The sequence below is a fragment of the Drosophila miranda genome, chromosome 4 (genome assembly GCF_003369915.1).
Source record: "Drosophila miranda strain MSH22 chromosome 4, D.miranda_PacBio2.1, whole genome shotgun sequence".
NCBI classification, from domain to species: domain Eukaryota; kingdom Metazoa; phylum Arthropoda; class Insecta; order Diptera; family Drosophilidae; genus Drosophila; species Drosophila miranda.
Window position 1 is genome coordinate 23,493,346 of NC_046677.1, and position 103,306 is coordinate 23,596,651.

At 43.2% G+C, this 103,306-nt stretch overlaps 17 protein-coding genes and 1 long non-coding RNA gene across 30 annotated transcripts; 5 read left to right on the forward strand and 13 right to left on the reverse strand.

Moving 5' to 3' along the window:
- Positions 1-6,927: 6,927 nt before the first annotated feature.
- On the forward strand, positions 6,928-38,945 carry LOC108164257 (homeobox protein aristaless). Its single transcript, XM_017299897.2, has 8 exons — positions 6,928-7,497; positions 17,744-17,867; positions 23,811-23,902; positions 23,991-24,092; positions 30,490-30,591; positions 30,685-31,232; positions 37,280-37,440; positions 37,569-38,945. Exons 2-8 carry the CDS (start codon positions 17,771-17,773, stop codon positions 38,249-38,251), a joined length of 1,785 nt encoding a protein of 594 aa, XP_017155386.1. The 5' UTR covers positions 6,928-7,497; positions 17,744-17,770; the 3' UTR covers positions 38,252-38,945.
- On the reverse strand, positions 17,982-20,264 carry LOC117188566. 2 transcript variants are annotated; one of them, XR_004472659.1, is made up of 3 exons: positions 20,029-20,264; positions 19,833-19,950; positions 17,982-18,263 (listed from the first exon to the last, which is right to left on the reverse strand). It is a non-coding gene; the product is annotated as an uncharacterized LOC117188566 (long non-coding RNA). The 2 variants fall into 2 exon arrangements; XR_004472658.1 differs by having other exon boundaries at positions 20,017-20,264.
- On the reverse strand, positions 38,812-39,249 carry LOC108161502 (chymotrypsin inhibitor SCI-II). Its single transcript, XM_017295779.2, has 2 exons — positions 39,112-39,249; positions 38,812-39,050 (listed from the first exon to the last, which is right to left on the reverse strand). Exons 1-2 carry the CDS (start codon positions 39,179-39,181, stop codon positions 38,881-38,883), a joined length of 240 nt encoding a protein of 79 aa, XP_017151268.1. The 5' UTR covers positions 39,182-39,249; the 3' UTR covers positions 38,812-38,880.
- Positions 39,250-39,383: 134 nt separating this feature from the next.
- LOC108161618 (male accessory gland serine protease inhibitor) lies at positions 39,384-39,861 on the reverse strand. Its single transcript, XM_017295917.2, has 2 exons — positions 39,743-39,861; positions 39,384-39,680 (listed from the first exon to the last, which is right to left on the reverse strand). The coding sequence occupies exons 1-2, from the start codon at positions 39,822-39,824 to the stop codon at positions 39,493-39,495; spliced, it is 270 nt and encodes an 89-aa protein (XP_017151406.1). The 5' UTR covers positions 39,825-39,861; the 3' UTR covers positions 39,384-39,492.
- A 284-nt stretch (positions 39,862-40,145) lies between these two features.
- LOC108163882 (male accessory gland serine protease inhibitor-like) lies at positions 40,146-40,593 on the reverse strand. Its single transcript, XM_017299397.2, has 2 exons — positions 40,470-40,593; positions 40,146-40,408 (listed from the first exon to the last, which is right to left on the reverse strand). The coding sequence occupies exons 1-2, from the start codon at positions 40,537-40,539 to the stop codon at positions 40,239-40,241; spliced, it is 240 nt and encodes a 79-aa protein (XP_017154886.1). The 5' UTR covers positions 40,540-40,593; the 3' UTR covers positions 40,146-40,238.
- Positions 40,594-41,414: 821 nt separating this feature from the next.
- Positions 41,415-41,882, reverse strand: LOC108163877 (male accessory gland serine protease inhibitor-like). Its single transcript, XM_017299391.2, has 2 exons — positions 41,747-41,882; positions 41,415-41,687 (listed from the first exon to the last, which is right to left on the reverse strand). The coding sequence occupies exons 1-2, from the start codon at positions 41,811-41,813 to the stop codon at positions 41,506-41,508; spliced, it is 249 nt and encodes an 82-aa protein (XP_017154880.1). The 5' UTR covers positions 41,814-41,882; the 3' UTR covers positions 41,415-41,505.
- Positions 41,883-42,314: 432 nt separating this feature from the next.
- Positions 42,315-43,367, reverse strand: LOC108163881 (kunitz-type serine protease inhibitor 2-like). Of its 2 annotated transcripts, XM_017299396.2 has the most exons (3): positions 43,234-43,367; positions 42,604-43,172; positions 42,315-42,542 (listed from the first exon to the last, which is right to left on the reverse strand). In XM_017299396.2, exons 2-3 carry the CDS (start codon positions 42,668-42,670, stop codon positions 42,373-42,375), a joined length of 237 nt encoding a protein of 78 aa, XP_017154885.1. In that variant the 5' UTR covers positions 42,671-43,172; positions 43,234-43,367; the 3' UTR covers positions 42,315-42,372. The 2 variants fall into 2 exon arrangements, with proteins under 2 accessions (XP_017154885.1, XP_017154883.1); XM_017299394.2 differs by lacking the exon at positions 42,315-42,542 and having other exon boundaries at positions 42,933-43,172; positions 43,234-43,353.
- Positions 43,368-43,746: 379 nt separating this feature from the next.
- LOC108163880 (male accessory gland serine protease inhibitor-like) lies at positions 43,747-44,174 on the reverse strand. Its single transcript, XM_017299393.2, has 2 exons — positions 44,055-44,174; positions 43,747-43,993 (listed from the first exon to the last, which is right to left on the reverse strand). Exons 1-2 carry the CDS (start codon positions 44,119-44,121, stop codon positions 43,818-43,820), a joined length of 243 nt encoding a protein of 80 aa, XP_017154882.1. The 5' UTR covers positions 44,122-44,174; the 3' UTR covers positions 43,747-43,817.
- Positions 44,175-44,796: 622 nt separating this feature from the next.
- LOC108163879 (male accessory gland serine protease inhibitor-like) lies at positions 44,797-45,244 on the reverse strand. Its single transcript, XM_017299392.2, has 2 exons — positions 45,118-45,244; positions 44,797-45,048 (listed from the first exon to the last, which is right to left on the reverse strand). Exons 1-2 carry the CDS (start codon positions 45,182-45,184, stop codon positions 44,867-44,869), a joined length of 249 nt encoding a protein of 82 aa, XP_017154881.1. The 5' UTR covers positions 45,185-45,244; the 3' UTR covers positions 44,797-44,866.
- A 137-nt stretch (positions 45,245-45,381) lies between these two features.
- LOC108163875 (kunitz-type protease inhibitor 3) lies at positions 45,382-45,914 on the reverse strand. The gene has a single exon (XM_017299389.2). It carries the CDS (start codon positions 45,876-45,878, stop codon positions 45,489-45,491), a length of 390 nt encoding a protein of 129 aa, XP_017154878.1. The 5' UTR covers positions 45,879-45,914; the 3' UTR covers positions 45,382-45,488.
- Positions 45,915-46,508: 594 nt separating this feature from the next.
- LOC108163876 (kunitz-type U1-aranetoxin-Av1a) lies at positions 46,509-47,166 on the reverse strand. Its single transcript, XM_017299390.2, has 2 exons — positions 46,904-47,166; positions 46,509-46,837 (listed from the first exon to the last, which is right to left on the reverse strand). The coding sequence occupies exons 1-2, from the start codon at positions 47,097-47,099 to the stop codon at positions 46,662-46,664; spliced, it is 372 nt and encodes a 123-aa protein (XP_017154879.1). The 5' UTR covers positions 47,100-47,166; the 3' UTR covers positions 46,509-46,661.
- Positions 47,167-49,665: 2,499 nt separating this feature from the next.
- LOC108162987 (chymotrypsin inhibitor SCI-I) lies at positions 49,666-50,337 on the forward strand. The gene is made up of 2 exons (XM_017297995.2): positions 49,666-50,028; positions 50,094-50,337. Exons 1-2 carry the CDS (start codon positions 49,932-49,934, stop codon positions 50,264-50,266), a joined length of 270 nt encoding a protein of 89 aa, XP_017153484.1. The 5' UTR covers positions 49,666-49,931; the 3' UTR covers positions 50,267-50,337.
- LOC108162986 lies at positions 50,310-51,428 on the reverse strand. The gene is made up of 2 exons (XM_017297994.2): positions 50,618-51,428; positions 50,310-50,552 (listed from the first exon to the last, which is right to left on the reverse strand). The coding sequence occupies exons 1-2, from the start codon at positions 50,703-50,705 to the stop codon at positions 50,341-50,343; spliced, it is 300 nt and encodes a 99-aa protein (XP_017153483.1). The 5' UTR covers positions 50,706-51,428; the 3' UTR covers positions 50,310-50,340.
- An 845-nt stretch (positions 51,429-52,273) lies between these two features.
- Positions 52,274-52,813, reverse strand: LOC108162985. The gene is made up of 2 exons (XM_017297992.2): positions 52,647-52,813; positions 52,274-52,572 (listed from the first exon to the last, which is right to left on the reverse strand). Exons 1-2 carry the CDS (start codon positions 52,768-52,770, stop codon positions 52,358-52,360), a joined length of 339 nt encoding a protein of 112 aa, XP_017153481.1. The 5' UTR covers positions 52,771-52,813; the 3' UTR covers positions 52,274-52,357.
- Positions 52,814-52,906: 93 nt separating this feature from the next.
- On the reverse strand, positions 52,907-58,119 carry LOC108162982 (chromosome transmission fidelity protein 18 homolog). The gene is made up of 12 exons (XM_017297988.2): positions 57,137-58,119; positions 56,491-57,082; positions 56,198-56,426; positions 56,026-56,142; positions 55,865-55,967; positions 55,667-55,809; positions 55,365-55,599; positions 54,876-55,051; positions 54,674-54,807; positions 54,369-54,610; positions 53,857-53,920; positions 52,907-53,793 (listed from the first exon to the last, which is right to left on the reverse strand). The coding sequence occupies exons 1-12, from the start codon at positions 58,007-58,009 to the stop codon at positions 53,693-53,695; spliced, it is 3,009 nt and encodes a 1,002-aa protein (XP_017153477.1). The 5' UTR covers positions 58,010-58,119; the 3' UTR covers positions 52,907-53,692.
- A 545-nt stretch (positions 58,120-58,664) lies between these two features.
- LOC108162983 (glycerophosphocholine phosphodiesterase GPCPD1) lies at positions 58,665-61,904 on the forward strand. 4 transcript variants are annotated; one of them, XM_033392539.1, is made up of 6 exons: positions 58,665-58,938; positions 59,007-59,137; positions 59,211-59,592; positions 59,653-61,119; positions 61,211-61,357; positions 61,434-61,904. In XM_033392539.1, exons 3-6 carry the CDS (start codon positions 59,230-59,232, stop codon positions 61,551-61,553), a joined length of 2,097 nt encoding a protein of 698 aa, XP_033248430.1. In that variant the 5' UTR covers positions 58,665-58,938; positions 59,007-59,137; positions 59,211-59,229; the 3' UTR covers positions 61,554-61,904. The 4 variants fall into 4 exon arrangements, with proteins under 4 accessions (XP_033248430.1, XP_017153479.1, XP_017153480.1 ...); XM_017297990.2 differs by having other exon boundaries at positions 58,666-58,959; positions 59,029-59,137; positions 59,204-59,592; XM_017297991.2 differs by having other exon boundaries at positions 58,666-58,938; positions 59,192-59,592.
- Positions 61,905-62,911: 1,007 nt separating this feature from the next.
- On the forward strand, positions 62,912-72,900 carry LOC108164058 (potassium voltage-gated channel protein Shaw). Of its 8 annotated transcripts, none has more exons than XR_004472980.1 (11): positions 62,912-63,296; positions 66,231-66,260; positions 66,340-66,879; positions 66,948-67,065; positions 67,130-67,324; positions 67,394-67,612; positions 67,751-68,354; positions 68,415-68,543; positions 70,192-70,306; positions 70,814-71,111; positions 72,007-72,094. XR_004472980.1 is itself a non-coding variant. In XM_017299638.2 (10 exons), the coding sequence occupies exons 4-10, from the start codon at positions 66,671-66,673 to the stop codon at positions 72,378-72,380; spliced, it is 1,848 nt and encodes a 615-aa protein (XP_017155127.1). In that variant the 5' UTR covers positions 62,923-63,296; positions 66,231-66,260; positions 66,340-66,474; positions 66,669-66,670; the 3' UTR covers positions 72,381-72,900. The 8 variants fall into 8 exon arrangements, 4 of the variants coding, with proteins under 4 accessions (XP_033249396.1, XP_017155126.1, XP_033249397.1 ...); XR_004472979.1 differs by having other exon boundaries at positions 62,915-63,296; positions 69,957-70,306; positions 72,025-72,109; XR_004472978.1 differs by having other exon boundaries at positions 62,915-63,296; positions 69,957-70,306.
- Positions 72,901-76,179: 3,279 nt separating this feature from the next.
- On the forward strand, positions 76,180-101,099 carry LOC108164151. Its single transcript, XM_017299755.2, has 12 exons — positions 76,180-76,527; positions 92,566-93,197; positions 93,441-93,971; positions 94,049-94,245; positions 94,330-94,471; positions 95,529-95,702; positions 95,794-96,095; positions 96,153-96,308; positions 96,363-96,524; positions 96,588-96,759; positions 96,825-97,536; positions 98,298-101,099. Exons 2-12 carry the CDS (start codon positions 92,813-92,815, stop codon positions 98,704-98,706), a joined length of 3,342 nt encoding a protein of 1,113 aa, XP_017155244.2. The 5' UTR covers positions 76,180-76,527; positions 92,566-92,812; the 3' UTR covers positions 98,707-101,099.
- Positions 101,100-103,306: the final 2,207 nt, after the last annotated feature.

Below are 103,306 nucleotides of genomic sequence, written 5' to 3' on the forward strand. Positions count from 1 at the left end.
GTCGGTCAAAATCAGGTCGCGATCGGTGCTACCACATAATTCCCCAATTAATATTAATCTTAAGACTATGAAATCCCCCCTATTAATGGATTTATTTTCCACTTTATTCTTAAGTGGAAAACTTTTGACTAAATGCATTTAGTTAGCTGAAGTTTTCAAAACTTTATTAAACTTGAGTCCATTTTGCTGAACATTTTGGTTTGATCGTTAATCGAGGTATTAAATCTCGATAGATTTGCAGACCGATAGATCTGGATTCTGATCGATATAAGTTTATACAGTGGCGCTAAGAGCGAAAGCGCCATCTTTTGTTTAACACGGATTGGCCCTCTTCTGTTCAAATAAAATATATGCGGACATGCAGATGGCGCCAGATAAATTCCCCGTATTCACGTTGCGGATTTTGCGATGTTGGGTTCCATTTATTGCTGTTTGGCGATTATGACGCTGTAGTTACTGAAAATAGCCATTTTACGGACACAAATAGGGGCGGAGCTAATGAGCAAAAGTACCAAATGGGAAATCTTAGCACAAAAAATCGGGGCGGAGTCCGAGAGAAAAAGTACCAAACAGAGGGAAATCTTGGCAGCGATTTTTCTGCAGTTAATATATGTTTAATAATATAAAATTATTCATTAAAAAGAGATATTATTATTTTAAAATTCTGATACAATTTTTATATCTTTTGCTTGATCAACTTCCCCAAGGAAAAGAGATCACAAAAGGCCTCTCTCAACAACATTTATATTTCCCTCAAGAAGGCGTTCCAAGAAATAGGCGCCCAAACACCACCCACCCACCCACTCTTCTGCTGCGTCGCTGCTCTGCTCTGCTCTGCTGCAGTCGACGTCCACTGCGAGGGAGTGACAGGCAAGAGTTTGAGCAAGGCGGCAGGAAAAGTTGATTAGATGGATTTCGTTTGGTTTTTGTGTTTTTAATCACACACCAATTTCATTTATTAAATCTTCGCATCAGCATTTCATTTTTCGTATTTTCTCTGGCTCTTTTTCCATCTCCCTTTCTCTGTCTATGCTTGCCACCTCCTGCCGTTCGTTTACGGTTCTTGTTGGGTGTTTTCCCTCTCCCTCTACTTTTTGTACCTTTTGCTCTTCCGACGGCATATTTGACTTGTGTATTTTTGCTGTTGCTACGGGTATACCTCTTAGGAGAGGGTATTACGATTTTGATCGAATTTTGGGAACGTATGATATATAAATATATAGATATTTGATCAAGTTTTGTTGCTTCTTCTGTCTGAAAAATCTGTAAGAAACACCCTACTAAATCTGAAGATTATTCAATACATGGTTAGAAATTCAAATTCGAATTTCACAGAAACATTCAAAATGATATTGCAATATTTGTTCGTAGCATACAGCTCCCAAGGGAACGTTAGACCGGCAAGGGTATCAAAAGCTTCGGCGTAGAAAAGCTACCTTTCCTTCCCTCTCATTTTGTTGTTGTTTGTTGGTTTTGGCTTTCTCTATCTCTTTTTCCCACTCGCTTTTGTTTATTGTTTCTCAGTTTTCCTACCATGCGTGTGGCTGTGTGCTTGCGTGTGTGTCTGTGCGTATTGTCACGAGCAATTTGAGCTGCCGCTCCCTCTCTCTCTATCACTCTCTTTCTCTCTCTCTCTATCGTCCTCGCTACCGCCGCCCAGTGCCTTCTGCCAGGACCGACTGCGCAAAAACTTTTTACAAAATGAAATCGTTTTCGTATTAACAATTTCATTAAAATTAAATTACTTTTATTATTCCGACAGAATCATGCAAACAACAACAGAGAAGGAGATAAAGAGAGCTTTCCCTGGCCTCTCTCCACACGACCCATTCACACTCCTCTCTCTCCCTCCCGTCCCACACTTCCTCCCCCCTGTTGTTGCCATCTCCTTTCACCTCTCCCTTTATCTAGTCAAAAAGCTTGGCGTCTCTTTTCTTCAGCTGTCAAACAAATTAATTGCGCTTTTAATTGATTTTGTTGGCTTTTCGGTGAGAGCGAAAGAGCCAGAGAGCAGCAGCGATGTGTGTGTGGGCAGAAGGAGAGAAAGAGCGAGAGAGAAATCGAGTAATTTAACGGAATTATGGCTAGTTAATGGTGTTTGTGGGTGGGAGGGAGAGGAGGGTGATGGCGATCCAAAGATCTTCTGTTGGAAGAATGGGAATTGCGCTTCAGGATGGAGCTTTTGATGGAGAAATTTAGTGTTACAGAGAGATAAGAATCGAGGCGAATCGATTATTTTTGAATATTATAATGATATCAATCAAGGATGGGCAGAAACTTTACTTTATGTCAAGGACTCACCTAACCATGAAAGTGTCTATATCCGTATAAGATATCCGTGAAGTTTTTGAGCCGTTCTTCGTTTTTGAAACCTTGAATGTAAGAGATTGGAATGTTAAAATTTAGTGCTATTTAATAAATAAATAAAGAATTCTCATATAAGTTTTGGTACAAAAAAAGACTTAAGAAAATGAAGTCCCATGTCAATGCTTTTCATTCAATAAAACGAAATTCAAATAACACCCATCATAAATCAAATATTCACCAGTTATAGCGCAAAGTACTTAAGTAAAAGTAAGCGTATCATAAATAAAAAATTCCCCACTGACTTTTTCTGCCCCGAAAAATAAATAACTTTGAATGCGCCCCATTCTCATTTTCCTTTCGACCGAGTCGTACAATCCATCCATTGGTCCTTTGGCTCCTTTCACTCTAATTCTGTTTAGCCATTTATTTTATTTAGGCATTTCATAGAGCGATTACCATTTATCCCTACCGCCCATTACCCCTCGATTATGGCCAATTGCAGGCGAGGCGGCCGAAATGGAGTCCTCGAGCTTTCAGCCAAATGATGCGTAGGCCATAAAAACGCGTCTTAGTCTTGGCCATGTTTAGCCATTTGGTTAGCCAGTGCCACACACAGCCAGTGGGCGTGGCACCTGCCTCTACACTGATACAATTTTTGGGGTCGGAAGCTTAAAGTAGGGGCCATATCGAATAGCTTTTCAATTGAGGATACCTAGAAATTTCGAAGGATATAAACACTGAATCAAGCAGGTATCGACTTATTATAGTTTCAATGAAATGTTGAAGATTTTAATCAATTTCTTTCAGTGTATATAAAACAATTTTTGATGGCGCCAATAAATTCTGGGGCCTCTTTTCATGCCTACGAGTTTCAGTTGAAATGTCGCATCATAAATAAAAGGGAATCGTTCAATGGCTGTGGAAGAGAAGAGGAACTGTTGCAGGGGAGGGGGAGAACTGAAGTGGGGTGAATTTATTGGGTGGTGGACTGGGGATTGGGCCTGGCCTTCAAATAAACCGCAATGCAATTTGGCCTAAAAGAAGTTAATAAAATTTCACTTTTGGTAGGGTAGAAGATGGGCATTGGATGGACTTTTGGTTGGGTTCCCGCGAATGGGGGATCAACCTCTCTCTCTCTCTCTCCTTCTCTTGCTGTCTCTTTCGGGCTATTCATTTTCGGAGGCTGCGCCATTTTTGGGGGCTTGGAAAATTTATAAACGTAATTGAGAAGCCTTCGCCGCAGCACATAACTGCCGCTGCCACTCCCACTTTCTCCACCTCCCTCCCCCTTTTCTGCTGTGAACTGGCCGCACGTAAAATGCATTAACTGCTACTTCTTCTTCGTCCCTGCCTCTGCGTCCAGGTCCCGTACCGGATCCAGTTACAGTTACAGGCTTCTCTCCTGCCTGGTCCGGGTTCTGGTTCTGGTCCAAGTCCAAGGCACTCGCAATTTGGTTTTCGAAAAATAAGCAATTTGTAAATTGAAAATGGTCGTTCCAGGGCCAGGAAAGAGGAGTGTTGTGGCAGGGGATGCGGATGGGGGCGTTGCAGTCGGCCATTTACTACGTGGGAGGAGTGGAGGGGTTGGTGGGTTTTTCGCGTAGAGCAAGTCTAGAACCAGCGGCTAAAGCGGAAGCTGGAAATTAATTATTTGCCATTAAGGCTAAGTAGATGATATAAAAAGTGGCAGCAAAGCGTGCTCCAAGCAAGAGATAGAGAGAGGGGGTGCGGGGCCTGGGTCGACAGCGGTATGCGAAGGCTGAGTGGGGTGGTGAGGGATAGCAGGTAGTTAGAGGGGGTGGAGCTCTGACTTCTGCAGGCAATTTAGACGTCAAGTGCCCATATAAATTACATAAATTTCACCCAGCACCCTGGAACAGTCCCCGAGAAGAAAATGGAAAAGGAGGAGGGCACTGAAGGAAAAAGAATAAAAGAAGAGGAACATGTGGAACAAAAGAAAGAGTAAGAAAGGAAGAGCTAGAGGAACAAAAGGCACATAAAGAAATATAAGAAAGGAGTGAAGGATAACTAGTAGAAAGGGAAGAGATAGAAGAGAGAACCGAAGGAAAAGTTTGGTACAGAAAACGAGCCACGGCACACGTCACTCAACATCAAGATATACCCAAAGAGATAAAGGGATAAAAAGAAAAGGCAGAGTAATTATGAGCATGATTTATAATGTGAATATGATCCAATGAAAGATATAAGAATCACGAAAACTTAGGAATTATAGGGACATTGAACGGAAATCGCAAAAATAAGTATAGAGGTAGAAGGGCTATGGTTAACAAAGACTTTATCTATTGCTGGACATTTCCATTAGGAAATTTAACGCATGCTCCATAGTCTAAGTTGTCTAAGCTATTACTCTCTTCTTAGTTCTCTTGTAAACACCCCTTTCCGTGGGAGAAAGACAAAGCCCCAGCATCGTATTATTTACAGAATCATTCTAAAGATATAAATGCATCAAATACCATTTTTTATGATCAATGGATCATTAACAAACATGATCATTTCATGGTCGTGTAGACTGTAAAACTATACGTACGAGTATTATAAGAAATTTGGTATCAATTTGATCTTACAATAAATATTCTTAACTAGTATCCTTAATAACTCGATAACTGAACTAATTTCCTACAATGTAGATCCTGTCGATAAATATCGATAATTCTATATTTTCGATTAAAAATCGATGTCCATTTGATAGATGATAAATGATTTGACTGGCTTAAAACGAGCACCAAACATTAATTCACCAATGCGGAGGGATTGCACCATCCAACAAGGTGCATCAGGAGAAAAATCTCTTCACCGAACTCTCCACTCACCTTCCTGCCTGCTGCTGCTGCCTGCTGCTGCCACGCCTTCCGTTGCGGTGTTGGCCGCTGGCGTCGCAAACGAATCCCAGACTCATCTATTATGGACCAAGTAATTCCACTAAAACGAACCGAAGCGGGAAAAACCCCCAAAAGAGAAGAAAAGCAAAGAAAAGAAACGAAAAGAAAAGCAAGGAGAAATGTCCAAACACAATCAAAGCGGACAAAACAGAATTTAAGCGTAAAATGAAATGAAATTCGAATTGGAAATGGAACTAAAACACAAACTAATGATAGGGCATGGGATGTAGGGGTGTAGGGGTGGATAGTGGGGCGGATTAGTGGAGGAGTTAGCAGCTTCCACAATAGACAAAGTCATAAATCAGGGCGCCAATTTGAGGGCCTGACAGGCAACCCTCCAAGGATCGGGTGGAGGGGGCTGTCTGAGTGAGTGCTGGAAGAAGAATAGTTTTGGCCAAAAAGCCCAAAAAGACGCATAGGGGATAGTGGATAGTGGGGGCGAGGGGTGACGGCAGTGTAGGGACTGTCTGTGTGGCAGGCAACAAATTCATTTCGTAATTGTGGCCAACGACCCAAGAGGTGCCCCCAACGGGAGTGGGGGAGGGAGAGGAGGCGAAGGAGGAGAAACCATTCAGGCAAACAATAATAAATGGGTTCCAAGATGGCGGATCTCTGGGATTGGGAATGGCGGGATTATATAGGGACTTGATGGTTGGGCGTTCCGAGGGGGGTGCACGGGAATGCCCGATAATAAATTAAATGAAATTCACTTAGAATTTGCCCAGCTTATTGTTGCCAGAAATTAATAAAAATAAATTGAGTTGTCAGAATAGCGAGAGAGAGAGAGAGAAGAAAGATGGAGAATAAGAGTGGGGTGGCAGAGTATAAGGGAGGGGGTGGGGGTGGGGGTGGCATAAGAATGATATGGCCAAAATAAATTCCAACGGTGAGTAATCGTTTTTACTCCTCCGTTTGCTCCTTCCGTTCCTTCATTGCACCCAAATCACAAAAGCTTTCAGCTCTCTCCCCACCCCCCTTTCGACGTGCCATCTCCCTCTCTCTTTCTCTCACTCTAACCCCTGCCATTCACCACACTTAACGATGAAAATCCAATTTAAGGCCTGCCTCAGTTGTTTGCGCTCTCTCTTTCTCACACTCTCCTTTGGGGTTAGTTCTCCCCTCCTCTCCTTCGCTCTCACTAAATAAAGTGTAATAAAATAAAGTACCTACAAGGGGGAGGGAAGGTGGTAAAGCTTCCAAAGCTCTGCCTTCATTTCTTCTTTTGGTTCCCCCCTCCCCCCAACCTGTTTTTTGTTGTTTCCTTCAGCCATGCCGAAAATTCAATTTCCACAATGAAAATGCGCGAGAAAATTGTCTTGCCTGCAACAGACAGAGAGAGAGACATAGACAGAGAGGGAGAGTAAAAAAGAGAGGGAGGGCAAGTCTCGGAGAGAGAGAGAGAGAGAGAGAGAGAGAGATGGATAGATGGCTGTGCTTTGGTTTGCTGCTCAAAAAGCGCATGCGCTTTCAACGCCAGGCAGCAAAAAATAAAGGGAAATGTGGCAAAAGCAAAGGCGGCGCTTAGGGGCACAAAACCCACCCCCGCCCAAACCACTCCCCCCTCCCAGCTGCTCTGCAGCCATCTTTCAGAGACGGCGACTGCGACGCCAGCGCAGATCTAATTTGCAACAACAGCAGCAACAGCAACAGCACCAGCGACAGCGACGTTGACGTTGCGGCAGTGGCAAGCGCCGTTAGATCATTCACATTCTGACGTTCCACGCGTTCGGTTGACATCCCACATCCAATCTGTAGCCCCAGATTTATCTCTGGGATACTGTGTGAAAGACGAAACTGGCAAAACACAAAAACCAAACCCGAAAAATCAAGTGGATTATAGTTCTCTGACAAACTGGAACAACTTCTGCCCAAAAGTGTATCCCCTGAAAAACATCATCTAATTAAATTAAACCACGTGTGTGTTCCATCCTCAAACCCTTCTGAAACTCAAAAAACTTTAATTTAATCTCCAACTTCCTTTGGGGCCGATTAGACCACTGATTGACTGTGAAGTTACTTCAGCACCTGGCACGTGGCAATCCTTTGTGATTCTTGTACTCAAGAACTTTTCAAAAACTTCTTCAAAGTGTTTAAACGCTCCTGCTCCAGCGCCAGCAAAAGTTTCACGTGTGTTCCTTGTGCTGTGAAAAGTGTGGGAAAACCTGATCGAAACGAAAGCTAAGAAAAGGCCAAAGCGAAAAGAGTCCGTAAAGGAAAACGCAAGGAAAGGGATTTTCTTCTGTGACACGCTTGAAGAATTGCTGCCAAAATTTTCACGGACGGTAATAAGGTGAGTTAATGGATGGTTAATCTCATTAAGAATTTCTGTAGGAAGTTCTTAAAAGAAACACATCTCAAAACTGTTTCGAAAAGTCTTCAATGAGATCTGATTTGTAGAAAATAGTCCTGAGATTTCTAGAGGACACTTTTAGCGTGAGAAAGGAGTATAATGTTATAGTCTTTTGATAGATTGTAGGTTAATTAGTATAATTACAAGGTATACTTTATTCATTTGAAGATACTTTTTACAAGCCCTAGTGAATCCTTCTTCTTTGAGTAGAGAAAGATGTTTCTTGTAGGTCTAAGAAAAATTGTAAGTAAAGCAAATGCTCAAGCAAAGTGTAGAGATAAAAGTTCAACAAAGTTCTCCTTGGTTTAAGGGAACATTTATGAAATATGTTCTGCAGGAATTCTTCCGTAAGCTTCTCCATTTCTACTGTTGTAAGGTTACTTGATATTGGTCTATTGTAAAAGAAATCTGTTAAATAAAATTGAACACAAAATGAGTAAGAATTCTTTTGAATTGAAAGACTATGGAATATATAGTCAAGGCAGGGCCGAAAAAATTTGTTTCAAAAATATACTGAATCTTTTCAAATGTGTATTATAGATTATTTTCCATCTTTATTTCCCAAAGTAATGATTAATTTTACATTCCTTTCAACAAGAGAAATATGACATATAAAACCATAATTCAATTAACAATATATAAACCATTGATACTCAAAATACATTCCAAAAATACTATACTCAGTAAAACTCAGAACCGAACCTCTTAGAATGGCTATAATTCTCGTAGAAATATTACTCTTACTCTTCAAAATCTTTCCATTCAAATTCCAGAAAGAAACATAATTTATTTAAATGCTTTTAATTTGAATTGAGGAAATATTTCTAATGAGTTCCAAATGTGATAAAAATCTCATCTCTCAAGTATCCCCCTCCCCCCATATCCTTACGGGTTTCTGTGTGTGTGTGTGTGGAGGTGGAGTGGTGAAGTGTCTGGCAAGAGTGTTTGTGTTGATGCCTTTCCTGTGAGAAATCGCACAAAATTTGTGAACACTTGAAGTGCAAAAGGGACAAAAAGGAAGCCAACGAAAGCCAGCAGGCGAGAAAAGAATTAAAAACCGAAATTGGGATATGAATAAAGGATTCGAGTAGCAGCAAGGATTCAAAGGAAGTTTTGCTTGGGGAACGCCAAAGGAGAACGGGAACGTACGAAAGTCTGACTGCAGTGGAGCCCAGCTCCTTCTCCTCCTCTTTGCTAATTGAAGACAGACCAAAAGTTGATCATTCCCCCAAATGCAGTTTGAATAATTGATGATAATTAAAAGAGAAAAAGGAGGAGTTCCCCCAGTCAGAGCAAGAGAGAGAGGGACGGACTGATGACTGCTGGAAAGAGATGGCGAAAGGGTAACGAATACAAAATCAATGGCAAATTATTTGCCAAAGCGAATCCGAAGCGCGCCAACAAATTAAGAGGGAAAGAAGGGAAGTCGGAGAGAGAGAGAGACCGAAACGAAGTTTCAAATTAAATTGATCAACCGCAAATTAATTGGCAGCCATGCAAACGTTCAACGCTCTACTGGACGCCACACCCAGTCGCCCCCCGCACAGTCCCCCACCAGGTCATGGGGGGATCCATAGGAGTCAATTGGAGTTGGCCAATGTTTTCTCCCGCAACCCACACATTCGTTTCGTTTGGTTCTTTTTTTCCATGCCATTCGTCGCCAAAGTTCGTTCGATTCGTTCAACTCAATTAGGGGAACACTGGTCTTGGAGCCAGGGAGGGGATACACTGGCTGGACCACGAGTCGCAGCAGAAGAGGGATGGCAGGGGTGGGGTGCCACTGGTAGCAGCAGCAGTGGCAGAGGGACTGTAGGGTGATGATGACATCGCAGCACAGAAATAAAATACAATTTGGCATATTTAAATTAGCAAATAGAATTATCATACAAAACGGTTATTGGTTATTGGCTCTCCCGTTAGTCCCATTGGAGGTTAGGTTTTTACCCATGTTTATTGATTTATTGATTGCTTGATTGAATTGAATTTGGAAATGGAAAATGGGCCAAATTGATTGGGCAATGGATAGATAGATGGATAGAATGGATGAATGGATGGATGGAGCCATGTGGTTTACATGGGGAATTCAATATACGAATTATAAATGTCAAAGGATTGGTTTTAGATAGAAGTTGGGAATGGAATTTCAGTTGGAAATCATACCAAACAGATTTCATGGCATATGAAAATTTATAGATCCGGCTATCTAAAATACTATTTAAATTTCATCCAAGTCTAGCAATCTAATTTTCATATAATTTATAGAGGAATTCATGTTTTGAAGCGTTTTATTTAAGAACAGCATCAAATGTTCTATGATTTATGATGTTTGATTATCTCTGATTGAGATTAAAGTCTTTCTTTAGAGTTATCTTCATCTCTTATCTTGGTTCAATGAACAGAAAATTTTACTGACGTATTGATTTCACAAAATCGGTATTTTATGATCATAGAAGTACTGTCTGTAGAGCTTGTCTTTATAGCTTTTATAAAGCCAACAATAAATATCCTATTAAATATCTAGATCATTATGATTTCCTTTTTAAGTTTTTCTATGACGACTTTAACTTTTTCATCTATATTTGCATCTTATATCATATTCAGATTTGATTTCCAAAGTTCTTCCATCACCAGTTTAAGATCATTCCCATAAAGCTTTATCATCGTTCACATGACAATTCCTTGACATTCAAAACCTCCTCCTCCTCCAGCCCAGGCATCTTCTCAATCAGTTAACGACCCCCCATCAAGGCGTAAGGCTTTATATATGAATGAAAGAATATACATATATTCACTGCAGGCAGCCCCCACTGTCATGAGCAGAACAAATGCACAAAACAATTTGCTTTAATTAAACAGAAAATTCAATCAAAATATTTATAATACAACAAGAAAACAAAGACAAAAAGCATGGAACCAAAGTGGGAATCAACGCTAAAGGGGGAGTGTGGTGTGGTGTGGTGTGGCATGCCTCCCCTATGCGGGCGCCCCGAAGATGTTATATGCGCTGAAGGGTTGCCTACGGCTACGGATCGCATTTGGGTTCTGTTCAGGTTCTGTTTTTGGTTTTTATGTTCTGGTTTGGGTTTCGGGATAATTGGCGGCGACACTTGGACACGGACACGGACAATTTCATACAGAAAGGAGTGGTGCAGGGGGGTGGGCTGGCACTGCACATTGGTGCATAATTCAATTTACAGAGAAAGTTTGTACTGCAATTTCCATGCGCTGATTTTCTGGGTGGGTGGCACTGGAACTGGCCACCGACTACACAGATTCGTGGCATCATTCCGGTCTGGTCTGGGCTGGTCTGGTCTGTCTATGGGTTCGTCTCTGAGTCTGGGTCTGGGCTATGGCTATGGCTATGGCTATGGCTATGGGTCTGGGTCTGATTCTAGGCGCGAGCCAATTGACACAATCAAATTCGAACCTCGCAAATTCGCTTAATGCGCCGCGAGACAAAAACAAAACCAGCAAAAAAAACCCAAACTGCAATCAACACCAAGAGACAGACAGCGAGAGGGGGGGCCGAACAAATATGCAGATACTTTGGGCATACAGTGGCAATCATCTGGAAAGGAAAGTGGGTACGATGGAATGGAAAATGGAATGAAAAATGGAATGGAAAATGGAATATAAAATGGAAAATATATACTGGCTAAGAGTTGAGGTTGATATGAGGATATATCTTTATAAAGAAGAGATATAAGATATTTATGCAGTATTATCCATTAAGGATCTTCATTCATTGCATATATTTTACTTCATCAGCTGGAGAACTGACTTACTTCCTACTTACTCAATCTTTTTAAAATTTGGCAAAGTTTTAGTCCGATTTTGATCACAATAAAGCTTAATCAACTAAGAAGAGAACAAATATGGAATATTTGAGTTCAACTTCCTTTCAAGTTATAATCGTTATGTGGTGTGGTATTGGAGATTATGATAGATTCCTTAGAATCTCAATATCAACTAAATCTTCCAATAATGGTCTCCGTAAGACCATCTCCGTTACTCTTTTGATAAATATCCATTCACATGGTTCATTCATCAGAGGCCTCACTGCTTTCCATGCACATATCAAAGCCCACGTCCAAGTTGGATCATCATCAGCGTCACCGTCAGCGACTGTGCGCCAGTTTGCGAGTAGTTTGATTACAGCCGGACAGTGGGATAGACTGGGGACGGACGTCTAAAAACGGATGCACTTTACTTTTGTGGCAAGTGATAACCTCATCACTTGCATGAGGCATGCCCCCAATCTCCAACCCCCCTTCCCATACTCCTATACCCCTCCTATACCATATCATATCATCTCACCTCAGATGGAAATTATCGCGCGTTTAGTTTTTCCACAAACAAAAAAAAAGAGAAAACGCTGTTTGTATGTGTGTGTGAGTGTGGGAGTCTGTGTGGGTGGGCGGGCAGGCAATTTTCAAAATGCGTTTAAGTGGCTCTAATGCCAGCGGGATGGGGTAACAGGCACAGGGATTCCGCTATGCGATGCGCACGTGGATACAGATACCCGCATGGATACATGGATACCCGCGTAGAGATACAGATACGCGTAGATGGATGGATGGATGGATGATGATGACTCTGTCTGTATGCGAATTATGCCATTTTCTAGTTTGCACTCTACAGATACATACACAGATACAGATGCATGCATCTATAGATACAAAAGTGCATTCGTGTATCCGTGTGTGCTCTTCTCGCTTAGTCGCGATTTGGCAAAACTGAGATTCAGCCGACCGATAAGTCCATTATGAAGCGCTTTTGTTTTTGCTGCTCGGCCAGAAGGTCGTTGAGAAGGAGGTCATGTCTGTGTGACCTTGGGCAGGCTTAGGAGGAGGAGCAGAAATGAGAGAAAAAGCGGAGAGTTTTTGTTTGAAATTGGTTTAGTTGGATAATTGTTGGCAAATGGCAAAGCCATTGGGAAGCCATTATGATGGTATACGATTTTTAGGAATCAGGGTTAAAGTTTTAAGAGAGAAGGAATAATTTTGTAGCGGAACACGTACCTCAACATGAAGATACCCGATACGGTACTTAGTTTTTGCATATGCATTTATTTATCTCTATCTCTTTAAAAAATTCGATAAACTCTAATCAAATGTGGGGATGAAATTTCGCTCTCGGTTCCCAAGGTACTATGAAGTTATAGAAAACCAAATTTTGACAGTCGTTCTAAATTAATTCCAGAGAATACATTTATGATGATGGGCAGATCATAGTTGTTTTTCCAAAGAGATCTCTTGGGATTTCTGGATAATCAATTATTTAATAAATAAGTAAAGTCTCAGAAGAAGATTTAAAGTTGGATATTTCAAAGGTCTCCTTACCAAAATTTAATCTATTCTTTAACTATGCTGCGGAGAAAGCCCTGAAAGTTATCGCTAATTTATCACTTCTATAGGGATCTAACTTCGAATTTTAGCTCTTCTCCTCCGCATTCCGGAATTCCCAAAAGTTAAAAGAGCAATGTACTCACCCATTAAATCACAGACCAGACTCTTTTTTTAGGTACCAAGCGACGAATATTTTGAGTGCCTGAAACAAGCGCGAAAAAAAGAATATACAAAATTAACTCAAAATTAATTAAAACGCATCAGAATATAATGCAATTTGATGCAACAGCAACGGCAGAGGGCATTATGCAACAGCTGCCGCTACTCGTATAAAAAGTAATATAAATATAAATTAATAATGGCACGAATAACAAAAAAACAAAAAAGCAACAGGAACAACAACAAGAAGCAGACCAGCGAAAGAGACAAAACGAGCAATTGCATTAATTGAGCAAACAACAAAGTGGGGAAATGCGTCTGGACGACAGACGAGAATGACAAAAAATCGGACGACAACACTGAATGTCGGAAACATGAATACGAATGTGTGAATACGTGAATGCGAGTGTATGAATATGTATGAGATGATGACGACTACTCCAATGCCAATGCACTTTTTCCATGCAACAAATGCATTTTGCAGCGCGGAGAAATTATCAACTGTCGCTTGATTAATTTGAATTAACCAAATTAAAAATGGAAACACAAGTCAATCAGCGAGTGCAACACCCAGAGGCAGAAGCCATACGAGGGGATGAATGGGGAGCAAAAGAGGGGAAATGGCAGGGGGAGAACGGCAGACAGAGAGGAAAGTCGAGTGCGAATGAAGCAACATCAGAATGTACCAATGCTTTCAAAGGGATATGATGATCATTTAAGATTGGAAGAAATTACATACTATATGTAGGTATGTAAATTAATTGGAGCCCTTAGATAATGGAACACATAGATGACACAAATGAGCCAAGAAAAAAAATCTAGCAAGGAGATTGGGGAGCTTTAGGTGGTGTGTTCTATAATCTTAACTGGAAAGAGATTCTAAAAATCTGTACCATTGAAAGAGCTAAGTGCACAAAAATGAAAATCATTTGACCTTTTTTGGTTGCCCTTGACCTTTTCTTTGTTAAGATTTCAGATCGGTTATCAGCCATTCGAACTCTCTTTCTATTAAGTATAGTACCTCTTTTATCTCTTTTTACACATCAGATTGATAAAAATAGATCATTTGGAAATGCCATCAACGCAAGTGGGACCACGGGAATGGCCTCCCACTTGCAGCAAACTCCCTTTATCTGCCACACTGCCACTGCTCCGGCAGTTAATGCAATTTTGTGAACATTGCATCCGCTTCCGTCTCTGTCTGTGCACGGTCCCTTCCCTCTCTCTGTGGTCCCTATGTAATCCCCCAGCTCTGATTGAATTTCCCCGTTTTTGGCGTCGGCTCGTGGCAGAAACTAGCGAAAGCCTCCATTACTAAAACCCCACTGTTGCTGCTGCTGCTGCTGGTGCTGTCCGAGGACAGGTTGGACAACAAAGGCTTACCACACAGATTTGCACGTATGACCCCGGTCTCTCCATCGCTCTCCACCTCCACCTACTGCTCCTCCTCTGTGGAGTGTTGCAGCCAAATCGAAATCGTTGCGCTGTTTAGTGCGCACTTAATTGAATTTCGCGTGTGCTCTGCCCCACCATCCATCCAGACACTCGCACACACACACACACACTCTCTCTCATAGATACACCGTTCGACTGTGTGAGTGTCGAGTGTTGCATTGTCTAGGCCACAAACATTGTGCCAAGTGCATTTCGTGCAATTGGATAATTGCATTTGGCTTGGCGTTGCCGCCAGTCGGCGACAGTTGCCACACCAATTGCAGGAGCACCGAAAGCAACAGCAACAGCAACTACAACACACACTAAAACTCTGAACCTGTGCCACGTGTTGGCTGTTGTCACTTTTGGCACTTGGAGCCACCATTGGCCGTGGCAGGTGTTCGACAATTAGCAGCGGGTGCCTGAAAGTAGGCTGCAAAATGGCAGAGGGAACAGTGGAGGCGCTCTGGACTCTGATAGAGATTGGAGTATTGAGCGGAGGGTTTTTGATGGAGATAATTAGGTCTTAAATCGGTAAGGGATCTATAAAGTTCTTAAGTAAACTTTTCATTGAAAGATCTAAAGATCGGAATACTATAAGTATTAGTTTCTGTTACACCTACATTCTGGGACATTCAGTTGGCATATTCATAGCCCATAACACCCTCCCCAATTCCCCTTCAACTAAGGATCTACTTAGGCACTATGCACCCATAGTGATGCCCAAATAAATGACTAAAGTCCCCCATTCCATTACAACCAATTCCTCATAATCTCTACGGCTCTTTGGGAAGGGCATTAATTTCAAAAATCAATTTCAGAAATATGTAGCTTTTTGATTTGATTTAAATGTAACGCCCCGAAAGGTCCAAGCCCCAAGTGCGCTCTCTCTCTCTCTCGCACAGCCCGATGCACACATGGGAGTATTATCCCGCAAAAGCACTACTACTCTGCCACTAAAACCCTACTTGCCACTGACCCCTGACCTCTCCATCTCCCTCTCGCTGGGAATGACTGTGCCGCTGCTATCTCTGTCTCTGGGAAAGCCTGTGTGCCGTGCCTATTTAATACGTCCAAAATAATTCAGCATAAATTATTCAGTGGAAATTAATTCACTAACAACACCAGTAACGGCGTCCCTACCTCTGGGCCCTATCCCCCGGTACCTTTGGAGCGGATGATGGCACTAAAACTTTAGAGCAGGACGCAGGTCCACCGGCAGCGGTGGAGGCCGAAGCCGAGGCCGCATGTGCAACATTAGACACGAAATGGCAATTTTCCATTTGGCAAATGAGTTTTGCGGCCGACGGACTCCAAATATAACAATTATGCAAAATTACAAATTCTCACAATTCTAATGGAATGCCCAGGGCCCAGGGCTCACGGTGGTAAGGTTGTGGGACGGGAGATGGGGAACCCAGGGACAGGTGATGGCCCGGCTCGTTCTCTTGCTAAATGGAAATTTATTGGCGCCACTTGTCGGGGGCATTCCGCCCAGCGCTTTGGGGACCAGGACCGCATCTGTGACCAGGCAGGAGGCAGGACACAGGACACGCGCAGGGCGCAACCAACCGCTGAGCACGTTAAATTATTTTGCGTGTGTAAATTTGGCGGAAATAGTCTGTAACATGATATGCTAACACTTGTGGTGCAGTGGGAGTACCAGTGCCAGTAGTGTAATGGGTGGGTGTAATGGGCGGGGGCGGCCTGTCGTGTGGCCTCTGCCATAAATAAAATTCATAAAAAATATTTAACAAATTTACTCAAATAAATTAAAATGTCACCGAAAACTGGGGAGATAGAGGAAAATGGAAAAGCAAAATGCTACCCAAAAAGGAGAAAGAGGAAAGCAGAATGCCATCGAAAAAAAGGGAAATGGGGAATGCCCCACCTGCAGTCGAGGTGGTGCACCAGTGGCTTATGGTCTGGTCTGGTCTGGTCTGGTTTTTTGGGTGGCTTTTGGGGCGAAGCTTACAATTAATTTTAATTGCAATTGAAATGTAACTGGAAATGTGATATTCAAAAATAAAAACACTTTTTGGAAATACAAACACAGGAAATTGCCATGTGTGCATGGGATGGATATGGGATGGTAATATTTATACCAAATGTATGCAGGAACTATTACATATTACATATTGATGGCGGTACAGACGGTACTTTATATGAATGAGGAAATATTTATGCATTTTGTTTGTTTCGAAATGCATTTTGGAAGAGCTTTTTATAGAGAAACTGAATTTAGGAATGTATGAGAAAGAAGTACCATACAAGATCGGAGTAAATATCATAGATTGATGAAACAAGATAAATGATCTTCTGTTTTTTTGGTAGTTCTGATCTTTTGCTAGCCTTCAAAGAGATCTTCACTGTGTATTCCCACCCATATCGATTACAGATTGCAAAAAGGAAAGATACTTTCTCAAAGGCTCTTACACATCTTTCGTGTGACATTTTGACTTTTTCTCCTCCCTTCATCTATGAATGGGTTTTTCCAGAAGGGAATTTTCCACCCCGGGGTGGTGGTTATGCATGAGAAATTCCTCAACTAATTAAGCAGTAAAATGCATTTGAGGCAAGGCGCCAGCAAAATACATGGAAACCAAATGCATTCGTCGGCTCATAACTGATGTGAGTTCATCAACGGAGAGGAGACTGTCTCGCATGTTCTTGAGTTACACAGCGATGGCAATACGAATACTTACAGTTTCGAGTCTTTTGCGGCAAATGCAATTAATTTAAATCAATTGATTCGTTTGAGGACAATTTAATTGTATGCAGACGACGGCGACGACGACAACAACGACAGATACAGATACAGTGCAACAGTCAGAAGATGCAAAAGCAGATGAAATCGATTGTAGATTATTTGTCAGAAGTCTGTAATTGCCTTTAATTGAATCGAATTGAGTTTGAGGTGCATATGACAACATTAAAGGCGACGCAGAGTCGCTGCTGCTATACCCCGAAGCCCGTGCCATGCCTCATGCCCGCATTCTCAGTCTCAATTTGGTTCAAGTCGAAGTCGAAGTCGAAGTCAAAGTCTCAGTCGAAGATTCAGTCTCAGTCGGAGGAGGCCCAGTCTTTGCTGCCCCGATCTTCAATTGAATTGTGCATTTAAATTACAAGTTTCTTGTTCAGTGACGGGCAAGTGAATTTATCAAAATTATATGCAATTTAAAGATTCTTTATATCGATTCCGATTGTGACTCTGATTCTACATATATTCGGTTTTCTGTTTACAGCTCGGTCCTGCAGCTGCGGGCAGAGGAATGTTTTGCTATCAGTGCCCGCCCGCCCTCCACCCCTGCGGACCGCATCCGCCGCGCCTGCCAACGCTCGACTATCCCTTTGCTGCCACCCATCCATGTGAGTATACCCCACACCCCATCCACATCACAGTACATCACAGTAGAGGAGGAACAGATGGACTGCTCTGCCTGCCAAAAGTGCAATCTTTTGGCTCGCATCGAATTAAATTTAGATAAAAAGCCAATGATAATCGTGGCTGTCAATGGATTATTGTCTATCTGCGTATCTTTGTATCTTGTAGTTACATTAACGAATTATTCTATTAGCAGCACGTTGGATCGAGAGCAGGGGGTTGGCTCTAAGGGCTCGGGACCTTTCCTCTCTCTCTCGCTCTCTTCCGTTGTGGCATATCAGATTTCATGGGCGCACATGTCGAGAGTTTGATGTTTGCCTGTTGAAAGTTTGTTGCACGGTCAGAGGGTAAGTGTGCTGCTTAATGGGAGAACAGAACATCTACATATAGAGTGAGAGGAATAGAGGCATAGAAGGCAAGGGAATAGAATAAAGATACATATGTACTAAATGGCTGAAGGAAAAAGTTATAGTAGATAGATGATCACATTACTTTCCAAGATGTTTTATATTGGGAGGAGAAAAATGTTGCTGGAAAAGTAAGTGTTGTCTGCGCCTTGCTCCAAGGGCTGTGTATATTGTTTTTGGGTTCTGTGACCGACTTCTGATACCTAAAATTTTTCTCTTCTTCAAATAAGATCTTCTTGTCTCAGATAGCTTTGCCCTTAGGGATTTATATACGCTAAATTTTCTTGTGTAATACGTTTCTGAATAATTAATGATTGATAAAAATCCATTTAGAAATCAAATACCATATTAAAAAGAACACTTATGAGTACTCTTATCTATCTAATATGTATATTTTTCCTATCTAATCAGGATTCCATTTATAGGACTTAAATTTCGCACTTCTATTCCCTCATAAAACATCCAATTTGCGGAGTTCTTCAAAGGTTTTTCTCTCGCGTTTCTCTCTCTCTCTCTCTGGAAATCTCTATCACTTAGCGTATGATGGAAAATTCTTTGGGATGTTGGCGCGCATAAAAATTCCATTAAACCCCATTTTCGTTGAGTTTCGTGTAAAGAAAAGCCACAGAGGAGCAATTTGATTTCCTATTGGTAGGGCGGGGCTCTCCTCTCCGCTCCCCCTGTGACTGCTCCTCTCAGAATGGGGGCCCCAATCCACACGAAATAAACTTTTCCTGGCACTCCAGAGTCAGAGACAGGGACAGCATATAACTATAATTGAATAAAAAGAAAAATAACAGAGATGAGGAGCATACCAGCGGCAACACTCAATCGATATTCGAATGCAGAATCATCTGAAAGAGAGGGCCAGATACAGATACAGTATCTGTATACAGAGCGAAAGAGAGGGAGCGGGAGTGGAGTTGTAGTTTTTGGAGCCAAAGGAGTGGCCAAAGGCAAAGTCAAGCAAACGTGAACGTGTCGAAAAGTGAAGCGATCCATTCGAATGGAATTGGTTGCAATTGGAAAGGGGGGGGATGCGGATGGGAAAGGTACGACTGGGACTGGGACGGTGGCTGGGGCTGAAGGCCTTGCTGGTGAGTGAGGGAATTTTTGGATTTCATTTCATGCAATTATCGGTATGGCAAAAGCGTTAATGCTTTGCCATGCAAATTTTTGCCTTGACTCTCGGAATGTGCGCGACGACAGATTTCGACAGATTTCGAGTCGATTTCCCTTCCGTTTCGCTCCGTAAAGTTTCGGTTTTTTTTTTTGGAGTTTGAGGCGGCATTTATCGAAAATCATAAATCAAAGCGCCAACAGCCGACACCGCAAATAGTTTATTGATTTTTACTACCACCCATAAAAGGCACCGCCGAAAGATATCTTCAAAAATATATTAAAAAAAATCCCATGAAAATAAAATAGAGACCGAAAAAAAGACTTGCCACAAATTGCAGTGCATTTAGTGGCTGCTGATGTTTGGGTCCCTAGCTGGGAGAATGCGAGTGTGTGAGGTAATGGGATTAGATGAGGACTTACGAACGCATTACGAAACATCTTGGCACGTAGATAGCTCTCTTCTCTCCTCCTCGGGGCAATGCCCCCTTCAGTGACGGGCTGCCCGGCTGGCTGGGCTGGGTGGCTCTGTGCTCTAATCCTAATCAGGTGCAAATTCTATTTACTCTTGACTGATTCAATATGACAGACAGATAGATAGATATACATATACTCGTACGATAACTTATGTTTCATCTGGGAGTTATGACGGGAGTGCCCAAGGCCCATCACAGGTCAGGCACCTCTAGTGGCTGTCGAGGGGCTGTCGCTTTTGATTTGGGCCGCGTCTAATGTGCCTCTAATGCAATTTAGTAGGTAATTGAAGTCGGTGGTTCATATTGGATTGCTGGCAGCAGACTTTAAACGATTTCAAGTTATTTGAAGTGGCAAGTACTTATACAGCAGGGCATAAGATACAGTAATAAGTCAAGAAGTTAAGAACAAAAAATTCATATTCATAAGATTTTATCAATTCCTTACTCCCATATGTGATATAATAATGGGATATAATTCGTATATAATCGCTTCAAAGCGCCCGCAACGAATCCACTTAGGGCGTGTCTCTATTCGCGCTTTATGACATAAGCAAACCCCAATAAATATTGCACACAAATCACAAAAGAAAAAAAAACACTCACCCAACATTTGCATAGCTAATTCAATTTAGTTTCTGTTTTTTTCGTGATTCCAATTCGTGATTTCCCTGGCATTCCCCCACCTACTGCGAATATACACAGGCCACCCCAAAAGAACTGAGAGCGAGCTGACACCGAGAGGCAGAAGTCTTCTCAATTGCTAAACTAATTTAAAATTTGCCAACGCGTGCCTGGACTTTTGAGAACGAACTGAAATTGAGACGATGATGGTGACACTTTCGTAAGGGGTGACACGATACTCAACCTTATGCAATGGGAATACTGCTGCAAGACGGGAGGGTGAAGGGTGGAAGGGTGAAGGGACCATAAACTAGGGCACTGCTCAAGAAACTACTCCACTTCTCTGCTACTCCCATAATGAATGCTAATTCCTTTGGCTCTTGGATTAAGTAAACGAAAACAGAAATCGAATGAAAATTGATTTTTGTTTGGTATAGATACCAAAAATGGCAGACAAAGTTGCAGACATGTATCTTACGGATACAAAAACAGCACAGTACAGCACAGCAGACATGCCTTGAGTGGGTGGAGAACTGGGCTGGTAGCTGATTGCCAGGGAATGCTCCTCCTTGACTCTCCTTCGACGACTGCCGGCTGGTGTGTCTCTCTCCTTCGACGAGCGAGGCAAAAGACCGAAAATCCCTTAATGATGGTTTCGCTTGTTATGCCAAATGTTTAAAAATTGAATTATCTCCCATTACCGGCGCAGCTAACGAGCAGACACTGAGCACAGAGCACAGAGCAGCTCTGTGTGGCACGAGTGAGACAGACAGACACACTCTCCGACAGCGAAAGAGAGATGGATAGAGAAGGCTGGCGTCTGTGCGCCCCCTCTGCGTACGTACTTTTTGAATCAATTTGCCAACAAGGATTTGTTAATCCTGTCTTCCTGACAAGTGCGGTTAGTTGACTTGTTGGTGCCTGCTTCTGGTGATGCTGCCACTGCCACTGCCACTGCCACTGACGTTTGATGTTTGAGGCAGGAACATGAGGGTGGTCTCTATGAGCACAGGGTGGGGTTGTTTAGGGCTGGGATTGGGTTCTGCCTCTGCCTCTGGTTTGGGTTTGGGTTTTTGGGGATTGTTGCCACAGCAAAGCTTTCAGCATGAAATTCTTATTGGAGAGACGACTGGACTGGCCTGGACTGGACTGGACTGGGCCAAGCTTTTGCTGCGCTTTGGGATTTGCACTCGAAACCTAATTGTGCTAATTGCCGCTTGGTCGTTCTCGGTTGTGTGTGCGTGTGCGTGTGTGTGTTGCCCCCGCTCAACGCTTTTTGGTTCTTCTTTCTGTTCTGTGGCCTCACATTGCTGGCCCTGAGGCATTTATGACCAAAAATCATCCTTGCTCTGTGCCTGCTCTGCTGCTCCTGTTCTCTGGGCATTTCCATTTGCATTTTAGGCAATTATTGGCTGGAAAGAATTTGATTAGCAAGAAAATTGCAGTGGAGCCAGCTGCTAGGCAGACATGAGATAAGTTAGAGATGAGAACACACTAAGCGGGTCTCAGATAGAAGACGGTTTGACAAGCAGCGATAACGATACCAGAATGAAATAACTATTGATGTCCTCGATAAGTTTGGATATCGAGACAATAAATATTGATCAATAGTTGGAAATCTTCGATAAATAATCAATATTTATTAATGAATGCCATAGCACCGATACACCGATACTTAGACACCATTCTCCGCTTCACTCACCCACCTCTAATGATAACCTATCTTGCAGAAAATCGTTAGCCCCCCTCAAAAAAGATATGCTGAGTGCACGTATCCGGACTCATCGACTATTCGATTAGCCTACGAACCGTCCTCTCTCATCGAACGATGAGTTCCTCTGTGAACAGATTGCTTAATTTTTGGTCTGAAGTGCGTGCTTAATTAGCAGAATACATGGATGGTTTGGCTTACCTGAGAGATACCGAATAGAAGCCGAAAGCAGAGTGGAAACATTTTCTAATTATTTTCATAATTAAATATTAATCGATGGCAAGCATAACGACACTTTTCCGACCCCTAAGAGATGGATGCCAGAGAGGTGGAGGGAAAGAAAAACGTAGCAAACATCATTAGTGCGCATTACATAGAGTCCCTGGGGGGGAGGAGCATGGGTTCGAGGACGGGGCTCTGGTACGACCTTCAACATGGCGCAAATGAATGCCAAAGTAACAACATTTCAGCTAATCGGATTAGAGCCCAAAGCGGGCGAGAGAGAGAAAGAGAGCGAGAGCGCCACACACTCCACCAAAGAGAGTGAAAGAAAAAGAGACAGAAGCTTCACGGGGGGAGGGACCTTTGGCAACGAAGAAAATTAAAATTAAATTTTGCAATCTGCCAGCTAATTATTTATTTAAAATCAAATTGAAAATTAATTTTACAACACGAACGAGAGTCCGAAACGGAGTCCGGTCCGGCAAAAAAGGTCCGACAAAGTTTCCGCCTTTTCCGACTTTTGCCTTTCGACTTTGGTTTCACATTTTCCCCCTCCTGCTGCTGCTGCTGCTGCCAACCCCTTTCTTCTTTTGGGGGGTGGGGAGGGTGGTTTTTGAGTGGAGGTCAAGTGGGGCTGTCAACGCCTTTTTCTTCCTCTCTATCCCTCGCTATCACTCTTTTTCCCTTTCTCTGTCTGCTTCTGGAGCTCAAAAGGCAGTTATAAAATATTTTGTAGCATACAAAATGGCGCTGCTGCTAGAAAATTCAATTAGCCTGCAATTTTTGGCAACAGCTGGCTTTCAGCAAAGGCATGTGGCAGCAGAGCCGAGCAGAGCAGGGAAGGGGTTGCGTTGCGGGGGCGAGCCGTGGAGGCACTGTGGAGAAAACTCTTCTGTCATGAATGATTTCGGAGGCAGTTATAGTTGGGTCATACAATATTTAGAGGAAAACTTGTGATTGAAAGCTGAACTCTAGGGGAATTCTGAGTGGAAAGTGTAGAAATAGGAACAGGAATGTTTATAGCAACTACAGGAAGGAATTACAAGGAGAGTAGGAATAAACTCTTATAAATACAGAAGAAATACGTTCGAGATACAAAGATACCAAAGCCAAAATCCCTTTTTTTCTGATACTTATCTGTGAATCTATCCAACCAAAACCGCACTAAACACTTCAACTACATCTCCCAAAAGCTACTGAAAGGTAGTGTCGGAAAAACAACAACATATGCCCAGCTTATCGGCACTTATGCTTCTACGCTTTTCAATTAGTAAATCCCCCAAGTTGCAACTAGTTGCATTATGCCAGCTAAGGCAACGCCTCACATGACTAATACCCAGGATTCTCACGATATGCTTCTCCTTTCAACAGACACCAGCTACTCGTATCATCCGGCCATACACGATGAGACCTTTGTCCGGCGGAAGCAGCGACGGAATCGCACCACTTTCACACTGCAACAGGTAAGAGGAGAACCAGAACCACCACAGAAGATAGAAGATGGAAGGAATGTTGTTAAATTTTTAATTATTTTCTTTCTCGGACTGACAGCTGGAGGAGCTGGAGACGGCCTTTGCCCAGACCCACTATCCGGATGTGTTTACGCGCGAGGATCTGGCCATGAAAATCAACCTCACAGAGGCACGTGTTCAGGTAAGAACTCCATCTTTAAAACTGTGATTTGCTGACCCCTTTTTGGGGCACCGGAAAATTATGTAAAATAAGAAAAAGTTTACGAAATCGTATCAAATTTCATAAGAATAAGACCGTAGGACAACCCTAGGCCGGTCACGCAGTCTGATCAAAGCTCTCGCTGTTGCTGTCTCTGTAACTCATCCTCCTTCCAATCTTTCTCTATTAATAATGCATATGCATGCGCTGTAAAGGCCCAAGGATTCGGGGATTACAACAGGCAGGGGGAATGGGTTTCGGACGGGGTGGCATGTTCCATACCTAATGCAATAACTTCCTTGAAAAAAATGTATTATATACACATTTTGAATGTGCCACGAGACGCCAGCCAAGAGCAGAAAAATATGCAAAGTTCTTAAGCGTTAAAAAAAAGAAAGAGAAAATAAAAAAAGAATATGGAACGGGGAATGGGTAATGGGGAATGGGGAATGGGGACTGAGGGCACAGCAAATTGCTTTTTTCTGTTGGTTATCAAGGCATTCTCTATGCCCCTAAATAAATCAAATTTACTTTTCAATATAACCGTTAGGAGGAGAGTTTCGTTTTGCATCAGGGACTCTAAGCCATCAGAATAATCATGATTGAGAGAGGAGCTAAAGGAGGCCAAGTAGCCCTAGAAGATGTGGGAATATTGGGAGATTCTGGAAGAAATATCTTCTCGACAAAGTTTCGAGTATTACCTTTCTATAATTTCAATCAAAGTAAACCGTTTTTGAAAACCTATCCAACCTTAACGTACATATGTATGTAGCTCTTGAACCTCATCATATTTTCTTCAATTGTCTTCACTACTGACTTTCATTCAGTCATGATTACGACGCTCATTCATTTTATCCCTGATTAGTGCCATTCATTCACAATTTTTGCACAATTGTTTCCAAAGTTAGAATCACTTTCAAGGCACAGAGAGCCACTGAAGCCTCGTGCGGCTACAGATGCAAATTAAGTCAGAAAAAGATTTTGTAGCGTGGGATGGATGGGGGGAAAGGGGTAACTGTAACTGTAACTGTAGCTGTAACTGTGGTAACCATTAGACGGAGCCAATTTGCATGGAATTGTGTGGTGCATTTGTCAGATTAGCGCACGGAAAGCTGACAATTAGCGGATCTACTTCCACACTTAAAGAGGGGCAGCATCAGATCTCAGGTTATGGGTGGGCGGCACTGTGTGCACTCGAGCACGTTGTATCTGAGGCCAAAAGCAAATTATGCACAGAAAAAGATGCTGAAACGAAACTAAATGAGGATGCAACACTAACTAGACACGTTGTCGGGGCCCACACACACTTTGGTGGCTATTAAAAACACTTTGGTGACGTTATACTCGTCTATGGCAATGACAACGTCCTCTCCATCTATTTCCGGCACAATTAGCAGGCCACTTCTCGTGTACACAGCACTTCTTATGGTCGTAGTATACCTTCGGAATGACTTTCCCAGGCGTAACCAGATACTTTCAATTCAATTTGTCATAAAAAAATGCTGTATGTCAAGTGTCCAACAATGGGACACTTGTCGCAAACACGTGTACTTGTCAGGCCCTAACAAAATTACCCAAGATATTGCCTCAATCCCAACCCCAACCCTTGTCTATATTCCCCGCCACCCCCCGCCGGTCTGTCAAATTCTGGCAACTTTGGTCCGAGTTTATAACGAGAACAGAGAGACAGATCTTTAAATGACAGACCAACGCAGAAAACACACAAAAAAAAGGAACTCACACAAATTTGTGGAAAAATTGGTGGAAAAAGCGGGAAAACATTTTCGTGGTCGGACTGGACAGCTTAGTCTGGGATTTCGATAATGGAATGAATGCCAAATATTTTGATGAGGGTGCGGGTGCGGCACCATCTTTCTCCCTCCCTCTCTTTCTCTCGACCACATTTTGACACATTTTTTTGGGGGGCCCATCATGGCAGAGCGGAAATAAATTTTATAATAAAATTTATTATGTGTACTTCGCTTGATTCCCCCCCGCCCGGTCTGAAATGGAACTCCCCACCGACTTCAGTTTAGCCGCTCTGTGGATCTGCCGCGTCGCGACCCACAACGATTGTAACCCGATACGTTTTTCCACGAGATTTTTTCGTCTGTCAATTTTTGATGCCCAACCACGACCCCGGTAGAGGTCCTGGTCCTGGTACTGCCTGTCGCAACGCATTTGAGTTCATTGCAAAAATCATTTACTTAATGTATCCCAGCGAGCTTATAGGCAAAGCCAGGGACCCAGCTGTGGATCAGGCCACATGGATACATGGCGATGGTGCGGCGTTTCACCTGACAAGGACAAAGCACTTTGAAGTTGAGGTAATGCCGAAGAGCTTGCCAATAAGTGATATTGATTGATAAATGAGTGAGAAATTTGATTTTTGAATGCTAGATGTTGAGGGAAACTCTCTGGATGAGAGTTTTTGGGGTGACAAGAGAATATTCATTGGAAAATGTGTTGGAGAGAATTTACATAATAATTATGGATTATTTTTCTTACTTTAATTTTGCAGTAATCGATAATATTTTATATAAATCGAAACAGAGCGTTTTTATAGATATTTAAACAAAATAATATAAGAGATTTGTTCTGCATAGAACATGGAGCCTTTTCTAGTTTGAAAACATTGTTCGACTGGTTATCAGAGTATTTAGAGCCTTGGGTTCATTAATCGATTAATCATCGACTTAATCTTCTTCGATATTTACCAAATAGTGGAAGAGAACATGGCTTCCATTCAATGGCCTATGAAATGCTTTCAGGTATGCCACTTCCTCATACATTAATCACGATATTTGCCATAAGCCCCTCGTTCGCTTCAACAGCAGTTATCAATTCCCCCGGATATACGATAAATAATGAAGTCCTTAGCCCACACTCTTGCCCTGCGATTACCGCGTCTCATATTTCCGACTATATGCACCTCCTCATACATAACTAATTCGATTAGAATTAATGTGCTCAACCCGAACCCATCGACAGTCCATGACAATCTCAAGAGAAACACCCACCCACCCACTCTCAACCACCCGAAAACCCCTTCGAGCCAACGGGAAAGTGGGCGACCACATATAATGCCAATAATTGATAATTTATTATAATCACAGGCACCAAAGACCACTGCGGTGAATGTGAGAAACTAGTGAGAAGAGAAAAAAAACCGCAGAAGATGACGAGGATGGAAGGAAGGAAGGCGCTTTGTGGGTGTGGAAGTGGTTTCGGGCTGAAGCGCCCAAAGGGGTTGACCAGGCAGCCTGTCAAATAATTGCATTTGCTCGAGTAATCCTTTAATGCTGATCCAAGTTGATGGCCGGCTCAACTGAATGCGGTAGTCGAACCGGGCCTTATGGCTAGCCCCAGGCGATGGGCGGTTCCGTTCCACAGGGATGGGAACGAGAGAGAGAGCGGTTACGAGAGTGTGGTGCGGGTTGCGGGGTGCGTGGTGCATGGTGTTGGCTGTTGCGGTAGCCCAATTATTGCTGCAAAGGGTTTGGTACGAGTACCTCAAAATGCGTTTGATATTAACACATCTGTTCATTCATTCCACTTGAGCTGTTTCCTCATCATCATCCTGATCGGCTGGCTGCTGGTCCTGGCTCCTGGCTTCTGGGTGTTGTTTGCATTGAGTGTTTCCTTGTGCCCCTTGCCATGGCAGTGGCACTGGCAGGGGCAGGACAAACTGTTTGCGGAAGCTAATGGTGCGCACTTGTCCGTAATTACCCCAGGACTCGGCATCGTCCTGCTGGGCCCTTCACCCTCTCTATCCCCAGATACTCTGGGTCTGGGTGGTGTTTACCTTTTGTTCAGCTTCATTGTTTCCTTTTTTGCTGTAATTTTGGTGTGTAACAACTTTGTTTTATTTACACTGGTCCTCCCTGCCATAAATTCGACGAGTGTATCCTCCCCAGGAGCCCGTCCGTCCTTCCTTGTTTGCTTATTTGTTTTCATTTTCATGGCAAATCGGTTTTCGTAACTTGTAACCGCAAAAATTCTGTTTGCTGTTTGCCCTAGCGATCCACGGAGCGGAGGATATGAATAATTGTTATGCCTATTATTCGCTTGCTGCCATTGTTCTTGAGAATTATGAGAACTTTTTGCCGCCTTTGGGCGGTGTTCTTGGGTAAATAAATTACTTGAAGAGGGTACTGGAGAAGGGTTCTTCAGCGGATCCGTTCTAATGTGTTGATAAGGAGAGACATGTGCAGCGGGGTTTACTGTTTGTTGAAGGTTTTGGGGGTAGGGTAGAGGATTCTAGGTTCTAGAGATCCTTCTTTGGAAGAAAAAGCTCTAAAGCTTTGCATCTTAAAATAATAATTCAATTCTTGGCAACAATTTCATTAAATTACAAAACGCATTTGTTCCGAGTAATACATATTCTAGGAATAATAAATTTACATACAACATAAGTGGTGACCCCGACTTTTTCGAACTCAAGTTGATATTTGTAAATTAAAGGATAAAACGAAGTAACGAAATATTACTCACTGTTCTACTTTTTAAGTAGCATACATTTTCCAATCAGTCGTTCATTTATATTCTGATTTAATTAAAATATAGAGAGATATTTCTAGGTTTTGGTGACCCACACTGCACCGAATCTTTAGGCACCTCCTAAAAGTATGCATTGCATAGCTTGAAATGCAAATTGAATATTTCAATCAGTCCCTTTTTCTTGAAATCGCAGGGAAAACCCATAATTAATTGCCCATGAGACTGAAATAATAAAATGTAAAATCGAAAAATCTATCCAGGACCTTATTCCTTGTTGTCTTTCTGGAAACAGGATCAGTTCCTCCTCCCTTCGGAGTGTAAGTAAGCCTTGGCAAGCAATCAAGAAACTAAACCAAGTGGAATTGAATAAATAAGAAACACGTTAAGGTCTGCGGAAGGGCGAGGTGGATTCGGGTTCTGTTCCCTCTGAGAGGCATGCAACAAAGCAAAATTCTGCATGAAATTATTATTGAAGCAAAAATATATACATATTCGTACCCTAAAGGCGAGGCGGAGTGAGTGAGCACACAATTGTTTTTCATTATTCAATTTTTGTCATAATAACAGGAAGGGGAACCGAGCTACAGATACAAATACTCCTGTTGTCCCTGTCTGGTTATATGTGCATATATCCCTCCGTCTCTGTTGCTCTACTCTATGCTACCCCCAAAGGGCCACAAGAAAAAAAGTTCGCCCAGCCATATTTTATTGGTAATGTGCTTATGGCATAAATATTGTATTAAGTAACTGGTGGGCGTCACCACCACCAAAAAAAAAGAGAGACGAACGAAGGAAAAGTTCAGAACTGACTGGGAGTGGGAATGGAGGTGGGTGGTGGGTGGTAGGAGGTGGATGTGTGTTTTGCTGTAGAGGGGGTGGCTGCCTGCCTTTTGGGGGTTGGATTGTGCGCAATTTATTGTTTGCCAGGGTGGGACGATGGGGCTATACAAGTCTGGGGCAACATGGCGGCCATGAGGTGGCTGTGGCAGTGGCAGTGGCAGCACCATTTGCCTTTGGGGCAAAGAATGCTGAAATTGTTTTATGTTGCGTTATGATTACAACAATGATGGCAAAATGAAGGCGAACTTTTGCACAATGTCTAATTTGAATTTTGATTAGGAAATTTACTTACACACTCACACACACACGTATATAGAGACAGGAAAGAAAGAGAGAGAGAGAGAACATTCAAGATGGCGCCTCTAACGGAAATCCCATTAGGGGGCGCTCTAAGCTCTAAGGGGAATCAGCGCAAACCGGAACTAAGAGCAAACGAAACGAAAGGGAAGCGGAAGTGGCAGTGGCAGTGGCAGGACTGTGGAAACACGCGCGCATAAGCAAGCAATCCAAAGGATGTGTCTGTGTCTTGAGGATGCCAGGGCATTGTCTTGATTGAGCCTCATTAGGGGTAAGGCAACAGCAGCAGCAACAGCAACAGCAGCAGCAGCCATGTGTGCCCCGACCCGTCCCGTACCGTCCTTTCCCCCCAACCAAATTTAGGCGCTGATTACAGGCCAAATTTGTTTTGTCTTCGTTGCCAAAATTGAAAATCAGATTTTGTTTGTTTATGTCTTAGATTGGTGTTAAGGGAGGGGAAAGGAAAGGCAATGGAAATTGTTAAAGTTTGTGAGGTGGAAAATTTCGTTTATTGTTTTCCACTCCACGCCCAACCCCCCCACCAGAACAATCATCTCTTTTCTCTCTCTCTCCTTCTCGCTGTGTGTGTGTGTGTGGGGAAAGTTTTTCAATTTTCAATTGGCTGCCAGGCGAAAGTCAAGAGAACTTGCCCCGTGGCATAAATAATAGACATGTGGCCATATCAAAAAACTTTACCAATTTCGTTCTCTCTCTCTCGTTGTCGTTTTTGTTTTCCCTTTAGGTCTGGTTCCAGAATCGTCGGGCCAAATGGCGCAAGGCGGAGCGGCTAAAGGACGAACAGCGCAAGCGGGAAAATGGCGAGAGCAGCAGTTCATTGGATAAGGTAAGGGGGAAAGAAGGCTAAGAGGATAATGATTGGAATGCAGCTGCCATACCGAAGAGACTTGGTGACCATCTTTCCTCAATCTCCTTGCAGCTTCACGACTCACGCGAATCCTCGCCAGACATCACCGGCGAAATAGATGACGACATGGACGAGATGCCGCGTCAGCGCTCCCACAGTCCCATGGCCAACGGCCCCATGGAGCAGCAGCAGCACTCCCACTCGCACTCGCACTCCCACAGCCCTGGCGGCAACCTGCATCTGGACTCCAGCGACAACGAGCGTCCTTTGTCCTCCAATCAGTTGACTGCCACTCCGCACTCTGCCTCCCAGTCGCTGGGCTCCATCAGTGCCGGCTCCCCATCGCCGGGCATGCGTGAGCACACGCCGCTGGCCAGCGGCCAGGCACCCAGCAGCCCCTCGAACTCACGCAACACCGACTCGCCCATCGAGGTGGGCGGACCCATGTCGCTGACCACCGGCTCCCGGATGGGCCAACACTCCTCGAACAACTCGGCCTCGTCGACGCCAACGCCCACGACGCCGCATGCCCCACAGATGCCTCACACTTCGGCTGCAGCGGCGGCGGCCTTTGGTAGCCATATCTTTGGCAGCTTTGGTGCTGGAAGCTCAAGCGATAAGTAAGTAAATATAAATACAACTTTTCTTCGTATACCATACCAGATATGATCCCATGATGGTAATGGCAGTTAAAGTCTCCTTAATTTAGAAGTACATATGTATGTCTCTCAAGTAGTTTTAGTCCCTCATTCGAAACGGATTGAAACTCCCAGCAAATACAATTGCAAAACATTATCGAACACCATCCATATATCCACCCACCGATTGGCAGATAGATACTCGTATCCATGCGGCATATCCCACATATGTTAAAGACAATGGCGCGAGTTATTCAGGCGATGTTCCGTTGGTGATTAGACACTGAGCGCCTCTGGTTGCACGTGCCGTTCATATCAATGACCCAGCAGCATCATTAGGGCAGGGATTTTCTTTTCGGCGAGGATTGGAGGGGAGAACGAGAGGTTGCTCTCTTAATGTTTCCGCTGGCGCACACGACATCCGCTGACCGGAAGTGCGCCAATGGAATTTAAACGTTTTCCATCCAAAACATTAAGTAGAACCGCCTTCCGTTGCGCACGCCTGTTCAATAACCCGTGAGAGGAGAGAGCACCGCAGGAGTCAGCCTCTGTGGAAGGGATGCCCAAGAATCCAAGAGTCCTTCCACCCAAATGTTCCATCTAATGTCATTATTGCTCTCATTGCGGTCGTTGTCTGGCTGGATCGTCCGACCTCCGATACCATCCTCCTGCTAGTGCAATCAACGGCTAATTTAGTCATCGTCGCCAGAAAAAAAAACCCAGAGAATAGAGAACAGAGGAAGAGTCAGAGTCAGGGCCAAAGCCAGGAAAAAGATGAAGTAGATGCCCACTTAGGGGTGACATTTGTCGCAATCCAGTGCCTGGATTTTTGTAAATATTTCCTCAGAGTACCAGTCCAGGGGGTTGCAATGAGTCCTTCTGTTGTCCTTCCGTCGTTTCTTTATTTTTCCTGGCAGTTGTTTTTGTCGCTGTCGCTGTTTGACAACAAAATGCGACACTTGCCATAAATTTTATTGTTTGTTTGTCTAATTCCTTTGTAAGTGGAAGCTTAATGACACGCAGGCAATTAGCAGATCGTTGGGTTTATAATCGTTTCGAATGTCGAATGGCATGAGCGAGGGTGCTGCTGACATGGATAGTCCCCCAGGAGGTGGTGGAAACTGCAAGCAGTAGTTCGAACGAATCCTAATTGGCTTACCCTCTAATGAGCTTGAATATTTCACTTAACATTCATGCAATTCATCAGAAATTTCGCACAAATGGTGATCTGAATATAGTTATTGTTTCGGTTTAGGATATGGTTATTGTATTATTAGAATGGTATTATATTTCTACTGATAGAACACACTTAGCATCACAACTTTTATCAAACTAACTTATCAGAAAATCCTAAAATTTCTTTGCGAATATAAGATCAGGATCATCCTTTGATCATCTAGTAAATCCTATTCGCAGCTTCACCATAAATTATTCATAATGAATATTAACTGTGTTATTTCTGGCTTTAGAGCCACTCAGATCACAAATTCAAAATTTTCAGAATTTGCTGGCCACAAGGCCATAAAAAGCTACTTGAAAATTAAATTGGGCGTAAACGAGGGTGTTTTGTTGTAGTCGAAATTTTTTGCTGGCAAAGTAACCATATGCCACGGGCCTAACGACGCACAAAAGGCGGTGGCTGAAACTCACTTTTTTCTATAGAACTCTCTCTCTCTCTCTCTCTCTTTGTCTCGTTTGTTCGTTTTTTCTCTCTGTATCAGTGGGCGGTCTCATCAGCCAGCAAAGAGGCCACGGGCGGCCCAACAAAGACTCGACCCCGAAGTCCTCAACTCCACTCACATGTCAACGCGCCCAAACAACAAATATTACACCACAATAAAAAAAAGAACAGGATCCGGTAGAGACATAATAGTTTATGCGACAGGACGCAGGACAACCCACTGGGCAGGGGCACGCTTCTGAAGATTCTATGATTGCTGAATCATTGCATCCTCCCCTGCCGATTCCTGCCGATTCCTTGGGATTTCTGATGAGTCCCGCTGCTGCTGTAACGGTTGACCAAATCGATTCCGATTTTGTTGCTGAATGCAAAAACACTCAGAATTTGTGATACGAGTGTCTCTCGTATGATATTGTTATTCAAATGCTCAGTGCCGGATGTCCTCCAGGACTCAATCTCAAGTGAAGCGTTTCATCGCAAACATTTATCATCGCATTAGTCAGGCACTCAGCTCCAGCGGACTCCAAAGATATGTATCTGGGCGCTGCTTCAGCTTTCTTTTACTTTCTTTTCTCTGCTCTCTGGCTCTGGCGTGCATATTTTATGCAAATCGAACAACTAAATAAATAATTATTTTAGTTCAATCAGCAGAGATACCCAGCACTAATCCGCACTTGCCCTGGATGACAGAGCCCCCCACCAAGGTCTAGCGAGATGACGTCAGGGGCAAGAGTCATGCAAGAGGCGACACCACTTGGGTCGGGCCACTGGGAGAACGGGTTTCTCGTAAAGGCATCTCTTAAATTATGCAACGACCCAACAGCAGTTAAATGCAATATTTATTGCCTTGGCTTCGAACGAAAATGTTTAAAAGCCACAAACCAAAACATTTACAAAGCAAATAAATAATAAGTAAAGCAAACCGCTACGGGGAAGTCGAAGCAGTTTTTAAGTAGTACTTTTAAACAGTGTTATTGTGCTTCAAAAACAAGGAAAACACACAGAAGTACAGTCAGTACAAAAGAATAAACTCTCGAAATTTCTCCATGGGCAACTGTGGGACAAGGCATCCTTTCTATAGCCTACAACTTGTGCAGAGAGGCTTCTCTGACGTGACTCTAAAGAGGTCTTCCATTAGTCTTACTCCAGCTAAGCGAAACCAAGCCGTATATGTTCTATAAACAAAATAACAATATAACTATCATATATGATCGGAATAGCCCATCCAAATGCTGTTCTATAAACCAAAGCCCGAAAATCATCTGCTGGAATATGTTAATTGAATGCCTGACAGCACCACCCCAAAAATCTCTACTCTATCTCGTACTTTATGCACAAATAACTAAATATGTATTACAGCAGTTGGAAGCCCCGCCATGAAATACTTAAATATGTACCCAGCATCTATGTGATGTAGAAGAGAAGTCCCTCCCCCCCAAAAACATATAACCCAATCCCACCATGTAGTTAGGTACCTGGTGGAATGCCAGCCCGAAATTCCACCTGTATTCGTTGATGTTTGCGCGCACGAATGCGAATGCCTGAATAATAAATTAAGCAAATATTTTAATATTCATCATGCAATTAAAATAAGCTCCATCTCGCCCTAGCAGCCGGCAACAACTTTTTGGGTGTAGCCTAATATAATAAGCACAGGATCCTGGGGAAACGAAACCCAAAAAGTTTCGTGGAAAAAAATACATTTTGCGGAAATTAAGTTTGACTTTGACGAGGCAGAGGCAGGGGCAGAAGCAGGGGCAGATGTGTGGGGGGTGTGCGGTACGAGTGGGTACTAAGCCAGGGTATGTAGGTGTTGATTGCTTGAGTTTAATTTGTTAGAATTGCGTAAAGCATTAAAATGTTTGCCCGACTAATTACGCCAGAGCACACACACAGAAAGTGGAGGAGGGGCATGTGGCATGTCTCTCGCATGTCGTGGAAACTTTATCCTTGGCTAAATGCAATCTGTGCGCAAAAGTGCGAAAATTTTAAGAAAAACTTTTGCCAGAAAGACTCGTCTTCCAAGGTATGAGAGAGCTCAGAGATTGACATTGACAATATTACCTGAGAGACCCCTTCCTCCTAATACTGTACATCTGGCAGAGCCTAGAGGAAAAGTTATGTACTAACTAACGAGCTCAACGACAACACTCGACGCTTGTGAATGTCTTAATTAGAGAGAGAGGGAAGCACACGAAAGTCTCAGAAAGAGAGAAAAGGAGGGAAACAGAAGCTAGAGAAAGGGTGGTGGATACATTCAGAGGAGAAAGTGGGCTGTGCGAGCGAGCTGGATGGATGGATGGATGGATGGATGGATGGATGGATGGTGGAGAAGCAAACGACTGCCTTGTTGAGTATAGCAATTAAGGCGGCGGCAGTTGAGAGGGCGTGGGACTTGTATACCCCTTCCCTTGCCACCCCCCACAGAGAGCTCAACATACACATACATATACCCATATATATGTACATTCTAGAACGAAGCCCCCAAGCCCCAAAGTCAGACCCGTGGCCCCAGTCCGAGGCATCTGTTGGATGTGCACATGCAAAATTTAATTACGACCAAAGGATGAGTGCTTAATTATACGCAAACATTTAAGTTTACTGCTTTTTTCGCAACTAGATGAAAGGGGTGGTGGCAGGGGAGGGCAGAGGGGAAATAGAGGTGGCGGTGGGGGTTACTATGTATGTCTATGGCTGAGTGTTGTTTGCTCTCCTTGTTGTTCGTGTTTGAGTTTTCTCATCTCGTTTTTGCCGCTTGGACTTTTGCTTTTTTGACTTTAAGCTTAATTAGGGGCCATGGGCGTTGGGGGGTGGCTAAGGTAGGGGTATGGCTCCCTCTTTATGGGTATAAACTATTCATGGGTTGTTGGGAAAGCCGTAAAGTTCCTAAAGCTAAAAGGAATTTGGTTTTTTTTATCGATGAACTGAGAAATAATCGATTTTTTGAAAGTTTTTCATAAAGAAAATGAGCTGAAATTATAGCGAATAGATTTCACCAATTGCTAATATTTTCTGGCATCTAAAGCGTCGACAATTTTTACTTAATTCAAATCGTAATTCATATCAAAGCGGCCCGCTGAAAATAGCTAAAAATACGCAGCTGCCGCATTTAAAATTCTGTTTCAAGCGGCCAAACTGTTTTGCATTCTCCAACTACCAAAAAGTCATCAGAGAAAGCGGCGAAACCAACCTCGAAAAATCACGGCCGGCAGGCTAAGAGGAAGGCCCAAAAACATGACGAGATTAGAAGGCCAGAGAAATGGGATATTTGGGGAGTGAAAAAAAAAAACAAAATAAAAACAGCGCAACGCGAGGAGAATTAAAAGCGACAGCGGCCACGACGATTGTGGTCCTGGTGGCTCTGTGGTCGCGACTCGCGAGGCGAGGCATGCCCCAAAGACCATGCCGCTTTCCGACCAACTCGATTAGCATTTGGCAAGAGCCAGAGCCACAGATTTTTTGTGCCCACGCCAGGACCATGAAAATTATTAAATTTCAGACACATTTGTCTGGCCATATCCCCCGGGGACGGGACTGGCAGGTGCTGAGGGGCTTAATGTTAATTTGAACAGATGAAAATTGAATTTTTCCCATTTTCTAGCTCAAATTTCACATTCGAAATGGATTCGACGTCAACCCAATAAAAAAACGAGTTGATTAAACGCAATTATTTCTAATAAAAAAGTCTATTTATAATATTGCATAATTTTATTAATGGGGATGATAGGAATTTATCCATATATCTCTCTCTCCGCCGAATGTTTTGGCTCACTTATCAATTAAAATACTCAAATTGCATTAATTGTGGCCCCGGGAATGGGGAGGATCGCGTTTTTTATTTTGTATTTTGTTCCGAATTGCCTTGACATGCGACTAAGCGTAATATTTCATTCAATTAACAGACAACTGGGTGTTCGAATGTGCCCCCAGGCCCACTCGCTCTCTCTCTCTCCCAGCAAAAATATTTAGGTTTATTAATAATAATGCAATTACGCATAAAAATGTTTTAATTTATTTCAATTAAGCGTTAATTAAAACTCCGTCTGTTTGTTTATTTTTTCTGTTCTCTGTTGAATGTGCGCGTGGAAGCGAAATGCAAAGCAGTTGACAGTGTAAATGGGTGCAAGTGAACAGCGAGGTCTAATCAAGTAGTTTTTAAATGTAACCGAAACAACATTTAGAAACACAGAAGGGAAGTTCCTCATTACTCGCTCTCTCTCTCTTTCCCAGTGTGGCTTAGCGGCAGAGAGTGGGTTCAGTCATAGACCCCTTACCGTGATTCTTTTACTTATTTTAAGAGAACTTTTCTTATCCATTAACACATTCTCTTTTTATTTTCCACTTTCAGCAATTGCGGCTTTCGTCCGGTGCTGAGTGAACAGAGCGCCGTGGCAGCAGCGGCTGCAGCGGCGGCGGCACAACGTGGCACGAACCACCATCCACCGCTCTTCCTGCCGCCCCATCTGGCGGCGCAGTTCTCGCATCAGCCGCTCTTTCCGGGCCTCAAAGGTACGTTAATCGATCAAAAGTCAATCAGAGCACCCAACATAATCGAATAATCAGATTAGATGGGGAGCCGTGAGGCAGCTGCTCCTGCAAGAAGATAAATCAAAGTCAATCTTTCATCTTTTCATCAGGTTGCTCGCCCTTCCAGAGCCTGTGCTCTTGCTGCTCTCTGAAGCCGCCACAGTTGCCGCCCTCCTCCTCCTCGGGGGTGGCACCCTCGATGAGTGTCCCTGTGAGCAGCAGCTCGGCGGCCAGCTCCCCGGAATCGCCCAAGTCCAGCCAGGGATCGGGGAGCCATGATCCACGCTCCAACTCCGTGGCAGAGCTGCGGCGCAAGGCACAGGAGCACTCGGCGGCACTGCTGCAGTCGTTGCATGCCGCCGCAGCTGCGGGTCTGGCCTTTCCGGGCCTTCATTTGCCACCACTCTCCTTTGCCCATCATCCGGCCTTGGGACAGCACTCGCACTCGCACTCGCACTCCCATTCCGTGAATCACAACAACAACACGTTGAGGATGAAGCACGAGGCCCAGGACATGACCATGAACGGCATGGTGGCAAGTGGGGCAGCAGGAGGAGGACAAGGATCAGCCATTAGCTCATCCGCTGCGCTCTTGGATCTGGCCGAATCGGCAGTGGCATATCAACAGCATCAACAGCAGCAGCAGCACCACCAACAGCAACATGCAACGCTGTCACCCCCAACCACGCCCACACAACAGCAGCCGGCATCAGTGGGAGTGGCAGGTGGGGCAGGTTCCCCAGGATCCGGATCAGGATCAGGAGGGGCTTCTGTGAATGCCAAGAGTGAATAAAGAGGCGAGTGTGGGTGAAATTCGTGCAATTAAAATTAAAATTATTTAAATCTAAAGTTTAAATATTATTCTAAGCATTAGTTTTAACTCTAAGTTAAAGTAAACAAATACACAAAAAAACCACAACAAAAATAAATACAAAATAAAAATAATAAAGCACTTTGAAACAATACTTATAAAAACGATTAAAAGATACTTAGTTAGAGTAGAGTTATTGCTGCGAGAGAGACACAGAGAGAGAGAGAGATAGAAAGAGAGAGAACTATCTCCTCAGATAACCCCCTGATCTAAGCAGCAGACGATTCAAATGATTAACAAATATCAAATTAACAAGCATATATGCATATGAAAAATATATATATATAAAAAACAGACACACACACACACAATATATATACATACATATATACCACAATATATATATTATATATAGGAAAAATCAGATATATAGCCTAATCACAACAGAATCAGACACTAATTACTATAAGTCCATAAGCCAAGCCAATATTAATTGAAGTTTAACGAGTTTAATCATAAAGAGAAAACGCAATAAAGATGATCATATTAGGATACAAATCTTTCAAATTTATTCATATTACAGCTACTTATAGTGTGTCTTATGGGGTGTCCTAAAGCTTGCAGGTCTGTTCACATACTTTCTTGCTGTCGAACAGATTGTTGTTGCCGTGGCAGCCACTGTAGACGAACTGAAGGCACTCGTTGCTGTCCTTGCGATAGGTCCACATATTCTGCTGCGACTTACAGTTGCCCAATTTTCCAAACTCCTCTCCACAGACAGCTATAATACGAATCGAATGAGTGCCAAACCATCTGAGTATACTATATCTGCTATAACTTACGCGACTTGAGTGCGGCCAAGGCACTGGCCATCAGGCAGCAGAGCAGCAGCAGAAGAGCGAAAGATTTCATATTGATTCAAAATTCAAAACCTAAGACTGGAGATCTTTCTGAGGGACTGGCGAAAACCAACTGTTCGTCGAAGGCAGTCTATGGCGGCGTTTTATAGGTTCAAACCGGATCGCTTATCAGGCGGCCACCAGAGGGTCGTTTCGCTTCGCCTCACGATGTTTGTTCGAACGGTAAACAAAAACAAAAACAAAAACAACAAACCTTAAAATAATAGTGAAATTTATTGTTTTTGCAAAAAACACAACAAGCTTTGCTTTTCAGAGTTCAATATTTTGAGTGATTTTTTTGTTTAGGTGTTTTTCTGTCCATTTCTAGTCCTTGCATGCCTTTTCGCATTCCACTTGGGAGGAGAACTGATTCGCATTGCCGCCACAGCCGCCAAAGACAAACTCCGAGCAGGCATTCTTTTTGGCGTCATAGGTCCAGGCCGGCATATAGGCCATACAGGCAGCCCCATCCTGTGCCATGCCATCCTTCGAATGGGGTTGAGTACACATCTCTATCATCAGATATACATATCTCAGATATTAAACAGGTATATGTAGCACCCACGATTCTTACCAGGCTTGGCCTGCACCAATAAGCCACCGCTGGATAGGCTGCCGATCAGCAATCCAATGACTGCAATTCCGAGATACTTCATTCTAAATGCAACTCAAACTCAGGTCTGATCTTCTGCCTCAGGCCACATCATCACTTTATATAGACGAGTACCATATGGTGGCGACAGAACAAGACGTTTCTTATCGCGGAGAGAGTTTACTGGACTCTGACGAAATACACTTAGAAAGTCAGCAGATAGCTCATCTATTTTCGTATTTATGAGTAAAGATTTAAACCAAAGCAGAGATTATGCAATGCGACCTAAGTACATAGGATCTATATACATATGTGGCAGCACTAGACTTCTTGTGGTACATGCATCAAGAGATGCTCTATGAAAGTCAAACTAAACAAACATAAATATTTATCCAATAAAGATGAATTTATTATTATAGCATTAAAATCATAAACATTTCTTCACATTAAATCTACTTTTATGTAGAATGGGAAAGCTTTAAACCTTACAGGTCTGTTCACATATTTTCTTGCTATCAAAAAGATTGTTATTGCCATGGCAGCCACTGTACAAGAATTCAATGCATTCGTTTTTATCCTCGCGATAGGTCCACTTCGTGAGCGATGCCCTACACTCGCCAATCTTTCCAGACTCCTCTCCACAGACAGCTATAATACGAATCGAATGAGTCCCAAATCATCTGAATATACTACATCTTCTATAACTTACGCGACTTGAGTGTGGCCAAAGCACTTGCCATCAGGCCACAGAGCAGCAGCAGAAGAGTGAAATATTTCATATTGATTTTTTTAAGACTGCAGATCACTGGAGCACGGACGAACGATAACTGTGCTTTGAAGGCAGAGTCTGCTGGCCTTTTATAGGCCCCAATCCAAACCGGATTGCATATCAGGATCGCGGAGGGTTACATCGCTTTGCGATTATTGCTCAATGAAATAAACAGTGCAATTTATTGATTTTGAAAAGACACCAGCTTTACTTTCAGAGTTTAGTATTTGGTTTAATTTTGAGTTATTTTTTAAGCGGAAGAAATGTGTCTTTACCTACTGAAACTTCAAAAATAATCTTAAAACAAACAAACTTTTTTTCGCAACTGCTTAAAACCAAATACTATTTACTCTAAATAGCGCCAAAAGTATACCAAAATAATATAAATTAAAAACGAGACCGGAACATTCATGGCAAATGTTTGGGAAATTATTAGAGGCTGGGCCGGAAGAAACCGGAACTCTTATCAGCCCACGAGAGGGTCACTCCGATTAGCTGGCGTTGTTTGAGCTGGGATTTATAAAAACTTGAATTCTGGGATTGTAATAAAAATATGTATTTCCAAATAGACAATTATGTAGGAACGCAAGTAGCTGAAACAGGAACATTATCTATTATGAAAATTATAGGGGCTTTAATAGCATATTTAATTCTTAGTCCAATTAAAAAAAAAGAAATATATATAGAAATATATGTAGATGTTAACAAAATATGTTAGAATACAACTAAAAAAATAGCTACACGAATCAAAACAAATCTGATCTTAAATTATTATGGCTATATTGAAATATTTAAGTCCTCATATAGAGCCAAATGTACAAAAATTGGTCAGACTATTAAATCTACAAGGAAAAGAATAAAATCCTAACTCGAATGATGCTAATGTGGTTTTTGATGATGATATTTCAACTAGAGCTGTAGCACAAATGTATCAAAAATGCCAACAAAATTAACGAGTAAATATCACTTGTGGTATTTATTCCAAACACTTTGCCTCACAATCCTCCTTAGAGCCAAAACGATTGTCATTGCCACCACAGCCGCCATAGATGAACTTCACGCATTCTTTAGCCTTAGAATCAAAAGACCAGCTCGGGATGTAAGCCTCACAGGAAATGCGTCCGTCCCCATTGCGGGAATGCTCAAGGCCACAGACTTCTGTGGAAATCAAAGAATGAATGAGTTTTTGAGTCTAGAGAACTCTGCTGATCACCGACCATTTTTCAGGGCCAAAGAATTGGCCACCAAGACAGCGAGCACAGCCAGCAGCAGAAAGAACTTCATTATTGGAGGATGGGATGATCGTCTAGAGAGCTTCTCGTTCTAAGATTCAGAAAATAACTAAAGCTGGGAGTCTAACAGTCGAATAATATATACAAAAATTCTGTTGCTTATCTCACCGCTTCACAGCGATTAGTCGAGCAAACTGCTAAACAAAAATAAAACATTATTGGGAAATCTCCACAAAAATGTGCAATGCTTTGTGTAAATATTTGTGTCGATATTGCGCCTTAATGGATGTTTGCTTGGTATTTTTCAGCGAGTTTTTTACCGAGAACTCACTCTGTTTACCGATCGCCACAAACAAGGGGAAAGCCCCATAGCAGCCGCAACACTCGTGTGAATGATAATTGTATGATTATAATTAATAATTGCTTTAGCCAGACACAACAAAAGGCAGTCAGCTGATGATGAAAAGGTTTGGAAACTCATAATTAAGTGCATTTTCTGATGGCGAAAGGGTTCTGTCAACATAATGAATGACAATTGAAAACAATCTTGATCTGAATGGCTGTCAAAGAAAACATTTATCCAGTATTATTGACTCTTTTATTGCTGAAATTTACTCCATACATGTTGCCTCACATTCACGCTGGGATTCGAAGCGATTGTCGTTGCCACCGCAGCCTCCGTAAATGAAACGTGTGCACACCCTGTTCGCCGCATCATAAGACCATCTGCGCATCAGCGCCCTACACAATCCTTTTTGGGAGTGCGGAAGAGCACAGATATCTGCCGAAATCGAAGGATATTCTTCAGTTATAGAAAATAAGGAATCCTCAAGAAGACAGACCGTTTTTCATTGCTAAGGAACTGGCCGTAAGAGCAGCCAACACAACCAGGATCAGCAGGAACTTCATGATGCGATTGGGTTGTTAAGAACCTAAGGGACAAAAGTTAACTGAATTTTACTGAGACAAGAGTCGATCAATTTATACAAAATGATACGGCATACGTTTAACAGTTGTTGGCGCAACAGTACATCATATTACAATGGTAATTTGTATGGGACGGAAAACAATAAAGACCTCAAAAACATACTACTTTGAGTCGAGAAGCATTCTCTATTGAGAATAACCTAGTTTATGGCGAAATTGGGTTGCTAAATACACGTTTCCACTGTTTCAAAATACATTCATTGTGGAAACTTCCACTCATTTATTCAGCACTTTGATCCGCTCAAAACTTATTCCTTACACCACAGTTCACATCGAGCCTGAGATGAGAAACGATTTAAATTGCCACCGCAGCCGCCATAAGTGAACGGCACGCATTCCTTTCCATTGTAGGACCAACTGGGAATGTAGGCCAGACAGGCCTTAATTCCATCTCCATCTTTGGAACTTGGAAGTGCACAAATGACTGTCGAAATCAAAGGATATACTTCAGTTACAGGAAAGTGCGAAATCCCAAGAGGACAGACCGTGTTTTAGGCACAAGGAACTGGTCACAAACGTGGCAAACACAACCAACAGCAGCAAGAACTTCATTGAAAAGCGATTTTCGATAACTTCAACCTACCAGAGAGAAAGGTAAACTGAGCTAAAACTATGGAACAGTTGCACAACTTATACAAAATTCTTATGAATGTAAATCACCTAATAACCAAACCGTGAACCTTGACGAGCACCGTGTTGAATTGCGTTTAATGGTAGTTTGCATTTCATTAATATTCCGAACTCACACTATCGTAGGGAGAAATATCCATATATGCTTCCGTAATATGCTTCCGAAAATGTTCTTGAGATTCATACATCTTTCACACTTTTCTCTTCCAAAACAAAGTACCAACACGGAAGTAAGTTCCTCAAACAATTAAATTCAAACAAATCTTCGAGAATGATTCTCCTTTGATTCTAGCAGTATTCTCCAACGAGAATAACTTAGTTTTGGTCAAAATTGGATTGCTCAACAAGCCATAAATACACGGCTGGTCTTTTATGGTGTTATTTTGTTCATTGGGGAAAGTCCCACTCATTTATTTTTCATTTTAAGTCACTACAAAATTTATTCCAAACACTTAGCTTCACATTCAGCCTGAGAATTGAAGCGATTATCATTGCCACCGCATCCGCCATAAACGAACGCCTCGCATGTCCTTCCATTGTAGGACCAACTGGGAATGTAGGCCAGACAGGCCCTAACCCCATCTCCATTCTGGGAATATGGAAGTCCACAAATGGCTGTTGAAATCAAAGGATATACTTCAGTTATAGGACAGTAAGAAATCTCAGGAGGACAGACCGTTCTTCAGGCACAAGGAACTAGCCACAAAGGTGGCGAACACAACCAGCAGCAGCAGGAACTTCATTTTAATGTGATTATCGAGAACTTTAAGCTAACAGGGAGAAATGTAAACTGAGCTAAACCTAGGGAACAGTTGCACACTTTATACGAAATTACAATGAATGTAATCAGCCAACCCTTAACCTAGACGAGCGCCGTGTTGTAACGACTCGGTGTTCATTCTATTAATTCTCCGAACTCACATTATCATTGTGTGATCATTAGGGAGAAAAACTCATACTGTAATCTGATTCCGACAATGTTCACCAGAATCATTAATCTTACATGTTCATAAGGAAATTTTGATAGACTCAGTCTTCTCAATAAGGTCATCCAAGCTTAAAACAGTAGCCTCAGAAGAGTACGAGTACGGGTCTCACTAGGAAAGAGCAAGCGGTGGAGAGAGACACAGAGAGGCCGCGAGACGTAGGTGGAACTTATCTTCTTTATTCTGGTTGATCAGAACATTCTTTATATTTCGGGGTTTATAGATTTCTCTAAATGTAAAAAAAATAGGGGAACTATTATGTTTATATGAATTGTCTATTTTTCACAAATTTCACAATAGTTTTAGGGATTCTTTTTTGTCTTCCAAAACGAAAAGTTTCCTTAATTCTGAAAGCTTTCAATGTGGAATGTTTTTCCCAATAACGCAATGAATATATCCAAAGTAATCTAGTAATAACCATTCAAATTGTAATTCAATAAAACACTTTATTCTATTTCTAATATGTAAATCATATCAGAGTCGAAATGGGGTAGGGGATTAGTTATTCCTTGCACTTTTCCTCACATTCCGCTTGGCTGCCAAATTTATTATCGTTGCCACCGCAGCCGCCATAGACGAACTCCGAGCACTGATTGCTGTCGGCGTAGTAGCTCCACTTTGGCATGAACGCAGCGCACTTGATCAGACCATTACCATCGACGCCAGCCTCAAGCTCGCAGATGGCTAAAAAGGAGAACATTCAAGTTGGGAATGGCAATCTGTTTCGAATAGAATCTCTCCCTGTAGACTTACGATCCTTCAAGGCCAGGGTTAGGCCCAGCAGGGCAAATATCAGGCCGAAAATAGCAAGGAACTTCATTGTGGAATTGATTTTTTGAAAGTACAAACTCTTCCAGCTGCTGTGGAACGACGACTAATGCCCATCGAAGGTCTAACACCGAGCTATATACGCTTTCGCAGACTGGAACACGGGCTGCTTATCGATGTGCTCGTGAACCGCGAGGGTCATTAACAAGTGCTTGTTAAAATACTAAGTAAATATACATAGTTTGTATGTGTATTGTGGGTAGGTACTATATTTGTGTGGGGATGGGAGATGACTTAATTGCTTGGTCGGGAGGCCATTAATAAACCTATATACTATGCGCTAAATAAACTATAGTTTAGGCACTGCTACCGCCGCTCTCCGTAGTCACATCACTGTCGCTGCTCTGTGGTTCTGTGGTCGCAGAGATTTCAGTGACTGCCGCACGGCCCAGGCAGGCCTTCTCGCACAGATCCTTGCTCTCGAAGTTGTTTCCATTCCCGGCACATCCTCCATAGACGAACTCCTCGCAGGCCTGGGTATCCACATTGTAGGCATACCGATAGAATAGGGCAAAACAGCGTCCCGTCTCCTTGGGCTGATGACAATCCTCGGGAACATCCACAACTTTCTCTCCCGAAACAGAGTCCTGCTTCTCTACGACCACATCGGAGGGTGGGGCTGCGAGGGTGCTCACCAGGAGTAGGGCACTGGCGATGACCAGAATAAAGCTGTATCTGTAGCACATTTCGTTTCCGTTGGGCGACTGCGAATGACAACAGCACTGTGCCGTAACGAGGCTTAAATACCCCTCATACTCATATATCGTGGTGCGTCACCAGAGCCGCCAACACCCGCTCACGTACTCCATAGCTATTGCTCTTTTTGTGTGCCTTTTTTATATCGGATCGGATTGGAGTATTTGCCCAACTGATTCGTTGTCGCATGTAAATCACGGCACCGATGTCGCTCAGACGTCTCTGTCTGTTCCGAGAAACGTTCGCAGTGTCCAACCTTCGCTGCAGTTCAATGCTCCAGCCAATAGCCAACATATTAATAATGGCCCGGCTTTTGATATGCTAAGTATATAAAATCATATTCCGATACGAACAAACGAGTAGTTTCCGCAAAGCTCGATGATAGCTGCGATAGTCACGTAAAGAAGGCGGAACGGGGTGTGGTGTGAACCAATGGATCACCAGGTGATTATCAGGTGTTTTCACGTCTCACTAAGTGATTTATCAACTACGAACACGAAAGGGTTTGTGCTTATTTGTAGGCCCGACAAATTGCAAATAGATACGATGATTGTTCTTGGCGAAAGACTGAAACCTATAGTTCTTATAATATAAGTACGATGTAATCGATGTTTTAGTACTTGGGATTGTTATGTTTTATAACTCTTTCGACAACATTTATTAACTGAAATAATTTCTTCGCTCTATTTATTCCTTTGTTGTATCTATGCCTTTTCTCTATAAATCTCATATCCTATCTATAATTAATGGATCGATCGTCCATTGATCTTGATTCACTTTTTGATGAGGCAAGCATCCTCGCAGGTCTGACGGAAGCCCCAGCGATTGTCATTGCCCCGACAACCACCAAACTTGAAGGTCTGACACGAATTTGTATCCTTGTTGTAGTAGAATCGATCCAGACTCATGCGGCAGGGACCTGGGTCCAAGGGTTGCAGGCACTTGGGATCTGTTGTAGGATTAGGGGAATATTGGCTCTAAATTGTGTCATAGGAATATGAACGCCCAAACGAACCTTGCTGTTGTCGCTGCTGTTGGGGTTTCACTGTGGTCGGATTGGGAGCCTGATTTCCTACTGGATTTGGCTGTATCTGGGCTACTATTCCTGGACTATTGCTATTTTTGCTGGATGTGACTGCCGCCTGTGTCTGTTGCATCAGGCTGAACAAAAGAAGTGTCGCTCCAAAGCACAAAAACTGGGTCATCCGCATGATTTTGCCTTTGTCTGTGGTACTGATAACTGAACGTTAATAGCTGCAAATGTGAACTGAACTGAACGAAATGTTCTATATTCAGATTTTGAGCCGAGTTCAGTGCTGATTACACTGGTATAGGTTTAGATCTCTTCTCTCTCCCTCTCTCTCTCTCATTTTTGCTCTGTGCTAAGCTAAGCGAAGCGTTTAACTCAAATTGAGCAAGAAATATTAATTATGTGATTTATATAAATAGAGAGATTTACATATAGTTGATGATGTGCTGGCTCTCAGTCAGGTACAGTCGAAGGTTAGAGATGGAGGAAAAATCAAAAGGAACTAAAACTCAAATATGTATTGGGATTGTTCTGCAAAATGAGATAGTTTTCCAACAGCTCCCAAAAAAAACGTTTGCTTATATTTCATGTACAATCCATTAGTTTATTTCTTCTAAAATTGAAGAAACTCTGTTGAATGTTGAGCAAACAAAATTAAATCGGAAATGGAAATAGTCCCGGTGATTGCCCCGAAGTCTAGATTACTTAGAACTCCTTTCACTAAACGCGAAATAGGTTAAATAATAATAATGAAACCCCGGAATTTTCCAGTTGAAAAAAGATGTTACAATCTATTACGCTTTAAGCAGCCAGAATTTAACGACAGACAAATATTTTCGATTTCAAGATTAAGAGAACTGCTTATTTTTTTCCCTTTAGATTTTCCAAGAATATAAAAAATTCCCCGAATCGTTCAAGGTTGATACCGAGATGGAGATAAGGAATAAAATCAATAGCTGTGTTTTTTTGCCAATTATATATTCCCATCACAACTGAGTAGAATTTATCAGCTGATTGACAGATGAATAACCAATAAGCACTTGGAAAAAAGAAAGAAGATAACTTAGATGCTTGGGCACGTAGTGTAAGTGTTTCCCGAATGCGTTTGATTGGGCGTAGGTCTGGATAATGTGTCGTGTAATGTGGGTATAACAGCAACACATGAACTCTGCCATTAACATTAACATTAACTGCAACAATTTGCATAGCAAATTTCAAGTAAGGGACTCAAGTTGGACATGGCTAATGCTAGCTGAGACAAATATTATCTGTACGAGTATTGCACTCCGAGGGGCTCATTAAAATTGCATTGCCAATTGTCTGTACAGAAGAGAGTAAAGGACTATGACAGACATGCTCCAGCTGCAGCTCATCAGGGCTCAGGGCTCAGGGCTCAGGGCAGCAGTCATAATTAGAGACATATATTAGGGCCAAGACAAGATGGTCAACACTAAACGTTAGCAGGTGTTAATACATGGCGCAAATTCAATTATCGCTCAATGATGAGACATGGCATGGCCCTCCTTCCTGATGGGAGAGGGATCCGTAGAGGGAGTACTATTTATTCATTAGCTCACAAGGACAGTGAGAGTGAGGGGCCAGTGATGGAATGGACGGGAATGGAGTGGCCAAAATGTGACGCTCATGTGTGTATTAATGTCTGTCTGAGGTGACAATTCAGTTAACTGTTTAATTTACTTGAAATAATTGAAATGTCGCCCAGATGTTAATTGTCTCTCTCCCTCTATCTCTGAACTACGTTTAATTACTAAATTAGGGACTTGGACTAGAGAAAATGCCCTGTGCCAAAGCGGTATTTATTGCCTGATTCAATTAACTAGACCTTAAACGAGTGACGGCCAAAACAAAGTCCCCAGAGTCTCTCGATTACCATAGCCGTGGGGCGGAAACCCCAGAGATATCCAGTGAAAATGAGTGAAAGAGAGGTACACTGAGAGAAAGAAATAGAGGAAGAGCAAGCCAACGAGAGAGACATAGAGACAGAGAGAGCAAAAAACACTTTCAATTCTTATTCCTCTCTGAAGCTCAACCTCAACGTTGAAACCGAAACTCAAATTGAAACTGAAATTGAAATCTCGTTTCTCGCTGGTTGTCCACCAACATTGTCAATCTTTAGTACGTACATACATATATATGTATATATTCCATACAGATACACTTGTTATTTTGTATTGAGAGATTCGAATTGTTGTTGCCATTGATATGCGGAACATGTTTTTGTTGCCTTTTGCCGTCAAGTCTTTTTTACGTCATCTCTCTCTGTGCGAGCGGTGTTTATTATGAGAGCGATTGTAGGGTATATTCGTTTGGGAAGGCATAAAGGATGGTGATCTCTATAGATCGTATAGGTGAAAAACAGAAGAGACAGAATATAAGAGAAAAGGAATAGGACTATCTTATTCACATTCAATATATGATGTACCCAGTACTTTCAGAAAGCGAATTTAATTGATTGATCACATATCGATACAAAATAAGCATAGATTTATAATCACGTAACGTGAGGCTACCTTTTGAATACATTAAATTACCTAATAAGATTATCTAACGAAAAAGAGAGAATTCAATTTACTGAAGTCCCTTTTTAATCAAACAATAATGGAATAATACAATTTTCTAATCGATCGAATGAAGAACCTTTTACGAACTCAAACATACGCTTTTCGGAGAATTTTTTTACCTTGTTCTCACAATGCTATAGGAAAATACAGACTAATTGGCTTCAGACCACCAGAGTCTAAGCATCTTGCCAGCCGAGTAGGTAGCACCTTTGTTTCCACTGCCTAACCTTTCCACACTTAGCCATTAACTTGGTCAATGTTGAATGCTGGCAAAAAAACAAAGCATAAAAACATTTGAACGAATTTGTAAACACACAAATCGGCGGTGAGACAGACTGAGCCCCGTTTGATGCTCAGTGAGTTGCTGGCCAAAGAACGTGACGGTCGACTGAATGAGTGTCTGAGAGTGGATTCTCTTCCAAATAGATGACATGATGGATGCTCGGTGGCTCCTTGTGGGTCTGGGGTACTGGCTATTGCTGCAAGTGATCATCCCACTGCCACAGACAGATGCAGCCTCGAAGCGAGGTAGAAGAACCATTGAACAATATAATTTTTCTTACTAATTGTAATTAATTTATATAATCGTACAGTGAAATTGTGCCTGCAGCCAACGATCAGTGGAAGGTGCTTTGGCTATGTGGAGAGCTATGCCTACAATCCACTGAAGCGACAGTGCGAGCCCTTCATCTACGGCGGATGTGGCGGTAACGACAATCGCTTTACGAACAAGGCCGAGTGCGAGTTTAGCTGCCGTGATATTTAAATTTAGGTACGAGATACGAGTATTAATAACAACGCAAACAGAATTGTTTCAAACAAAAAATCCTTAACGTATATTCATTTTGTGGTTTCATTGCCACCAGATCGACTGCGCCACTTAACATGTTTTATGCTGTTGCATATCTTCTCGCAGTCCTCGAGAGTGGCGAAGAGCCGCTTGTTGCCGCAGCCCAAAAATCGGCAATGCTGCGTTTCCACATCAAAATAGATTCCCAAAGTGCTCGGCACACAGAGTCCATTCGTGCTGGGCTGCACCGTGCAGAGATCACCTAATCAGAAAATTATACAAAATTAGTTGGAACATTGTGGGAATATGCCTTCAGAAAATACTTACGGGAGCGTGCCTCGATTGGTTGGTCCTGGATCATTGTCAGGATCACACAGAGCCACACGGTTATCCTCAGTTGGCTGTTGGCTTTCATTTTGGGAATACTTTTGAATCGTGGATTGGAAGTATCCAAGTTATTGTACAGATTCTTTGAACCTTTTTAAACTCTCCTCCTGAAGAAGCTGATCAGATCTGATATTCCTTTTGGTTTAACTGTATACTTTTCCACTGTCAGCTCTGGCACAGTTGATACAGCTCTGTGGCCTCTGGTACAGTTTTACTCTCTCTGGTAATGGAAACACTGCCAATTCTGTTGTTTTTTAAGTCAAATGCGAGTACAAATGCGCAGCAGCCGCTCGTCGCCATATATAAGAGACCGAACGTAGTGTCTGTCGATTCTACAACGATTGGGATTTCAACCTCTAGTATATAGCTATTGCCGATGATCGACCGATCTAGACACGTCCGTCTGGCAATGTTTCGTATTTCGTTTTCTTGATTTCTGAATGGAATTGATGGGTTTTTTATACCCAAAAGGTCTGCAAAGTTCAGCTACAGTCCAAGAACCCAAGTCGAAAATTCAGACAACAACCAAGGGATTATCGTTCGGTTTTTTGCAATTTCTGTTTGCAGATATGAAATATTTTCCCTTCTCTAAGTGGTAGTGGTCCTTTCTGGACTTTGGCTGAGGTAATTTTGGAAATTTTTCGCAAGAGACACAAGAAAAAACGCAATTTCTATACCACACTTTTGGTCACTGACTGAAAGCTGGAGCGTCTGGCGCTTGGATTGTCGCGAACTCGACTCGAAACCTCGAACAAAAGCCACCAGAAGGCACACATATTTGTAATCAGGCCGCTTCTGCCGCCGTCGCTGCCGCAGCTGCTGCTTCTGCTGCTGCTGCTGCCACCGATAACTGATAAGGCCCAAAACGACATGACACTACGACGCGTCCAGCGCTTTTTGCATGTGATCAATAATGATGCTCATGATGTCGTCGATGAGGACGGGAACGAGGATTGACTTTCCGGCTAAAACTGGCGAGTGCCTGTTGCAGAAGGCCGAAATAATCATCGAGGTGCTCCCAACGAAAAAAAATACAACCAAGTGATAGGCCAAAAAGAGAAACAGACAAATCGAATTGGTGATACCCTAACTATACAGCTCATAGAACACATCAGATATCCCATATGAAAAGCCAATAGTGCTTAAAAAAAGAGTTCATAAAACATATATTCGGAAAATCCTAGTTCTCTAAACCACGAAATCCAGTGCCATGATGAAAACTAACTACAAAACAGTCCACTAATGTCAAAAATTAAGAAAGAGTTTACAGATTTCCAGCAAGAAAATGTAAGGAATGTTAGGAATGTAACTCCTCACTAAATATCGCTATTGGATGCACATCGTTCTTATCAAATGTTTCCAAATAGATACTCGTAGTCTTTTTAGATCTTCTCCCAAGCCGAACGCACTCCTTTGCTTATAGAGTACATACAATATAATGATCCTAGTCTTGTTCAATGTTCAAGCGACTTGTGCGAACTGTCAAGCCACATGCTACATAGCCAATAAATCCGATAGTGCTACAAAATAAATACAATTACCTCACGGGTCATAAGGGGGCAGAACAGAACATTCCCAGCATTTATAGATTACGGATTAGACGCAATTTGTTAGCTGTTCAGACGCTGACGCGGTGCTGATATTTTTTATTCAACAAACTCTCTCCGAATCGTAATCATCTCAACCTTCGTTCACATACAAATCCTTGTTGCGTCTAACGCCATGGACACAGGTGGCGACGCAGTCCTGGATATCGCCGAAGCTCTGGCCCGGCGTCGAGTGGCATGCCCCAATCGAGTACATCTGGCAGTCCAAGGTGGCGGGATCGTAGTAGAAGCCCTCGATCTGGATGGTGCAAATACCCAGAGACCGCGGCGGTGGCTGCTTACAAATATCTGACGAAGCACAGCAGAAGTTCATAAGAAATGTGGGTCGGAAATGGACCGACCCTCTTCCTCCCACTACTCACTCGGTATCACGGGCAGGCCTGGGGGCAAGAAACGTGCCTCTATGGGCTGTAGGCTGCCCAGCGACAGCAGCACCAGCCCCAGCACCAGCGATAGCCAGACCAACGCAGGCATACTTCGAGACATCTGGACAACGCGCGGGCAACTGAGTGAGTGAGTGAGTCGAGTCGCGATGCCTCGTCGGCTGATTCAACCCGTCGCGAGCTCCCAGCGATAAGAAAATGCCGCCCTATACGAGGGCCCAGCACAAATGCCATAAGTATTGCTTACTAAAGCAAAACATTCATCCTCATTGGCAAATATGGGATGAAAAGTTGAAAGATATTCACAATACGAGTATATCAGCTGCCGGATTACGATCCCAGGAAGATGGGATCTATTCAAGTGAAAAGAGAGTGGTCTAGAAACTAATTAAATATTTGCTTAATCAACATCCACAGGCTACATAGCAATACAACTGCTGTTTGTCCCTCGGTTTGTCTTTAGAATAACTTCTGCAGACAAGGTTTTTGTGGCGATCAGTAGCCATTCCAGTGAGCGATTAATATTAATATACAATATGTATGTCCCTTACCCAACACCAAGCGCTCTTTGATCACTCCCATACATCTATGGGATATACGATATCAAATATATATATCACAAGCGAGCTTAGACGTATATAAGATAAGATAATGGATACCAAAAAAGCGCTTCTGTTAACCGAAGCTTAGATCTAGACACAACAACCTTTCTTAACATTCGTTTCAGATCCAGTTTAAGAGTATACTGGAAATACCCGTACAATATATGTATGCCCTTTATGAAAAATCAAACCAAAATATATATAATCGTACCCTTTGATATACCAAGAAGATCTGAATTGTGGGAAACTATTATATAAGGGTATAGTGCCTATCTGTCGTTCTTAACCATATTTAGTTTTCTCATAAATCTGTTCTACTCTCTTCAGCCATTCTTTCCGTGACACGTGATTTCATTTTCAATATTTTAAAGTTTTTAATAAATTAGTTTAAGGCAGGGATTTGTAAATTCCAAGAGGGATATTCTAAAGCAGCTCATGCAGATGAACGTCTTTGCGTACAGCGTTGTTGAAGCCCTCCTTATAGCGATACCAAATTGGGCTCTTCACAATGGCATCGGTTTTGGCTAATACACAAAATTATCAATTTAAAAAAAATATATGCGAAACCACACGGGAAAATGACTTACCTTCATCTATTTGTTTAGCTGTGGATGTTTTGTGGGTAATGCGACCGAAAAAGTCTTTAGTGAGCTGAAAAAAAATTAAAATTATAAATATTAGGAATATTAGGATAGCACAAATAAACTTTATATCATATGAAAATTGAATAAAAACAAGCTAAAATATAAACTGTATGGCATTAGAACGAAAGCCAAGAAGCATTCGCAGCATAAAATACCCCACAAAGTCGCTTTCGTTTAAGATGGGCAATAAATGTTGGTTTGTCGTGATCCCACATTACGACTCCGATGACAATGCCGGTGGAATCCCCTTATGGGTTATTAGCTTTGCTGGGATTTGCCCAAAGAGGAAAATGTGAGAAAAGGAAGCTTTAAGAGGGGCATAAAGGTGAGCTCTCCTTGGGAAATGTATGCGAATGGTAGTCTCTTTGTTAACGTGGAAAATTTGCAAGTAAATTGCTGCTAAGTAAATGCAAGACATGTAAATCTTGATGGTGCATCCGAATCCTTGGACCCACCTGCTGTTTGGGGGCACTGCTGCGCACATTCGAAGCGGAAATTGGTTTCGGTTTCAATGTTTGCAAATGATTGGGCAGATGCGATGTGGCTGCGGTCTTAGCTGCCTGCTTCTTTGCGGCGGACGCTGCTGCTACTGCCGATGGCTCTCCTTCTTTGGGTGCCGCTCGACGGATGCGTGCCAGGGCCACTTCGCGGGCTAGTAGCTGGCGACCGAAGTAGGATACAGTGAGGCCAGGAAATCCTATCAAAAACATAGCCGAACAATTAAGAAGAGAAATTTCTTGATGTTGTCTTCATTATTAACCTGGAAATGCGATAAGTGCATCGAGATCGGGCTCTGGTTGAAACACATAATGTCCTTCCAGGGACTTGACCTGAACAAATGTCACGCCGAGATCCAGCATAACCTCAATGGTGTGATTCAAGTCTTGCAGTTCCCTGAAAGAAATAAAAGCGTTAATAAAAATATCTAAAAGATGGATCCAACAAAGGAGATAGACACTCACTTGGGGGACAGCAGCTTCACCGTCACCGAGCGCAATTGCGGCGACAAAATCCTCTTCAGCATGGGCACGGTATCCAGCAGCAGAATCCTGCCATGACCCACACCCACAGCGGAGGGGGTGACACCTTTGCGCAAGGCCTGAAAGATGTTGCGCTGTGTGGTGCTCTTCTGTGTGAACTGCAAAGAAGGAAATGTGGATTTTGTGGTGGCTTTGGCTTGTGTACACAGTGCGAAATCTATGCAGAACTCTCATTAATCTTGTGATTGCATTTGAGGCACATAATGGACAAGAAATTACATGGCTTGATTGTGTTGATTATGCACTTTCCAATGGTCCTTGCTGGGGATGTTTGCCCCAGCTAATGATGCCTGCATAATACATGAGCCTGCCTCAAAGGAGAGCCTGCTCGCCACTCGTCTTGCATTCAGCGATGAAAAGAAATAATGTGGCTCGGGGCCATGCAGTCATCATTTTTTTGCATCATCTTACCTCAAAGCCACGCGTGGGAAATGAAATTTTCGGCCAGGCCAGTGTGGCAAAGAGTAAATGCCAGACGACAAAACCGTACGGCAAATATGGATAGATACTGTAGTTCTGCTGCCTGCCGATCTGCTGCTGCAGTATGTCCGTAAAACAGAACCAATTCAAGGCCTCACAAACGCCCGTAAAATTTGGATCGGGCATCTTTTGCTGCAGATAGTTCTCGTACACGCCTTGAGTGAGTCTACCAGAATGGAAAGGGTATATTATGTCACTTTTATGGAGACAGAGAGAAGAGACGTTAATCGAACCTTTCGTAGTCCCCACTGGAATGGACCACATCCATAACATTGCGCACTCGCGTGGCCACGGACATGTTGGTCATTGTAACCAAAGCGGGCTCATCGCCAGTGCCATTAGTGTCCGTCTGCAGTTGTTTCTTGGGACGTTGTATCTGAAAATATTCTATGTAAAATCACGCTGAAAGGCATTGAAATGAAAAAAATTACTCTGAAAATGGAGTCCCACACAGTGAACAGACCCTGATGCCGATCCTTCTGTCCCAGGTTCTTGTTCAGTACATCCTGCAGCGTCAGACTCTGCTTTTGGGCACTAAAATGGGTATTGATTTAGCTAAAATGGGACTGAAAATATTGTTTGGGTGGCCTACTTGAAGAACTGCATGGAGGAGATGCAGCTGCGGACATCATTGCCCGACTTTTCAGCGAGCGTAATCAGTGATCCGAAGTCGGTTTTTAGCTGCTCTTTCTGGGCAATATTGCCCAACCTGTAAAGAGATCATCACCATCATCGATCGAAGAATAAGCTAATAAGCTTCTTACCGCTCGGCGAGACGGGCTGCATCAATGGGCGGGAAGGTGACCACAAAGGCTATCTGGCGGAGTGGCCGCAGGGCTGGATCGTAAATATCATTGCATATGCAGATAATGGGTCGTCGCAGGACATTGTGCTCCGATTTGGCCCCCTTGGCTTTCGCCTTGCTGTGGACATCATCGTTGACGAATTTGACCAGATATTCAATGGATTGACGTGGAGCACCATCGATTTCATCTGGAGGCAAAGAGGAAATGTTATGTAAAGTTAACATTGAAGGCACAAGATGGTTCGTACTCACCCAGAACTATGCAATTGGGTCGCTTGTCTGCATTTAGAACTGAGGACATTTGTGTGCCGTTCTCCAGGGCCAGTTTGAAAGCCTCTGGACTGCGATCGTCGGAGGCGTTGATCTCCCGCACATTGTAGCCGGCGTGCCGAGCAATGGTGTGGGCCAGCGTGGTCTTGCCCAGACCGGGGGGACCACAGAGCAAGGCCACCTTTTGCATTGGTCGTCCCATGGCATCCACATTCGTGTTGAGCGCTTGACGAGCCTTGCGCTGCCGCCAGCCGCCATTGGATTCGAATTTTCCCGTACGCTTGTTGAAGCTATTCAGCTGTGAATTGGCACCGCCACCACCACCTGCTGGTCCTCCGCCTCCGCCTGTGACTGCCTCCTGTTCCTGTTTGCTGTGAAAGGGTTTGCCAAAGACAACCTTGTCCCACATCTTTAGCCAGTAGAGCAGACTCCTGTTGGTCATTTCATCCGAGAGCAAGTCAATGTATTTCCTTGGCTTGTATTTGTCCACCCAGAGGCGTCCCGTTTCCGCAGTGACTGCAGTCGAAGGAGCAGCTATCGCTGGCTGTGTGTCAGGAGCCAGGCGACGAAGAACCTAAGGAAGGGACTGGTTATATCATTGATTTCCCAATGGAATCATCCAACTCACCAGCTCGTTGGCCTCCTGCCAGACTTTTTCTTTGGCCTCGCCCAGCAGACTGCCCACAACTGCGCCCCGAGCGCTGATCAGGTCCAGCTGCCGCTTCTCGTACTCTTCCGAGTGGAAACGCACGTAGATGCGCTCTAGATCGCTGCGTTGTATGGGCAGAAACGGCCAGTTTGGTATCTCGTACGAAAGATTCTTTCTTTGGAAATCGAGCAAGGCCTTCAGACGACTCACATCATCCTTGCGGATGGTCTTGGTCGACTCCTGCTTCTTGCGGCGCAGCTCCACGATCCTCTGAATGGCCTCGTTGTCACGCTGCTCCTCGGTACGTGCCTTTTTTACCAGCGGATCTTCGTAGGTCTCATGGAAGAGATCATCAATGTCGCCAAAGAGATCCCGCTCCAGACGCCGCTTGTTCACGCCACGCGTGCCCAGCTCTTGCAACTGCTGGGCGGCCGCATTGAGCAGAGGCACTGCCTCCGTTTCTTTGAATCCGTTGCTGGTGGGTAGAGTGGCATCCATTTCCTGTATGGCCGGCATGCGTTGAAATGGCGTGGAGCAGCCGCGTCCCACCGGCGGCCCTTTCGGCGTGCCAAAGAGTCGCCTATTCACTGGTCCACCGCCCGCACCGCCGCCTCCATCATCGTTCTCTATTTGAGTGGCCCCAAAGGTAATCTGCGACAGCTGCGGAGAGCCGAGGGTGGAGTTTTCAAGGCGCGAGACATCTTTGACTGCTTTTGTTTGCTTGGCCGCCGCTTGACGGGACGTGCTCGGCCCGTCGTACGCATCGTACTCGTGCGGCACATCCTCCAGCAACTCCAACTCATCCTGGTACTGCAGCTCAAACTCCTCGTCTTCATCGGGATACTGATTCATTCTTTGGCTCAAATCGCAAAATTATTTCGCAAAAATTCCAAAACAAGAGATTCCCGCCAAAACAAAATAAGCGAACAGCTGTTGCGCGCCCCAGGGCTGCACAAAAGTTACCTGTCGCCGCCGCTGTCAAGGTGTATTGAAAAAAGGTGAGTCATAAATGTATATATGTAGATATAGCATCTCGACGATTGGCATACAACATTGTGGAATGGAATTGGGTGTCGCGTGATTTGCCCTCCCACACATTAACCCATTAAAGACCAATGGGTGTTTAAGTACCCATGAAAACTAGGAAACTTAAAGAATTTTAGCGCCAAACTGGTCAAAGATATAGTAATAATTTTATTGATTTACAAGGACAATTTTCATACACCTATATTACCTAAATAGCTTCAGCAAATTATAATTGTGCAGTAACCAAGTCTAATGAAAATTTAAATAACAATTGGGTTTTTGTATGTACCGAAAATAACTGAAACTGGAGTACCAACCGGATAAAAATAGCAATTTGGTATTTAATTACCCAGGCTCAGTCATAAGTGTTTGCACAGGTTGTTCGTACGACCCGTTTAGGAGCGGCCACTAATGGGTTAATACATACATTTTTACGTTTTAGATTCCTCGATAGGCCATGTTGTCGCAGCAACGGTCACACTGCTCCTTTCTCTCCCTTTCTCGCCCTCACCCACACACACACAATCAAGCGACCCCAATTTAATCGTTGCAAAAATAATGCAATTCACAGTTTATAGTCTATCAACTGGTCGCAATCGCGACAGCGCTAAAATCGCGCAAATTATTTCTTTATAATCCGATTGTCATAATTTGTGTGCCACGCAGATCCACCATCAGTATAATCAGTCCCACCGTCGACCAAGAGTATATAATACCATGATGACTGCCTAGCTGGAGGAGCAGAACAGCTGTTCGTGAGTAAAACGCAAACATCGGTAAATTCTGCCACATTATACACATTATCATATTTCTTTTGATGCAGTTTCGCACACACACACACACAGCTCCCGCACGCGCCGCACACCCAACTAAGCGAAAAGGAAAAAGATTTAAGAGTGCAGGAGGAAACCCTAAAAAGACCTTAGAGCATTTCGTGAATTTGTGGGGCAAAGGGTGAGTGGAGGTCCCATTTAGAGCACAATAAATTTTACGTCATTCACTGATAAGGTCATTCGACAGCAAACAGTAAATAGCAAGCCATTAGAATGCACAATTGGCTGGCATCACATGACGGCGAGGACGATGCGATGGCCGCGCCCTCGACGTGCCCCCCGGAGCATGGGAGTCGTCGGATCTTTGGCGACATAACCACAAATCGGCTGTGGACCTTCCGGGTCCTGATGCACGAGGATCTCGGGGCCAGCGAGCATCTGGCCGTTGTGGGCAACTGTGAGGCCCTGGGCAACTGGCAGCCGTCGGATGCGGCTCGTATGACGCAGGAGGAGAATGTGTGGAGCGTGGAGGTGTACATACCGCGTCACTGTGCCACGGAATACCGATACATGGTGTGTGCCGTGGAACCCAGCAGCGAAGAGCCGCTGGTGAGGCGCTGGGAAACACAGTTTCAGGTGGGAATCTGTTGATCTGTTTTCGTGGAATGCCTACTACAATGAATGAACCCATTGCAGGCCAGAGCCATTGAAGAGCTGGATGAGCAGCCGCCGGAGGAGCAGATGGATATCTTCGGCTCCGTCAACGGCCAGGAGAAGGTAGACCGGGGCTGGCTCACCAGGGAATCAATCGTTCAGCTCAAGTTCTTCTACGCACCGTTCACCTTCAAGCAACGCATGAAGCGACGCCATGTCCAGGTGAAGGTGACGCCCATGAATTTACGTATACCCAGTGCTGGGTTCGAGACGTCGAGTGCCACGGGTCCGATGTCGCCGCCGGAGGATTCCCTCTCGAACGACACGCACGACACTAGGGAGAATGGCGGGGACTCCTCCACGGCCTTTGCCTTCAGCGAGGTGGTCACGTTGAGTGCCGATGAGTGCGAGATTCGTGCCCAGGAGCAGTTCGGCACTGCCTGTGGACCCAGCGACCTGGTCATCTTCCACATAACCGTGGGAGATCTTGAGAACACGGCCTATCTGATCGATCTGTACACGTACAGCTCGCGGGTGGCCAAGGAGGATGGTCCGCCGCACCACTTGGGCTACCACTATGTGCTGCCCAATCTGTTCAAGCGCTCTGAGGGCAACCTGGAGATACCCATCACTTGTGCCAAGGGCCACCGACCGCTGGGCATGATGCGGCTGGGCTACCTTATCGTGCGTCCCTCGGCGCTGAGCGCCCACATGGACATGAGCGTCAGCTATGCCCGCTACTGGAACAACAAGTGGACGGGCCTGGATGTGGGCCATCGCGGCTCTGGCACTAGCTTCAAGGCCAAGGACGCTGTGATCCGAGAGAACACAATTACCTCACTGAAGAACGCGGCGGAGCACGGGGCCGATATGGTCGAGTTCGATGTGCAGCTCAGCAAGGATCTGGTGCCAGTTGTATATCACGATTTCATGATTTATGTCTCGCTCAAGTCCAAGTGTAGCATGCAGGAGCACGACTTCCTATCCCTGCCCATGCGGGAGCTGACGCTCGAGCAGCTGAAGAAGCTCAAGGTGTACCACACTGCCGAGGGCTTGTCGCGGGAGACGCGCTCCTTTCACAACGACGACAATCTCGAGCACCAGCCCTTCCCACAGCTCTCCGATGTGCTAGACGCCCTCGATATCCATGTGGGCTTTAACATTGAGATCAAGTGGTCGCAACGCCTGCAGGACGGACGCATGGAGGAGGAGTTTGAGCATGTGGTTGACAGGAATCTCTATATCGATTGCATTTTGGATGTTGTCCTGCGCAAGGCCGGCAGTCGCCGGATTGTCCTCAGCTGCTTTGATCCCGATATCTGCACGATGCTGCGCTTCAAACAGAATCGGTACCCAGTAATGTTTTTGACTCTCGGCAGGACCACCAAGTACGAACAGTATATGGATCCGCGCGGTAACTCCATGGAGCTGGCCGTCTGGCATGCGGTGGCCATGCAGCTGCTCGGGATTGTCGCCCATACGGAGGACTTGCTGCGTGATCCCAGTCAGGTAATAAAATGACACCACTCTCTGGAACAGAAATGCTGGGAGACTGGGTCACACAGACATGTTTCGAAATCATTCACCTGCGGACTTTTAGGTGAATCTCGCCAAGGAGCGCGGCCTGGTGCTCTTTTGCTGGGGCGATGACAATAACTCCCAGGATACCATCAAGCTGCTTAAGGGACTGGGCCTGCATGCCATCATCTATGACAAAATGGATGTCCTCACCACCAAGGAGGTGAAGGTGAGTCTCTGCCTTCTCTATACATTGCCTGTTACACCCAAGCCCTAATACCTAATGGCTCTTCTTCGCTTTGCAGCAAAGTGTGTTCCACCTACAGGCCAAGGACAGCCAAAAGGAAATGCTCAAACTGCAAGCCCTGGAAATGGGACACGTGTGGCACACCTCCGCCAATGGCAGCGAGGAACAGCAGGCCTAGTTGGGAGGGGAGAGCTCTCAACACCATTATTTTATACTCATCTATATAGATATATCTATGCCTGTGAGCCCTCCACACTTTCTTTGTGGCTCCAGCTTCTGCTCTGTCCGCTCTCTAGCATCTCTTGAAATCGCACGCATCCAAGTATCGTTTCATTTAGCCAATTGCATTTGTTTTTTATATATAAATAGTTCAATTTGAAGGCTGCCTAACCAAATATTTCAATCGGTCATTCTACTAATAATTTGGTTTATTTGTTTGCCATTGTCTAAGCCGCGCTCTCTGTACTTCAGTTTTTACGTTCCCACAGAAAAGAAACTCTTAAATATATTTTACATATTTCAATATAAAGTTGAAGGTGTTTTCATTGGATTTGTGGTGCATCTGGCTAATATTTCTTTACAATTCAAGCTCAACGATTTTTTTCCCATAATTTTGGTTTATATTCTTTTTAGTTATTTCAATGAAATTCGAATATTTTTCGATTCATTTTTGGTTTCAAACTTAATTTTTTGTATTTTTTTTACTCCGATACATGACTGCAATAAAGTTGAGAAGCTTTTTACTCAAAATTTCACAAGATTAAACGATTCACGGTTTTGATTTGGATCAGAAATATTCTTCCATATAACGAAGTAATATCTACATGGGAGGAAAACGCTTCCCAATTGGCAATTTTACACGATTTTTACTTAAATTATACAAATGGCCAATGATAGTCCGAGAGATTTAGTTTAATTCTTCCTCAACGATCGTACAGATAATAATATTAGATATTTTTTTTTCGTCGCAATTCGAAAAGATTTAAAGAAAATTATGAATTAAAAGTAAAATTTTTAAAAGTAAAAATTTTTTATAAGTATCTAAATATTTTATGAATATGAGGGGAAAAATTGGGAATCAAGAATATCTAATGGTATATTTTGTTATAAAAAAAATGTAAAAAACCATAAAAGTTATAGATTGTATCGAATTTAGATATTCCAAGACCTTCATAGTCCCAAATGAAAATGTACAAGTACAAAATTCTTATCCGAATATACGAAAGAATTTACAATTTAAATAAATTGAAGATAAACTTCAAAATAATTTCAAATATTCAAAAACGCTTTGTTTATTACATGACCCATACGCAGTGTTGCACTTTGGCGCCACATTCGAGGAAAATGACAGGGCAAAAGGAAACCCGAAAAGACGGAGCAGTGCGCATGCCTCCGATTTACTTCGGTTTGCCTCCAGAGCGGAATGTACGTAAAGAAGCACAACATCAACATCCCTCCAGCGCCAGAGTACTCGTACCGTGTATGGTGTACCGTGTACCGCGCACCCGTGTACTGTGGTACAGAGCGTGAAAATTCCATCAGTGTGTTGTTTCGGTTTCCTTTTCAGTTTGTAAAATCGCATCGAACGGCACGGCTCGGGACGCGCGCGCAGTGATCGGCATCGGCATCGGCAATAGAGAAACAGAGTGGTGTGTCGGAAACGGTAGTGAGAACCGAGTCGAGTCCCCAATAGAAAGCCCCTGTACCCGAAGAAGTAGGAGTCCGACACGGGCGGGGAGCGTGTGTGTAGTGTAGTGTAGTAGTGTAATTCTCTCACCTAATTTTTAGTTGTTGTTCCCATTTTTCGAACAAAGTCCTGACTTGGTTTCGGAACGAAGATATATATTAGAGGATATACCAGCCGAGCGGAGTTATGTTTTGCGGCAGAGCGCATCGAGGAGGTCCAGGCCCCAGCGAATAGGTGAGAGATGGCGCGGGATGATGATGGGGGTTTGGTTTTGATGGATGATTGTCGGTCGGTAGGTCGCTCATTCGCTCGTTGTACGGTCTAACGGTACAGCTATGGCCTCTATCCATGTGTCTGTTTTTGTGTGTGTGTATGTATATCAGAGGAGGGAATGGGGAAAAATGACACTGTCTCTGTCTCTGTCAATTTTAAAGTCAATGCTGGAAAACAATTAGGAAGTTTGTGATACACCAAAAAACGGAAAAATCGATGCGTGCGCCTGCCTGCCTTTGCCTCGGCGACACACACGTGTAAAGGCGTTTTGCATGGAGTAACTGTGTGTGTTTTTGAGTGCCTGTATGTGTGTGTTCTCTCTGTGTGTGTGTATACGTCATGTACACGCCAAAGTTAACGGAGACTTCATGCCACAACAAAACAGAGGAGCAGCAGCAGCAGTGTTACAGTACACGCCACTTACAAAACACTCTCCTGACCTACTGTGGACTCCGTGCCACCCCCATTTGCCCATTCGCCCACTCCCAGACCCCATTACAAGCTCCCACCGCACAAAAAAAAAAAAAAAAACAAAAATGAACGATCCAAAAGCGGAGCAGTTAAGCCCAAACCCCCCTTGGTGCCACCTTCTAACTACTTTACTTGCGTGCCACACACAGGATGTTTGGGAAAAGGAAATTTGGTATAAAAAAAAGAACACCTCATTTTAAATACTTCGTACGCGTACTTCTTGCCTCCGGAGGCAATTTACAACGATATACTACGATATTCTAGGAGCTTTGAAGTTCTCTATGCTCATTAAAAGTGAATAAATAATGAGGGCCTGTGGCTAAAAATAAGCACAGACAAACCATATATCATATGGGGGTATACCGATCGAAATGAGTTTTATGAATATGAATCGAGTGTTTTGCAGTATGAGTATTTAGCATTTAATGCAGAGACCGGACCCCAGACCCTCATGGATGGAAAAGTCTTGCCCTCAGCGTGTGTTTGTTTTGTTTATAAAGCCTCCATGATGATGATTTCTTTTTGGATTGTGGTTTTTATGGCGTTGATTCTCGGTCGAATCTCGAGAGTTGAGTTTCGGGGCAGCAGCCGGCAGTTGCAAGTAAACATCGAAATGGACAAACGAAAGGCAGGCGGGCTGTAAAACACAGCAGCAGCGCCCCCGAACAGACAGGCAGACATTCAGACATTCGGACAGCCATAGACAGGGGCACCACACACAGATACTCACACGGACACGGACTCGACACTCTGTTGCTCACTTGTAGGCGTTTCGCGATGAGCGTGTATTGGTGGCACCGTGTGAGTGGTGTAAACAATGCAGCGCCAAAACTAAATATTGTTTAAGAACAAATATTTGCTTTTTCTGCAAATCACGAAGGCGATTTCAGGCTTTATTTTTGTTCGTAGTATTATACTATTTTTTTTTTGTTTTTTTTTTTGTTTTTTTGTTTTGGTACCACTCTCCGAAGAATACTTAAATCCAAATCCAAAAAACTGATGACGCTATCGTTGACTGGTTCTATATTTAGTCCGATCTAGAAACAGGGATCGGAAACATTTGTGGGATGCGCTTCACGAGCTGCTAATGGGTCATTTCAATTGAATCGAAGCGAATATTATAGCCCCATTTTCGACATACGAATGTATGTTTTTGTACATATAAATTGCAGTTGTTCTGGAGCTCGATTTGTTGATTTTAAATATTTATGCGGCGTAGAATGAGTATTTCCCACACACACTGAATCATCGGATCGGGAGGATGCGCAGGGAAACATCAAACATCAATGCTGCTGTTTATTCGTGGAATAAAAAGTTATATATAATTATGATCACTGCTGTTCTACTGCTTATTTCGTTAACCTTAGAAATACTCGAAAACTAAGTGCACACTCGAATATTCCATTGGATCATCAAGTAAATGATAGGAAGCATCTATCAATGCTATTGATTCGTAGAATGATGAGTCTAGGGAACTTCCCCCGGATCCATTCCGCACTCGACTTCGATATTAATGGAGCGTATAAATATCGGATGATATTGTGTAGGATTCTAAGAATTCTCCAACGCGCGATTCATTAAGATAATACCCCATCCAAACTTATTTTCTCGATTTGTTGATCCTAAATGATGTTCTAAAAACAATCGAAAGTCAAGTGAATCATTGGTAGGATATGGGAAGGGGAAACACCTATCAGCACTGTCGGATTTAATTCACACACAATTAATTCATATTTTAGTCGTAGAAACTACTCGAAAACACAGGGTGTAAGTCATCAATCAATGCTTACAATTTTAGGAATTAGAAGGCTTACCTTTCATTTATAACTTCCTATAAATGGATCACTTTCGATATTCAATCTTGGATATCATAAACAATGTTTGGATTTCAGCCATAAATTGAATGTTGAGTGTGAAAGTTGGGCACTCACCTGAAGAGATATAAAATATGAATGTCTTAATGATTTGTATAAACCAAATATTGATTTAGCATCCATGATTTGTGTGCCTAACATTTGGCTGCGAGGGCAAGTGATAATTGATGGGTGAAATATGCTCTCTTGTTTTGTATTTTGGGGGAATCGGGAATTTGTATTCAATATTTATTGGATTGCTTAGAAACGGTTAGTTGGAATGAATTGATTTGGAAATATTTATGCCTCTTTAAAGCAAAATAATATAAATAAAAGTATGGAAAAATTATTGCAACACAAATATTATATTCATGGAAAGTTTTTACGAATAAATCAATAAATAAAAGTAAGATGGGAATGTGTTTACTGTGTGTTCCTTCACTCGTCAAAACACTTTAAATATAATCCATCAAGAGCATTGAAAGACTTTCCATGAACTACATATTTAATCCCCAAATGAATACAGAAAACACTCATGAATACTGTAACACTTTCCCCCTATTTCTCCCAGCGCCATGTCGTCCTACCGAAACCCAACCTAGTGAGTACTTCAACGCCTGAAGCGTCGCATTGTCTACCATGCTGTGGGTCTCCTAACATCTAGTTGATACGTTTTCAAGTGCACATGAGGTAGATCGAGAGCGGGAGATCGAGTGACTGAGCCTTGGTTTCCAGTGGGAGGACCATCGAGTGGTGGGTGTGAGGAAGGAACTGCAACTGAATCGTGGGGAAAGAGGACCGAGGGAAATATTCAGGTTTGAAACCACAAAACGCGGCACAAAACCTTCACCGAACACCCACAATAGCAGCCACAACAATACCCTATACATAACATTCAACGCAACACCAAGAAAACCCCCAATACACCCTCTATATATACACTATATATTGCAAAGAAATCATTGAATCATGACTTACATACCAAAAAAAATGCACTATACGCAAGCAGCCATGAATCTGATCAACATGGACTCGGAGAATCGGGTGGTGCTGAATGTCGGTGGGATACGACACGAGACATACAAGGCCACATTGAAAAAGATTCCAGCGACGCGACTGTCGCGTCTCACGGAAGCCCTGGCCAACTATGATCCGATACTGAATGAGTACTTCTTTGATCGGCATCCGGGCGTATTCGCACAAGTGCTCAACTATTACAGGTAATCAATGGACTCTTCTTAGCCCCTGAATGTCTCTTAAGGATAATCTCTGTCTCCCTCTCTTTTAGAACTGGCAAACTGCATTATCCCACAGATGTGTGCGGACCGCTGTTTGAGGAGGAATTGGAATTCTGGGGTCTAGACTCGAATCAGGTAGAGCCCTGCTGTTGGATGACCTATACACAGGTGAGTGCTCTTCAAGGATTGCTTTCCTGATTTACTTACAATCCATTCATTATCCTTCCTATAGCATCGCGACACACAGGAAACCCTAGCCGTATTGGATCGTCTGGATCTGGATACGGAAAAACCGTCCGAAGAGGAATTGGCACGCAAATTTGGTTTCGAAGAGGACTACTACAAAGGCACCCTATCCTGGTGGCAGGAAATGAAGCCGCGCATTTGGTCCTTGTTCGATGAGCCCTACAGTTCCAATGCCGCCAAGGTATGTCTGTCCTTATATATGGGATGCTATAAGGGTGCTTTAATGTGTGCTCCGAATTTATTTTTGCAGACCATTGGCGTTGTTTCGGTATTTTTTATATGCATTTCGATATTGTCATTCTGCCTGAAAACCCATCCCGATATGAGGGTACCAATAGTGCAAAAGGTGACCGTTCGAACGGCGAACGGTAGCACGGCCTGGGTCCTGGACAAGCCACAAACCAATGCGCATATAGCCTTTTTTTATATCGAATGCGTTTGCAATGCCTGGTTTACATTTGAGATATTGGTAAGACTATTTTGAAAAGCTTATGGAACACTCAAATGACTGTATTCTTCTGCTATTTGCATCATCTATGTGTTCTATCATCCTTGACCTTGATTAGTCAACAAAATATATACTAATCGTGTCCTTTTTATCGTTCAGGTACGCTTTATCTCATCGCCGAACAAATGTGAATTCATCAAGTCATCTGTTAACATCATAGACTATATAGCAACGCTTAGTTTTTATATCGATCTTGTGCTTCAGCGATTCGCATCGCATTTGGAGAACGCTGACATACTGGAGTTCTTCTCGATCATACGCATCATGCGTCTGTTCAAGCTAACGCGTCACTCGTCCGGCCTGAAGATCCTCATCCAAACGTTCCGTGCCTCGGCGAAGGAGCTGACCCTGCTGGTGTTTTTCCTCGTCCTTGGTATTGTGATCTTCGCCAGCTTGGTGTACTATGCCGAGCGCATACAACCGAATCCGCACAACGACTTCAACAGCATACCGCTTGGCCTGTGGTGGGCTTTGGTGACAATGACCACCGTGGGGTATGGCGATATGGCGCCAAAAACATACATCGGCATGTTCGTGGGCGCCCTGTGCGCCCTGGCCGGTGTACTAACCATTGCACTGCCAGTGCCCGTTATAGTTAGCAACTTTGCGATGTACTATTCGCATACGCAGGCGCGCGCGAAACTGCCAAAGAAGCGTAGACGAGTGCTTCCCGTCGAACAGCCGCGACAAGCGCGAATACCAGGTGAGATACATACATAATCATAATGTCTAGCCATACCATACCTTTTCGATCTGTTTGCAGGGGCTCCTGGCGGTGTCAGTGGTTGTGGCACACCGGGCTCGGGGCCACATTCGGGACCCATGGGCTCTGGCGGCACTGGACCGCGTCGCATGAACAATAAAACCAAGGATCTGGTTAGTCCCAAGTCAGGTGAGTCGTCCTCGTTTGTCCTTGCCACGGCAGCACCACCACCACACCCCCAAACAACCACAGCCACAACCCCGAAACCCCCTGCTCCCCCACAAGCAAGCATATCTCAAAAACACCTAACAAATCTGAGCTGCGCTTCAAAGACACCGCCAAACAAACTACCAAAACTACTTACCATTAAAGAGTAACCAGTTCTTAACATCTGCCCCAAAAGGCTCTTGCACAGCTGCACTCTGAGTTAGTTCATGGATTAACTCTCAAAGAATCACAGTTCCCCGAATAATCAATCCATATAAACCAGTAAGCAGACAAGTATCTCGTTCTTGAAGGAGACTTTGAGACTTCATGACCTTGGGTGCGCTTCCCCCTGCGCTTCTGGCGTTGCTATAATGTTTCCCATATATATAAAACTTTACCATTCCGTCGTGTACGTGTATATATGTACTCTATGTAATTACCATATGAAAATCGGCTTGTTTTATACTCCCCCCCTCCATTCCACAAGTTGATTCATTCATTCATTCGTTCGAGCTTTGCTTTTATTTAACGCAACACTCATCTCGAGGTTTCATTTCTTCGTGGATGATGATTGGAGGTTCCTGAGTTGTATGGAAATCTTAACTTAAAAGATTCTCTTTCATACAATTTATTAGGATAATACTTTCTTGGATTGAAAACACAGACAAACAAATAAATAGTACATTGGGTGATTACATCAAGCTGTTCTAAAGTTTAGTTCTGTGATAGTTTCGAGATATAAACAGATTCAATAAAGCATTTGGTTTAAGGTAGTAGAAGGATTTATTCCTATTTCCATACAGTGGTATAAAGTTTCCCGATTTAAATATTTCCAATTCTCTCTAGTATCTTGGGGTTTCCACTTCATATCATCCACGAATCTCTCAAGCTCCAACCATAAACTCAAAGAAGCATTTCATTCTCATATCCCAAACTTTCAGTTTACCCTTGAAGGCATTTTGTGTAAATTCAAGTCATTTCCACTTCAGAATTTATCTATTTAGGGTTTTGTTTTGATCCTAAAGACATCCCAACATATTTATAAAAAAACACAAAAACATTTATAAGATGTTAGATAATACAGGATTTGGATCAGGATGATATATATGGGAAGTTTCTAGACTACTCTCTATAAGGTCCCTATATCTTCCTGATCCATTAATCCCCTATATCATTACTACATATATGACACAAATAAATCTATATATAAATATAAATACAGTTTCTACAATGTTTTATGATACCCAAGACCCTCTATTGTGTGTATTTCCACTCTTAATTTTACTTTTGAAAACTCTGATCACATATTTTTGTATAATTTAATATACTTACTGTTTTTTTTGTTTTTGATAAACAATCCAATCCAAAACCCCCCTACAAATCTTATGTAAATAGATGAATATACAACAATGATTGGCAAACCGCGAGATGGCAAAAAGAGCAGGCTGCTCTAAGGCCACAGACACGAGCACCACATCAAAGAACCACAAGAAACCACAGCAACACCATCCAACAGAACCAGAAATCGAAACCAGATGAAGAACCAAACCCAAAAACCAAAACCAAACCCCAAACCCAAAACCGTTTGAAACTATGATTGAGAGATGATGAAGAAACTTTTCTATATAAGAATTTGGCAAACTGATCTATGAGAAAACGCACTGAGACAAAGCGAGTGCAAGCCCCAAACTACTGGACTACTGGATAGAGAGAATCAGAATCAGAGATGAACAGAAAATCGAGTGGTACGTTGGATGCCGTACATAAATATTGATACTCGTGTGAATATCGAGGACGTCTACTGTCTACTGCTATCTAGTGCTACTATCTACTACCATCACCAATCTGCTATATAATCGTATATCTACTGTAATCAACAATATGTAATTTTCTACGTGTTTTCTACCTCTTCTACCTCTCTCTCTATCTATCATATAAATATTCTATATAAATATCGTATACGTGTTGTTCTTCAGTTCTGGCTCGTTCGTTTCTTGGTTACAATAGAATATAAATGATCAACATATAATATATATTATATTCCGCTCTATAAATATGTATCTCTTTAAGTGTATCTTCTCTCTCTGCCTCTCTCTCTCTCTCTCTGTATCTCTGTGTGTGTGCGTGTATTTTTGTTATTCCCAAATACAAAAGATATCAAAGGCGAATTCCCCTTCAGTATCCCCCCCATAGATATAGGTATAAAAACAATCGAAAAACTCTCTGTATTATCTTGAACTCTTGTATTTCAGATATGGCCTTCAGTTTCGACTAAACAGAAAAAAAGAAAACATACCAGAAAGCTATTTTGTAATTTATTAAAAACCCGAAAAAGACACAAAACAAAAATCAAAAAAATCAAACAAATAATGAAACAAAGAAAGACCGAAACTCTACAAAAAAAATCGAACCAAAAACGTAACGAAATCAAAAAAAGAAAACTCAGTTATACTCGTAATTATGTAAAAAGAAAAATCCTTCGTTCGTTCGTTCTGTCGTTCATCATTCATGCTATCTGCTAACCAAAAAACCATGGACTCTGCTGGGCGGGTGTGTTGGTTAAAACCTTTTTAATAATCTCCTCCTCCTACTCCTAGTATAGAAAATCTAATAAATCTAACTCTAAACGTAATTTCCAAAGCCAAAGCATAACTCTCTCTCTCTTTCTCTCTCGCTCTCCCTATTAAACTATTTAAACTCTATAACCCCGTATCGAATCCGAATCCGAATCCCTTGCAAAAGTGTCAAATAGTTGAACAAAACTTCCAAAACTACTAGCTAGAGAAAAAACCACCCCACACCATCTCCCCAACAGCATTGATTCTAGAAAAGTTTTTCCCCCCTGATCCGTAACTTTTTCCCTTCTGCAAAACTTGAACGGAAATTCCTCTTTGCGATATGTGTAGCTCTAGAGATATGTATATGTATATGTACAATAAATACCTTACAATATAAGTGTTTGAAAAGCATGCTGCATGTGTTGCAACGTTCCTTGACTCGAATCTCGGAAAACTTTTGAGGATGTGTGATTAGTGTTTAGTGCTTAGTCGATGTCTCCCTGTAATCCTACTTGTTATTTATGTGTGTGTTCTTGTGTATGTGTATGTGTTGTTCAACCACCCCACCCCACCCCACAAACCCCAAACACCCCCCTTCTGTCTCGTATTGTAGTAACCAAAAAGTGCACCCAGTAATCAAAAACTACATAAAGTTGTGTCCCACTTGAAATGCGATTAAAACCCAAACGAATTTGGTCTCTCAGCTTTTGAAAAACCATGAAAATAATATTTATTTCTCTCTCTTTCTCTCTTTTCTTTCTTCTCTCTCCTCTCTCTCTCTCTCTCTTTCTGTAACTATCTTTTCCGGCTATATCCTACCTATTTCCTACCTACCTCAAAAAAATCTCGTATGAAACTATCTTTTGCGGCGGCCTTAACACAAATAGTTGCTCAACTCTTCGCAGGTCCACTGGGCGCCAGCATCGTGGCGATGAGTCCGCGTACGATGCTCGATTTGAATCCGGCCTTGGCCATGGGCAAGCCGACATTTCAGCCCCGATTCCCCACCCAACTGGCGGCCACACCGTCGCCCATGGCCAGCACCAACACCCATGGCGGTGCAGCCGCAGCAGCGGCAACGGCAACGGCAGTAGGCGTTGGAGCCACAACAACCACCGTAGTGGCACCGATTGTGCCACCAACCATTGCGGTCTCCACAACCGCTAGTGTGGGCAAGGACAGCGGAATTTCCACAACAACCACCACAGCTACAGCCGCAGGCAACGCCAATCTGGAGACCAGCAAGAAGGCCTTCCTCTAAAGGCAGCCAAGGCCCAACGGCCACTCTATGATCCTCTATCCACCATCTAAGCAATATCTAATCGAAATCTAAGGCTATCATCCTTCGCATACGTATTGTCTAAGTACCCAGAGTATACAGAGATATATATGTACACCTATGTATTCCCCAAGTATTCAGAGATCGACACAGGGATCCAAGGAAAACGAATCATCTTTGGGTTCCATATCATATCATGTTTCAGTCTGTCCAAAAAAAATAATGTTTCAGTCAAGACATATCGGCTATTTTCTGGGGTTCTCATATAAATACGATCCTAAGTTTCACTTTCAGACAGAGAATCGGATATCCCTTCGGAGCAAAGAAATTAGAGATATTTTTAAGGATCCTAGATCATCCTTTTGTTTACTTATATGAGGTCTCAAATCTATAAAAAGAACCAATCAAATCTAAGCAGCAATACATGATCGTAGATCATCATTATTTCTCTAGGAATATTTCCAGATGAATCATAGATCATCTTTATTTCTCTCATATCAATTTCCAATTGTATTTCCTAGAAACTTTTACGTTGACCATACAACAACAACAACATACCCATGAATCTTATATCGGATCTTATACATAACCCCAAACTATATATAGATAATACCTACAACAAATTGCTTGACAAAAACAAGACAAAGCCGAAAAGCAAAAGTTCTTAAGCCCCAAAAAAATGTTTTATCCCCCCAAGAAAAAAGCTTAATAATAAAATATTTTTTACACAAGCCATAGGATAAAAAAAATCCAAGAAAAATAGAAGAAGAATGTATATAAAACATAGATGCTTTATAGCTCGGTTTGCCAGTTCCTTATGCGTTGTGTAAAGACTCTGCTGCCTCCAATGTGTGTGTGTGTGGGATGGCAGGCAGTTGAGGGTTTGGTCTGGAAGCTTTAAGTTCATCTAAAATGCAGTTAGCGACGCTTTCGCCATTGCCTAATTAAACAGAAAACCAAAAACCAATCAAAAAGTACCCTCATGCTTCATTCAAGACTCTCAGGCACGTGTTAACTTAAACTTTTCCACACCCCAACCCAAGGAAAAACTATATAAATATATAGAAAAGGTGTACTCGAAGTTCGTCTTCATCTTCATTTTTGGCTTCAATCAAAACAAACAAACAAACGAAAAAACGAGTAACTTTTCGGGCAGAGAACTTGAAAACTTGAGAAAAACAAACGAAATTTTCCAGCAGTTGGCACTTTTTTGCTCATCATTCACTCAGTGACTAACCTGCGGGTAGGATTACTTGGGGAAGGAAAATCGCTGCAATTATTCTCAGAGGGAAGGGAGGAACCGAAGCAAGTGTTTCCAGCCAAGAAGATAAGGGGGGAACAACCTTTGAGGAGTTCAAAATGCAAATAACTGTTTGAGAGCAAACAAAGAATGCTTAAAATTTCCCAATTTTCCCACTAGGAAAACAAGTTTACAAATTGCTGTAGGGGTGTAGTGAGTGGTTAATGAAAACAGCTACTTTTTAAGATTGTTTCCCCAAGGTTTTCTTTGATTTTACAAGGACTTTCATTAGCTAATTCTCTTGTACATTTTGAATATATCTCTTGGCGAATATTACGCCTACATTTACATCTAAACATAAGCATAGGAACGAGAACGAGAACAAACTAATGAAAACTAACAAGAAAAACGCCATGGAAAGCGCTTTGCACAAATGCGAAACAAGCAACAAATATAACGATCGAAAGGGCAACAAAACATTTGTTAAGTTTTTACAATGAAGAGCATTAATAATAAAAAATAACAACTAAATTAATATTAAATATTGCAAGCTATTTGAACGGGAAAACCAAACCATTTCTCATATGATTTTATTTTTCGTTTTCTTTTGGTTTCCGTTCTCTCGCGTATTATTTCGAAAAACTGTTTTTTAATTATTGTATAGTTAAGCAAATTGTATACTATTTGAACTAAACAACAAACAAAATTGTTCTCTCAATAATTCATGAACAAACAAATTAAATTAATTATATATACATTTATATATATAATTGGATATATATATATACACTATACATATATATGAATTTCAGAAAATACAAGAAATTGCAATAAAGAAATCTATTGAACACCAAAACAAAAAACCAACAAAACAATTTAATTTATTTTTCAATGGGTGTGGGAAGGTCTTAGGTCTATATGATGGACTTTGACATACTCAGAGGTGTAGCAGTTTGAAAAGATATATAGTATTGATTCTGCCACAGGAAATGGCAAACATTTCTAATGGTTATCTTTGGAAGATCTTAAGTACATTTTAGAGCTCCCAAAAGTCATTGTATAACTCAGATTAGAAATATTAGAACCCACCAATTGAAGGGCATTCGAAGCCCTGAAATCATCTCACATTCAAGCATTTAAGCCACAATCTTCTTCCACCAACTGCTGGCAAAGTTGGTCTGCTACAGAGTAGCATATTACATTGTTAAACCTCCTCCACAGCGGACTGCTTAATATTCGACTCCAGCTGACGTTTGGGGAACCGCTTTATGACCACTTTCGGTATTTGTTTCGATTTCATTACCAAAATTTGCTATTGCAATAACAACTCAAACGGTCGTCTCAACTCTCTAGACGACACCACACAAAAAGCGAAAGAAACGCTGGCCCCCCGAGGGCCTGACCTTCCATTGTATCCGATGGGGAGAGCAGAGTAAAGCCCAACCAAGTGGAAGTGAGTCCGAGCCGAGACCGAGACCGAGACAGAGACTCCATTCACCTCTTTCGGCCGTTGGCTGTGGGCCAATAAAGCGCTTCATTAACCAGTGCCAGAGCCATAGCCAGAGCCATAGCCAGAGCCACCCATCACCCATACTCATACTATTTACAAGAGCCCGCAAAAATTCCAATGCTAAGCTAGGGGAATCCATCCCATCCATTCAATCCAAAAGATGCCCCTCGGGGCACTCTGATCAACAGTTGGTTTCCCGGAGGAGGGGCATCAGGTTGGGGTGGTGGCATCCATTCTGCTCTCCACAAAATGTTTCAATAGTTTTGTACGAAAAGTTTTTTGGAGTTGAATGTCTGGGAATAATCCATGAAATTTCAATTACAAGACCAGGGCAAATTATGCCCAAAGACAGTGCAGAGCGCCTTCGGTCGGTCTGGTCTGTGGCATGTCTAGGGTGGCAGGTCTAGGCATGCCTGCTTGGTGTACAATTATATTGTAATCTAACGAGTGTGGCTCTATAGCTCTTGACTGCTGCTCTCTTGCTGGAATGTTGTGGGGGATCAGATGAAAAACATGAACAAAAAAAGCGTTACTATATTTTTGCCGACAAATTTTTGCAGAGTTTTCCAGTTTTTCTTTTCGTTGCGCAATGAGAGTGGTGGTGGTGGCGCTGGAAAAAGCTCTCTCTCTCTCTCTCTCTCTCTCTCCATCTCTCTCCCAATCAATCTCTTTCTCCTTCGATTGAAATTCCTCAATGAAGCTTGCTCTCTGCCACAATCTCTCTCTCTCACTCTCTCCATTTGGCCACATTTCTCTGTGGCTATTTGGCTATTTTGCATTGCTATTGCTCCGCAAAAGAAAGTCTCATGTCTCTGTCGCTCTCTGGGGGTACACTCTCTGCCTCTCTCCAGTTGGGGGTACGGGATGTCTCTGCCACTGCTACTCTGTGTTGCCGGTCTGGTCGGGGTCTCTGGTCTCTTGTATTTGCCTCTGCCACGGCCTGGTGTTGCCTGCCACGGCCTGCTTGCTGCCTGGCCTGATGCCGATGCCGATGCCGCTGCCTGCCTTTCTGCCTGTCCGGAGTTTTCAAGCATTTTAGTTGAATTTCGACTGCGCGACGTGTAAGTCTCCTCCGATTCTCCTCCGGAAACCGTCGTCGGCGTCGTCAGTTTCGGTGGATCCGTCAATTCCGTGGCTCTCTGTGTATTTTGCGTACTCTGCGACGTCTTTTGGGACAATTTCGGCCGACAATTGTCCATCAATCCAGCCGAAAGAAGGAAAAGAAACAAACAAAAAATCCACAAAGAAAACTCGCATCTCGTCTCGTCGGAGGAAAATATAAATATAAATTCCTTGTGCTTCAACAACGTCTGACAGCGGCGACGGCGGCGGCATTTTCCTCCAGTATGATGTTATTTCTGTGCATTCGGCGATTTTAGGTTGGTTTTTTTTTGGGGGGGGTTTTTTTTTTGCTCGACCGCTTGGGTTTTGCCAATTTTCCTATTTTGAATATTAAAAGCCAAGTGCCGGGCCGCAACGGCGATGACGCTGACAGTTTTTTGTGTGCCCCCCGTGGCCGCTCAGGTTTTCCTCCACTGGCACTACACTGGTACTCCTCCTCCGATTAAGACCAGTCTGGCATCGTGGCTGCGTTGCCTGGTTACGTTTACAACTCAGCCATGGACCAGGGGCCACGGACCAGGGACCGGGGACCATGGACCGATGCCATGCATTATACATAAGCTCTAGTGAGAGGTCTGGGGAAAGATTCGATGGAGAAACAGAGAGTAGAGAAAGAGAGAGCGGAGAGGAGAGGAGAGGAGTCGACAATGTGCTAGAGCTGAAGTAGCTTCATCTGCAGCTTCAACTGCTGCCACTGCCACTGCCCCTGCCTCTGGGTCCCCCAACTAGATTAAGTGTGAGCTGGAGTTGTGGCTTTTATTTTTGGAACTGGAACTCTTTATTATTAGCCACGACTCTTACCATTTGCGCTGTTAACGCTACTCCACTTGAATCCGTCCTGCAATATTAATGACCATTTTCCCTGACAAATATTGAAGCGATTGTAACACGCCTGCCAAAGGTAATTGTAACTGGAACTGCGGTTCGTTAAGGGGTATCCATCTGCGGTTTTGGGGTAGGCTTTATCCATCGATTGGTCATGCGAAACTCTGAATGCCATCGCCCACTGGCGATTGGCATTACGTTTCGCTGAACCAAACTAATGAATCGATTGCGGAATTCGACACTTGACATCTGTATCTGTATCTGTATCGGTATCGCGTGTGAAAACTCATACGAACTATGAGATGTGTTGGGATACGACTTTAATTTATACGGATTCAAATGCTATTTATATGGAGAACAAATTTTCCTGTGCTGATGCTTAAATTTATGCTAATTTAGTGGTTTAGCATATATTTTGTTGATATTTCAATTTACACAAATTCTGGGGTAGCATATTATGGTATGTTGCTCCTTAAGTCTATAGTAAATATTTACATTTCAGGTATCTCGCTTGCCCCTAGGTTGCTCCTTAAATTTATACAAATTTTTGGCTGCAGCGCATAACATTCTTTCTTCAATTTATACGGACTTCAAGCCATGGAAATATACAATTTCTATTCATTCATAATTTACAAAAAGTTTTGCACGTAGCGTATTTTTTGCTACTTTTAAATAATTGCAATTTTCCTCTTAAATGTAAAGAATTTGGTTAGTCGGGCGTATAATATTTTCGTTCAAAATTTTTCATTGAAACCCAAAGGAATTCTTGTTAAAAATAAACAAATTTATAGGTAAAGCATAATTTGTAGTAGAGCATTATTTTCCTCTATAAAATAAAACTCATTTGAGTAGAGATATTCCATCCTTGTAAATTTCTCCTTTAAAAATGTTCCTGGCTTCTTCCTTCATAGATATTGGGGAATTTCCAGATGGACATGCCGAAATCGCGACAAATATCCAGGTATATCGGCTATGGGTTTCCTCTAAAAGGTATACAAATTTCTACGCCCACTAGCTTTGCCTCTACTCTAATTTATAATACTCAAAAGATAGTTAAATGGCACAAGTCGTAAAGACTTTGAATTAATGTTGTTTCGTAGGGGGCTGTGATATTAAGTTTCAGCCATAAATTTACCTTAACAGTGGCCTTACGCCAGTTGCGGGGGACACATTTTGAAAGTGCAACAGTTATATAGTTTATAGTGCTGTGTAATCTTTAGTTTTCACATAAATTTATATAAACATTTAAGGATCAGAAGCATTTGCTTTATCTGCAATGGCTTTTGGGGAAAATAAAAGAAATATGTGGGTTTTCTTTGGTTTGTTTTTTCAGAAGTATACCAGAGCTGTGGATTGTAGGTTTGAGGCTTAAATGTATGGGATTTTGAGAGGCGGGGCCCGTTGCCTACACCCTCGAACATCTCTTTTAGGCGGACAGCGGCAAAAGTGTAATATTGTTTCCTTCAGTTGATTTATTTTCACCCTTCAGCTTCAGTATGAAGTTATGGAAGCGTCAGGCGCTGGTAAAATGTGCGAAAAGTTTGCTTTTGACACAAAGATAATTGAATTTTATTTAAAGCCTTTCAAGAATATGATTTTTCATATATGAGTTTTCCACAACGGCGGTTGAATCCGAATAATTTGGCTGTATTTTTCTGCAGGAGTAGCGCACTGTAGTGCCTCGAGAGTTGTGGAGTTTCCCTTGACATTTCCCAGATATCAAAATGGAATTAACAACAGAGTTTCTCTTAGTTTCGGTGGTGACTACGACTACCCCCACAATTGTGGTGTAGCTAACCAAAACGACTCTGATCCCCGACTAAATGTTGAGCAAACTCTGTCCCACTGCAGTGCCAAGAGCAAAGCTACTAAAACCAGTCGGAGCATCTCCCGTGGCACAAGCCCGTGGCATACTTTCAGGCGAGGACACGGCGCGGAACATCAGGAGGAAAAAAGTGGAAAGCCAAGAGAAAAACGGTGCAAAACCAGTAGGAAATCAGGGGAAAACCAAGAGAAAAACGTTGCAAAACCAGGAGAAAAACAGTCCGAAACCAGGAGACAAACAGACAACACAGAACTGCGTTGAATGTGGATGGGAAATCAAGGTATCAGCCGGTTCGAGGCCAGGCCATCGTTTAGCACAATTCGATGGTTAATTTTTTATGCGATTACCCCCCTGCCAGTCAGAGGATTGTAATTGCATTTTAATATTGATGATATATTGATGGCCCTGGGATGTGTGACCGGGCCAATGAGACAGACGGCAGACAGACGCCTGTGCGGAGCGATCTGCCAATTGTGTTTCTCTTTACTTCATTTATGAAATTTACATTTATTTCATTCAGTGACAGACAGCACACCACACCTCGAACGCAGTCGCTTTTGATTAAGGTTATTGCGATTGTAGTACCCGGTAGTCGCGACGAGGAAGGGTCTCCATAGTCTCTATAGAAATCGAGCAAGAAAATAGAGATATATAGAGATAGATATGCAGTATAGAGATCAGAGGTTACTAATCTACAAATATGTTTGGGTTTGATTAGATCCTATATACCAATCTCTCAATCTTCCTCCAATTTAAGAGACTTCCCTAGTTTTGGGTATCTTATAGTCGTTATATCTACTTTAAAGTTCTTACTGGCTTGTGCTGTGCTGCGTTGGGTCACGCCTGGGTCAAGGGTCAGGCGCTGAGGCGCTGATTGTGTGTTGGGGGCGGGGTCCTCATTTGCATAGTTTGATTTCGCGTTTGTCAGCCCTTGCCATTGTTGACACTCTGTCGTCAGCTGTGGCAACAACAGCGAGGGGCACCAACATCGCGGCGAAAGGTGAGCATCGCAACAGCAGCAACAGCAGCAACGTATTTGTCAAAAATCAATTGTACGGTTAAGTGCCAGGACACTTTACACGAAATTTTCCACTCTCCTGGGCTACGCACTCACGCTGACACAGCTCCTGCTACTCCTGGTTCTGCTGTTCTGGCTCCTGTTCGTCCTCCGTGCGGGATTTCCATTTACAATATTAAATTTGTGCTGAAGTCGTGTCGACTCCCCCCCTCAGTACAACTGCATTATTTTCGTTTTTCCCCACAGACACACACACACACACAGACACACAATCCCCTCCACTCGCACACCATCTTAAATAAGAAGTTCATTTCCCATTTCCCAACGAAAGGGACCGACGACGACTCCTACAAACAATGGATTCCATCACGAAAATACGTATATGTCAATCGAAAGTATTTCATTTCATTTTATTTTTCGTTCTTCTGTTTCTAAGAAATTTTGGGTTTCTGGTTTTTCCGGTCAGAGGGGAGAGAAAAACCTTTTTCGGTTTTTATTTACAATTGGCTTATCTTGGATTTGTCTATGGCTTGCCTACGATTTCGATGAAATGGATATTTTTGGCAAACAGAAAAATGGCAATTATTTATTGATTAGGTAGACATTTAGATTTATCCTTCAAAACAGGGGACAAAAGCATATCAATATCGCAGGTTTCGACCCAAACGAGAGGACAGGGCAAACATTGATTTAGTCCCGGTCAAAAGTTGTCGAGTGGTCGGCCTGACCTTTCGACAATTTTTTCCAATTTGAGGCAATTTGCAAGAGAAAAACTTTCGCCGTGCAAAGTCTAATTAGATGAGACATCAGTATAAAGTGTAGATAATTTGCATATTTCTCGAAAATTCACGAAACATTGAATAAGACTTTCATCTCATTTCGGAACTTTGCGAGGGACTTTCCTTCAGATTGTTCAACTTGCTGTTCGAGATATGTTAATGAAGTTAAGCGAAGAAGTTTGCCTTTGCCTTGTTGTTTGATTGTGCTCGTAATGCTATGGTTTTTATTCCTTCAAAGAGGATCGACGTGAAAAATCAGTTTATTCCACTAACTTATTGGCACATTAAAGCACAGAAATCCAAACTGTTTGACCTTTTTGTACAAAGTATTTACGGAAATATTTACTGAGTCATTAAGGTATTTTTTGTGCCCTGCAATACATAAATATGTGTGACTGGAAGAGGTTGCCAAAGAGGTGTTTGCTGCTAAGCCACACTGCGAGAGAGAGATAGAGAGCGGCACAAGAGTCCAATACGTTGGTGAAAATATTTTATTAAATTCCTAATAAATATATATGTATATATTTAAGGCTGCACTTTGCCTAATTATAAATCCCCCATAATTAATGGCATCTCGCATCTAATCTAATATCTACTATTTAATCTTCAAATATCACAAGACTCGTTCCTGAGGGCTGCTTTAACAGCAAGGAATCCCAGCCGACGCTGGGCTTTAAACAAATTAGTTTGAATAATTTGCTGGCGCTTGTATCATTTATAAACCGAAAACTTCTTAATCAAGCCACACAAACCACACAAGGGTTTTGCCCAGCTGCCATTTTCCCCCACCGCGTTGCTTAATTGTCCTTTGGTGCGTTTTCTCTATGGGTTTCTCTCTTGCTCCTCTGTTGGCTTTAATCCCAGGCAAAACTTTGACATAGAAGAGCTTTCCCCAGGACTAGTGGTTGCTGGACTGCATCTTATCTTGAGCACATCCCAAAACGCATTGACAGCCACTTGATGCTGCTCCTGGTGGTTTTATTTTTAGTTTTTCCTTTCAAGTCCTCCACAGTACAGTCCACAGTCCTGGCTGGACGTAACTTGCAAATCCTTTATGATTTAGTAGTGTGTCCGTTGTGTGACTTCCAGCCCATGACACGCCTCCCTCTGCTGTCCCTCGGCTGTCACATAAACCGATTAAACTGTGAGCAGCTTATGCATTTTGTATCTGTCAGCTATCTGGTATCTGGCAAATGTGCAGCCATAAGCAGGTCAGGCTTGAGGCCTCCACCAACAGAGGGTCCCCGCCGGGACGCCATGCCACATCGATCAACATGACTGCAAGTGCTTCCATTAGTGACGCAAATTTCTTGTTAAACTTTGATTCGACAAACTGCATTCGTTGACTGTTTTTGTAATTATCATTGCCTCGGCGGCTTCGTCTCCCGCTGATGCTCTCCGGCATCTTCTTATGGTTTTTCTTCTGGCTTTTTTCCAGACTTTTATTTCTCATTCTTCCGCTCCGAAGCACGGCAATATAAACATGCAAAACTTTTCCCTGATTTGTTTATTATTCCTCATTGCTCTTTGAGGCCTGCTACTCGGCAGCTCCTCAAACTCACAACTCCAGCTCCTGATTGTATACCCCTTCTGCTGCCCCTTCTGTTGTAGTGGTTCTCTTTTAGTTAAAGCAGAATAATACAGGAGGGGTCATAATACATTTATTATAAGGCTGGGATAGAGAGAACAAAGGCTGAGTGGAGGATGGAGTAGACATTTTAATGGAAATCATAGAAATTAGAAAAGTTGCATCTTAAATTACCAGTTGTTGAACAGAACTGCAGAACTGTTTGAAGAACTATCGGATAACTGTCAACTGGCTTGAGGGAAATCTGAGCGCACCTCAAAGTTTCACCCGAGCTGTCTGTCTGTCGTATTCTATTATCAATGTGTCAAGAAACAATACAAGAAAAAATACTTAAGAAGCCAAAACTTTTATGAATCTTCGCTACACCAGAGACACGCAGCAGATGGACATTATTCGATATTAGAAATGTTGCTCAATCTCAGTACTATCTGTGCCTTATTTTTCCCCCTGTAAAGGGAATCTATCTTGCCATGGGATTGTCGCTGACAGGAAATATTTATTGAACCAAGAGCTTAACATGCTTAAGGTCTTATTTAAGGTTCGCTCTTCACGGAGTGTAGTGCTACAGGTCCTTGCTTTTCAATTTCTATCTCTAATTCCACTTAAAGACAGAAACCAGGGGGGGTATTCAATTGTTCCACGAAAAACCTCTCCTTCTGTTTTGAAGGACCTTCTTTCTGTTAAATCCTAGGGTATGACCAATTTTTGGCGTTCCATTTCCACTTTTTGGTTGTACTCACATTTGTGTGATTATTTTCGCATGAGCCTGGGTGCCATTCGCCTAATTTATTATTCAATTAAAGCAGCAAAAAATAAACTTTAATCGCGGCGCAGTCATCAGCAAAAGGCCCCAAAAGACAACACACACACACACAAACACATGCACAGAGGCACTCAGGCACGACCACACACACGGACACAGGCTGGCTCTTTCTCTCGGTCTCTTTATCGCTATCCTCCTTACAAGTGTGCCAAAAAAAAAGACAAAAAAAAAACAAAGAGAGAAGAAAATGAAACCAACAATGGATTGCTATAGTTTACGGAAATTCCCGACTGAAATATACCTCTTAGGTTACTCCCAAAGAGACTTTCGTTAGACGATAATGAGAGGTAGTCTAAGCTGCTCGTTGTGGTAGGTGCTCTACGAACTGCCATCATAGTCCTCCATGAATCTCAAGGAGATCGTGGTACGACCCTTTTTCTCTACGACCACAGGGTATTCACAAAAAATAAATATGGAAAATCGTGTGCCAAGAAAATTGCAGCAACAATTTTGCTTTTGTTGCCATTTGTTTTTTTTTCACTCTCTGATTTTTCGTTGTTCGTGATGGAAGTTTTTGCTGTTGCCTTTCGAGTGTGAATGCGAGTGTGTGCACATACTAATGTGAGTGCGTGTGTGGTGGTGTGTGGGTTTTTCGGTCTCCTGTAATCGATTAAAAGTGCATGTCAAACTGTGCGTGCTCTCGCATTTTTTTAATGGGCTGCTAAAAAGCAACACGAAGGGGGGGGGGGGGAGTAGGAGGTGGAGGAAATAATAAAAACAAACACACAACAACGACAAAAATAAGCTCAGGCGCATTAACAAGAAAATGTGCGATGAAACAACAAAATGAAAAGCGACAAAAAAAACTTTAAGTGCAGAAAACAAAAAACCAACAAAAAGAAAAAAAAACTGAGACAAGAAAGAAAAGGATTGTGTGCAACGAAGATTTCGATACACTTTCAGAGTGTGATTTTGAACCAAAATAAAAGGAATTCAATACAGAATTCTAATAGATTACAAGCCATATCATCGATCCATTGTGAAAGCACCATAGCTTCTGTAGGAGCTAAGACCTCTAAAAGATTTATTGAGTAATCAACATTTGAATACTAATGAATATTTATTACTGTAGTTGTAAAATCCTAAAATCTTTATACACTCTAATCGAGCTATTCTTTATGAGATACTGTACTCTCAGCAGCAAAGGGGAAGTGAATCGATCCATTTGATCCATTTTTATCGTATTACCCCCGCCAGCGTAAGGGTATACGTGAAAAAACAACGTAAAATATGACAAAATTTACGAGCAGCATCGCTCGCTTCTCATATTTGTACATACCAGAGGACTCCACTTCTCGCTATAAGCTCTCGTGTAGGATGGAGGAGCATCCTCTCTGTGCCCCTTCTCTTCGTGCATCTGCTGCTGTGGTGACGCTTCCTCGTGTGGCTTGTTTTTAGTGCTTTGGCACGTAATGGGGTCGTTCCACAATCCCAGCCGGCCATGCGCCCCGTCCCCACATGCAACAACCTCCATTTTGCCCACATTTTCCTTTTGTGTGGCGCCTGTTGTTGTTGCTGTTGTTTGCATGCCGCCTGGCTTTCCTCGGAACGGGACGGTCTCCTCCAAAAACTCATCGCTTGCCACTTGTGTGCCATATGATGATGATGAGATGAGCGCCGCGTTGAGTCGAGTCGAGTCGAGTTGAGTTTTGGCTTAGCGGATCCGAAAGGAGGCCCAAACTAACAGCCAAGTGAGTGCCGTCGCGTCTGTGATGGAATATGGTATGCCCTCCGCCCTCCGCCGATGCCTGGCCGCACTTATCACTTGATGATTACGATGATGCCAACTCTGGTCTGTGGGTCTCGGTCTACCTCTGCGTCTGCGTCTGCGTCTGTGTCTGGTGGCAGTACTTCCTTCTGTTTGATGTGATATGAAGAACCGATTAACGGACATTCAAGTGGCTCAGCAAGGGGCCTCCTCTTTATTTCAATTCCTCCTAAGAAGCTGTCTCTTTCTCTTAATCTCTCCCTAAGAAGCGTCGTCCTTTTATCAGCACCCATCTCTATCGCTCCTTGAGGGGCCGTCTGCAATTCTCTATTAAAAGCTATTGCTCCATTAGAAGTTATCTCTATTTCTGCATTAGAAACCATCTTTCTCTCTCTCTCTTTCTCTCCATGAGAGCGCCCCTCTCTTTCGCCCAATTAGGAGCCTTCTCTGTCTCTGTGCTGGCTGGCTGGCAGATTTGTGGAAACCACGAAAGCAAATTACGTTGACGACGAGCATCATTTTCCACTTTATTGAATTACCCCCGAAAAACGCCACATAGAGAGGCGGATGTGGCGGGCAGGAAAAGGAGGACCTGGCCACAATATGTGCTGGATTTTTTGGGGCTCTGTCCGCAGCAGGACCAGGAGGACGATGACGATGACGGCGACGAAGACGACGATGATTCCCCTCGCCAGATAAACAGAATTTCAATTTAAAATAATTTTATATATTTTCTTTGGGTAATTTTCTTCTTTTTTTTTCTGCTGTCTTGGCATAATTTTTAGGAAGAGGGTTTGGGGGTGGGGGGGCCCATCCACTTCCGTTGTCTGTCTGTCTGACTGTCAGCCACGGAAGCAATGTCTTTACTTAGCCTCAGACATAAAGAAGTTATCAGCATGGCGTTTACGGTTCTGCTTCAAGGGGTGCCACCACCCCACCCAAAATGGTTATGGGTGGCACCACCCCCCGCCCACCACCAGCACAGTGGTTAAATAGGGGGCCCCAAAACCTGCTGTCAGTTCCTACCATGATGCGATGCCTTTCATTAGCCGCGTAAAACTCGAGGACTGTCAGTCGCTTTGTTTAACTTTTGTTTGGCTGTTTGTTTGCCGGTTCTTTTATTTTTTTTTTCGTCACAATTTTGATGAGGCCCATCACCTACACAGCAGCTGGGAGGGAGGTAGTCTCCTCTCTATATAGAGAATAAACAATATACAATTCAGAGCTCTGAATATACATATACATAATCATCATTGTTATGCGCCGTTTGAGGCACTTTCGCTAGACACCCAACCAAGAGCTGTGGGGGCACAGTGGCACCAGTTGTGAAATGGGTTTTGCTTTAACATTTGCCAGCAGAAGGCTAGGCATTGAGAGTGTATATGATCGTATAAAGCACTGCACTCTTATATCTTTGTACTGGTATCTGGACCATTCCATAATCAATTCCGAATCAATGAGCATTCCCGTACCACTGTGCCCTGTCAGCCGCATTCCATTCCCCAGTGGGCGCCATTCAAGCTGCGTGCTTAAAAGAGCATTGCCCGCCGGCATTATGTTTTGTGTCAGCACTAAAAGATATAGGTGGCAGGAGACTACAGGGAAAGGGGGAATAGGGGGACAGGCAGAAAGGGAGAGGATGCGAGAGTAGGACATACTGTTGACGGCATTGCACGTACTTTTGTGGGTTAGCAGGCCTTTCATCCTGGTTCTGTTCTGCTCTCTGTTCTCTGCTCTGTTCTGTGCTCTGCTTTTGGCTCTCTAAGTTGGCCATGTTGACTATGTCATTTGCTAATTTAGCACAAACGGTTTGAGTCTACTTGGCCCGACTACACTACACACCAGACCACACACTGGGCTCAACTTGCATTTGCCAAAAGGTCAACAGAACGATAGAGACTGAGAGTGAAGGGGACACATCCAAAGCAAACGAACATTAATTAAGCAGGCCAGCAGCTCCAGCTCCAGCTCCTCCGACTATGGATGACAAATATGCCACAAGACGGAGAGATGGAGATGGAGAGACTAAAAGGATGTCACCGACATGTGCAAAAATAATAGTGGTCAAACGCCTATGGTCAAGTGAATAATAACCGAACCGATGGAGCCAGAAGGGTGCAAGGATTTTTGTATTCTGGGAAATGAATATTCGATTCCCAGGCCTCCACTGTGGTATTTCCTGGGTTTGAGCATACAAAATGAATATACAAATCATATAATAAAATATACTACAAATCTAGAAAAAATCTGCCTTTAATGGCATCAATATCTTCCGCTCACTCATAGCTTTTCTTCCAAACCTTTCATAGGGTATCTTACAGTCGTTCCTACGTTTCATACGCTCTTATTTATTATTCATCTGAGAGCCGTTCATAATTTCGAGAGCACTGAACTTTTGTGCCACATTTTAATGTACTTTTTTTTGCCACCTTCCTTTTTGGAACACATTTCGAAAAGTAAAATCAATTTGTAAAATATTTTGCGAAATTCTCAGGACAAGATTGATGAGGTTTTGGGTGGGGTTGGGTGTGCTGTGTGTGTGTGTGTGTGTGCTCCCATTCATGTGGCCTGCACTGTGGCAACGACAGTTTTTGGGGTCTGGGGATTGATTGTCGCAGCAGCTCTAGCAGGAGGCGGCCCTAATGGCGATGTCTGCTTTCACTCTGACTCCGACTCTGACTCCGGCATCCTGGTAGCATCATCGATGAGAGTGAGAGCGAGAGAGTGATAAAGACTAACGCTTTCTCTTCACACACTTTGACACATTGTTAGTCAAACAAAAGATTTTGCATGCTAATTCGATTCTCCGGTCCAACACAAACACCCACCACACACGAATGAATGTGCAAGCCCAAATCCGAATCTGGGTTAAGACCCATTTCTTTCTTGTGTTTTATTTCGGTCGGAAGCCCAGAAGCCAATAATAAAATTGTTTATGTGGGCTCCTCTCCCTCTGGTCCGCCGGTCTGTCCGTCCTTTCGCTGATGTTGATAAAGCAAGACCCCCAAAGGCACAGGCCGCACGAGACAGGAAATTTGTTGGAAAAACTCTCTCTCTCTCCCGTCGCCGGCGACGGCTTGTAATTTTCATTGTTTTTAGGCCGTGCCAAGACGAGACGAGACGATGCTTGACTTCCGCCCTTCCGTTCCGTTCCGTTCTGTCCCTTTTTTCCATATACAACTTTATATACACGGAAGTGTCATTTTTCAGCTAAGAAGGGCTTAACTTTTTCCTTTATGATGCGTTGAGGCTCACGCCTCAGAGCCAGGAAGCCTCAAACCCTCCTCCCTGCTCTCGAGGGCCACAATTTGTGCGGTGCGGTGCGGTGCGGTTAATTTTTGAGGTCTTCGCAAGGTTAGCATTAAAAATGTATATCGAAAATAATATGGAGAGTTTTACTTGCGAAAACCTAATTATGCTTGTGATAGGACTTTTGAGCAAGGGTTTCGTGCCTCGTTGGGCTTTCGATAAGGCTGAACACTTTCGGAGGGTTTCAGGGGTCTGCGATTATTTATGGAGCATTGACCCTCTCAAATTGGCCGGCTTAATGGGGGACACGTTTTAATTTCGTGTCTTTGGCTAAAACATAAATCCATTAGCCAACTCTTTCATGAAAGGAGAACTCTACCTAAAATATTCATGCACAAAAGTTCCAGACAGGACACCAGTAGAAGTGGGCAAGAAATGGTCAAGTTGAAAACTTTTATTTTTTATTTTGCCGAAATTTTGTCTGGCAAACTAAATGGAAAAAAAAAGTATTAATATAAGAGTATATCCTTTTGCCGGGGGCTGCATTGAAAATGATTTTACCCTGGGGACTAAGCACACACACACAGTCCCCGCAAAAAGACATCAAAATTCGTATCCTTTTTCTGTAAAACTTGTGCATACACAACATACAAAATAAGTTAAGGCAAAGCCATCTCCACCGCCCGATTCGGTTGTACTCGTAGTTGTGTTCCGACAAACAGTTTCGTTACTGTTCGGATAGTTTTTCGTTGGAAAGTTCAAAGTTCTGACTCTTGTACTGGACTGTGTATAAGTGTTCTTTAGGGACTTGTTGATAACTCAAATGGGAATATGAATGCTCAATGGAAGTAAGATGTGTGTGGAAACTATGTGTGTAAGATTTGAACAACACAAAACCAGTCGAAAGATACTCGGCATCCCGGCCATAGATTCTTCTACAAAATCCTTTAAAATTGCCTTAAATTCTAGAGTTCAGAACCTCTCTTGGGGCAATGGAATACCATTTCTGGACCAACCCCACAATGCGACAAAGTTCTTGTCGTTTTATGATCTCTTTCGCTTCGCGCATTTTATTTAAGGGCGTTGATGCTGCTGCTCCTGTTGCCTCCTGTGGATGCCACAGATTCTCCTGCTGGTCTCCTGTGGAGCCACTGCCACTGCTGCTTATTCTGTGGTGTTGTCGCATATTGTCGTGTGTTTATTACAATGCAAAGTGCAAAAAACTAAAATGTAGAGCCCCGAGGTAATATGATATCCATTATCCTGCCAGTCGGAGGCAAGACAAACACCCCCCACGAAAAGGGGGGCAAGCGCGTTGAAAAACGTCAGCGAGAAAAGTTTAAATAAATTTTATGTGGCTGAACCACAACTTGTTTTTTTTTTTTGTAATCCTTTTTTTCGAGGCGCCGCCGCGTGGGTGATATGGCATACATATGTATGTTTAATCAGCAGAGTAAGCCCGGAGAGTGACCCGGGATCCAGTTAAATCTCACCTTCTGCCACGCCCACTCCTCCACCATTGCCCTTTGTAAATAAAAGTTGGCCTTTTTTTGACACAACCGCACACACACACACACACCCACACGGAGGCAGCTGGGGCTTGTGTGTGTGTGTGTCTACAGTGCGTTTCAGTGCTTTAGGACAGTACAGCTCAGCTGTGCTCTCCTAAAACTAATTATAAAGGGACTAAAGGGATAAAAGGGCTCGTTAACACCTAAATAAATTCCACAAAAAGACAAAGACTGTAGTCCATATAGTTTTCCAACTGGTTATACGAAAGGCTGGGGCTATTCGCTATTCAAAAATGAGTAGATCTTAGGACATGGGAATATCCCAGCAGCCAAAAGACATGTTTGTCAGGCTCTCAATGAACATGTCAGTCGTGCCACTTAAACTAGATTGCCGGTTAATGTGGCACACCAATCAAATGCCACAACATAAACGATTTCAATTAATTCGTTGAACAATTGGATGGCTGTTCTGAACGACAGTACTGTCACAACTATTTATAGCTGGCAGCATTTCCGATTGGTATTGTCACAGCAGTGTCTTACAGTAACGAAACGCAGTGTTTGAATTTCGACTGCAGCATAAAGTTGCAGTTGCAAAAGTCAATGACCAGTTAAGTCAACACTCCGCCGCGCTGTCAAGAGGAGGAGGCGGAGAAGGATGAGGTGTGGGCATGAGATCGGTATTTGGGGCAAGAGTCTGGACTGGACTGGACTGGACGGGACTGGACTGAGAACATATTGAAATCATCCTCGTCATCTCGTGCGACACCCGCCTATGGCATTTACATTTTAATATTGCATTTTAAAGAACATAAAACTGCTGACTCGGCGCCCATTGAAATTTGTGTGTGTGTGCATGGATATTATTGCTATGTGGGGGAGGGGGGCCTGGACCCTGGCCACAACAAAGGGAAGCGCCACAAAATGCCGGGGAGAACCCATCCATAAGAATGAAAAAAAGATGAAGAAATATACTATATATATATTTTGTGCAATATTTTCGCTTGAGAGAGAGAGAGAGAGAGAGAGAGGCGAACGGATGGAGAGGATATCGTTATGGATTGCTTGTTTGCTCCTTGCTTCTACGTACAACAATGTTGTTAAATTTTATGTTTCCACAGGTAATGCCACCACCCACAATCAGCCCACCTCTTGCTACATCCTCCTTGAGCTGCTCCATTGCAGCAAGGTTTTTTTTGATTGATGTTCCATCCATTCGGTGGTCCTTCCTGGCATCCTTTCTTCGTTTCTTCCTTTCTGGCTGCTGCCTTCCGCTTTCACTTCCCCTTCTTCTCACTTGCTTACAATCAATTTAAATGCGCCTCTGTGCATTGTAAAATTCTCTTTGGCTAAATCGTTATGTGCACAACCATAAAACGGGGATAACTGGGCCACACTGCCATTTTCCTTCCACTTGCTGGATGTTGCCTGCTGCCAGCTTGCCTGCCACAAGGGTAGCAGCAAAGTTCCTCCTGCAAGTCTGATGCAAAATGATGCAAGTTTTCCTGTGACTGTGACTGTGCTTTCGCTTTTCGTTCGCTTTTCGTTGGCTTTTCGCCGGCTTTTCTTCCCCAGACCAGATCATTTATCATTTTTATAGCTCCTCAATGGAACATTGGACTAATCTAAATGATAGCATCGCCTCCTGCATCGCTTTTGCCAAACGGCAAAATAGTCAAACGATAAAGACATAAATCAATCAAGTTTCGTTTAACTTCGACACAATCACAAACATCCAGACCAGACACTTGATGTTTCATTGCAACTTCTTGAAATTGTCGACGCTCTCACGAAAATAATGATTGCAAAGGTCTTTACCGAATGGCTGAGAAATTCTTTGAAAAAAAAACCATGATTTGTGGAGCTTATGAATTCACAGAGAAGAGAGAAATCACTGGATAACTAACGCAATTTTGTTTTTTACCATTCCACTCTCTTTTTATGTCAGCTTTTAAGTAATGAAATTTCGCCCTGGAGCCCCACAGAGTCTTCTGTTTCTCTCATATGTCCGGCACTAAAAGCATTTTCTACGAATTTTCTTTGATAGATTTTCAGAACTGGGACTGGGTTCTGGGAAAATGTGTGATTTTATATTAAACTTGTCACAATCAGATTTTATGTTATTTTCTGTGTAAAAAAACAGAATAATTTCAAGTTCTCTTTGGCATTTTTTGATATATTAAACTCTTAAATCAAACTATTTATTCTCCAATATTAATGATTTTGTCCTCTTTTATCGTTAAAATATTATCGCCATAATACCCACGGCCACAAACAGTTTTATTCAAATAATAAAAATAATTATGGAGATTGATGTAAATGCGAAAATGATTGGTAAATTTTATTTGGCTAAGAACCCATCATTTCCAAACATATTTTGACATTAATTTTGCATATTGGTTTGACTTTGATAAGGGTCCTTTATAAGAGCATCAGAGAGAGAGAGAGAGGGAGAGGGAGAGCTCCAAACGCGGGTTTTTAGATGGACTTTTTGTATACTTTAACTTTCAAACATATATGAAAAATTTAAACTACAAAAAGCTCGAAATGGTACAGTTTTTTCCATCAAGGATATGTTTTCAAAATTGATCAAATTTAACTAAAAATTGCATTGACACTGCCCTGGCGGGCTCGACTGCACAAAATGTGCCCTAATTCTTATGCCAGAGTGACCGCAGAATTGCACTCATCTAATTCCATTTTTCACACTCCTCCCCGTTCCACTCCTCTGCAGTGTTCTCCCCTATTTGTGGTGTGGTGTGGTGTGGCCAGGTCTTGGTGTTGTGGCAGGAAATGGAATAAACGCAATTGAACAGCAAATTGAATTATGCATTGCATATGCTTCTTGTTTTGTGTGCGCCTGGGCGTAGGGTAAACAAATTGATTTTGATTTGATTTATTTACGAGACCGAAGCTCACTCCCCACTCTAACCGCCCCACCACTCTACCCCGTTTCTATGCCATTTCAGTTTTGGCTGCAAAAATGTTTGAGATGGCCCGAAATGGTTACAGTCGCCGCTACAGTCGGATGCTGGCTGTTGCCTAGAAATACGAAAGCCAGCAAAAGCCCCAAAAAACAGTACCGGAAACCGAGACCTCAGACTCGAAAATAATGTCCTGCTGCTACATGCATTGAAGTTGACATCACACACACAGATACACACCCACACAGAGCCAGTGAAAGCTTTTTGAGCAGAGCGGAGAGGAAGGAGTACAATGGTCATCCAGTGCACATGTGATTGCAACTGCAGTGATAGTAGAGATAACCGGAGCCTCATCTCCTCCTGCCTCCCAGCAGCAGCAGCCACAGTGCCACCACGCCAGCAGCAACGAGGAGGCGGCACCGGCGGCAACCATCATCCATTCGGTTCCTCAGCAGCCTCTGGTGGCGATGATATGGAGCATAGGATACCATACTATCGCCGCTTATCGAATACCTCATCAGCCCTGTACGGCAGCTGTCCCCAATTGCTGGCCACCAGCACCAGCACCAGCACCCTACCGCATCCCTGTCCCCATCATTCGTCCAGGCAGCTGGAGGACAGACAGTACTCGAGTCTGGTGAGACCCAAGCATAGGAGTCCCGTGCTGTGCAACAAATGTGCGCTGTGACGAAGATACAATCTGAGCTGTGAGCATCCGAAGCAGGGCCACAAGTCCGCAACGAACGCACCGAAGGTTGGAGAGCACACGGAACCAAAGCCGAAACCGAAACCGAAACCGAAACCGACACCGAAACCTGACCACGGTCCCCAAGACCCAGAACAGATACGGAACAAGGAGGCGACACACACACCCGCTCGATATTTGTGCACCGAGTGTCGCTTCAATAATCAGCCATTGGCCTGGTGGGTTTCATGTCCCAGGCTCTCGAATCTATCCAGTGAACAGCTCCAGGAGCTCCAGGAACAGCAAATAAAAATGCAGTCGTCGCACTGTCATGCTGGAGGCGGCGCAACAGCCACGGCCACGGCCACAGCCGCCGCCCTGCCGCGCTTCCCCTTGCAAACGGCCAAGAGGCATTGTGACAATTTTGGCAGCTATGCCACATTGCCCACCATTGAACAGCAGCACCAGGGACAGCATCCTGTCGCCTGCAGTCGACATGGTGGCGGTGCCGTTGGCGTATTGCCTGCCCCACCGCCTCCACGCTGGTATGGCGGTGGTGTGGCCGCTGCAAATCCCAATTTGAATGGCTGCTGTTATATGTACAATCCGCCTAGCACAAACCCTCATCACCAGCATCATCAGTATGCCCCACAATATTGCCTCTGCGATAATTGGTATCAACAACAACAACAGCAACAGCAGCAGCAGGTGCACCATCATCAGGTGCAACAAAGAAGCAAACCGAATGGCGGCGGCTGCTACTTTGGTGAGTAATGAGGCCAACCCGGAGGCCTTTTTGTCCATCATTTAATCAGAGGTTCGATTGTTTTTCCGAATGTTTAGGCTATGAGGGCCACCACACGCATCCCCATCCCTCCATCCCCATGCATGCACCGACGACACACTTGCCGGTACCACCGCACATCACCGATGAGGAGGATTCGGCCTTTCCGGCACTGGCCGATCGGGAGTTTCATATGCTGCATCGGAACATACCGGCATTGCGGCGCACGGGTGTGGACACCACACGCATCCGACAGGTGAGTCCGCCCCCAACCTGCTTGTCAAACTGTAATTGCCGGCATTTGTCTACTGCTCTCTTTTTTCTGGTTTTTTTTTTGCAGTACTTTTACCCCGATGGCGGCTGGGGCTGGATTATCTGTGGCGTCTCCTTTCTCGTTCATATCCTGACCACCGGACTGCAGCTCAGCTACGGCCTTCTGTTGTTCTACGCCGTACAATATTTGCATAATACCAATGGCATAGGTAAGTCTTGGCCTCCCACCAGAGGTCGGAGGCCAGGCATCGGCCGCCCTTATGAATCGGAGTGTGTAATCAGTGGCCATGTGGCAGAAGCCCACTGTTGTTGATTGAGGTATTTTCCTGGATATTTTCTTGTTTTCCACACATTTTTCCGGTATTCCTGGGCATTTTCTGGAGTTAGAGTTTCGGCCCTTTCGGCCTGAATTGAGTAGCAATCAAAATGTTTGTCTGCATGAATCTACAGGGCATATTGAAAATGCAAATGTTTTGAATAATATTCGATGTGTTGTGGTGTGGTGGGGTGTGCTGTCTTTGCCTCTGAATATTTGCTTGAATTTCATTTACATCCTGCTTTAAAGCCAAGTGTTGGACAAGGTGTAAGAACACTGTCAACAGTCAGTGCGAACCTACTCCGACGGCAAGCAATGCTGCCAGTTTATGGAGCAGAAGTTCATCCTTTCAACATAAATTTTCATGCCTTGCCGATGGAGTTCATGACATACAGTGGGAACAGTGTTTATGGCTTGCACTTCCATTAGTGTTTGGAATGATATATCATCTTATTCTCGGTCCTGAGTAAGCAATGTGGATACGTACATGTTTTCTGTGGTGGCACAGGTTTCGAATGGGGCATTAAAGACTGACAAAATGTACAAAAAATCAGTTTAATTACATTAGTATTACATACATACCTTTGTAATCGCATTGAATGAACATCCCACACGCCTCTCTAACAAAAGGTTTCCTTGTCACTCTAATTACATTAAGCACATCCCATTCCAAACAGTAATTAAAAGCTTAAAATCAATTTGAAACCACAGTTTTCACACTTTTAAATGGTTTTAAATTGTGCTCTTCACAGGGGCCCTTAACTTTTGAAATATTACAACTCAAAAGATTACTTTTCCAGCGGGGCAGGGCTCGTGCTGCCCTTCAAATGTGTTAATTCACCTCTGGTCAGCATCTCTGGAGAATGACCTTCGTCAAAGTTGACTTTTCTGCTGTAAAATATTATCACTCAAAAGCTTAATTTCCACGCTGTGCTCCTGCTCTTCCACAGAACTCCTGGGCGCCCTGAGCTGGTCAATTTCCATGCTGGCCACACCGTTTGTGGTGTCGCTCTGTCGAAAGCGCTCCATTCGCCTGCTCTCCATTGTGGGTGGCCTCGTGATGCCCCTGGGCATACTGTTCACCTCATTTGCCACGGAATTTGGACAGGTTGTTTTCAGTTATGGTGCGTATAAATAAATAACTTTTGGCCAGTGCACGGCACGGCACGGCACAAAGGACCCTACTGATACTCGTGCTGCTAAATCCTCTGGCAGGCATCGTCTTTGGCATCGGTGTCGCCATGGTGCGTGAGGCATCCACCGTGATGCTCGGCAATTACTTTAAGCGTCGCCGTCAGTTCGTCGAAATGGTGGCCATGTCCGGCGAGGGTGTGGGCATCGCATTGTTCTCCGTCATCCTGAAGGAGGGCGTGGGCAAGGCCGGCTGGCGCCTGGGCCTGCAGATTGTGGCCGCCCTGACGGCCCTCAGCTTTTTCATGGGCCTCATGTATCGACCGGCCTCCCTCTACCATCCCCAGCGACGGGCCATCCAGCACTTGAAGAATCAGCGCAAAAAGGTAAACGCCATGGATACAATAAGTTCTCTCCACCAAATCAATTTTCCACCACTTCAGATGAGGGAAAAGAAACCGATTTTGAGCCAGGAAGTGGAGTCCCCGACGAGATATCTTTTTTTGGACATATCATCACTGAAATCGGTGACAGTTAAGATTTTATTAATGACCTCCAGTGTGGCCTCCTTTGGCATTTACACACCCATGTTCCTAATGGTAAGCAGTGCTCCCTTTTATTAAAGATATAATTGCTAAATCATCTCTTTACAGGCTCTCAATGCCGCCAAGGAGGGCTCGGATGTCCAGGAATTGGTTTTGTTGCAGACTTTTCTTGGCATTTCCATGGCCCTGGGTGTGGTTATAGCTGGGGCCCTGCTGCGTCGCGTCTTTGTGATCAGACACTTTGTAATTAACACGAAAATTGTCACCCAGGTGCGTTTTATACGAAATCTTTCAGGGAAATCCCTAATCTTGGTTTGTCTTTCCTTTCCATAGCTCTTCATATCAATTGTGGCCCTGGCCATACTCTTTCTATCCTTCGTGATGGGCTATAAGGGCCTGTGCATCCTTAGCTGGTTATATGGCATAGGTCTGGGTGGCTTTCAGTATTCCTTGAAGATATTGGCACTGGAACGAATAAAACTAAAGCATTTCTCCAAGGCTTGGGGTGGGTACAAGACTGCAGTAAGCCCCTCCGATTTCCATTGGTTCAACGATTACATTCGCTTTCAGGTTTCATTCGAGGCGTTGAATCGGTTCCAGTTCTGATCAGTGTGCCACTGACTTCCTTCCTCAACGATTACTCCCTGAAATACGGTCGTGCTGGCTACTACATTTGCTCCGCTGCCGCTGCCATTTCTGGCATCATAATCTTCTTTATCAGTGAGCCGCAGCACCAGCAGAACCAGCAGCAGCAGCAGCAGCACCATCACCAGCACCAGCATCGCGGTGGACAGCCGCATTTGAATGGACACCTGCCCACGCCCATGCTGATGCGGCACTCTTCGGCGAGGCAGCATCGGCCCCCACACATGCACATGGACTATGGCTACGGGGAGTATCCGGCCCCTGATCTCCTCAGTCGCAGCTGCATTAGTCTCAATCAAATGGATCCGTATCTGCAGACCAGCGCCAACTATTGCCAACGTCACATGCAGCAGCAGCAGCAGCAGCAGCAGCACCATCACTCCCATTCCCACTTACATGCCCTTGGCCCACCTCAGCAGCATCCACAGCAGTTGGCGTGCCACAATCTGGACATGCAGCAGGTGCGCGGCGGCGGCGGCGGCGTCGGCGCCTATCAGGCGGGGCAGGGCAGCATTGGGGCCCGCATGGGCAAGCGTCTGCAGCGCAGCCTGTCCTTCATCCAGCAGCACAACTGCTGCGATGGTCTCTACTGCAGCTTCCACAGCACCTACGAGCTGGGCTGCCACAAGAGCAACAAGTAAGTACACACATTACTACTACTACGACGCGCACTAGTAGTCTGACGAATGGGCTCCCTAATCGGTCCCGTCCCGGTCACTGGAGAGCAATGGGCATCGCCTCCCATGCATTGAGTGGTCGTTGCTTGCCGGGTCGTGCCTTGCACAGAGTCGGTGGGCACTGGGTCTTAGCTCTGTTTGTCTGTTGGGGAAGTACACACATATATTGGTGGGTAGGTACTGGAATGGTAAATCAAAGTGCACATTAAGCTGGTGGGGAAACGTTTTAAGTACATGATATCCATCCATCCACCGCTGGCCATTAGATACGGGAACAGGAGTTGTAGGAAAAGGAATTTAGTTCGTCCAAAGAGTCCAATGGGGACTCGATTCAGAAACTTTACCGATTAATGATCGATAAACAGATTACAAAACTTTGGACCTACAAAAGTCTACCAATTCGACCATGTTCTATATATAGAACCTCTTGAAATAATCGATACTCCATGGGTGGAGTATGTGGGCATCCAATGCCGATTCGAAACGAAATGAAACGAAACGAAACAATCAAAAACCAATTAAAAGATTTCCCGTTGAGCAAGACAATCGAGAGCAATCAGGGCCATAGAGAAACCATAGAGAAACAGAATCAATTTAGCAACGGCTTCGTGGCCTTATGAGGCACAAACCAAGCCAAGAGCCCGCCCTCGATGGACGGACGGCCCGCTGTGTGTTGACACTTTGCCTAAAACCTTCAAATTGCTTCGCTTCCATTTTCCAGATCCCAGGACAGGCAGGCATTGATATGCACCTGCAGTCCCAGCACCACCACCACCACAGCCACCACCTATGGAGGAGGACACATGGCTGGAGCGAACTCCACTCGCAGCCGCAGCGTTCCAGAGGGTCTATCGACCATGTCGCAGCAGTGTAACTGCCGGCACGGCCAGGCGGCCACTGGATCAGGTTCGGGTCCAGGTCCCACCCGTGAGTTCATCTACGTGCCGCATGCCTATGCCTCGCTTCAGAGAACGCCACATCGTCATAGCCAAGGAGCGGGTGGCGGAGCCAGTGCCGGAGGAGGATGCCAGACGTTGCGAAACAATCCACAATGCCGTCTGAAGCGTTCCCAGTCCCTGTGTCGACCCGGAACCGTGCAGTTTGTGGAGCAAATCACCACCTCGGTGTAGGATGCTAGGACCCCAATTGGGTCCCATAAAACTTATTTTTTGGTATTATAGTCCAACCCAGACACCACATACATGTTACGTGAATCGAATTCAGAATTTGTCAGATCTCTTCTAGTCTTTCGTCGTATGTAGCTCTATTAGAAATGTAAACTAATACTCCTCTCCAGCTGGGAGCTCAAAAGGGAATGTGGAAGAACCCACTGCCCCCCTCCCACCCTCACACACACCTTAAACAAAGAAAAGCAACTCAATGAATTTTCCATATATATATAAATCCCATATAAAAACCCACACACAACACACACATTCATTAAACTAGGATGAAAATTTTTACTCATTAGCATATGAATATATTATAGAGATTACAGACAGACGAAAAAGCTTTATCGGGTGTCTCAAGCAGCAAGAATAAACGGAAAACAAAAACAAAAACAAAAAAACAACAAGTATTCAAATTATGGCAAGAACATAAATATTTATAAGGCACTTCAAATGGGGAATCGAAACGAATCGAATCGAACGCAAAAAAAAGAAAGAAACTTCTTAAATGGTCCATTTTATAAACGTGCATACAATTTAACCACCGAATACCGATTACCAATCTATATATACATACTACGAAAAGAGACCCATTACCGATGTCTCCCCTGAGGCGGGACCCAGAGAGACCCAGAGATCCAGAGACCAGATCCAGTGCCAAGAGCCAAGTGCCGAGTGCCGTGTGCTGATTGCCGAGTTTGTCGTGTCAGCGCAAAAGTACTTTATTTTTCAATAATATATACATGTATATTGCATAATTAAGATGCGTGCAACATCGTACACGGCGACAGAGAAATGAAAATTACTTTTACCACGGCCGCTGATTGAGTGAGTGAAATGAGCCTTATTTTTCGAACCGAAACGAACCGAAATGAACCGAAACGAGGCATATGAAATAATAATGATTACCATTATGATAACCATAATTAATTGAAGCTGCAAATTATCACAGGAGCAGTGCGGTAATCCACCATAAATTACAAAAAACAATGGCGGCCAATATTGGCCATGAATTGCATGAACAGTAGTCAAAAATGAGAGAGCCAATTGGTAAGCCATTTAGAATTCATTAAAAAAGTTCAGCGCTAACTAAATAGAACTCTGAACAGAATAGAACAGAAACAGAGCTGCATAGGTGTACATATAATAATTAGTTGGAAAAAAGGAAAATATTCTATAAATACAAAGGATTCATGCACCAGTAAAACGATAGCATGAATCATTTAACTAAAAAGACCAAAGGGCAAATGGCAAATGGCAGAACTGTTGTTTCACGGTGCGTTTTATGCCGACCGATTCTATCGAAATATCCCGTCGTCAAATTGAAGCCATTCTCGTGACTCTTTTGTTATTATTCAGGGAATTTTCGTGCAGGGGAACCCACTATGTCATGCTGTGTGACAACAAAAACCGGCGAGATTTACATGTTAACCCGCTGCGAATACGCTCTCGATGCGAAAAGACGACAGGCAGTACAAAAACGCATCGTTTAACAGCAGCTTGAATAAACAGAATATTTTATAAAATATTTGAAAAGCTTAATGAAATGGCAAATAAACAAAATATGAAAGGAAAACAGCATACAAGTGTCAATACATTGTTGTTTTTCCAATAAAAATGGTAACAACAACAAATAAAAGATACAAATCTAATACAAAAAGGCAAAGAACATTTCGTACAATATGTTCAGCAAAGGCCTAATCCAAAAAGTCATTGAAAAACCAAACCAAATTGAGAGAAAAAAATGAATAAAAATTTTAGATGAATGTGAGCAGAATATTTGCCCATAAAATGTTTACCACGAATTGGAAAACCCAAGAAAAATGTATGCCTCAACACACCATTTGGCCCACAAAAAATGTGAAAATGAAAGAAAATAAACTGCCAGGAAATGCAATAAAAGAAAAAACATTAGCATACATATATTACGAAGCAAACTAAGGTCCTACCACAAAATTTGTTCACTCTTTCAAGGTCATTAAAATAAATTAGATATAAATTTTCCACTAAGAAAAACCACATACTGCAAGCCCCACAAATGTTCGCCATTTTGTGTTCGAATAAAACGAATGAAAATTTGCATCAAATAAACATACACTAAATAGCATATCTATGTGCCAATAAAAAGAAAACCAAAAGAAAAAAAAAAAACAATTGTCAAAAAATGAAAATGAAAACTAACCAATTTTAAGGTACAACTTGTAGCTAAAACAATTTTTATCTGTGCCGAGATTTAGATATGGGAATTTTTCGGAGCGAACCTAAACAAGAAACTCCAAAACTTTGTAACTCTTTATCATTAGTAGATTAGTGTGATAAATGTTAATAAAGGCAACACCTAAATGGAAACTTAACTCGGACTACATTCAATTCCATTCAATTAGGGTCTTTGCAATAAATGACAGCCCCAGGCCGAACATTTTAACCCTAAAACAATGACAAAAGGGACAGGGGACAGAGGACAAAGGATTTGGCAGTGGCCACAGTGAAGTTTCCATTTATTACGTGCTAAAATTTAATAAACAAGTTCAACAGCACTGCCAATGTCATCTTTCATTTATTAATTAATGGCATTAACATAAACCGTCAATTTGTGTGTGGTTTGGGGCAAACACCAGCACAAAGCCATAGCCCAAAAAGAGCGGGGGGCACCGCACACTGTAAAGCCGGGCCGATTAAAAAGTTTACCCTAGCCGATGCCAAAGTCAAGACCTCCTCTTAATGTTGCATATATTGTACATATAGCCCCGAGGTCCCCATTATGGTACGTGCCTAGACTGTAAACAGGCGACGAGAGGCCGCCATCGGCGCAGAGCACATATAACAATTCCACACAACGTCAATGACATGCTCAATTTTTCATGCATTATTGTATGCCGGGGCTTCGGCTACGGCTTCGGCGTCGGGACCCACACTGCGTATGCTTGATATTTGCCTTGTATTGACTTGGGGCCGTAGTCGTGGCCGTTGTCGGCGCAAAGCACATTTAAGCCTCTGAATATTTTCGTAGTAAGCGGCTCGCAGGGCGAGAAACTTCACAGAGCCGTCTCGTCTCGTCTCGAGGCACATGGCCAAAAAGCCATAAGACAATTTGCTGCAAGCTTACATACACTCTTTCCTCATACATATGCATGCCACACAGAACACAGCCCAAACATACCCAGATATGGTTTATTCTACCCAAAAAACACACACACTCACACACAGTGAGGGTTTATCCTGGCCATATAGAACCCTGCCCACACCTCCTCCCCCCAACGGAGGGTTGATTTTGGTTAAGCAAACACACAGGGCCGAAACGGAAACTATTGTCATCTATATTGCGGAAATGGTTAGGGCAGCGTTTGGGGCATTTTGGCTATATAACTGATTAAAGATTGCCATAGCTCAAGGGAGCTCAAAAGTGGGGAGGTCATGATCCCTTGACTTGTTGACTCAGCAAAGGTTTTCGGCTCTGAGAAATTATGATTTGCTCTGCTCTTTGGTTAGCCATCATTCATAAAAATATAATCTTATTGATACACTTATGTATGGTTTTATCCACAAAAAGTGAGGGTCCATTGTGGTCTTCAATTTGACATTGATCCTTTCTGATGAATGGTGCGAAATCCTTTCTTTCAGCCACATAACTGTGGCGAAAAATGAACATTTATATGCTCTTTTTATGGCCTCTTAAACATATTTGTGTGCCAAGAATCGTTTATAGATGGAAGCCAGATCGTATTGTGGTAATAGTACATGGATAAAGATATGATATCTCCTAATAAGAACACATTGGAGACTTCTTGTAATTCCTGCAAACAAAACCACAATCAAAGTGTTAACTTTTTAAGGACGAAATCCCTTAAGACCAAAATCTTGCCCAAAACTAGCCATAAAGGATCTCCGAAATGTCATCCCAGCGGCTTTATAGCCAACATTTTTGAGCATTCTTCTAAACTTTTATGCGACTACTTGCCATAACACTATAAGGCAGACGCCGAGCCGGCGATTGCCCCCAGAAAGCGATTTAATATTGCCCCCAAGAGTATGCCCCACGTAATGTTTGCTTTTATTTTGGGCGAAAATACTGTTGGTATTCGTGGGAAACGAACAGCCTCCAGCTGTTAGCTGCAGCTTCCGTTCTCGGGGGCTTCTGTGTGGCTTTGTTCTTTCATTTGTGGCAGATATCTCAAGCAAATTAACCTAACTACTCCTAATGCCGACGCGAGCTGCCCTGCCCCCGAACAGACACACGAAAACCAATTAAATTCTTCCGCAAGGCAAGGGCATAAAAGCTTCGTTGCTTCGATTAAAGTCTGCCAGGGTAAGAGACGGGGCCGGGGGGGGGCGGATAAAAAGATGTGCAGGGGAGTGTGTGGGGTGTGCCTTAAAGCGGGCTCGTCGTGTGAAGTCAACTTTGGTCGACGCGTCCAACATGCGTTCTAAGTGAAATTTAGCCGCTGGCTGGGTTTTTGGGGATACGTGCCGCGCGGTGTCGCCTCGGCTGAAGCTGTCCCGCTGCCACACTGCCGCTGCTGTTTCAGTTGCTGCTGCAGCAGCCCCAAGCCACCTCTGTCGA

Coding starts and splice junctions, on each gene's coding strand:
- LOC108164257 (XM_017299897.2), top strand. CDS start 17,771: ATGTTTTGCTATCAGTGCCCGCCCGCCCTCCACCCCTGCGGACCGCAT. Junction 17,868..23,810: donor CTTTGCTGCCACCCATCCAT/GTGAGTATACCC, acceptor TCCTTTCAACAG/ACACCAGCTACTCGTATCAT. Junction 24,093..30,489: donor TCACAGAGGCACGTGTTCAG/GTAAGAACTCCA, acceptor TTTTCCCTTTAG/GTCTGGTTCCAGAATCGTCG.
- LOC108161502 (XM_017295779.2), bottom strand. CDS start 39,181: ATGAAATCTTTCGCTCTTCTGCTGCTGCTCTGCTGCCTGATGGCCAGT. Junction 39,051..39,111: donor CTTGGCCGCACTCAAGTCGC/GTAAGTTATAGC, acceptor TTCGTATTATAG/CTGTCTGTGGAGAGGAGTTT.
- LOC108161618 (XM_017295917.2), bottom strand. CDS start 39,824: ATGAAGTATCTCGGAATTGCAGTCATTGGATTGCTGATCGGCAGCCTA. Junction 39,681..39,742: donor ATTGGTGCAGGCCAAGCCTG/GTAAGAATCGTG, acceptor ATCTGATGATAG/AGATGTGTACTCAACCCCAT.
- LOC108163882 (XM_017299397.2), bottom strand. CDS start 40,539: ATGAAATATTTCACTCTTCTGCTGCTGCTCTGTGGCCTGATGGCAAGT. Junction 40,409..40,469: donor TTTGGCCACACTCAAGTCGC/GTAAGTTATAGA, acceptor TTCGTATTATAG/CTGTCTGTGGAGAGGAGTCT.
- LOC108163877 (XM_017299391.2), bottom strand. CDS start 41,813: ATGAAGTTCTTTCTGCTGCTGGCTGTGCTCGCTGTCTTGGTGGCCAAT. Junction 41,688..41,746: donor TTCTTTGGCCCTGAAAAATG/GTCGGTGATCAG, acceptor TGATTTCCACAG/AAGTCTGTGGCCTTGAGCAT.
- LOC108163881 (XM_017299394.2), bottom strand. CDS start 43,300: ATGAAGTTCTTGCTGCTGTTGGTTGTGTTTGCCACGTTTGTGACCAGT. Junction 43,173..43,233: donor TTCCTTGTGCCTAAAACACG/GTCTGTCCTCTT, acceptor TGATTTCGACAG/TCATTTGTGCACTTCCAAGT.
- LOC108163880 (XM_017299393.2), bottom strand. CDS start 44,121: ATGAAGTTCCTGCTGCTGCTGGTTGTGTTCGCCACCTTTGTGGCTAGT. Junction 43,994..44,054: donor TTCCTTGTGCCTGAAGAACG/GTCTGTCCTCCT, acceptor TGATTTCAACAG/CCATTTGTGGACTTCCATAT.
- LOC108163879 (XM_017299392.2), bottom strand. CDS start 45,184: ATGAAGTTCCTTGCTATTTTCGGCCTGATATTTGCCCTGCTGGGCCTA. Junction 45,049..45,117: donor AACCCTGGCCTTGAAGGATC/GTAAGTCTACAG, acceptor TCTCCTTTTTAG/CCATCTGCGAGCTTGAGGCT.
- LOC108163875 (XM_017299389.2), bottom strand. CDS start 45,878: ATGTGCTACAGATACAGCTTTATTCTGGTCATCGCCAGTGCCCTACTC.
- LOC108163876 (XM_017299390.2), bottom strand. CDS start 47,099: ATGCGGATGACCCAGTTTTTGTGCTTTGGAGCGACACTTCTTTTGTTC. Junction 46,838..46,903: donor ACAGCAGCGACAACAGCAAG/GTTCGTTTGGGC, acceptor ATCCTACAACAG/ATCCCAAGTGCCTGCAACCC.
- LOC108162987 (XM_017297995.2), top strand. CDS start 49,932: ATGATGGATGCTCGGTGGCTCCTTGTGGGTCTGGGGTACTGGCTATTG. Junction 50,029..50,093: donor AGATGCAGCCTCGAAGCGAG/GTAGAAGAACCA, acceptor ATAATCGTACAG/TGAAATTGTGCCTGCAGCCA.
- LOC108162986 (XM_017297994.2), bottom strand. CDS start 50,705: ATGAAAGCCAACAGCCAACTGAGGATAACCGTGTGGCTCTGTGTGATC. Junction 50,553..50,617: donor ACCAATCGAGGCACGCTCCC/GTAAGTATTTTC, acceptor TTTTCTGATTAG/GTGATCTCTGCACGGTGCAG.
- LOC108162985 (XM_017297992.2), bottom strand. CDS start 52,770: ATGTCTCGAAGTATGCCTGCGTTGGTCTGGCTATCGCTGGTGCTGGGG. Junction 52,573..52,646: donor AGGCCTGCCCGTGATACCGA/GTGAGTAGTGGG, acceptor GTGCTTCGTCAG/ATATTTGTAAGCAGCCACCG.
- LOC108162982 (XM_017297988.2), bottom strand. CDS start 58,009: ATGAATCAGTATCCCGATGAAGACGAGGAGTTTGAGCTGCAGTACCAG. Junction 55,810..55,864: donor TGTGGGACTCCATTTTCAGA/GTAATTTTTTTC, acceptor GAATATTTTCAG/ATACAACGTCCCAAGAAACA. Junction 54,808..54,875: donor GTGAAGCTGCTGTCCCCCAA/GTGAGTGTCTAT, acceptor TATTTCTTTCAG/GGAACTGCAAGACTTGAATC.
- LOC108162983 (XM_033392539.1), top strand. CDS start 59,230: ATGCACAATTGGCTGGCATCACATGACGGCGAGGACGATGCGATGGCC. Junction 61,120..61,210: donor TGCTGCGTGATCCCAGTCAG/GTAATAAAATGA, acceptor GCGGACTTTTAG/GTGAATCTCGCCAAGGAGCG. Junction 61,358..61,433: donor TCACCACCAAGGAGGTGAAG/GTGAGTCTCTGC, acceptor TTCGCTTTGCAG/CAAAGTGTGTTCCACCTACA.
- LOC108164058 (XM_033393505.1), top strand. CDS start 66,629: ATGACTTACATACCAAAAAAAATGCACTATACGCAAGCAGCCATGAAT. Junction 67,325..67,393: donor ACAGTTCCAATGCCGCCAAG/GTATGTCTGTCC, acceptor TTATTTTTGCAG/ACCATTGGCGTTGTTTCGGT. Junction 68,355..68,414: donor GCGACAAGCGCGAATACCAG/GTGAGATACATA, acceptor ATCTGTTTGCAG/GGGCTCCTGGCGGTGTCAGT.
- LOC108164151 (XM_017299755.2), top strand. CDS start 92,813: ATGGTCATCCAGTGCACATGTGATTGCAACTGCAGTGATAGTAGAGAT. Junction 93,198..93,440: donor TCCCGTGCTGTGCAACAAAT/GTGCGCTGTGAC, acceptor ATCAGCCATTGG/CCTGGTGGGTTTCATGTCCC. Junction 93,972..94,048: donor TGGCGGCGGCTGCTACTTTG/GTGAGTAATGAG, acceptor CCGAATGTTTAG/GCTATGAGGGCCACCACACG.